This window comes from Anomaloglossus baeobatrachus, chromosome 12, assembly GCF_048569485.1.
Source record: "Anomaloglossus baeobatrachus isolate aAnoBae1 chromosome 12, aAnoBae1.hap1, whole genome shotgun sequence".
NCBI lineage: Eukaryota > Metazoa > Chordata > Amphibia > Anura > Aromobatidae > Anomaloglossus > Anomaloglossus baeobatrachus.
In genome coordinates, this window is record NC_134364.1 from 90,861,372 (window position 1) to 90,963,785 (window position 102,414).

Sequence of the window (102,414 nt, forward strand, 5' to 3'; positions counted from 1 at the left end):
GATATAGTTTTGAGAGATCCATGGGGACTGTTATCCCTAAGTAAGTAATGGCGGAGTCCTGCCACTTGAAGGGGAAATTTTTCTTGATATGATCCACCTCAGCATCAGGGAGAGATATGTTTAATGCCTCGGATTTGGAGTAATTGACCTTAAAGTTGCTGAGGTGACTGAATTTTTCAAACTCTTGAATAAGTGAGGGGAAGGAAAGGCGAGGCTGTGAAATGAACAGAAGTAGATCATCTGCGTAAAGAGCTGCCTTGCATTCCCCACCCCCCACCCCTATCCCGTGGATATTGGAATTGTTTCTGATGGCCACGGCAAGGTGTTCCATAACCAGGACATAAAGTAGGGGGGAAAGGGGGCACCCCTGACGTGTACCATTATGTATAGCAATTGGTGATGAGAGGAACCCATTGACTTTGACCCTGGCAGAGGGATTCCTATAAAGGGAAGAGACCCTTTCAATGAATTTGTCTCCCAGTCCCACCTGCTGCAGAGAGGCCATCACAAACTCCCAGCTGACTCTATCAAAGGCCTTCTCTGCATCAATGGAGAGAAGGCACGTAGGGAGACCTCTGGCCTTAGCCCGCGCTATAAGAATGAGGGTTTTGTTGGTATTGTCCCTGGCCTCACGACCCAATACAAAGCCAACCTGATCAGTGTGAATAATACCGGGAAGAAGTGGAGCCAGTCTATTAGCGAGAGCCTTGGCAAAAATTTTGATGTCAGCATTGATGAGGGAGATGGGTCTGTAGTTAGAGACAGATGAATGATCCTTCCCCGGTTTGGGTAGAACACTAATATGTGCTTCTAGGGACTGGGCGACAAAGGGGGAGTCTCCAGATACAGAGCCAAAAACCCTCGTGAGGAAAGGGACAATTTGGTCACCAAATATCTTATAAAATTTGGAGGTAAATCCGCCCGGACCCGGACTCTTACCATTCGGGGAGGCTTTAATTATGGCGAGGATCTCTTCTGTGGAAAAGTCCTCTTCCAAGGCTACCGCATCCCTTTCAGAGATACGAGGGAGTGCAGTTTGCTGCACATAATCATTAACTTTACGCTGGAAAGATTGTGGCGGCATATCTCTAAACTGCCCCTTCAAATTATAGAGGTCATCATAGAACGAACGGAACAGGTTTGCAATTTGGATGGGATCTTGGGTCGGGGCCCCCCCCTGGTCTGGATTTTTGGAACATGGCCAATAGCATTTCTGGGGTGCAGAAAACGAGCCAAGGCTCTCCCACACTTGTCTGAATGCTCATATAAATATTGACTTAACTTGGCCCTTTGTCTCCTGTACCTTTGATCGAGAAGGTCCCTCAGCCCCTCCCTAGCCTTTGTGAGGTCCGCATAAACCGTGGCGGAAAGGGATTGCTTGTGTGCGGCTTCCAAAGAGGCAATCTGCTGTAGGAGCTCTGTGAAAAGGGAAGACCTCTCCTTCTTCAATCTAGAGACATGTTTAATTAATAAACCTCAAACTACACACTTTAGCGCCTCCCATTGGAGTCGGGTCGCTGGCATGATTTTCCAAGAATTCAGATATGTGGCTCCGTATTTCACTACAGCACAATTGATCATTAAGCAAATTTTCATTGAGGCGCCAAGTCCATGGGTGCTGTGAGTTATTTGGAGGAGTGAAGTGAGCAAAGACCGGGGCGTGATCGGATAGAGAAAGGTTCCCAATAGACGCTCCAACCTGCCACGTCAGGACATGTTGGCTCAAGAGGATCATGTCGAGGCGGCTATATGATGAATGGGCTGGGGAGTAGTAGGAGTAATCTTTTGTGAAGGGGTATAGGGGAATGCCATACATCCACTAACTGCATATTTTGAATGTCACGTTTAAGGGCCTTAAGTTTTCTGCGTGGTATAAAATGACGCCCTGACGAGGTGTCTATGTCTGGGTCCAGTGTGAGGTTAAAGTCTCCACCAGCTACTAACACGCCCTCAAAAAATTCAGCCAGACAGGACAGAATAGAGGCGCAGGCCCGAGAGGGATCCCTGTTGGGGAGATACCAATTGGCAATTGTATATACGGTGGAGCCAATGCATAATTTCAGAAAAAGAAACCTACCTCCGGGGTCGGCCAAGGAATCCACAATCGTGTGGGTCAAAGACCTGTGAAGGGTAATAGAGAACCCCCAGACCTGGAAGCCGGGTTGGGGCTGTGGAACCAGGAGGTGTAGTTCCTGTCCTTCAGTGCAGGGAGATGGCCTTCCTTGAAGTGAGTCTCCTGCAACATAAGTATGTGGATCCGTTTTTTGTGCATTTTAAATAAAATTTGCGATCTCTTCCGAGGCGAGTTGAGACCCCTGGTGTTGTAAGAGGCAACATTAATCTGCGCCATTGCTCCACGATATGAGGTATTTAGTCTAGGGACGGGGGAGGCAAGGAGGGTGGGAGAGAGAAAAGAGGGATGAGAGAGGAAGGGGAGGGAGCTAGGATTGAAAGGAGGAAGAGAGGGTAGGAAACAAACAAAGGGAAAGAAGGAAGGATTAGAGGTTAAATGAGAGGAGGATCGAGGAGGTAGAGATAGAGTAGAACACTAAAAAGATGTGGACTAATGGGCTCAGTCCACTAGCTGGGATAAAGAAGTTAAACGTGCTAAAGACGTTGGACCCCTGTGGGGGGCTAGGCTTTCTACCAAGGGGAGAGGGGCCCCCCTTGCTGCCCCGGATTAAGGTGTTTAATACAGAAGTGAAAGCCTACTAGCCATGGCCCAGAAGCAGAATTGAGAGAGAAAGCATAGAGAAAGGGAGAATCAGGAGAAAGACATCTTGTCAAGCTTTGAATCTGGGTCCCCAAGTCTATGGGCCAGGGGGACCTCAAGGTGGACTCCCCGGGCTCATACTGCATAAGAGTCTCCACACACCAGCAGAGCATACAGACCAAAAGAAAAAGTTAATCGACATCAGTGAAAATCAGGCAAATGTAGAACGCCACAACCTCAATTGGCAAAACTGTAAAATGAAAAGTCCCTGAGATAGAACCCCCCCCCCCATAACTCAGGAAAACAACCAGATTTAGACGGAACCGAGAAGCAGGGATTCTTTTGACGAAAGTTCATCAATCTCATTGACGGCGGTCTCTGGAATGATGTCGCGGCGGGCCTCCCTCGGGCTCCAGAGGGATGCCCGGCCAGTCCATGATCTCAATCCGCGGGATGCGGAGGGCCGCTGTGAAGGAATCAATGGCCCACGGGGAACGAAGAATATGCATTTGGCCGTCATGTCGTACCTGCAGGCGGAACGGGAATCCCCAGCCGTAAGTGAGGTTGTGTGCCCTAAGCAGATTCAGAAGTGGTCTTAGGGCTCGTCTCCTCTGAAGGGCGAGGCGGGATAGGTCCAGCAGGATCTGGAGCTTGACCTTTTGGAAGAGAGCTGAGGCGCCGTCTCTGAGCTTTTGCTGGATGGCCTCTTTTTGCACGTAGTGATGGATCCTGCAAATGACGTCCCGGGGGATGGTTAGGGTCAGACGATCTGGGCCCCAAAGCTCTGTGAGCCCTATCCAGCTCTATCTCATTAGCAGGGGGAGCATCCAGAATTTTGTTAAACACCCGTTGTAGAACCCGTGGGAGATCTCTGGAGTCTACCTCCTCAGGAAGGCCTCGCATTCTGAGGTTATTGCGGCGGCCCCGATTCTCGGCATCATCTAATGCTTCTGTGAGATAATGTATTTGCTGAGCGTGCGCATCTAGACTTTGCTGGTGAGAGAAAACGTCGCTCAGGATAGATTGTATTTTATTGGCTTGAGACTGGACCTGGCTATCAATTTTCAGCACATTGGCGCGTAAAGTAGAGAGTTCTGCGCGGTACGCTTTTTCAAGCCTTGCTACAATCATGTCCATGTCTTCCCTTGAGGGGATGGTATTGATGCGGGCTCGGAGGTCTTTTAATTCGGACAGGACTTCCATCCCCTGGGAAGTCAAGACAGGTGAGTCACATGAATTATCAGCATCAGTACAGCTTGCTGTGGTTGCTAGGGCTGTAGGCCTGGTGTAAGTGGTTGCCCCCTGCTGCTGATTCCCGAGACTCTGCACTGGAGGAGGAGGGGGCACAGCAGGGCTATTTATCAGGATCATTTCCCCAAGACTCTCACCCTCCCATCCCCCACTGGTACCTTGTGCTTCTGAGTCCAGGATAAGTGGGGTAGACGCTGCTAAACTGCTTTGAGCCTGGATAGCAGTACACAGTAAAGGGCCAGGAGAGAGGTGGAGGAGGGGAACAGTAGCAGGAGCTGGTGTTTGCTGTTTGTGTCGCGGGCGGAGGAGGGGGCGCTGCGCTCTCCCACTGCTCGGGTCCGGCTGCCGCTGTGGCCTGCTGCTGCTCGGTGGCTCAAGCGATGGGCCGGATCCCGGGGACTCGAGCGGCGCTCCTCGCCCGTGAGTGAAAAGGGGATTGGTTTTGGGGACTTATTGTCCGTGACGCCACCCACGGTTGTGGTGATTGTATGGACACCACCGCTGCTCTGTATGGGGATCCCGGGAGCGGTGACAGGGAGCAGCAAAGTTGTTAGTTCTCCCCTCCGTGGGTAGGGGGTGGTTGTCCCGGGGCCCAGTGATGAGGTGGGGGATGCTGGATGGCAAGGCCGGTGCAGGGCTTGGTGGGGTGCAGGGACGCGGGGGCAGCGCTGTGCCTCACGGCACTGTGGTACTCACTCAGCCTGAGACGGTGACACAGTTCTCGGTAAAACACACGGCTGGAAAGACGGTTCCCACGGACGGCTGCTGTTGCTTTTCCCCGGTAGTTGACGGTGACGGTCCCTTTTCCTGCACCTAAGTCTATGTTGGTAGCGATGGGTTCCCACCGGTAACCCGCTCCCCGGCTTGGATATGTGCCGGAGGAGCCCCTCTTTGCCCGCAGGCGCTGGCCCTGAGAAACTGGTGCCTTGGTGGTGGCGGTGTCTCTCTCTAACGGTTGGACTGTTGCCTTCAATCGGGACTTGGTTGTTGGGAGACCCAGAGGTCCCCTTCACTGACGGATTTGGCAAATTCACGGCGACTCCTAGCCTTGCCGGGATCCGAAAGGCCCCTGCCAATGGTGCTGGCTTCTCTTCGTATACCGCTCCGGTACCGCCGGGCCACCACCCGTCCACGGTCCTTTCGGCAACCTCCGATCAGCCTCTCCTGCAGACAGTCACCGCCGTCTGCTAACCTTACTGTTCTCAGTCCCGGGCACACACCCGGACCAACTTCAGGCTTTCTCAACTGTCACTTTCTCTTCCACTTTTACTCCTCTCTCTTGCTCCTCTACCACTTCCTTTCACTTCCCTAGCTTTACTCTATCTCCTGGTTTTCCCGCCTCCAGGGCTGTGAACTCCTCGGTGGGCGGAGCCAACCGCCTGGTCCACCCCCTGGTGTGAACATCAGCCCCTGGAGGAAGGCAACAAGGATTTTTTTGTAGCTTTGGTGTACCTATCCGGGGTGTAGGGTGTGGTGGTGTCATGACCTGTGACCCCTGGCTTGCCCAGGGCGTCACATTTGTCCCGAGGCTGTGCAGTGTCCGGTCCATTATCAAGGCTCCCCAGGGAGCTGTTACATGTCTGCTGGGGCTGTGGATCTCTGAGGCCCCCTCCTGGAGTACTGATCTCATCCTCGCTGCAAGGGGGAGGAGGGGGAAGGAGGATCACTGGAGCTGACAGGTTTATACCTTCTCCAAGGGCTGCATTCCCGTGCTGGGTGTCCAAGGAGGGCAGAGACTGGGGTATAACTGAACCTCCTACTGTGTCTCCCGACCGAGCAAATCCCCTGGTGGAAATTCCCTCGCCGCGGGACCGCAGTTGGCAATCAGTGGACCTGCTGCGGGTCTGTGGAGCCTCACCCAGGCTGTATGCTGCCTCGTGGCTGTGAAGGCTGGCAGCCATATTTGGTGGAGCTTGTCTGGAGGAAGCTTCTGAGGCCCTGGGGAAAAAACGTTGTATGCCACTGCTAGCTGTCTGAGCCTCAGAGGACCTATGCCTGACCAATCTCCCTCTCTTTCTGTGGCTCATATTCCAGGGCCAGGGACTTGGGGTGCTGTATAGTAGGCTGTTATCCAGGGCAGGTTAGGGAGCCGAGATGAAGTGTGTCCTCACTCCTCCATAGCCAGGCCACGCCCCCCATTGGGATCATTTTAACACCTTAACCACCTTGCTATGAACAAGCACAGCAAAGTTGTTAAGGAAAATATTTGTCTGGGATGTGTGGCTGTAGTCTCGGGGACTTTCCTAGCTCTGCGTATCTGTGCTGAGTGCAGGGACTCCTCAGCTGAGTGGACTCTTAACACAACTGAGGTCCTAAATACAAGGGGCCAAGACGGAGGTGGTTGGACATCTCGGGGCCACTTGCTCTTATCCCCTGCAGTACTCTTGATCAGCAGCCGGCACTGGGTTTCGGCTCAGAGATGAAAAGACATATGCATGTGAGGTATTACTGTACTAATTAATGAACTTATACACTATTAAATATAATAAGAGTGGTCAAATAGATCATTGTATAAATGTATAAGTATATATTGCATGATGTTTGAATGTATATGTGAAACCATACATAGAGATGATCATATATAAAAATTAATTATGTAAAAAATGAAAAAAAAAAAAAAAAAAAATAAAAAAAAAATATATATATATATATATATATATAATTGCCTTATTCTGTCTGTCTGTCTGTCTGTCTATCTGTCTGTCTGTCTGTCATGCTCCGAAATTGTGTCCTTACGGTGACACAAAGCTGATTGGCCGCTGGGCTCGCCATGGCCCCGCCCCCCCACACGGATTGGCCTCTCGCCCCGGCTCTCTGCAGGCCCCGCCCCCCTCACGCAATGCACGCTCGCTGTGGCCCAACTGACACGGGGCTCCGATTCCCAGGTGAGTACACACACACACACACACATCAGATCACACTCACTCTCACACACACCTCACACATCACATCCACACATCACATCCACACATCACATCCACACATCACATCCACACATCACATCCACACATCACATCCACACATCACATCCACACATCACATCCACACATCACATCCACACATCACAACATGCTGGGATATCGCTTGCTTCTACACCGGCTCCGTCAGGATCCCGGCAGCGCCAGACATAACCTTCGATGCTGGGATCTTAACGGAGGCCGTGAAAGCTGGTAACCATTATACACATCGGGTAACTAAGGTCCCTTAGTTACCCGATGTGTATCATAGTTACCAGTGTACACCGGCTCACACTCACTCTCACACTCACTCTCATACACACATCACATCGCATCCACACATCAAGGTCCTGCAGCTGCGGAACATACATAACATAACAGCACACACATAACAGCACACACACACACAAATCAGATCACACTCACTCACACACACACATCACATCGCATCCAAATACTCACAACATCCTGGGATATCGCTTGCTTCTCGGCGGCGATATTGTGCTGTGAGCTTCCAGGACCTGACGGAGGATCACATGGCCAGAAGCATGTGATATCCCCGGATGTTGTGAGTATCAGCGCGTATGTGCAATATCGTCAGTGTCTGTGTGTGTGAGTGTATGCGATCGGGTGTGTGTGAGTGGATGCGATCGGTTGTGTGGGTGAGTGGATGCGATCGGTTGTGTGGGTGAGTGGATGCGATCGGGTGTGGGTGAGTGTCGGCAGAGGAGCACGGCGTGCTGGAGGAGGCTGGGAGCAGAGAGGCTGATCTTGGGGAAGGCTGGGAGGGGGAGGCTGATGCTGAGGGAGGCTGGAAGGAGAGAGGCTGGAAGGAGAGAGGCTGAGCAAACGTGCGCCATCCGCCATACTGCGCACTCCCCATCGTGCTGCATCCCCCATGCTGCGCACTCCCAAACGTGGTCCATCCGCCATGCTGCGCACTCCCAAACGTGGTCCATCCGCCATGCTGCGCACTCCCAAACGTGGTCCATCCGCCATGCTGCGCACTCCCAAACGTGCTCCATCCGCCATACTGCGCACTCCCAAACGTGCTCCATCCGCCATACTGCGCACTCCCCATCGTGCACCATCCGGCATGCTGCGCACTCCCAAGCGGATGGAGCATGATGGGGGGTGCGCAGCATGGCGGATGGAGCACGTTTGGGAGTGCGCAGCATGGCGGATGGAGCACGTTTGGGAGTGCGCAGCATGACGGATGGAGCACGTTTGGGAGTGCGCAGCATGACGGATGGAGCACGTTTGGGAGTGCGCAGCATGCCGGATGGTGCACGATGGGGAGTGCGCAGTATGGCGGATGGAGCACGTTTGGGAGTGCGCAGTATGGCGGATGGAGCACGTTTGGGAGTGCGCAGCATGGCGGATGGAGCACGTTTGGGAGTGCGCAGCATGGCGGATGGACCACGTTTGGGAGTGCGCAGCATGGCGGATGGAGCACGTTTGGGAGTGCGAAGCATGGCGGATGGAGCACATTTGGGAGTGCGCAGCATGGCGGATGGAGCACGTTTGGGAGTGCGCAGCATGGCGGATGGAGCACGTTTGGGAGTGCGCAGCATGCCGGATGGTGCACGATGGGGAGTGCGCAGTATGGCGGATGGAGCACGTTTGGGAGTGCGCAGCATGGCGGATGGAGCACGTTTGGGAGTGCGCAGCATGGCGGATGGACCACGTTTGGGAGTGCGCAGCATGGCGGATGGAGCATGTTTGGGAGTGCGCAGCATGGCGGATGGAGCACGTTTGGGAGTGCGCAGCATGGCGGGTGGAGCACGTTTGGGAGTGCGCAGCATGGCGGATGGAGCATGATAGGGGGTGCGCAGCATGGCGGATGGAGCACGTTTGGGAGTGCGCAGCATGGCGGATGGAGCACGTTTGGGAGTGTGCAGCATGGCGGATAGAGCACGATGGGGAGTGCGCAGCATGGCGGATGGAGCACGTTTGGGAGTGCGCAGCATGGGGGATGCAGCACGATGGGGAGTGCGCAGTATGGCGGATGGAGCACGTTTGGGAGTGCGCAGCATGGCGGATGGACCACGTTTGGGAGTGCGCAGCATGGCGGATGGAGCACGATGGGGGGTGCGCAGCATGGGGGATGGAGCATGATGGGAGGTGCACACCTCCCCCCAACACACACACACACGCGCACTGCACAACACACACACACTAGGAATCACAAACAACGCCCTACACAGACACCCACACACACAGACAACGCTGCACACACAAATATACGCACATACTGCACAACACACACATTGCTCAAAACATACCTCCCCCCAAAACACACCACACCCACACAAACCGCACAACACACACACAACGCTACAGACACACAGCGCTCCACAAACAACGCAACACACATACAACACCGCTCTCACCCCCCGCGACACTCAGAACATGTACAGCGCCCTACACAAACACTTGGTAACTACACACAACAACATCTATATATATATATATATATATATATATATATATATATATATATATATATATATATATATATATAACAAAAATCATACATGAACTACACAATACATAAATTCTAGAAACCCGATGCGTAGAATCGGGCCACCTTCTAGTATATATATATATATATAACTATTATTTCAATTTCATGAAAAAAAATCCATAGTTATTCACAGAATCAAGAAAAATAGACTAATATCTATGTACGACTTTACCTTTTTCTGCTCATCTAAATTTATATGTTGTAACTAAAAACTGGTATGCTTCTGTGCACAGAAGTTTTTTTGTCTGTCTCGCCCTCTTTCACATTAGTAGCATCTGTATTTTAATTGTTTCTATGTGTTCAACATATTTAGATTTAATATGTAATCAATAAATCTATATTTTAAGCCCAAATACTTTATTCTCTATTGTGTTATTATGTGATAATCAAGTTATGGCTTAACGTATAATTTACCAGTGGGTAAAGCAAAATAATTATATAGGAGGCTATGTGGGGGCTCATACTATATAAAGGAGGCTGTGTGGGGGCACATGCTGTATATAGGAGGCTATGTGGGGACTCATGCTGTATATATTGTAGAAAGCTATGAAGTGGCTAACACTGTATATAGAAGGCTGTGTAGAGGCTCATACTATATATAAGAAGCTGTGTGGGGGATCATACTGTATGTAGGGGGCTGTGTAGGGGCTAATACTGTATATAGGGGGCTGTATGGGGTTCATACGATATTTAGGAGGCTATGTGGGGGCTCATATTGTATGTAGGGGCTGTGTGGAGTCTCATACTGTATACAGGGGCTATGTGGGGGCCCATACTGTATGTAGGGGGCTGTGTGGAGGCTTATATGATATATTGGGGGATGTCAGCATACATTAATTCTGCTCAATATAAAGTTATACAATTAATACAAAATAAGAATTATAATTAATATGTGAATATTAATATTGAGCAGAATTAATTTCAGACTATTGGTTCGACTCTCAACCACAGTCAGTCTCTCATGTGGCCCCCCTGAAAAACTAATTGGCCACCCCTGCTATAAGGAATACTAGATCTTATGAAACATTTGTAAATATCCTTAGGGACTGGTGTAGCAAATCAAAAGAGCTTCAGGAAATATATCTGCTGTGTATTAACCTTGGAGAAGAGGATATGTTGGGTATAGTTATAAATGAGCAGAGCTAGGACACATTAAATGATATTGTAATACTCCTCTAACATGTACCCAGAACCAAATAAAGTTGAGGCTGAGAAGGAAACTACCACCAAAAACACAGACTTCACAGAGACCTGAGAAGAGATAAGTAATATGAAAGCTGACCTGCTACAAACCCCACCAAAGTCACAAACAATGAAGAGCCCAAATATTGACCAAGGTGAGGCAGAAAAACAGCAAGGAACACCATATCATAAGGGCGGACATATCTTTGGGTGCCCAAGAGACTGGGGGGACCCATTTCTACCTCCAAAGTAGGTGGAGTTGTGCACTTTGATGAGCACTTGGGCTGCAAAGGGCCCATATCTTGTTCCTGCACAGGGGCCCCCTTTTCTGTCTGTGTCCGCCAGTTTTGTAAACAACAAAATGAAGCTACTAATATCCCTATGATGGACCCATGGGTAACTCGACCATTCTGGCTATTTTGGAGTTGGTCATAGATCGCCCTACCGCCAGATCAATGCGCCAATGAGTTTGGGGCAAACACTGGGAAATTAGAAATGTAGTATAGTTCTCCTGATTCATCATGTCTCCTACCTCTCCTACCTCATGTATAGGGCATTGCAGCTTAGGTATCCATGGTTACAACCACTAGAAACTAACTGTCAGCATATGATACCTGGTCATAACCATGGATTCCTAAGCCACTGCAATTCCCTGCACATGAGGGAAGGGACATAGCTAATGAGGAAAACTATACTACATTTCTGATTGAAGGTATTTGCTAATATTATTACACCTGCTACATATTGGGATAGGATCTTGTAGATGGGATGTCACAGGGTATGTAATGACAGGACAGGGGACACCAAGGCTGGCCCTCAGACTTGAGACCCTGCGCTATCCCTTATCTCGGAGGTAGGCTTAATGGTAGTGAGGTCCGAGCTCCCAGAGTGACCCTAACTCCTGTCTGAGCCCTGATCTTACTCCCTGTCTCCCACACCCTTGGGGCGGGCTGGAAAACACAAAAACAAAACCTCACAAAATGACTCGGACAAGGAAGAATGGAAACTCGTACACACAGCACTAAAAACACACAGGAGAGACAATATGTGTACTTAAGAACAATGAAAACGGGGAGGAAGTAACGTACAACAGGGGAATGCTCACACCACTCAGAAGCGCAACACGGATCACCATAACAGACAAATCACCAAGACTGGGATCGCAGGAGCTAACGCTGAAGCTATCATCGGCACAAACAGGAAGGAGGTCCTGCTTTAAATAGGGAGGAGACAGCTGTACTAGAAAATCAGCAACCTGAGCACTTAAGTCCTGCTCACCAGTCTGCAGGAATTAACGCCTGCAGAGCTAAAACCAGTTAACCTGAACCAGCCGACGCCTGGCTCTGGCTGAACAAAACAGGAGCCTCAGGCTGCTTGTAAGACTCTGTGGTGTGAACAAAGTCTGACAACGCCTATCTGGAAAGAAAGGTGGTGTGGAAAGAGCAAGGGATACACCTGTATATGTGTACAAAAAGGTCTTTATTATAAAGCAAACAATCATGTGGACACAAACATATTAAAACCACTTAAAAAGGCATACAAAAAAGCCTATATGCACTTTGTTTATCCCCTGTAAGAGATAAAACATCCCGCTGGCAATATGAATGGTCACAAAGGCTATCCACATAGGGCTGCATACAATATGTAAGGGATCCTAGTGGTGAGACATAGTAGTTGGCATAGTTATAAGCATATTAGAATAAACAGCAAAAAACATTTGCACAAAACATAACAGATGCCATATCCACATAAACCACAGCATTAATATAAGATGTCAGTATTAGTAACAGCAAGAGTGATACAAGGATCCCTAAGATAGCAGATTTACCAGCCCAAGCTGGATTTACCAAGAGTCAGAATCCATATAATAGCCAGGGTGGGATAGAGGATTCCACCCCCGCGTATCGCTGTCACCTGGGACAGCTTAGTCAGGGGTAGAGTGTGCTCTCTTAAAGTCTGACAACGCCATGTCAGCAGGTGTGTGCAAAGCCAAAGCGCATGACATGGGAATACCCCCTTTAAATGTTTAAATAATTACAAGCAATTAAAAAATAATCTCATTGCCAGTTTGTTTTGCATCTATATACTTTATCTTGTTTCACATGTAACAATCTTCAATCAAAACCTGAAGTTAGATATATATATATATATATATATATATATATATATATATATATATATCTAACTAGATGTAGTACCTGGCATTTCCCGGGATAGTAATTGTGTCTCTCTCCCAGTCTCTGTCTGTCCGTCTGTCTGTGTTTCTGTGTGTCTGTCTCTCTGTCTGTCTCTGCCTGTGTGTCTGTCTCTATTCATGTGTGTCTCAGTCTCTATCCATGTCTGTCTGTCTGTTTCTATCTCTCTGTCTGTGTCTATCTCTGTCAGTCTCTCTCTGTGTCTGTCTGTCTCTCTCTATCTCGTTCCCCGTCTGTCTCGTTCACCGTCTGTCTCGTTCACCGTCTGTCTCGTTCACCGTCTGTCTCGTTCACCGTCTGTCTCCGTTTCTTTACCTGTCTCTTTCCTTGTCTCTGTCTCTTTCCTTGTCTTTTTCCTTTTCTCTGTCTCTTTTCATGTTTTTGTCTCATTCTCTGTTTTTTTTTCTCTTTCCCTGTCTGTCTCTTTCCCTGCCTATGTCTCTTTCCCTGTCTCTTTGCATGTCTCTTTCCCTGTCTGTCTGTGTCTGTCTACCTCTGTCTCTTTGACTGTCTGACTCTCTGTCTCTTTCCCTGTCTGCCTGTCTCTTTCCCTGTCTGTCTGTCTCTGTCAGTCTTTCTGTCTCTGTCTCTTTCCCTGTCTGCCTCTTACTCTGTCTGTGTCTATGTCTGTCTCTCTTTCTGTCTCTCTCTATCCGTCTCCCCACCAACATCTTATTATGTTTAATCTCTTTTTTATTGAAAAATGAAGGTTGGTTACAATAAGCAGAGCTGGAGACCAAGGCAAACACACAAATAGAGACAAAACAAAAAAACAAACAAAAATGCAATGAAACATGAAAGGCTTTGCATGGTTGTAGCTATATACAGTTTGTTACAATAAAGAACATTTAAGAACATTTATATCATTCTGGCGTGAACCATTATAAAAGTATAAAATCCATAAACTATACCATAAACAGCAAAGATTTACCATTCATACCATAGAGGCACATAATGGTCAGTCGAAGGAAAAGAAATAAAGAGAGAAAGAAAGAGGGAGGTAGACAAAGTGAATGATGACGGCGAAAAGGATCATGGGGAAGGGCAAGGAAGGGCCGGGAATACAGTTAGGTCCAGAAATATTTGGACAGTGACACAAGTTTTGTTATTTTAGCGGTTTACAAAAACATGTTCAGAAATACAATTATATATATAATATGGGCTGAAAGTGCACACTCCCAGCTGCAATATGAGAGTTTTCACATCCAAATCGGAGAAAGGGTTTAGGAATCATAGCTCTGTAATGCATAGCCTCCTCTTTTTCAAGGGACCAAAAGTAATTGGACAAGGGACTCTAAGGGCTGCAATTAACTCTGAAGGCGTCTCCCTCGTTAACCTGTAATCAATGAAGTAGTTAAAAGGTCTGGGGTTGATTACAGGTGTGTGGTTTTGCATTTGGAAGCTGTTGCTGTGACCAGACAACATGCGGTCTAAGGAACTCTCAATTGAGGTGAAGCAGAACATCCTGAGGCTGAAAAAAAAGAAAAAAATCCATCAGAGAGATAGCAGACATGCTTGGAGTAGCAAAATCAACAGTCGGGTACATTCTGAGAAAAAAGGAATTGACTGGTGAGCTTGGGAACTCAAAAAGGCCTGGGCGTGCACGGATGACAACAGTGGTGGATGATCGCCGCATACTTTCTTTGGTGAAGAAGAACCCGTTCACAACATCAACTGAAGTCCAGAACACTCTCAGTGAAGTAGGTGTATCTGTCTCTAAGTCAACAGTAAAGAGAAGACTCCATGAAAGTAAATACAAAGGGTTCACATCTAGATGCAAACCATTCATCAATTCCAAAAATAGACAGGCCAGAGTTAAATTTGCTGAAAAACACCTCATGAAGCCAGCTCAGTTCTGGAAAAGTATTCTATGGACAGGTGAGACAAAGATCAACCTGTACCAGAATGATGGGAAGAAAAAAGTTTGGAGAAGAAAGGGAACGGCACATGATCCAAGGCACACCACATCCTCTGTAAAACATGGTGGAGGCAACGTGATGGCATGGGCATGCATGGCTTTCAATGGCACTGGGGCACTTGTGTTTATTGATGACATAACAGCAGACAAGAGTAGCCGGATGAATTCTGAAGTGTACCGGGATATACTTTCAGCCCAGATTCAGCCAAATGCCGCAAAGTTGATCGGACAGCGCTTCATAGTACAGATGGACAATGACCCCAAGCATACAGCCAAAGCTACCGAGGAGTTCATGAGTGAAAAAAAGTGGAACATTCTGCAATGGCCAAGTCAATCACCAGATCTTAACCCAATTGAGCATGCATTTCACTTGCTCAAATCCAGACTTAAGACGGAAAAACCCACAAACAAGCAAGACCTGAAGTATGCGGCTGTAAAGGCCTGGCAAAGCATTAAGAAGGAGGAAACCCAGCGTTTGGTGATGTCCATGGGTTCCAGACTTAAGGCAGTGATTGCCTCCAAAGGATTCGCAACAAAATATTGAAAATAAAAAAAATTTTTTGGGTTTGGTTTATTTCTCCAATTACTTTTGACCTCCTAAAATGTGGAGTGTTTGTAAAGAAATGTGTACAATTCCTACAATTTCTATCAGATATTTTTGTTCAAACCTTCAAATTAAACGTTACAATCTGCACTTGAATTCTGTTGTAGAGGTTTAATTTCAAATCCAATGTGGTGGCATGCAGAGCCCAACTCGCGAAAATTGTGTCACTGTCCAAATATTTCTGGACCTAACTGTAACTAGCAGGGAAAATCTAGGTAGAGTCTCAACTCGCCCCAAAGAGGGACCTGAAGTCCGGAGAATCCAAAAAATGACCCAGGGACTCCAGATCTTAATACATTTTTCAGTAGCGTCCTGAATTTCAGCAGTGAGACTCTCCATTCTGTAAAGGGAGGCCATCTCCCCAAGCCACTCATCCAAGGCGGGGGCATGGGTGGACCTCCAGTGTCTGGGTATCACGGCTCGGGCAGCCGCTAGGCAAAACCGCAATAGTCCCATTTTCTAAGATTTAACAGACCCCGGTAGGATAGATAAGAGAGCGATTTGTGGAGAACCAGAGAGGGTCTCCCCGCTAATGCTATTGTATGCCGAGAAGACCCCACTCCAAAAAGGCTTAATGAGGCTACAGCTCCACGATATATATCCCCCCTCTCGTCATTACACCGCCAACATCTGTCTGACACTGAAGGGAAGATTGCGTGTAGGGCATGAGGGTAGCGGTACCAGCAGGTGAGAATTTTATAACCCTTTTCCTGGACCGAACAAGCCCTAGAAAATTTGTGGGTGAAGAAAAAAGCGGTCCTCCATTCTTCAACCCGGATAGTCACGCCCAAGTCTCTACTCCATCCCCCCACAAATTTGAGCTCATCCAAATCCCCCTTCTGGATCAAAAGGTTATAGATAAGGGACAGGGTATGTCCCGAAGCCTCTTCCAAAAGAAAGAGCTTTTCGAAGGAGGAGGGGGGGCAGTATAAAGTGCCTCCCGGCCTGATCCTGTAAAGAAAGACCTGATCTGGAAGTATTCAAACCAGGGCATGGCCCCTCCCAAGGCAGAGGCAGAGAGCAAGTCGTATGTGGGCAATGGGGATCCCTGAAATATGTGAAAGAAGCGCACATCCCCGCTCCTCGTCCCACACAGGTAAACATCAGCCCCAACTGCCGGGGCAAAATCTGGGTTTGAAAAGATAGGGGAGAGGGGACCGCGCCCCCTGGACAGACGACCCCTTTTAATTTCTAAATTACACATCCTCAATGTCGCCCTCAAGAGATCAGCCTCAGAGAGAGGCTGGCCCCTGGAGCCCGAGCTAATCCAAGGGGATCTCGTGGTCCATTTCTTCTAGGCTTACCCACTGCTTTGTGGCCCCATGATATTGCCAATCTAGTAATCGCATCAGTAGAGCCGCTTTATGATAGAGTTTAAAGTTGGGCAATCCAGCCCCCACCCCTGGCTTTTAGGTCTGCAAAGTGTAGTGAAGTCTATCCTCGGGCGCTTACCTCCCCACACGAAGCGCGTAATAACTGACTGCAGGCTGGAGAAAAAGGCCGCAGGAGGAACCAAGGGGACCGTCTGGAACAAGTACAAAAAGCGAGGCAAAACGTCAATTTTAATAACATTTATTCGTCCAAACCAGGATAGTCTTTTACTATTGTATGAGGTAAGATCCTTTCTTGTCCTGTTGAGAAGGGGAAGGTACTTAAGCTGATATAGTTTTGAGAGATCCATGGGGACTGTTATCCCTAAGTAAGTAATGGCGGAGTCCTGCCACTAGAAGGAGAAATTTTTCTTGATATGATCCACCTCAGCATCAGGGAGAGATATGTTTAATGCCTCAGATTTGGAGTAATTGACCTTAATGTTGCTGAGGTGGCTGAATTTTTCAAACTCTTGAATAAGTGAGGGGAAGGAAAGGCGAGGCTGCGAGATGAACAGAAGTAGATCATCTGCGTAAAGAGCTGCCTTGCATTCCCCACCCCCCACCCCTATCCCATGGATACTGGAATTGTTTCTGATGGCCACGGCAAGGTGTTCCATAACCAGGACATAAAGTAGGGTGGAAAGGGGGCACCGACATCTTATTATCTCACTTAATATAGACAAAAAGACTGACTGCACTCACCAAACTGAGGTGTGAACAGGTGCATAACTGAACATGGCATAAAATACAAAAAAAGACAGTTTGCACTCTGATAATGCCAAAGTATGGAAACCATGAATGTGTGAACATGGACTTGCATAACTGCTAAGGAAAATCTAAGAAATATGAGATATTTAGCATATATAAATGGCCATTTGTATATCTGCCCAGTTGCCACTTCATGGCATATCTCGTAACTGGGTACCTACACTATGCTGAAGCCTCTCTCTGGGTTAAAAACCTCCTGTGTATGGGCAAGCAGGAACCTGCTATATAGGATAAGATTACCTGTGGCAAGTGGGGGAGGGGTGCATGGTCAGAAGGTATGACCCTCTTAATATAGACAAAAAGACTGACGGCACTCACCAAACTGAGGTGTGAACAGGTGCATAACAGAGGTTTTTAACCCAGAGAGAGGCTTCAGCATAGTGTAGGTACCCAGTTACGAGATATGCCGTGAAGTGGCAAATGGGCAGATATACAAATGGCCATTTATATATGCTAAATATCTCATATTTCTTATTATCTCACACATCGGCTTCTTATACTAACAATTTATTTTGTTCCTATAGCAACTACTCACAGCTGCTATTAATAACCTATAGCTTGCAGCTCTATAGACTTTAACGGAGGCAGGTTTTTTGGAGAGTAACTGTAAAGAGCGGGGTTAAATTTCCCCGTCAAAACATAGTCTATGACATTCCCTGAGTCACATGGGGTGTCTGTGCAAAATTTCGTGATTGTAAATGCGACGGTGCGGATTCCTTTAGCGGACATACACACATACACTCAGCTTTATATGTTAGATGGTGCCATCAAATGCAAACCAGTGTGACCACTCATCATGAGACAGATAAAGTTGAGTCAACCCTAATTTTTCTAATTGTTCTTCATATTAATATTGTTTTTTTATATATATATATATATATATATATATATATATATATATATATATATATATATATATATATATATATATATATATATGCTCATCTGGATTCATTCTTCTCAAAGTATATTTGCTGCCTTGATTTTTGAGTTTGGTGTTGTTACACAGGAGAACAGAGGATAGGCATGTTACAGCAAAGCATAAAGAAATCCCTGGGGTTGGTAACTTAGTGTTATTCACCTTGGTATTTTCAATGGAGCCTCAGTACATGGTGACTGCAATAATCAATGTTGTTGGTCTACTATGAAGACATCTTGAGTCCCCAGGTGTGTCTGTCCTGACAGAGCAAGAGATGGCAACTGTGTGACTAAAGCCGGTATCAGATGACTCATCCGGACCGGCTGGCGTCCTAACCTGAGCCAAGTGCCTGTGAGAGGTTAATTCACGTCAAGATATTTGGTGGGCGATCCTGGTCTTCCGATCTCAGTGTGGTTCATGAAAATGGACCATGTGATACTAGCCTAAAGCGTAGATAAGACAAGTATTTAAAAAATTATCCTGAAAATTGTTTTTCATCCGGATGGTAAGCCGAATATTTGTAGGCTCTTAGTCCGGAACAGTCCATGTGTGTGACGGGCCCCATGTCAACCAAATCTGGTCTATATGCAGGAGCACCTGTGGTCTGTGCAGAAAAAAATGGTAGCATATATTAGTCTGGTCCCTTCTGTTCTGTTGTGCAAATGACATAGTGTATGATTCAATGGCGGACAGCTCCTTGTAGACGAACAAAAGGAGCCTAAAATGTAGCCAATCCTCGATGGGCTATTTACAAATGTGACCGGTCCGATAAATTTAGCACTCTCCCATTTTGAATAGAGTTTCATCCAAAAAAAATGCAAGAGACCAATGCAATTCGCCAATTTTTTTCTTACACAGAAACTCAATCCATGCGGAAACAAAATACTCCTCTAAACCGGTCCATTACATTTTGCACAACGACAGTCCTTAGGATAGGACTGGCGATAACGCTCTTAACGGAACATGTAACTATGAAACTTCTTACGATTCGGGTCCCTATTACTGCACCCAGCACTTTGAGCACCACTCTTAATAGTGAATATCATACAAATATAAAAATAACCTATAGTTTAAATCTGAATACAATGAAAATATAATAATAATAATTAAAACAAAAAAAAAATCATACTGATTTTAATTTTAATACTTGACTTACCTTTCCGTTTCTACAGATGACTTTCTAGTAGTTTCATTGTCATCAAAGAAAAAATTGCAATGACTGAACATTTAGAAAAAATACATTTGACATAAAAACCTGGTAATTTTTTAAATACACATTCCCCTTAAATAAAGTCAATGCCCTGAAAGTGATTTCACTGGGGATTACTATTATGAACATAAATTACTCAAACACACGGGTAAATGAAATGGGAAAGGTGCAGGCGCACCCAAATGGTCCCTGTACAGACTAAAAGACCCTAGTCACACAACAGTACCACCTCAGACCTAGCTCCTTAAAAAGTCTATTGAGAGGTTTCTTGTGCCTCCTGAAGGACTAAAGGGGATGCAGAGAAAAGTGTGAAGGAACAAACAGAAGCTGAACTGGTCGTCCCTGTACAGACTCAAAAATCCTAGTGGCACAACAAACAGCAGCACCTCAGACTTGGCTCCCTAAAAGTCTGTTGATGGGTTTGTCATCCCTACTAAAGACCAGAGGGGAAGCCACCACACTCTGCCTACAAGGGAGAGGAACGTGTACCGGAACAAACAGAAGCTCAACTGGTCGCCCCTGTACAGACTAAAACACCATAGGGGCACAAATAACAGCACCACCTTGGACCTGGCTCCCTAAAAGGCCATCAAGGGGTTTCTCATGTCTCCTGAACAATCAGAGGGGAGGCCACCACAAACTGCCTACAAGGGGAAAGAAACAAACAGAATTCCAGTGTAAGACTTAGGGTACCGTCACACTAAGCGACGCAACCAGCGATCCCACCAGCGATCTGACCTGGCAGGGATCGTTGGTGCGTCGCTACATGGTCGCTGGTGAGCTGTCAATTAGGCAGATCTCCACAGTGATCAGAGATCAGCCACCAGCGACCTGTGTAACGACGCTGTGCTTCGTAACCATGGTACACATCGGGTTACTAAGCAAAGCGCCTTGCTTGGATACCCGATATGTACCTTGGTTACCAGCTTACCGCAGGCTGCCAGAAACCGGCTCCCTGCTCCCTGCACATTCAGATCGTTGGCTCCCGTTGTTAAACACAGCGATGTGTGCTTCACAGCGGGAGAGCAACGAGTAAAAAATGAACCAGCACTGTGTGTAACGATCAACGATTTCACAGCAGGGGCCAGATCGCTGCTTAGTGTCACAAACAGCGACATCGCTGATGCGGTCACTGGTACATCACAAAACCTGTGACTCAGCAGTGATCTCGCTATGTGAGAAGTACCCCTTAAATAAGTTCAAATAAGGAGAAAGGATTAGGGGCTGTGAAGAACAACACAAGACTCACATCAGACACTCAACTGGTGTTTGCTTCAAAAGGTAAACAACTAAACTGAAAGGCTGGAATTCACAGAAACAAGTCTATATAGAGATATAGCCAACAAGGAAGTGCAGTGAGAGTTGAACATTATATATATATATATACATACACCGTGTTTTTCCAAGAATAAGACACTGTCTTATATTTTTTTTGCCCCCCAAAAAAGCACTAGGGCTTATTTTTGGAGGAGGTCTTATTCTTGGAGAAACACGGTTGGGGGTAAGTTTACCGCACCAAAAAAGCAGAGCCCCCCACTTCCCAGGAGACTTATACTCACCAGACCAGGACTTCTGCGTGGCTCCCAGGTCCTCCCTGTGATCTCCGGTGGGTGCTGCACGCCGTCCTACCCTGCTGCTAGCTGACATACTGACACACACAGCAGATCACACACACACACAGCAGATAACACACACACACACAGCAGATCGCAGTCACACACAGCCGATCACACACACACACACACACAGCAGATCGCAGGCACATAAAGCCGATCACAGATACACACATCCGAACGCAGACACACACAGCCGATCGCAGATACACACAGCCGATCGCAGACACACACACAGCCGATCGCAGACACACACACACACACATCACATCACATCACATCCAGCACTTACGGCAGCAGGGAATGAGAGCAAGTCACGTGTCCGGCCGCAGGTCCTGTTCATTGCGCTGCACCGCACTGCCTCTCAGGATTCTCCCGGCAAGAAGAGATCGGTGTCACCGGATGAGGTGTGTATGTGATCCGATGTGTGTTCGATCCGATGTTTGTGTATGTGTGTGTGATTTGATGTTTGCGTGTGATCCGATGTTTGTGTGTGCGATCTGATTATGTGTGCAATCTGACTGTGTGTGCGCGATCTGATGTTTGTTTGTGAGATCTGATTATGTGTGCGATCTGACTGTGTGTGCGCGATCCGATGTTTGTGTGTGAGATCTAGTGTGTGTGTGTGATCTGATTGTGTGTGTGTGTGAGAGCTGATGTGTGCGGGTGTGCGATCACTGCAGGTCCTGCCGCTCAGTGTCGGGTGAGTGTAATTGCCGGGTGCCGCTGTCTATAATGAAGTGTCCTGCAGTATCTGTAACCTTTTTAGCTCCTCGGACACTTCATTATAGATCCGCGACTAGGGCTTATTTTCGGGGGAGGGCTTATATTTAAGCCTTGCTCCGAAAATGCTGAAAATCCCTGCTAGGGCTTATTTTTGGGGGAGGTCTTTTTTTTTGAAAAACACGGTATATATAAATATATATATATATATACAGTGCCTACAAGTAGTATTCAACACCCTGCAGATTTAGCAGGTTTGATAAGATGCAAATAAGTTAGAGCCTGCAAACTTCAAACAAGAGCAGGATTTATTAACAGATGCATAAATCTTATAAACCAACAAGTTATGTTGCTCAGTTAAATTTTAATAAATTTTCAACATAAAAGTGTGGGTCAATTATTATTCAACCCCTAGGTTTAATATTTTGTGGAATAACCCTTGTTTGCAATTACAGCTAATATTCGTCTTTTATAAGACCTGATCAGGCCGGCACAGGTCTCTGGAGTTATCTTGACCCACTCCTCCATGCAGATCTTCTCCAAGTTATCTAGGTTCTTTGGGTGTCTCATATGGACTTTAATCTTGAGCTCCTTCCACAAGTTTTCAATTGGGTTAAGGTCAGGAGACTGACTAGGCCACTGCAACACCTTGATTTTTTCCCTCTTGAACCAGGCCTTGGTTTTCTTGGCTGTGTGCTTTGGGTCGTTGTCTTGTTGGAAGATGAAATGACGACCCATTTTAAGATCCTTGATGGAGGAGCGGAGGTTCTTGGCCAAAATCTCCAGTTAGGCCGTGCTATCCATCTTCCCATGGATGCGGACCAGATGGCCAGGCCCCTTGGCTGAGAAACAGCCCCACAGCATGATGCTGCCACCACCATGCTTGACTGCAGGGATGGTATTCTTGGGGTCGTATGCAGTGCCATCCAGTCTCCAAACGTCACGTGTGTGGTTGGCACCAAAGATCTCGATATTGGTCTCATCAGACCAGAGAACCTTGAACCAGTCTGTCTCAGAGTCCTCCAAGTGATCATGAGCAAACTGCCCATGTGTCCTTCTTCAGGACACATGGGCAGACACTCACTGTTGATTTACTGGTCCTGAAGAAGAGGTCTTAGACCTTGAAACGCGTACACCCATGGAATAAAAGATTGTTTAATTTATCAACATCTCCTTCTGTATTACTGGCGGATTGCGCGGGTTTAACCCCTTCTCCCTCTCCACTTTGATGTGGCAAACAATAACAGGAAAATGAGAAACACCTGAAGAGGAGAAAACCAAGAAAGGAAACAAAGACCATAAGAACCACCAGCATTTGGACAAGGAAGAAAAGGTAAGCCAGGAAACGACCACGAGACCATGGGTCTCCGGATTGAATCCCCAAACAAACCGGGCCACGGCAATTACTCTAAAGTGGTCCTGGCTTAGTGGTGCATCTGTGGCCATCTAGTTAGATGGATAAGAGTGGAAGTGTGCGATTCCAATATAGATGAAATAGCTAAGAAAGGACAGCCCTGAATAGATGTCTGGCATCTCATCGTCTATGCAGCTTATCTGTATACTCTGTGAAGTACAGGTTGTCTAAGGGGTAGTTTCTGGACAGGTTGAACAGATAGTTCATGAAGTGTGCTAATTGTATTTATTTTAATTTTAAGTTTAAACAATAATCATTATTAATTAAATGTAACTGTTTTACAGTAAGGATTCTTTTCACTCACAGCACACTACCTGTTAACACAGCAAACAAAAATAATAGCACCATCAGTACAACGGCCAGAAAGGGCAAAAATGAGAACCTTCAAGTTGAACCAGGGTGGTTCAGTTTTTACTCCAATCTGTGCCTACATAAATCCAAAGAACAACTCCGGCAATACAGGTCGAAGTCACTTTATTTACAGATTTGAATACAATTATTGTACTATTATTCCAGTATGACTCCCGTCCCTTCTGTCTCCACTTTTCCCAAGAGATGTACAGATAGAGTCAGACCACTGGTTGGGGGTAGAGAAGTTTAGATTTCATGTGACGTCACACACACACTCGAGGTGTCATTTTGTGTCCCAAATATACACACATGAAATTGAGGTTGAAACCAATCCCCATTGATGAGGATCTAATGAGGTTTATAAAGCTGACCAGTGACATAAAGGGGTGTACAGGTACCAGGCATACCCCACAGCTGGTAAAAAAAACAGCTGGTGAACTGGACGGTCACACTCAAAAAATGGCTTTTTTCCAATATTTTGGTAAATCATGGGTAAACTTTAAGACAATCAGTGGCAGTGTTACCAAAGAAGAAGGTTGGAGGAGTTATGAGACATAAGCGGAGGAACAAAGGGGATGACAGAAACACATAGAGAAGAGGAAAGGTCCATGGATGAGATGTTCAGAAATAAAGTCCCCAAAGCTGAAGCAAAAATGGGACATGGACACCACCTAGGAGATGAACCAGGTTGGATCAGGTTTTCGGACACACAAAATTATTTATTGGGTGGACTTCTTCTTCTTCCGACCTGTCATGGGGGAAATAGAAAAAGTTGAGGTGAGGTGCATTTAGTAAGGGTAGCCGTTACACTTCCTCCATTTTGAATAGTAATTGATTGGAAGCATGACCACTGGGCACAAGGGGCTGAGGCATGATCACTGGATACAAAAGGTTGAGGCATGACCACTGAGCACGAGGGGCTGAAGCATGACCACCGGGCACTAGGGACTGGGGCATGCCCACTGGGAACTAGTGACTGAGGCATGACTACTGGGCACTAGTGACTAAGACATAAACACTGGGCACTAGGGACTGAGACATGACCACTAGGGACTAAAACATAAACACTGGACATAAGGGATGCAATCATGACCACTGGGCATAAGGGAGTGAGGCATGACCACTGAAAAACTAGGGACTGAGGCATGACCCCTAGGCACAAGAAACTGAAACATATCTACTTGGCACTAGAGAAAACTGTTATAAGTTTTACACCTTTGAAAGTTTTAATTTCATGCAATTTTGCCTGTCCTCTGCTCTGGCCAAGAGATGTGGATTCTCAGCACTTAGCCTTCCAAAAATTTCTAAAAAGCTATTTTTATAATCTCGACCCTAATTTTATGCAATTAAACTTTTCAGAAGAATTAAACTTACGTGTCTCCAAATTTCTAGTGATAGCATTTGAAGCTCGGGCCCTTGGTCCCTGCTGTGTAAAATGGTACCCAAAGCGTACAACAGAAGGACAGTTCTCCAGCATGGAGGCCATCTCCATCTCTACAGTGTCTCCAAGGTTCTGGTGCTGCAGAAAATAGGGGGAAGACATGACCATGATTAGAGCTGAAGGTGGACTTTACTTTTACACATCCAAGACTTTAGTAGTTTATAGTAAGAGGGTTCCTTGAGAAATTAACAGAAACGAGCCAACAATGTTTAATCGGTTGGGTTTGCAGTCTTAAGAATAGCCAATGATCAGTCCATAGAAAGAGCCCCAAAAGTTCAAAACCAACCAATTTACATTGGGGTTCCAGTCTTGAGGACCATCAAGGATTATTTCAGTGAAAAATCCCTGCTAGTCAACAACCCATTCACTCAAACATTTGCAGATTTAGTCTTGATGGAGGCCAATGAATAGTCCAATGAAGAATTTCTGGTGGTCAATCACACACTCAGTCACTGAGGTTCCCCCAACAAACAATAATGGTCTATCATAAGGATAGCTATCAACATAATTTCCTACAGAACCATTGACGGTACCTCAGTTATAGGATCCAGTCCCAACCAGCTGCATAGAGCAAGTAGTTGTTTGGGTCATTCTTCTAGATTCAGGCTTTAAAAACCATTCACAACCAAGTGAGTCAAGTTTTACCTGGTTATCCACCTTAAGTTCGGTTAGAGAAGAATTATTTTTCATAGCTTGAATTACGGCCAACATTCCTGCACTGGAGATAAAGTTGGACTCAATGTTTAAGGTCTCCAGAGTCTTATTTTCTTTGATCATCTCAGCCACAGCCTGTGGAGAACCAGAGCATTGTTATGTCGGAGTAAATGGAAGGCGTAGAAGATCTTCTCACTTTCAGGTGTAACGTAGTAGGTGCAACTCTGCAGTCAGTCCAAAACACGTCCCCATTCAGGGTGAAGAAAATACTCCCTGTCTCATTCTCTAAACAAATGAGAATGACTTGAAGATCATTCTCATCATTTTAATTATTTTTTTCTAACAATTTATTGTCTGCACACACAGATTACACAACATAATGATGGTCATGAAGTGTCGGACCCCCACCGATCTAATATTGATGACCTATCCAATCCATCCTGCTTTTACTTTCAATATCTGAACCCCTTTTTGTATCTCTTCAGATGGACTCTTTTACGCCTTAAACTGGATGGGTCGTTCCCGAAACCTTACATAAAAGTACATAATGATGTCCTTGCAAGCAGAGGCTGCATCTTAAAGACTGTTCCACATGGTGGTGTCACGAACATCATCACCACCACCACCACGTGGTGGTGTAACAACGTCTTTGTATGGGGTCTCCACCGTAGCCCCGTATACCTCTGCTAAGAGCATTGCTTCTTGGGTAATAGCGCTATATATACAGCTCACAGACAGGCCACGTGGCTCTGTACTAAGCAATGATACAACCTTCTTTCTATCATCCGACAGTACATCCTCCCACGTGGTCATTCCACATGATAGAAATCTTTATAAACTTGGTGACCCCCTACGGTATGAATATGTTATTCTATAGATATAACGTCATTTCCAGCATTAATGGATCTTGAAATTACCCCAGCTATTCTTTCACATGCAGTAAGAGACCACACTTAACACATCACCATTACGGGCCGACTAATGGACATAATGGATTTACAAAGTGGCCCATTTTCTGAGCTTGTTCCGTGTCATTTCGAAGGACGCTTTTACTGCTTCCCTTTACACCTTCTTGTATTGCTGCAGTTCTGTGCTGCCATCTGGGGGTGATTGCACAGTATAGCAGGTGAAGTCCGACATTTCATGATACGCATTGAAACCTAACTTAGGCTGCTTTCACACTACGTTTTTTTAGCATGCGTCATGAACGTTTTTTTGCTGCAAAAGTGGATCCTGTTTTTGCAGAGAAAAACGCATGCAAACGCATGTGTTATTTTGCAGGATCCTGTCACTTGACGTTTATGGGCGGGCATTGGAGTCATGTGATCGGGAGTGAGGGGAACTGAACGTGACACTGGGAGCCGGCATTTGACAGCTGCGGAGGCTCGTAACCAAGGTAAACATCGGGTAACTTGCTTGGATACCCGATATTTACCTTGGTTACGAGCGTCTGCAGCTGCTAGGAGCCGGGCTCCATTCACACGTAACCAAGGTAAACATCGGGTAACTTGCTTGGATACCCGATATTTACCTTGGTTACGAGCGTCTGCAGCTGCTAGGAGCCGGGCTCCCTGCACACGTAACCAAGGTAAACATCGGGTAACTTGCTTGGATACCCAATATTTACCTTGGTTCCGAGCATCTGCAGCTGCTAGGAGCCGGGCTCCCGACACACGTAACCAAGGTAAACATCGGGTATCCAAGCAAGTTACCCGATGTTTACCTTGGTTACGAGCCTCCGCAGCTCTCAGGCGGGGGAGAGAGAGAGAGGAGAGGGAAGGGGAGAGAGGGAGGGGGAGAGAGGGACGAGGAGAGAGAGACTGATCACACCAGGCTGGTTTCTGGGCATGCTCAGTAGAGCAAGCAGGATCCTGTCTATCAGCATGCCAGCGTTCACATACGTTTGCATGCAGTATAGTCAGGATCCAGCAATTTGCAGTATTTGGACGCAGCTCAAAAATGCTACAAGTAGCGTTTTTGAAAAAAGTTAAAAAACTGCAAGTCGCTGGTTCCTCACTATAACGCACGCAAACGCAGGTGAACGCATGTTGACGCGAGTCCATTGCACATGCATTGAAATGAAAACGCATTTGCACTGGATCCGTTTTTGCGTTAAAAAAACGTTCAGGACGCATGTTAAAAAAATGTAGTGTGAAAGCAGCCTTAACAAATGCATTGAATTTGAGACACAGACCACCCAATAATAACTGTTAGATTAAACACACAATAAAAATATGGTTCCTAAAAGGGGGTTTTTCATTTTTTAAAACTTTTTGCCAACTATCCTAATTTGGAAATACAAACATTTTTCTAAACAACATTTATTAAAAAAAAAGTACCCTTCCGGAGTTAGCCCATCTGGTCACCTGATGGTTGCGCTTTTAAGATTGCAGCCACTTTCAGCAGCAACATTCCATTCAAATCCCCCATCATGCTTTGCTCGTTCTAATATTCGAACCCTCACATATGATCTGATGATCTTCACTGAATGTCACATGACCCACTTATGCTCTCCCCTCCCTGGCCAATCAAATGAGGAAGGTGAAGCAGTGAATAAGATGACCAGGATACTGGAAGGAGGTGGATTAAGACAGTGTTGCAATGAATTATGGGAATTATTGTAGGAAACGAGTGGCGGAAATTATCTTAATCAAAGTACTTAAGAAAATAACCAAGTGAAAACTTATCAGAAATATTCTGATCCTGAAGCAATGATCTCTAGAGAAGAGTTTGCCTTAAAAAGACAATCCCTTTAAGTAAAGGGTGAAATGGATATCACAAAGACTTACATAAGCCACAGGATCGTTACTACGAGTAGCTACTAAACTCAGTTGCTTTACATGTGTGTTCGCTTTCATGGCTTCACAAATCCCCTTTAACGTCGGTATGGGAATGTCCTGCAAATGAGCAAAAAAACAAAACAGAAAAAAAGATATAAGAGATCCCTTTAGATTTAGGGTCTAAAGCTCCTTATAGTCTGTGCAGGGATAATTACATGGATATTATTTAGATTCACTTCCACCAGGTCTGAGGCGTTGCTCTTGATCTTCTGCAGGGTTTCTTCCACGTTGGTTGGATTTGGGGGCTCGTCCGGGATGGGTTTATATTTGTCAGGTTGTACAACGCCTTGTAAGGAACAGACACAGATGCCACATTGATTAAAAAGGAAACTAATTCCCATTCTATAGCTCCATATTTTTGGACTATATTACATTTCTGAGGTCAACAGGAATGGCCAAAGGCCTCTCATTCCTGGTTCCTCATCTGAAGCCACCAGTGAAGCCTTAAGGGGTCTTTACACGCAACGACATCGCTAACGAGATGTCGTTGGGGTTACAGAATTCATGACGCACATCCGGCCTCGTTAGCGACGTTGTTGCGATCTGAAAAGCATGAACGACCGTTAACGATTAAAAATACTCACCATATCGTTGATCCTTGACACGTCGTTCTAATCTCAAATATCGTTGCTGCTGCAGGTACGATGTTGTTCGTCGCTCCTGCGGCAGCACACATCCCTATGTGTGACACTGCAGGAACGAGGAACATCACCGTACCTGCGGCCGCCGGCAATAAGGAAGGAGGTGGGCGGGATGTTACGGCCGCTCATCTCCACCCCTCCACTTCTATTGGGCGGCCGCTTAGTGACGCCACTGTGACGCCACACAAACCGCCCCTTAGAAAGGAGGCGGTTCGCCGGCCACAGCGATGTAGCTAGGCAGGTAAGTCCATGTGACACGTGTTAGCGATGTTGTGCACCAAGGGCAGCGATTTGCCCGTGACGCACAACCAACGGGGGCGGGTGCTTTCACCAGCGACATCGCTAGCGATGTCGCTGTGTGTAAAGTGCCCTTAAGGCTATGTTCACACTTCCGTTATTTTGTATCAGTCACAATCCGCTGCTCTGAGAAACAACGTACTCTGTTTGGCGGATTCTGTTGTTTCCCATAGACTTGTATGAGTGGCGGATTGTGATTGATGACCTTGCGTTGCACCCGCAGTGCGGCGCATCACTCGTTTCTTTCTTTTTCTCTCTCTCTCGTACCACTGCTTGTTTTTATACTGAAATCATTTCACCGACGGAATCCGCTTTTTCATGACAATTAATTTCATTTCTTGTCACCCGTTGTACAACACATCAACCACAAGCGTCAAGCAACGCAGGTGACTGATGCAAAAAAAACGGAAATGTGAGCATAGCCTTAAGCGGGCTTTACACACTACGATTTTGCTACAGCGATCTCGTTGGGGTCACGAAATTTGTGACGCACATCTGGTCGCTGTAGCGATCTCGTTGTGTGTGACGACTAGGAGCAATTTTGGATCGTTGCAAAAACGTCCAAAATCGCTCCTCGTTGACATGTGGGTCCGCTCCCAAGTATCGATGCTATCGCTTCGCCGAAGTTGTTCCTCGTTCCTGCGGCAGTGCACATCGCTGTGTGTGACTCCCATAGGAACATCTCCTTACCTGCCGCCGGCCACAATGCGGAAGGAAGGAGATGGGCGGGATGTTACGTCCCGCTCATCTCCGCCCCTCCGCTTTCATTGGGCGGACGCTTAGTGACGTCGCTGTGACGCCGAACGGACCACCCCCTTAGCAAGGAGGCGGTACACCGGTCACAGCGATGTCGCTATACAGGTAAGTACTGACATATGAAAAAGTTTGGGCACCCCTATTAATGTTAACCTTTCTTCTTTAGAACAATTTGGGATTTTGCAACAGCTATTTCAGTTTCATGTATCTAATAACTGATGGACTGAGTAATATTTCTGGATTGAAATGAGGTTTATTGTACTAACAGAAAATGTGCAATCCGTATTTAAACAAAATTTGACCGGTGCAAAAGTATGGGCACCTCAACATAAAAGTTACATTAATATTTTGTAGATCCTCCTTTTGCAAAAAGAACAGCCTCTAGTCGCTTCCTTCAGCTTTTAATGAGTTCCTGGATCCTGGATGAAGATATATTTGACCATTCCTGTTTACAAAACAATTCCAGTTCAGTTACGTTTGATGGTTGCCGAGCATGGACAGCACGCTTCAAATCATCCCACAGATTTTCAATGATATTCAGGTCTGGGGACTGGGATGGCCATTCCAGAACATTGTAATTGTTCCTCTGCATGAATGCCTGAGTAGATTTGGAGCGCTGTTTTGGATCATTGTCTTGCTGAAATATCCATCCCCTGCGTAACTTCAACTTCGTCACTGATTCTTGCACATTATTGTCAAGAATCTGCTGATACTGAGTTGAATCCATGCGACCCTCAACTTTAACAAGATTCCCGGTGCCGGCATTGGCCACACAGCCCTAAAGCATGATGGAACCTCCACCAAATTTTACTGTGGGTAGCAAGTGCTTTTCTTGGAATGCCGTGTTTTTTGCCTCCATGCATAATGCCTTTTTGTTTGACCAAACAACTCAATCTTTGTTTCATCAGTCCACAGGATCTTCTTCCAAAATGTAACTGGCTTGTCCAAATGTGCTTTTGCATACCTCAGGCGACTCTGTTTGTGACGTTCTTGCAGAAACGGCTTCTTTCGCATCACTCTCCCATACAGCTTCTCCTTGTGCAACGTGCGCTGTATTGTTGACCGATGCACAGTGACACAATCTGCAGCAAGATGATTCTGCAGGTCTTTGGAGGTGGTCTGTGGATTGTCCTTGACTGTTCTCACCATTCTTCTTCTCTGCCTTTCTAATATTTTTCTTGGCCTGACACTTCTGGGCTTAACAAGAACTGTACTTGTGTTCTTCCATTTCCTTACTATGTTCCTCACAGTGGAAACTGACAGTTTAAATCTCTGAGACAACGTTTTGTATCCTTCCCCTGAACAACTATGTTGAATAATCTTTGTTTTCAGATCATTTGAGAGTTGTTTTGAGGAGCCCATGATGCCACTCTTCATAGGAGATTCAAATAGGAGAACAACTTGCAAGTGGCCACCTTAAATACCTTTTCTCATGATTGGATACACCTGCCTATGAAGTTCAAAGCTCAATGAGGTTACAAAACCAATTTAGTGCTTCAGTAAGTCAGTAAAAAGTAGTTAGGAGTGTTCAAATCAAGAAGTTGATAAGGGTGCCCATACTTTTGCACCGGTCAACTTTTGTTTAAATGCGGATTGCACATTTTCTGTTAGTACAATAAACCTCATTTCAATCCAGAAATATTACTCAGTCCATCAGTTATTAGATATATGAAACTGAAATTGCTGTTGCAAAAACCCAAATTGTTATAAAGAAAAAAGGTTAACAGTAATAGGGGTGCCCAAACTTTTTCATATGACTGTATGTGTGACGGGGGTGCCGGATTTTGTTCGCGACGGGCAGCGATATGCCCGTTTCGCATAAACGATGGGGGTGGGTCGCATGCTAGCAATATCGGTACCTATATCGTAGCATGTAAAGCCACCCTTACTCCTGAGTGCTGCCCATTGCCAAACCTTGCAGAAATTCTCAGACACCCACCCATCCACCAATTTTGCCTAATCCTCCTTTTCTCGAGTGCTTCTTATAGTCCAACAATGATGCTAAATCTCTATCAGTGGCCACAATAATATTAGTAAAAAGCCAATTTTGAAGCGTTCTTCTATACGTTGAAATGGCGAATCCATGGATTTTACTTACTGTTGATGCCCTCTTTATTAATGATGATCCCGGAAGTGATGGCGTCATAATACTGCTTGTTACTCATCAGTGTATACATCCCCAAGATGGCTGCGATAGAAGAATAAATGAAGTCAGTCAGTAATCGGTCCATGTAGCGTTATATCCAACATGTTTAGTAATAACATACAAAAAATTCCGAAATTCAGATTTATATCGATCTTTGTAGCCTGGTCCTAATATGTGGATGGAATTGATATATGGAAGTGACGACGTGTTTGGGAATCCATGTTTTTCTATGGAATATACCGGAGGGTCATATTATCCCTCTTGGTGGCACCAGAGCTCGGTGATAAGAATATTGGTTACTATACCATGTCCTCATCTTGAACACACAGCGTAAGACGATAGCCCCTCGGTCTTTCACTCTCCTATACTAAATATAACACTTGACTCGAGTCCAAATCCTTGGAGTTCTGCTGACTGGAGGGAATGGGCGAGAGCTCAGCTACTGGTGCAGAAGAAACATTACCCTCAAACGACTGAAAACCAGACTCACCCACTGTTCTAACATATCCTGGAGGCTCTAGAAAAAAAGGGGAAACCTATCCAACTTCTGGAAGATTTGGCAATATTTCTTAGAATCCCCATGGTCTTGCGAATCCTCACAGAAAACTTGGAAAGTTGTGGAGACTAGCTCCTAAGAAATCCCCTATACACAGTACACACAGACATGGTGGATTTCTGCTCCCTGTCTCCATGAAGCAGCATCATGGAGGACATTATACAGAAGTACTAAGCAGAGCTGCTGTGAGTACAGTACTGGGAGGAGATAAAAAATTGCTTTAAAGCAAAAGCGTAAAGTATATAGTCCTGCTAACTAGTGAAGATGTGAATCCAGCCCTGGGATGAGATAAAACACTTACTAGAAGCATAAACAGCATGGAGGACATTACACAGTAGCACTGAGTAGTGTAGCTATGAATACAGCACTGGGATGAGATAAAACACTTACTAGAAGCATTAGTAGCATAGAGGATATTATACAGTAGTGCTGAGCAGTGTAATTGTGAATACAGCACTGGGATGAGATAAAAACACTTACTAGAAGCAGTAGTAGCTTAGAGGATATGATACAGTAGTACTGAGCAAGGGAATTGTGAATACAGCACTGGGATGGGATAAAACACTTACTAGAAGCAGTAGTAGCATAGAGGATATTATACAGTAGTACTGAGCAGTGTAGCTGTGAATACAGCACTGGGATGGGATAAAACACTTACTAGAAGCAGTAGTAGCATAGAGGATATTATACAGTAGTACTGAGCAGTGTAGCTGTGAATTCAGTACTGGGATGGGATAAAACACTTACTAGAAGCAGTAGTAGCATAGAGTATATTATACAGTAGTACTGAGCAGTGTAGCTGTGAATTCAGCACTGGGATGGGATAAAACACTTACTAGAAGCAGTAGTAGCATAGAGTATATTATACAGTAGTACTGAGCAGTGTAGCTGTGAATTCAGCACTGGGATGGGATAAAACACTTACTAGAAGCAGTAGTAGCATAGAGTATATTATACAGTAGTACTGAGCAGTGTAGCTGTGAATTCAGCACTGGGATGGGATAAAACACTTACTAGAAGCAGTAGTAGCATAGAGTATATTATACAGTAGTACTGAGCAGTGTAGCTGTGAATACAGCACTGGGATGAGATAAAACACTTACTAGAAGCAGTAGTAGCATAGAGTATATTATACAGTAGTACTGAGCAGTGTAGCTGTGAATACAGCACTGGGATGAGATAAAACACTTACTAGAAGCAGTAGTAGCTTAGAGGATATTATACAGTAGTACTGAGCAAGGGAATTGTGAATACAGCACTGGGATGGGATAAAACACTTACTAGAAGCAGTAGTAGCATAGAGGATATTATACAGTAGTACTGAGCAGTGTAGCTGTGAATACAGCACTGATTTGGGAAATTTGAAAGCAGCAACATTAAGTAAATTACATAGCGAATAGAGCACTGGGATACAATTAAAAAAAAAAAAACAGAATCGAAATCTCCAGCATTGAGGGAATTCTATAGCAGTGCTAACCAGTGTAATAGTGTGAATGCAGCATGATATAACACTGGAGAGATAAAACACTTACTAGAAAGCATGCTGAACAATATACAGGAGTGTTGAACAGGTTAGCTGTAATTCCAGTACTGTCATGAGATTAACACTTACTAGAAGCAGTAGCAATGTAAGACAATTATTTAGCAGTACTGAGCAGTGTAGTTGTGTATCCATCTTTGAATTGAGATGAAAATTTACTAGAAAGTACCAATATTTCTTGTGCCTCTCTGTGCCCTTCTCACTCTGCTACCTCTACCTCCTAGCGTTTAATTAGCAGCTATAATCTGATCTATCAGTGAACTGGAAAATTGAATTTTAGCATTTGTTAAAAGTGAATGAGGAGCTCGGGAGGCAGAAAAGGGAAAAGAAAGCCCGCTACACACGCTTCAATATATCTCACAATCCGTCGTTGGGGTCAAGTTGTAAGTGACGCACATCCGGCATCGTTTGTGAGGTATCTGCGTGTGACATCTACTTGCGATCAGGATTGAACGCAAAACCGTTGATCGCAAACACATCGTATCATTCTCTAGAATTGAGCGTTTTGTTGCACGAACCTAGTCAATTGTAACGTGTGACATCCCTCATACGATTTTGGTGTCTGATGCTGTGTGCGCAGGTGTGCGCTCTGCACCGCAGCTTAAAAAAGGTCCGCTTCAGAGCGCAGCTGAAAAGCTGCGTTCTGAAGCGCCTCACAATGTCTGTCATTCACTAATCTCTGTCAGTCGGTCACTATCTCTGTCCCTCACTCTGTCCATGTCAGTCTATCCCCCTCTCTCATATACTCACCGATCCCCGATCTCCGGCGCTGCACGGCATTCACACTGCTCCGGCGGCTTTTACTGTTTTGAAAAAGCCGGCCGCCCATTAAACAATTTCGTATTCCCTGCTTTCCCCGCCCACCGGCGCCTATGATTGGTTACAGTGAGACACGCCCCCACGCTGAGTGACAGCTGTCACACTGCACCCAATCACAGCAGCCGGTGGGCGTGTCTATACTGTGTATTGAAATAAATAATTAAATAATTAAAAAAAACGGCGTGCGGTCCCCCCCAATTTTAAAACCAGCCAGATAAAGCCATACGGCTGAAGGCTGGTATTCTCAGGATGGGGAGCTCCACGTTATGGGGAGCCCCCCAGCCTAACAATATCAGCCAACAGCCGCCCAGAATTGCCGCATACATTATATGCGACAGTTCTGGGACTGTACCCGGCTCTTCCCGATTTGCCCTGGTGCGTTGGCAAATCGGGGTAATAAGGAGTTATTGGCAGCCCATAGCTGCCAATAAGTCCTAGATTAATCATGTCAGGCGTCTATGAGACACCTTCCATGATTAATCTGTAAGTGACAGTAAAAAAACACACACACATGAAAAAATCCTTTATTAGAAATAAAAAACACAAACACATTCCCTCATTACCAATTTATTAACCCCCGACAAACCCTCCATGTCCGGCGTACTCCACAGTCCTCCAGCGTCGCGTCCAGCTCTGCTGCATGGAGGTGACAGGAGCAGCAGAAGACACCGCCGCTCCGGTCACCTCCACGCAGGTAATGAAGACAGCCGCGCGATCAGCTGATCTGTCACTGAGGTTACCCGCGGCCACCGCTGGATCCAGTGACAGCGGGTAACCTCAGTGACAGATCAGCTGATCGCGCGGCTGTCTTCATTACCTGCGTGGAGGTGACCGGAGCGGCGGTGTCTTCTGCTGCTCCTGTCACCTCCATGCAGCAGAGCTGGACGCGACGCTGGAGGACTGTGGAGTACGCCGGACATGGAGGGTTTGTCGGGGGTTAATAAATTGGTAATGAGGGAATGTGTTTGTGTTTTTTATTTCTAATAAAGGATTTTTTCATGTGTGTGTGTTTTTTTACTGTCACTTACAGATTAATCATGGAAGGTGTCTCATAGACGCCTGACATGATTAATCTAGGACTTATTGGCAGCTATGGGCTGCCAATAACTCCTTATTACCCCGATTTGCCAACGCACCAGGGCAAATCGGGAAGAGCCGGGTACAGTCCCAGAACTGTCGCATATAATGTATGCGGCAATTCTGGGCGGCTGTTGGCTGATATTGTTAGGCTGGGGGGCTCCCCATAACGTGGAGCTCCCCATCCTGAGAATACCAGCCTTCAGCCGTATGGCTTTATCTGGCTGGTTTTAAAATTGGGGGGGACCGCACGCCGTTTTTTTAAATTATTTAATTATTTATTTCAATACACAGTATAGACACGCCCACCGGCTGCTGTGATTGGGTGCAGTGTGACAGCTGTCACTCAGCGTGGGGGCGTGTCTCACTGTAACCAATCATAGGCGCCGGTGGGCGGGGAAAGCAGGGAATACGAAATTGTTTAATGGGCGGCCGGCTTTTTCAAAACAGTAAAAGCCGCCGGAGCAGTGTGAATGCCGTGCAGCGCCGGAGATCGGGGATTGGTGAGTATGAGAGAGGGCTGCTAACTTCAGTAACTTAGGAGATTATCGGTCACCGGTGAGCCCTTCACAGGTGACCGCTAATCAGGGCGCGACACAGACAGAGCCGCAGCATGACCGTGAAGTCGGGTGAAGTTCACCCGAGTTCATTCTGACAGTGCGGCTCTGTCTGTGTCTGCTGTCATCTGCCATTCAGCTCTGCTACATGGCTGTCTGTGTCTGCTGTTAGCGGCCATGTAGCAGAGCTGAATGGCAGATGACATAGTAAAAACGCATCCCTACACATTACACACGCTTGGCAAGTCAATAAAAAAAAAAAAAAAAAAAAGGTGCCCAATGCATACGTCACAGAACACATGATCTAAAGGATCGCACACAAAATTGACCAATTTAACATAGACTACTAACGCACGTGTGACAGCAAATGAACGACCAACGTGAAATCTCATAGATCCCGTATGCAACCTGGGCGTGTCACATCGCAAATGCGATTGTACAACTAATTGCAACGTGTAAAGTGGGCTGAAGGCTGATAAGTTGAGAAAAAAGCTAATTTTCTGTTACTGTTGAGTAAAAGATTTATGTTATCATCTGTGGGGGCGATTGACATGAGGTCTCCATGAGATGGACATAGCTCCTTGGTGAGGTCACATCAGAGCTTCTGACACTTGAGTCTTAAGAGCTGGATCAAAAACTGGATTATGACCTCCTCCATCACCGGAGACATCATCAGCTCAATTAATATCATGTACTCATGCGGCACAGATGTCCATAGGATGCAGCGTAACATGTCCACAGGCTGAAGTGATCACATAAGAGACCAATGTCCAAAATGTTGGGCTCCTCAGTAGCAGAATTCCTGATGGAGACCTTCAAACGTGCATCTGGTGGCAACCAGTCACTTGTTACAGCGTCAAGCCTTGTAATTGGTCGGCAATCTAAGCAGGGGTGGGGCCGTGGTAGATGATTGGCTAAAATTTGGCTCACATTATCTCAGTGTACACACTAATGGGTGAATATACTCATTAACCCACCAAATGGAAGTCAAGAGGATCCGAAAAAAAAGGTACAAAATATCTAAATTTTGATTTACAGAGGAGCCATTGTTGTCCCCACGTCATCTTACCTGCAATGTCGCACATCTCAGCGTCGGTAGCGTTGGCCAAAGCCTCCTCCAGCTCTGGTTCTAGTGTGATCTGCTCCTCTTTAGGGATTTCCCTTTTTGGATTTTTAGGGATGAAAGGTTTTCCTGTTGATAAAATAGATTATGACTTGAAGTTTGGAAATAGTTATTCGAAGCTGTATCCACAATTCTGTTGACTTCCTAAAATCCAACTGTGTTCACTTCAGCTGAAGCCCTAAAATCTTAACCATTATGGGAGATGCTAGGAACACTAATTCATATTTCTGAGTTAACAGAAAACCAGCAGAGTTTTGAATACAGCTCTGGAGGCAATTTGGAGACATTAGGTGGGTATACATTGTAAAAACCTTTGCAATGCTGCAAGAACCGGCAGTGCGGGGAAGGGTCAGTAAATTCAACAGTGCGAATATAGCCTGCAGCTGTCTACGCCTGTCCAGTGCTACGGGGGAAGGGAACTGGAGGAAAGGAGCAGAATCTATGCTCCACATCAGTACAAAAATACTTGGGCAAATTTCTGTATGCCCGATATACTAGAATATTGCGAACTATTACGATAAAGAACTGGACTTTATTTACCCTTCTTCTCCCCAGTGAACGGGACAAGGTCTTCTCTTTCCTTGGCATCCATGGCCTCCTTCTCCAGATGTTGCAGGAGGGCGTCTCTGTCCAGGGGACCAGTTGCGGTCTTTGAGGTTTGGTCTTTTTGGCGCATCCCAGCCGGGAGGAGGATATTCTAGATTATGATCGAGAATCATAAATCTGTATGTGTTACATGTATGACAGACACCGACTAAGGAGATCTTCAAACAATCAGGGGCAGAGTCATCACAATATAACTACTATAATACTGCCCCCTATATACAAGTATATAACTACTATAATACTGCCCCCTATGTACAAGTATATAACCACTATAATAATGCCCCTTTTTACAAGGATATAACTACTATAATACTGCCCCCTATGTACAAGACTATATCTACTATAATACTGCCCCATGTACAAGAATATAACTACTATAATACTGCCCCCTATGTACAAGACTATATCTACTATAATACTGCTCCTATGTACAAGAATATAACTACTATAATACTGCCCCCTATATACAAGTATATAACTACTATAATACTGACCCCTATGTACAAGAATATAACTACTATAATACTGCTCCTATGTTAAAGAATATAATTACTATAATACTGCCCCCTATGTACAAGAATATAACTACTATAATACTGACCCCTATGTACAAGAATATAACTACTATAATACTGCCCCTATGTACAAGAATATAACTACTATAATACTGCCCCCTATGTACAAGAATATAACTACTATAATAATGCCACCTATGTACAAGACTATATCTACTATAATACTGCTCCTATGTACAAGAATATAACTACTATAATACTGCCCCCTATATACAAGTATATAACTACTATAATACTGCTCCTATGTACAAGAATATAACTGCTATAATACTGCCCCTATGTACAAGAATATAACTACTATAATACTGCCCCCTATGTACAAGGATATAACTACTACAATACTACCCCTATGTACAAGGATAAAACTACTACAATACTACCCCTATGTATAAGAATATAACTACTATACTACTGCCCCCTATGTACAAGAATATAACTACTATAATACTGTCCTATGTACAAAAATATAACTACTATAATAGTGCTCCTATGCACAAGAATATAGCTACTTTACTACTGCCCCCTATGTACAAGAATATATCTACTATAATACTGTCCTATGTACAAGAATATAACTACTATAATACTGCCCCTATGTACAAGAATATATCTACTATAATACTGCTCCTATGTACAAGAATATAACTACTATAATACTGCCCCCTATATACAAGTATATAACTACTATAATACTGCTCCTATGTACAAGAATATAACTACTATAATACTGCCCCCTATGTACAAGGATATAACTACTATAATACTGCCCCCTATGTACAAGAATATAACTACTATAATACTGCTCCTATGTCCAAGAATATAACTACTATAATAATGCCCCCTATGTACAAGGATATAACTACTACAATACTGCCCCCTATGTACAAGAATATAACTACTATAATACTGCCCCCTATGTACAAGAATATAACTACTATAATACTGCCCCCTATGTACAAGAATATAACTACTATAACACTGCTCCTATGTCCAAGAATATAACTACTATAATAATGCCCCCTATGTACAAGGATATAACTACTACAATACTACCCCTATGTACAAGGATAAAACTACTACAATACTACCCCTATGTACAAGAATATAACTACTATAATACTGCCCTCTATATACAAGAATATAACTACTATAACACTGCCCCTATGTACAAGAATATATCTACTATAATACTGCCCCCTATGTATAAGAATATAACTACTATAATACTGCCCCCTATGTACAAGAATAAAACTACTATAATACTACCCCTATGTACAAAAATATAACTACTATAATAGTGCTCCTATGTACAAGAATATATACTATAATACTAAGGAGAAGAATATAACTGCAATAATACTGTCTTTTAAGTAAAAGAATTTGAAAAAAGATGAGACAACAATATTTGGCCATGATTGAGGCAGATAGAAGAAATAACATTTTTATGCTGAACAATGCAGTTAGTTGTGAGAGACCTAGAGGACTTTTAAGTGTGTGCACCCCAGAAAGGATTTTTAAATGCTTCTAAGACATCAGTACCTCAGGGTCCATCTCTTGCAGTTCAAAGTCCAGTTGGGCCAGCTCCTCGGCTGACATCCCTCGCATAATCTCATCTTCATCTATGTCCCGATACTTCTCCAACTCCTTCTGGTAAGACATGGTGGTGGAGGTGGTGGTGGCTTTTCAGCCTCTTCTACGAAAGAAGTAAAAAAAAAACCAACAACTCGATCAAGGAGTTTCTTCAATATGACCAACACAGATGGACCATGTATGCAAACAGGTTCTTTGGGTCCTTCATTAACTTTTCAAATCCTGGTCATTATCATGTAGTCTAAACATCAGAAGAAAGGCCTTGTTATGGGGCCTGCATGGGATTTACCCCATCACCATATAACATCAGCTGAGATCATGTTCTACCAAGACTGGTCTTCACAAAGATGGCCACCAAAAAAAGATCAATCACTAGTTAGGAAGACCTTAACCTGAAACTACGTAACATTACCTGAGATCTTGTTCTGCCATGTCTGATCATCTCAGAGATGGTCATCAAAAACTTAGACTCTTGTAAGGAAAACCTTAATGATGGGGGCTAGATGGGATTTACCCCACCACCATATGACATCAGCTGAGATCATGTTCTACCAGGTCTGGTGCTCAAAAAAATAGTCTTCAAAAGCGCCGGCACTTTAAAGAAAGACCTTAATTATGGGGGCTAGATTGCTTTTAGCCCCTGTTACACAACATCAGCTAAGATCATATTCTACCAGGTCTGGTCATCAAAAATGTGTTTTCTTGGAAGGAAGACCCAAATTATGGAGTTGAATGGGATTTAGTCCCCCCCACCACATAACAACAGCTGAGATCTTGATCTACCAGGTCTGGTCCTTGCAAAGATGGTTATAAAAAGTGCAGTCTCTTGTAAAGAAGACTTTAATTATAAATCCTGCATCGGATTCACCTCACCACCATATATCATCAGCTGAGACCATGTTCTACCAGGTCTGGTTCTCCCAAAGATGGTCATAAAAACCTAGACTCTTGTAAACAAGATAAAATTATGGGGGATAGATGAGATATACCCCGCTACCATATAACATCAGACAAGGTCATGTTCTCCTATGTCTGGTCAAAACAAAAATGGCCACCAAAATGGATCAGTTTCTTCTAAGAAAGGTCCTAAATGTTTATAAAATGGTCAACATGTGAATGGGTTGTGTCTAGTAAATCTGACCATAGTGGTTACATTAGAAAACGTACAATATGTCTATGGGGAAGCAAGGCAGACTTTGGCCCCCATAAAGTTGAGATCTGTTAGCAGTCTATACCTCAGACGCAGGGGCGTAATGACCGCGATCGCAGAGGTCGCCACCGGGCCCGGCGCCTGCTCTGTAGAAAAACAGCCGGCTCCTCTCAGTGAGAGAGGAGCTGCGCTGTTCCTTTAGTTTCAATCAGTAGCATAGCTACCGGGGGGGCACATACATGATGCGTCGTCCCCGGGCCCCATGCTCAGAGGGGGACCACCCGGAGCTGCGCTACTGTTAACTATATCGGCTATCGGCGTGTGCAGCACGCCGATATAGTTAACCTCTGTGGTAGTGCTGGGAGACAAGATCTCCCTGCACTGCTGCTGATGACACTGCACACGCAGGACATCAGAGTACCAGCGTGGTAACGTCATCGTAAAGTGCCGGGACTCTGATGACTTGTGTGCGCAATGACAGCGCTGTGATGTGCCCGCGCTGGAGTCATCAGGACCCTGGAGCAGGTGAGTATGATGTTTTCTTTCTCTCTTTTTCTTTAATGTAGTATGGGGGGACACACAATATATATATACACACACATACAACCAGGATAGGGTCCAGGGTAGGGGACATATATATACCAGCATGGGAGCCAGGCTGGGGAACATTATATATACCACTATGAGAGCCAGGCTGGGAGACTATATCTATATATATATATATATATATATATATATATATTATATATATATATATACACACACACACACACACACACACACCTGCATGGGAGCCAGGCTGGGAGACAATATACGGTATATATACCAGCATGGGAGCCAGGCTGGGAGACAATATATATATATATATATATATATACACCAGCATGAGAGCCAGGCTGGGGGACAATATACGGTATATATACCAGCATGGGAGCCAGGCTGGGGGACAATATACAGGGTGACCCAAAAGTAGGTGGACAGAAAATAATAACATTTATTTTGATTTATATATAAAAGTAGCTGTAGTACCCGGGCGTTGCCCGGGATAGTAACTGTCTCTCTGTCTCTCTCTGATCTCTCCCAGTCTCTGTCTGTCTGTGTGTGTCTGTATCAGTCTCTCTGTCTCTCTCTATTTCTGTGTCTGTCTCTCTGTATCTGAGTATCTGTCTACCTCTCTCTATCTCTGTGTCTCTCTCTGTCTGTCAGTCTCTTTCCCCGTCTGTCTCGTTCCAGGTCTGTTTCATTGCAGGTCCGTCTTTTTCCCCCGTCCGTCTTTTTCCCCCGTCCGTCTTTTTCCCCCGTCCGTCTTTTTCCCCCGTCCGTCTTTTTCCCCCGTCCGTCTTTTTCCCCGTCCGTCTTTTTCCCCCGTCCGTCTCGTTCCCCGTCTGTCTCGTTCCCCGTCTGTCTCGTTCCCCGTCTGTCTCGTTCCCCGTCTGTCTCTTTCCAGGTCTGATGCTTTCCCCGTCTGTCTCTTTCCCTGTCTCTTTACTTGTCTCTGTCTCTTTACTTGTCTCTGTTTCTTTCCCTCTCTATACTTGTCCCTGTCTCTTTCCTTGTCTCTTTCCCAGTCTGTCTCTCTCTTTCCGTCTCTTTACTGGTCTCTCTTTCCCTGTCTCTTTTTGTCTCTGTCTCTTTCCCTACCTGTCTTTCTGTCTCTTTCCCTGTCTGTCTTTCTGTCTCTTTCCCTGTCTGTCTTTCTGTCTCTTTCCCTGTCTGTCTTTCTGTCTCTTTCCCTGTCTGTCTTTCTGTCTCTTTCCCTGTCTGTCTTTCTGTCTCTTTCCCTGTCTGTTTCCTAGTCTGCCTGACTCTTCCCTGTCTGTCTGTGTCTGTCTCTCTCTGTCTCTTTCTCTCTACCCGTCTCACCACCGACATCTTATTACCTCACATATAAGCTTCTTATACTAACAATTTATTTTGTTCCTATAGCAACTAATTACAGTTCCTATTAATAACCTAATAGCTTGAAGCTCCATTGACTTTAATGGAGGCAGGCTTTTTGGAGAGTAACTGTAAAGCGTGGGCATAAATTTTCCCATCCAAACATAGTTTATAAACGTTCCATGAGTAACATGCAAAATTTCGTGATTGTAAATGCGACGGTGCGGATTTCTTTAGCGGACACACACACACACACACACACACACACATACATACATACATACACTCATCTTTATATATTAGATTATATTTACTAACACAAGCATAACATTGACAATTAAATTGTATTCTGAACAATAATACAAAAGCCCTTAAATTTTATCAATGTAGGTGCTCAAACTGTTTTCCATGACAATTTGCACAGCTTTGAAGCCTCTTTCGCTTCAACAAACATTTTTGCACAAGTCTCTTCGGGTATTAATTTCTTGAAATGCATCTCTTATGTAATTTTTCAAATCACTGACACTTTTTGGTTTTTGACTATAAATTTTGTCCTTGAGTACTCCCCAAATAAAAAATCTATTGGGTCAAGTCTGGTGAACGTGCCAGCCAATCCATTTGTTAGGAAATGTTTCATCAAGATGCTCGCGGACCACTCTTGATTAATGTGGAGGGGCCCCATCTTGTTGGAAATAAAGGTCATTTGAATTAGGCTGTTGCTGTAACTGTGGAACAACTTGATTCATTAGAATTTCGAGACACTTATCTCCTGTGACTGTTCCATCAAAAAATATTAGTCCTAAAACACCAAAACTTGAAATACCACCCCAAACATTGACACCCGGCTCATTCAGTTGTTGCTCTAATGTTAAATGCATGTTCTCATTATACCGGTATATACAATTCTGTCTGTTAATATGGCCGGATAATTTGAAAGAAGTTTCATCACTTCCCATAATGTTATCTAAAATTACTAGAGTTTTTTCAGTTTCCTTAAGCATAATCTCACTAAATTGCAGCCGCCTGTCTGGATCATCCTCCAATAAACCATGAATTAGACGTTGACGATAAGCTTTCCACCCAATAGATTTCAGGATTCGCATGATAGAAGCTCGTGAAATTCCCAATTCTAAAGAGACTCTTCTGAGGACTTTTTTGGACTCTGAACAAAGGTTTCGGCAACAAGTTGTTTATTATTTTCTGTACAGGCTGTTTTGGGTCGACCAGTTTTTGGAGCATTAAGGATTGAGCCAGTGGCATCGAATTTGTCATGAATGCGGTAAATGGTTGCTCTCTTGGGGGCTTGAGTACCAAATGTTTCAACCCAATTTGCTGTAACGGTTTTAGCATTTTGAGATTTCCAATACTCTTTTAAAATCCATTTTCTTTGATCTGCATTTAAATTATTTGCCATTATGGGTTATCTGAATTATCTGAAAAGAAAACAGATTTGGGGTAGATTTATCTGTGAAAACTAGATCTGTGAAACGGACTCAGTTTCCCTTAGCAACCAATCAGATTTCACCTTTCATTTTCCAAAGTCTGTGAAGAATGAAAAGTGGAATCTGATTGGTTGCTAAGGGCAACTGAGTCAGTTTCACTTAACACCATGTTTGATAAATCAACCCCTTCATAACCTTATTACACATACTGTCTACCTACTTTTGGACCACCCTGTATATACCAACATGGGAGCCAGGCTGGGGGACAATATATATACCAGCATGACATTATATATTTATATATACCTGACTCCCATGCTGATATATATAATGTTCCCCAGCCTGGGCCCTATCCTGGTATATATAATGTTCCCCAGCCTGGCTCCTCTGCTGGTATATACAGTGCCTTGTGAAAGTATTCGGCTCCCTTGAATTTTTCAACCTTTTCCCACATTTCAGGCTTCAAACATAAAGATAAAAATGTTAATGTTATGATGAAGAATCAACAACAAGTGGGGCACAATTGTGAAGTTGAACGATATTTATTGCTCATTTTAAACTTTTTAAAAAAATAAATAACCGAAAATTGGGTCGTGCAATATTATTCATCCCCTTTACTTTCAGTGCAGCAAACTCACTCCAGAAGTTCATTGAGGATCTCTGAATGATCCAATGTTGTCCTAAATGACTGATGATGATAAATATAAGCCACCTGTGTGTAATCAAGTCTCCGTATAAATGCACCTGCTCTGTGATAGTCTCAGTGTTCTGTTTAAAGCGCAGATAGTATCATGAATACCAAGCAACACAATGGGCAGGTCTGTGATACTGTTGTGGAGAAGTTTAAAGCTGGATTTGGTTACAAAAAGATTTCCAAAACTTTAAACATCCCAAGGAGCACTGTGCAAGCGATCATATTGAAATGGAAGGAGTATCATACCACTGCAAATCTACCAAGACCCGGCCGTCCATCCAAACTTTCATCTCAAACAAGAAGACTGATCAGAGATGCAGCCAAGAGGCCCATGATCACTCTGGATGAACTGCAGATATCTACAGCTGAGGTGGGAGAGTCTGTCCATAGGACGACAATCAGTCGTACACTACACAAATCTGGCCTTTATGGAAGAGTGGCAAGAAGAAAGCCATTTCTCAAAGGTATCCATAAAAAATGTTGTTTAAAGTTTGCCACAAGCCACCTGGAGACACCAAACATGTGGAAGAAGGTGCTCTGGTCAGCTGAAACCAAAATCAAACTATTTGGGCACAATGCCAAACGATATGTTTGGCGTGAAAGCAACACAGCTCATCACCCTGAACACACCATCCCCACTGTCAAACATGGTGGTGGCAGCATCATGGTTTGGGCCTGCTTTTCTTCAGTAGGGACAGGGAATATGGTTCAAATTGATGGGAAGATGGATGGAGCCAAATACAGGACCATTCTTGAAGAAAACCTGTTGGAGCCTGCAAAAGACCTGAGACTGGGATGGAGATTTGTCTTTCAACAAGACAATGATCCCAAACATAAAGCAAAATCTACAATGGAATGATTCACAAATAAACGTATCGAGGTGTTAGAATGGCCAAGTCACAGTCCAGACCTGAATCCAATCGAGAATCTGTGGAAAAAGCTGAAAACTGCTGTTCACAAACGCTCTCCATCCAACCTCACTCAGCTCCAGCTGTTTGCAAAGGAAGAATGGGCAAGAATTGCAGTCTCTCGATGTGCAAAACTGATAGACACATACCCCAAGAGACTTGCAGCTGTAATCGCAGCAAAAGGTGGCGCTACAAAGTATTAACTTAAAGGGGACGAATAATATTTCACGCCACAATTTTCAGTTATTTTTTTAAAAAGTTTAAATTAAGCAATAAATTTCATTCAACTTTACAATTGTGTCCCACTTGTGGTTGATTCTTCACCAGAACATTTACATTTTTATCTTTATGTTTGAAGCCTGAAATGTGGGAAAAGGTTGAAAAATTCAAGGGAGCCGAATACTTTCGCAAGGCACTGTATAATATCCCCCATGCTGGTATATACAGTTAGGTCCAGAAATATTTGGACAGTGACACAATTTTCGCGAATTGGGCTCTGCATGCCACCACATTGGATTTGAAATGAAACCTCTACAACAGAATTCAAGTGCAGATTGTAACGTTTAATTTGAAGGTTTGAACAAAAATATCTGATAGAAATTGTAGGAATTGTACACATTTCTTTACAAACACTCCACATTTTAGGAGGTCAAAAGTAATTGGACAAATAAACCAAACCCAAAAAAAATTTTTTTATTTTCAATATTTTGTTGCGAATCCTTTGGAGGCAATCACTGCCTTAAGTCTGGAACCCATGGACATCACCAAACGCTGGGTTTCCTACTTCTTGATGCTTTGCCAGGCCTTTACAGCCGCAGCCTTCGGGTCTTGCTTGTTTGTGGGTCTTTCCGTCTTAAGTCTGGATTTGAGCAAGTGAAATGCATGCTCAATTGGGTTAAGATCTGGTGATTGACTTGGCCATTGCAGAATGTTCCACTTTTTTGCACTCATGAACTCCTGGGTAGCTTTGGCTGTATGCTTGGGGTCATTGTCCATCTGTACTATGAAGCGCCGTCCGATCAACTTTGCGGCATTTGGCTGAATCTGGGCTGAAAGTATATCCCGGTACACTTCAGAATTCATCCGGCTACTCTTGTCTGCTGTTATGTCATCAATAAACACAAGTGACCCAGTGCCATTGAAAGCCATGCATGCCCATGCCATCACGTTGCCTCCACCATGTTTTACAGAGGATGTGGTGTGCCTTGGATCATGTGCCGTTCCCTTTCTTCTCCAAACTTTTTTCTTCCCATCATTCTGGTACAGGTTGATCTTTGTCTCATCTGTCCATAGAATACTTTTCCAGAACTGAGCTGGCTTCATGAGGTGTTTTTCAGCAAATTTAACTCTGGCCTGTCTATTTTTGGAATTGATGAATGGTTTGCATCTAGATGTGAACCCTTTGTATTTACTTTTATGGAGTCTTCTCTTTACTGTTGACTTAGAGACAGATACACCTACTTCACTGAGAGTGTTCTGGACTTCAGTTGATGTTGTGAACGGGTTCTTCTTCACCAAAGAAAGTATGCGGCGATCATCCACCACTGTTGTCATCCGTGGACGCCCAGGCCTTTTTGAGTTCCCAAGCTCACCAGTCAATTCCTTTTTTCTCAGAATGTACCCGACTGTTGATTTTGCTACTCCAAGCATGTCTGCTATCTCTCTGATGGATTTTTTATTTTTTTTCAGCCTCAGGATGTTCTGCTTCACCTCAATTGAGAGTTCCTTAGACCGCATGTTGTCTGGTCACAGCAACAGCTTCCAAATGCAAAACCACACACCTGTAATCAACCCCAGACCTTTTAACTACTTCATTGATTACAGGTTAACGAGGGAGATGCCTTCAGAGTTAATTGCAGCCCTTAGAGTCCCTTGTCCAATTACTTTTGGTCCCTTGAAAAAGAGGAGGCTATGCATTACAGAGCTATGATTCCTAAACCCTTTCTCCGATTTGGATGTGAAAACTCTCATATTGCAGCTGGGAGTGTGCACTTTCAGCCCATATTATATATATAATTGTATTTCTGAACATGTTTTTGTAAACAGCTAAAATAACAAAACTTGTGTCACTGTCCAAATATTTCTGGACCTAACTGTATAATGTACCAGATGTAATAGGATTTACAGGATTATGGAGTGTGCATTATACTATATTGAGGATTATGGGATGTGAATTGTCTTAAATGGAGGACTGTGGAATGTGTATTATATTATATGGAGGACTATGAGATGTGTATTATATTTTATGGAGGACTATGGGATGTGCATTATATTATATGGAGGACTATGCTCTACACCAGGGGTGGGGAACCTCCGGCCCGCGGGCCGTAAGCGGCCCGCGACGACTTTTTCTACGGCCCCCGGGCTGATTCCCGGGGACTGCAGTGCTGGGGCGGCAGCTGCATCTTACTGGCTGCTGGACCTTTAAAACCCCACACAGCGCGTTCAATGCTGAACGCTGCATTTCCTATACCTGAAAGACTACGTCCCCACGCTGGCACTGCCTACGTGAGGACGTACTTTGTAGGTGGGGTCGGCGTGAGGAGCGCTAAAATCAAAAGGAGAAGATTGACAGCCAATCATCCCCCAGGTCTTACTGTGCCAGGCAGCGCTCTGTGCCCAGCGGCGGCGGCTTCCTGTGCCCGGCGGTTTGCGGCGGCGGCTCCCCGTGCCCGGCGGTTTGCGGCGGCTCCCTGTGCCCGGCGGTTTGCGGCGGCTCCGTGCCCGGCGGCTACCTGTGCCCGGCGGCTACCTGTGCCCGGCGGTGGCTGCTCCGCTCTGTGCCCGGCGGCTCCCTTTGCCCAGCGGCGAAGGCGGCTGCTCCTCTCTGTGCCCGGCGGCGGCTGCTGGTCTCTGTGCCCGGCGGCAGAGCTCTCCGTGCCTGCAGCCACCTCCAGCGCTCAATGATCCCAGCCTCCCCCAGTTCTCTAACTACCTCCTAGCTCATCCGGGTCTGCCTGTGCCCCCAGCGCTATGTACCTCCAGTACTCTGTGCCCCTCTTTCTCCCCAGTGATCTGTGCCCCCCCAATGTTCTGTGCCTCCCTCCCAGTCTCCCCAGTGATCTGTGCCCCCCCCAGTCTCCCCAGTGATCTGTGCCCCCCCAGTGTTCTGTGCCCCCCCCAGTCTCCCCAGTGATCTATGCCCCCCTAGTGATCTGTGCACCCCCGTCTCCCCAGTGATCTGTGCACCCCTAGTCTCCCCAGTGATCTGTGCCCCCCCCAGTCTTCCCAGTGATCTGTGCCCCCCCAGTCTCCCCAGTGATCTGTGCCCCCCCCAGTCTCCCCAGTGACCTGTGCCCCCCCCAGTCTCCCCAGTGATCTGTGCCCCCCCAGTCTCCCCAGTGATCTGTGCCCCCCCAGTCTCCCCAGTGATCTATGCCCCCCTAGTGATCTGTGCCCCCCCGTCTCCCCAGTGATCTGTGCACCCCTAGTCTCCCCAGTGATCTGTGCCCCCCCCAGTCTTCCCAGTGATCTGTGCCCCCCCAGTCTCCCCAGTGATCTGTGCCCCCCCCAGTCTCCCCAGTGACCTGTGCCCCCCCCCCAGTCTCCCCAGTGATCTGTGCCCCCCCAGTCTCCCCAGTGATCTGTGCCCCCCCAGTCTCCCCAGTGATCTATGCCCCCCCGTCTCCAAAGTGATCTGTGCCCCCCCAGTCTCCCCAGTGATCTGTGCCCCCCCCAGTCTCCCCAGTGATCTGTGCCCCCCCCCAGTCTCCAAAGTAATCTGTGCCCCCCCCGTCTCCCCAGTGATCTGTCCCCCCCCCCAGTCTCCCCAGTGATCTGTGCCCCCCCCAGTCTCCCCAGTGATCTGTGCCCCCCCCCCCCCAGTCTCCCCAGTGATCTGTGCCCCCCCCAGTCTCCCCAGTGATCTGTGCCCCCCCAGTCTCCCCAGTGATCTGTGCCCCCCCAGTCTCCCCAGTGATCTGTGCCCCCCCAGTCTTCCCAGTGATCTGTGCCCCTCCCTAGTGATCTGTGCCCCCCCCAGTCTCCCCAGTGATCTCTGTGCCCCGAGCCTCTCCCAGTTCTGTCTGTGCCTTCAGCCTCTCCCATCCTTCTCTGTGCCATCTGTGCCCCCAGCGTCCTCCAGGTTTGTCTGTGCATCCAGCCTCTCCCATCATTCTCTGTGCCCCCAGGGCTGTCTGTGTCCCTCCGGCATCCCCCAGGGCTGTTTGCCCCCGGCTATTTATATAACGCCAGCAATGTTTGTGCCCCCCAGCTATGTCTGTGTAACCCAGTGATGTGTATATACCCCCAGTGAAGTCTGTGCTGCCCAGTGATGTATGTATCCCCAGTGACGTCTATGCCCTGCTGCTTCCCTAGTGATGTATATTCCTCCCAGCCCTCCCCAGCAATGTTTATGCCCCCCCAGCTATGTTTGTGCTCCCCATCAATGATGTATGTATCCCCCAGTGATGTATGTACCCCCCAGTGATGTCTATGCCCCCAGCCTCCCCAGTGATCTGTATTCCTCCCAACCCTCCTCTGTGATGTATATACAGCAGTCCCAGCCAACGCAAACCTGGAAAAGCAGTTGTGAAAAGCAAAAAGATCAATATCACCTAATATTACAGCTGAACCAAAGAGTACAAGCTCCAGCCGCCACAGTTAATTGTTTGACCAAATATATGAGGGTAATTTTCAAGTTGATCATTTTGTGCGGCCCCCGAAGGTTGGTAGAAATTTCTAAATGGCCCCTGGCAGAAAAAAGGTTCCCCACCCCTGCTCTACACTATACTACCGTATATGGAAGACTATGTGAAGTGTATTTATATATAATACATGGAGGACTATGGGAGGTGCATTCTAATATATGAAGGTTTATTTGGGACCCATTATACTATATGGAAGGCTATGTGGGGGCCATTATTGTATTTGGAGAGCTATATATGAGGGAGGACAAAGATAAAGCATGGGATGGGAAAGTTTTGTGCTGAGGGAAAGAGGCTCTTTCTCTCAGCACCCAGCTTTCCCATGCTCCACTATACAGCTTTCCCTCAGCACCCAGCTTTCCCATGCTCTGATACCATGGGAAAGTTGAGTGCAGAGGGAAAGATGTATATCAGAGCATGGGAAAGCTGCGGGAATGTGTGTGCTGATGACAAGATGGATTTCAGAAAATAGGAAAGCTGGGTTGCTGATAGAAGGATTTCAGATCATGGGAAACCTAGGTGCTGAGGGAAAGAGCCAAGTGTCAGCGTCACTATCCCGTACCCTGAGTGTCGGCGTCATTATCCTGTACTCCCAGTGTCGGTGTACGGTTGGGGGGGGGTCTCCAGGTCCAAACTGTACACCGGGGCCCCTCAAACTCTAGTTACGCCACTGCTCAGATGCCTCTATTTCTACTCCAATTCTTTACGATCCTTCCACTAAAGGATAAATCCTGGAGCCGACCGGTTAATGATTTTTACGTTGTACACAGAGTTATGGCTGCTACGTGAACCTACGCCCCATCTTATCAAGTTGCCCCATGTTATTATGCCAGAGTCACTACACCCGGCGGAGGCACGGTGTCAGTTATCTACTGTCCAAAATGCTCTTCATTTTAGTTTCGCTGCCATTAAATTTCTATAATCCAGGGAGGAAGCAGCCGACGTCCGGCAATGCCATAATAATGAAGAGGAATCTATTCAAGAGGGCACCCACAGCATACAGAGAATACAGCCATTCAGTGCATAAATCATATCAACGTACAGTCATAACCCAATACACAGAATAACAGTTCATAACACTAAAGAGAGAATATCGCCATACCGGAATACAGTGTATAACACCATAGAGTACTGCCACACAGTACATTAATAAAAGCAGCATGTAGTGTATAATATTAGAAAGTATCCAAAAAGAGTTAAAAATCCAGCACTCCTGAGGGCATATGGTTCACGATCCAAATTGAAATGGAAGAAAGAACAACCTTGAATGGCCACCAGTCTGCTAAAACCTAGACTAGAATACATACCGCCTCGTATACACACCAGGGGGCACACATGCAGAGTTCTCAGAGGAAGATCTTATTAATCCCAAAAATCTGCAAAGTTCCAAGGAGAGACATCTCTGTCACTGAACTGCGTCCGCCTGCAGCCGACAAAGAGTTAATCTGCTCTAGGCAGGACACTGACTCAGCTGGGGCCACCAAAAGCATGGGAGATAGTCATCTAAACTGCCAGAGGCCGAGACTGATACACACAACATACACTACACCCAGAATATAGGAGAAGTGGTACTGTGCAGTGTATATATAAAGAATAATACAGGTACTGAGAATTACACCCAGTATACAGGACAGGAGAAGTGGTACTGTGCAGTGTATATATACAGAATAATACAGATACTGAGAATTACACCCTGTATACAGGACAGGAGAAGTGGTACTGTGCAGTGTATATATACAGAATAATACAGATACTGATAATTACACCCAGTATACAGGACAGGAGAAGTGGTACTGTGCAGTGTATATATACAGAATAATACAGATACTGATAATTACACCCTGTATACAGGACAAGAGAAGTGGTACTGTGCAGTGTATATATACAGAATAATACAGATACTGAGGATTACACCCAGTATACAGGACAGGAGAAGTGGTACTGTGCAGTGTATATATACAGAATAATACAGATACTGAGAATTACACCCTGTATACAGGACAAGAGAAGTGGTACTGTGCAGTGTATACAGTGCTGGCCAAAAGTATTGGCACCCCTGCAATTCTGTCAGATAATACTCAGTTTCTTCTTGAAAATGATTGCAATCACAAATTCTTTGGTATTATCTTCATTTATTTTGCTTGCAATGAAAAAACACAAAAGAGAATGAAAAAAAAAATCAAATCATTGATCATTTCACACAAAACTCCAAAAATGGGCCAGACAAAAGTATTGGCACCCTAAGATTTGGTTGCACAACCTTTAGACAAAATAACTGCGAACAACCGCTTCTGGTAACCATCAATGAGTTTCTTACAATGCTCTGCTGGAATTTTAGACCATTCTTCTTTGGCAAACTGCTCCAGGTCCCTGAGATTTGAAGGGTGCCTTCTCCAAACTGCCATTTTGAGATCTCTCCACAGGTGTTCTATGGGATTCAGGTCTGGACTCATTGCTGGCCACTTTAGTAGTCTCCAGTGCTTTCTATCAAACTATTTTCTAGTGCTTTTTGAAGTGTGTTTTGGGTCATTGTCCTGCTGGAAGACCCATGACCTCTGAGGGAGACCCAGCTTTCTCACACTGGGCCCTACATTATGCTGCAAACTTTGTTGGTAGTCTTCAGACTTCATAATGCCATGCACACGGTCAAGTAGTCCAGTGCCAGAGGCAGCAAAGCAACCCCAAAACATCAGGGAACCTCCGCCATGTTTGACTGTAGGGACCGTGTTCTTTTCTTTGAATGCCTCTTTTTTTTCCTGTAAACTATGTTGATGGCTTTTCCCAAAAAGCTCTACTTTTGTCTCATCTGACCAGAGAACATTCTTCCAAAACGTTTTAGGCTTTCTCAGGTAAGTTTTGGCAAACTCCAGCCTGGCTTTTTTATATCTCGGGGTAAGAAGTGGGGTCTTCCTGGGTATCCTACTATACAGTCCCTTTTCATTCAGACGCCGACTGATAGTACGGGCGACACTGTTGTATCCTCGGACTGCAGGGCAGCTTGAACTTGTTTGGATGTTAGTCGAGGTTCTTTATCCACCATCCGCACAATCTTGCGTTGAAATCTCTCGTCAATTTTTCTTTTCCTTCCACATCTAGGGAGGTTAGCCACAGTGCCATGGGCTTTAAACTTTATGATGACACTGCGCACTGTAGACACAGGAACCTGTCAGGTCTTTAGAGATGGACTTGTAGCCTTGAGATTGCTCATGCTTCCCCACAATTTGCATTCTCAAGTCCTCAGACAGTTCTTTGGTCTTCTTTCTTTTCTCCATGCTCAATGTGGTACACACAAGGACACAGGACAGAGGTTGAGTCAACTTTAATCCATGTCACCTGGCTGCAAGTGTGATTTAGTTATTGCCAACACCTGTTAGGTGCCACAGGTAAGTTACAGGTGCTGTTAATTACACAAATTAGAGAAGCATCACATGATTTTTAAAACAGTGCCAATACTTTTGTCCACCCCTTTTTTATATTTGGTGTGGAATTATATCCAATTTAGCTTTATGACAATTTTTTTATTTTTTTTCATTGAAGACAAATTAAATGAAGATAATAATAGCACAGAATTTGTGATTGCAATCATTTTCAAGAAGAAACTGAGTATTATCTGACAGAATTGCAGGGGTGCCAATACTTTTGGCCAGTACTGTATATACAGAATAATACATGTACTGAGAATTATACCCAGTATACAGGACAGGAGAAGTGGTACTGTGCAGTGTATATACACAGAATAATACAGATACTGAGAATTACACACAGTATACAGGACAGGAGAAGTGGTACTGTGCAGTGTATATATACAGAATAATACAGATACTGAGAATTACACACAGTATACAAGACAGGAGAATGGTACTGTGCAGTGTATATATACACAGAATAATACAGATACTGAGAATTACACACAGTATACAGGACAGGAGAAGTGGTACTGTGCAGTGTATATACACAGAATAATACAGATACTGAGAATTACACACAGTATACAGGACAGGAGAAGTGGTACTGTGCAGTATATATATACAGAATAATACAGATACTGAGAATTACACCCAGTATACAGGACAGGAGAAGTGGTACTGTGCAGTGTATATATACAGCATAATACAGGTGCTGAGGATTACACCCAGTATACAGGACAGGAGAAGTGGTGCTGTATAGTCTATATACGGTACACAGAATAAGACACTGAGAATTACACCCAATATATAGAAGTGGTACTGTGCAGTAGTACCTCAGTTCTTGAAGTAGGTGTGTGGGAAGCAGGAAAAATAGGCAAGTGTAAAGGATCCCAAACACATAAATTAGTTGCTGGCTGAACAAACGAGACTCATCTGACAGCAGCTTATCTTCCTATAAAATAGGAGGCTTGACATGTCAGTAAATACTGCCCTATCCTTCTGCTCTCCATACCGTCAGGGTTGGCACCAGGTTGCCCTATGAGAAGACTAGCTGGCAGGGGCAGCGTGATGGGACAATGCTGTGCTGGGAATCTTTGGGTCTTGGAATGATATAGCTGTGACACGTACCCCTTTACATGGCAGTGGGACTCCCTAACAGCAGGAGCAGGATTGTAATAAGCCGTACCACCATCTACTATATCCTCTCCACTAAGCTGTGGAAATCCCAGGGCCTGCGCTTTGTGGCCCCTAAGGGAGGCATCAGTTATTACTGTCCCTGATCAGTGGGGAGTGGGATATTTTAGGGATTGCCCCCAGCTTGACCTTGTGGGTGGTGGCCGGTTTGTGAATTTACAACACACAAGGTGCAAGATGGAGAAAGAATGAACAGAGAAAAGGATCGACAGCCATAGCAGCACCTGTCACTCATATTACCCCCAACCCCTATAGCGAGAGGACGGCCGAAATCCGGCAAGTGCCCCCGACCCGGCGTATTCATAGATACCTGGCTGTGGGGCAACTAATGTACTCACTGCAATCATGTTATATACCAGGTACCTAATGCTATCCTGTGTGATACTATCTGCTGAGCTGTGTATCTAATCCTATCCTGTGTGATACTGTCTACTAAGCTGTGTATCTAATCCTATCCTGTGTGATACTGTCTGCTGAGCCGTGTATCTAATCCTATCCTGTGTGATACTGTCTGCTGAGCTGTGTATCTAATCCTATCCTGTGTGATACAGTCTGCTGAGCTGTGTATCTAATCCTATCCTGTGTGATACTGTCTGCTGAGCTGTGTATCTAATCCTATCCTGTGTGATACTGTCTGCTGAGCTGTGTAACTAATACCATTCTGTGTGATACTGTCTGCTGAGCTGTGTATCTAATCCTCTCCTGTGTGATACTGTCTGCTGAGCCGTGTATCTAATCCTATCCTGTGTGATACTGTCTGCTGAGCTGTGTAACTAATACCATTCTATGTGATACTGTCTGCTGAGCTGTGTATCTAATCCTATCCTGTGTGATACTGTCTGCTGAGCCGTGTATCTAATCCTCTCCTGTGTGATACTGTCTGCTGAGCCGTGTATCTAATCCTATCCTGTGTGATACTGTCTGCTGAGCTGTGTATCTAATCCTATCCTGTGTGATACTGTCTGCTTAGCCGTGTATCTAATCCTATCCTGTGTGATACTGTCTGCTGAGCTGTGTATCTAATCCTATCCTGTGTGATACTGTCTGCTGAGCTGTGTATCTAATCCTCTCGTGTGATACTGTCTGCTGAGCCGTGTATCTAATCCTATCCTGTGTGATACTGTCTGCTGAGCTGTGTATCTAATCCTATCCTGTGTGATACTGTCTGCTGAGCCGTGTATCTAATCCTATCCTGTGTGATACTGTTTGCTGAGCTGTGTATCTAATCCTCTCCTGTGTGATACTGTCTGCTGAGCCGTGTATCTAATCCTATCCTGTGTGATACTGTCTGCTGAGCTGTGTATCTAATCCCATTTTGTGTGATACTGTCTGCTGAGCTGTGTATCTAATCCCATTTTGTGTGATACTGTCGGCTGAAGCACTGAGGATGCCGCCATTTATCAGTCCGGTCTGGAGGACAGACACGGGGATGAATTACCCGGGACGTGCTGTCCGGAGCAGGAGATTATCCATTTCCATTTGCACCGCTGCGTCCATAGATGTCACCCTGAAATATTAACCCTTTGAACGTCTTGGTCAACAGGGCACAAGGAGGCATAAAGTGGCAGAAACCCCCCCAGCCTCAAATCTGCCTGTCTTGGTTTGTCACAATGTGTTGGTGCAGATAAAACATGGCAGTCTGGACAACACTGTGACAAAGCCTCAGTTTTTATTAACTTCTTTCATTCACTGAAAGCAAGCACTGGTATTGCCATGGCCCCATTTAAGTAACAGGCCTGGGCAAGATTCCTTAGCAACAGCCCAAATTCTGAAAAAATACACCTGATATACCGTATATAGGAACAGATAAGCTAACCCATCACACCACAGCTTTCACTTTACCAAGGCAGTTGAAATAATGAAAGCGGAGATCTGATTGGTTGCTACGGGTAAAGACAGGTTTTTACTGTCTAAAAGAAAAACAGTGTCCGTAGCAACCAATCACAGAACAGCTTTCATTTTACCAGGGCCTTTTTAAGAATAAAAGCACAGCTCTCATTGGTTGCTACAGGGAACAAAACACAGTAGTGATAAATGGAGGGGATCTGCCCCACATTACTAACATATATAACCACCTGTCTGCGTCCTACACCCGAGGGGGGGCTCTTGTTAAAAATATTCCTCCCGAGCAAGGCCCTTAAATCTGTAAGACAACACAGCAGCTGCATTGGGAGCCAAGTGCCTGCACCATAGGGATTTGTACTGTAAAGATGGCGCCGCACACTGGGATTTACACCATATAATACAGGGAGCATTTATAGAACTACAAGTCCCTATGCGTGTGTATGTGTGTATAATATATACACAAACGTATATGTGTGTATGTATGTATGTATATGTATTGGGACTTGTTGTTATTCAAATGCTCCCTGTATGGTGTAAATCCCAGTGTGCGATGCCTTCTTTACAGTACAAATATATATATATATATATATATATATATATATATATACACACACACACACACACACACACACATCAGTATATATTTGTACTGTAAAGATGGCATCGCACACTGGGATTTACACCAGCATATATACACACAGTACATATTCACGCAGACACACACACACATACATACACTGTACACACACAGATACATATATATACTACATACACGCCACACACAGACATATATATACTACATACACGCCACACACATACTGTACACACCTCACACATATGTACACTATATACACCCCCCATATAAATATGTACACACTACACAAACACACTGCACATATACATATATATACACACACATATAATAGATATATGGATTTTAAGATTAAAAAAAGTAGGAAGGAATATAAACATAAAGAAAAATATTTTAATAAAATAAAAATGGAAAATATAGCTAACGTATGAGGAAGGTGAAATGTGGGCTCTTTGGTCCGGTAATATCAGTCCCAGCTGTGGTTTTGTCAAATATGGTGCGGAGCTGTTACAGGCCCCTAAAAATGCAGGGTTTTTATGGCACCAAACTCCCCCTACATAGCATTACCATTAGCCGACCAATACTTTCTCATTTAATGTCACCATACGCGCAAATTCCAAAATAAAAATGACACAAACACTTTTACCAAATTACACAACTTAAAAAGATTACAAAACAATAAAAGTTTTTAACAACATGGAACTAAAGGGCGTTATTTACTCTCAAATATAAAAAAAAAAGAAAGAAAAAAAAAAACACTACAAAAATTTGGGATCCTAGACTCTGAGCACGCTTACCTTGTGACTATCCTGCCTGCTGTGTCAGGGGGTCTAATGAAGCCTCAAAAGGGGATAGTTTGGGAAGGGGTGTGACCCTGCTGTCATTAGGCTGCAGCTGGCATCCAAATTTTCATGGGCCCCTGTAGACACCTAGTGGGGGATTACTGGTATCTGCACCCAACATACCCTATTAATAAAAAATAAAAAAAATAAATAAAAAGCTTTATCATGGTGCATTGTTTAAAAAATAAAGTTTAAGAATTTTGCATTAAATAACAAAACTTTACATACATTTTGCTAAAAAAGTTATTTTCTTATATCAATTTAGGGAAAATTAAGTGATTAATAATAGAATAATTAAAATGAGAATAAATAGTAAAATACAAAAAGAAAATCTAATATGGCTTTTTTTTTTTTTTTTTTTTTTTTTTTTGCTCAAAACGATATTAATAATATTAAATTATACTATTTAAAATAAAAATAAATTACAAAAGAAAAATGATTAAATTGATTTAAAAAATGAAAACCTTGAATTTTATTTTTGAAAAAAACAAACAAAGAGGCGTGGCCTGCTTGCTAATGGCACCGGTCACCTAGCTGCTGAGCTCCAGCCACCTCGACTCCTAACCGGCTCACTGCGGCTCACCAGTGGCACCAATCTCTCTGCACACGGGGGGAAAGTGCTGCGGAGGTACCCAGGAACGTGGCATGCCAAGGGGAAAGTCCCAGAAGAAGCCGTCCCCGGCGAAAGTTACAGACTTCTTCTCCAGCACGGGACGAGGGAAAATGGCAGCAGCATCCTCCTCCACAGCTTCCTCACGCTCATCCAGGAGGGGATCCACAGCAGGCCCAGACTTGGACACAGACGCTGCAGATATACCGCTTACCAAAGGTACCATGCAGAAACTGCTCAGTGCCCTCCGCTCATCACTGCAGCAGGATTGGAAAGATATGGTGGCTGAGCTGAGGGGAGATATCACTGCCATAGGCAGTCGCACAGCACACATTGAAACTAAAATGCAGGAGCTGACAAAGTCACACAATAGCCTCATTGATGCTAATGCAGCACTGGAGGAACAAGTGCAAAAGCTCCATACCAAGGTCTTGGATTTAGAGGACAGGTCCCGCAGAAACAACATAAGAATCAGAGGAATTCCAGAGGCCATACCAGACAAGGGGCTGCAGAGCTTTCTAGGCTCCTTGCTGCAGGAGCTGCTCCCAGACCTGTCTGCAACTGATTTCCTGGTGGACAGAATACACAGAGTCCCTAAGCCTAAATCCCTCAGTGCTGATGCCCCCCGGGACACTTTGGCTCGCCTGCACTTTTACAAGACCAAAGAAGCCCTGCTGCAAGCCCTGAGAAGGAGGCCGCCTCTGTCTGAGCAATTCCGGCACCTGTCCATTTTTCCGGATCTGTCTGCAGGAACCCTGGCAAAAAGGAGGGAATTTGCCCCTTATACCAAAATTCTCAGGGATGAAGCTATATCCTATAGATGGGGTTTCCCTGTAAAGATCCTGCTTTTCCGTGCAGGAAACACCCACGTCTGCCATTCCCCACAACAGTTGGCAAAGCTCCTATCCTCATGGAACATGGCAAATCTCCCGGCCAGATCTCCAAGAGCCACAGGATCATCCCAAAGGGATAAAGTGAATGAAGATTGGTCCGTCGCGTGAGTTATGTGATATGTCTGAGTCGCGGCTGAGACTTAGTTGCTACTTTTAAGGTCCGCTGGTTCTGTTCAACCAGGACCCTGAGCCCCCATGGCGGTACATTTCCACCATACCGCAGGCCCCCTTTTTGGGCTTTTTTCTATGTGGACTGATGCTCCCTACATCAGTAATGTTAGTGATGTTAATGTTGTCAGTGTTACCTCTTTCCTGCCTAACCTTCCTTTCTCCCCCATCAGCTCTAGGCAAGAGACTTTTTTTCATGTACAATGGTACTGAACTGTATGTCTATAAATGTTAGGGGCCTGAACTCGCCGGCCAAGAGATCCATGTTTTGGCGGGAAGTGGTTAAATCCAAATGTGACGTGATTTGTGGTCAAGAGTCTCATCTCCTCCAGGGGGACTCGCACAGGTTAAATAATGCTAAATTTCCTTTCATACTGCTGGCTTGTGGGAAAAAAAAAAAGGCTGGAGTATTCATTTGTGTAAAAAATACTGTTGCGTTCACACTACATTCCCAACATTTAGACCCTGAAGGTAGATACGCCATTATTAATTGCTCCATAAATGGATCGAAGTATACTATTGCAACCCTTTACGCCCCCAACTCTGGTCAGATCAGCTTTCTGCGGAGGTTTCTTTCCAAGCTTTCATCCGTTACAGAGGGTAAGCAAATAATCTGCGGGGATTTTAACATGTTAATGTCCAGCACTCTGGATTGCTCCAATACTGCTGTAAAGAGGAAGGAAATGAGCACAATAATTTCAGAAAGGCATCTCCATGATATATGGAGATACCAACATGCAAATGAGAGGGACTACACATTCTTCTCACCTCGGTTCACCTCATACAGCAGATTGGACTACTTTCTGGTTGAAAGCTCACTTATTTTGGATTGCTCAGATTCAAAAATTGGACTTATAGCTTGGTCGGACCATGCCCCCATATACCTGACAGTCCAGGAGCAAAGCCGCATGCCCGTTTTTACCCGGTGGCGCATGAATGACTCCCTCCTGGCCTGTAGACAAATCTCTGAGGAGTTGCAGGCCGACCTTGCAGAGTTTTTTAAATTTAATGACAACAAGGAGGTGACAGAGGAAACGCTATGGTCTGCACACAAGGCCTTTATTAGGGGGACATTTATCAAAATTGCCACTAGGGAGAAAAGGAGGCGTCAGGCAACTTCCAAAGCTCTACTGTCCCACATAGCGCTTTTAGAAGCCCACAATAAATCTGCCCCAAACATGTCAACATCTGACGAACTCAGGAAACTAAGAACACAGCTCCGCCAATTGCTGATGGTAGACTATGAGAAAAATTTAAGATCCCTCAAACAGCGGTACTATATGATGGGTGACAGGGCGGGTGCCTTACTAGCCAGGAGGGTTAAAAAACGAGAAATGCAAAACAAAATTGAATACCTCGTGACGGGTTCTAATGCCACAATACGCAACCCAACGGAAATAGCCAATGCATTCGCTGATTTTTATCAGTCTCTCTACAACCTTAAAAATGACCCCACTGCCCCAAAGCCTACCCAATCGGCAATTAATTCCTTCTTAAACAATATTAATCTTCCTCGGTTATCTACAGTACATCTAGAGCAACTAAATTCCCCTTTCTCCCTGGAAGAGGTTCGCCAGGCGGTGATCACAGCCAAAAGAAATTCAGCTCCAGGCCCAGACGGCCTCACTAACTCCTATTATAGGCAATTCACTGAAACCCTGTCTCCTTTCCTCCTGAGACTTTTCTCCTCTTGGCGAGCCACAGCAGATATTTCACCAAATAATCTAGAGGCCATTATAACTACCCTGCCAAAGCCAGGAAAACCCCCTACATCACCAGGAAACTTCAGGCCAATATCCCTCCTAAACTGCGACTTAAAATTGTACGCCAAAATAATCTCAGCTAGAATACATAAAGTCCTTCCATCACTGATTTCCCCGGATCAAGTGGGGTTTGTGGCGGGGAGGCAGGCGAAAGATGGGACGAGACGTATGCTGGACCTGATTGCGGTGGCTGAGGGGAGGAAAATCCCCAGTGTATTCCTGTCCTTGGACGCAGAGAAGGCGTTTGACAGGGTGCACTGGGGATATCTGAAATCTGTACTGGCCAAGTTTGGATTTGAAGGCCCCATACTTACCGCCATAATGGCACTATACTCTAACCCTAACGCCAAAGTTCTGGCATCCGGATTTATATCTCGGAGTTTTGAATTATCCAATGGGACACGCCAGGGGTGTCCGCTCTCCCCTATCATCTATGCCCTTGCTATAGAGCCTCTGGCGCAGACTATCCGTGAATGCCCTCGGATCTCGGGGATTCGAGTGGGGAGTACAAACCATGTGATCAGTCTATATGCGGATGATGTGATTTTATCCTGCACTAATGTAGAGGTGTCCCTAAAACACGTAATGGAGATCCTGTCCTCCTTCGCTCAAGTCTCGTATTACAAGCTTAATATTACCAAGTCCTTAATTTTTCCGCTCTTCCTGCCCGCCTCAACTAGAGCCACTCTTTCTCATCTTTACCCTTTCAAATGGGAAGACGAGGGTATCCCCTACCTGGGTATTATACTGGCCCCGCTACACTCCGTGATCCGGAAAAATCTGCTGACCCTGCACACCTCACTGGATAGAGAACTTACTCGCCTTTCTCTTCTCCCGCTCTCTTGGGTGGCGAGAATGCAGACCTTTAAAATGATCTGCCTCCCAAAAATTATCTACTTACTTCGGTGCCTGCCCCTAACAATTCCGCAACGGTATCTCACCAAAATTCATTCGCTAATGAGTAAATTTATATGGGCTGGGAAAAAACCTAGAATAGCCCTGAGATGCATGCATGCCCCGTTAAGTGGTGGAGGAATGGGTATTCCTAATATTCTAACATACCACAGAGCCGCTATCCTGGAACCGGCTCGAGATTGGTGGAGGAATGATTCAGACTTAAGATGGTTACAGATTGAGTACACCTGGGCACAGGTCCACTCCCCTAAACAATTCATAGACTCCCTGCTCCTAACCCCTTCGTCCCCCGGCGATCTTCTACCCACCACAGCAGCTCTAAAGAAAGCTTGGTCCTTGTGGAGCAAGCCAGTGTCACATGCTTTAGGTCCCAGCATTCCCCTTAGATCGCTAGAAGCCTTCATTCCAAACTTGAATCTTGCCGCCTGGACACGTGGAGGTCCAATCACCCTAGCAGATCTCTATAGAGAAGGCGTCCTACTCCCGTACTCAGAAATGTGTGATAAATTTAACCTTCCCCGACACAGTCTATTCCAGTTTTTTCAAATACGTCACTTTCTTCAGTCCGCTCCTCATCTCCCGGCTCCCACGACAGCTGACCACGCCTCAATTAAAAAATTCTTTCAAAATAGCAAAATCAAAGGCCTTTCATATATCCATAATATGCTAAACTCCCCACAACCGGACAAACAATTGCCGTATATGCTCAAATGGGAAAAAGATCTAGCTTCTCCGCTTCCGCCGCAAGAATGGTTCGCGGCCTCAAAATGGATCCACAAGTTCTCTTCTTGTCTCAATCATATAGAGCAATTAAAAAAGGTTCATCTGAGGTGGTACAACTCCCCTACTAAACTGGCTTCTTTTTCCCCACATGTGTCACCACTGTGCTGGAGGGGCTGCAACCACAGGGGCACCTTATGTCATATGTGGTGGTTTTGCCCTAAGTTATCTAACTTCTGGCAGGAGGTGTTCAATCTAATCCATGAGGTTACTAGTCTCCGCCTTTCTCCAAACCCAACCTTAGCGGTGCTACACATTGGCTTAGATGGGATCCCGGATCTTTTAAAAAACATCATTTCTCACATTCTCATAGCTGGCAGGTACTGTGTGGCATACAAGTGGAGGTCGGTGAGCCCCCCTACAAAAAGAGATCTAATTGAGAGGATCAACCTACACTGGCTATACGAAACCAACTTGGCCCCCAACCTAGAGAAGAGAACGGTGAGACTTAAACAATGGCACCCGTGGGCCACTTCCCTTTATGCAACGGCCCTCCCCCAGATACCGACACCTACACCATAAATAAATTGATTATGCCTAAGAATGTCTTGTAGAGCTGCTTCCCCCACCCCCTCTCTTTCCCCCCTCCCTCCCTGCTCCTATGTTCAGGTTGTTGTTGTAAGGGGTATTTAATGTCCCAGATTGATATTCTGATAATGGCTCGAGGCTATTCCACCTCTTGCTACTCAATGCTCCTGTTCTTGATGTTGTTGTATGAGAAGTTGTATTTTTCTGAAAACTCAATAAAAACCTTTATGATAAAAAAAAAAAAAAAACAAACAAAAACTAAGTAATAAAATAAAAAATAAACTCAAGTGTTTTTACCTCAGTGTTAAGCCTCGAAATCTTTTTCTCTAGAAACTTGAAATTGCATTAAGAAAATAGATTAAAATAAAGCTGTTTGTTATACATAAAATCGTATTAAATTGTAATAATTAAAAATAAAATAAAATGTCCTCTTTTTTTGTGTAATTGTAAATTTGTGCAAAACGTTTTCTAAATTTAATTTCAAATATATACAGTACAGTACTAAAAGTTTGGACACACCTTCTCATTCAAAGAGTTTTCTTTATTTTCATGACTCTAAAAATTGTAGATTCACATTGAAGGCATCAAACCTATGAATTAAAATATGCGGAATGAAATACTTAAAGTGTGAAACAACTGAAAGTATGTCTTATATTCTAGGTTCTTCAAAGTAGCCACCTTTTGCTTTGATTACTGCTTTGTACACTCTTGGCATTCTCTTGATGAGCTTCAAGAGGTAGTCACCGGAAATGGTCTTCCAACAGTCTTGAAGGAGTTCCCAGAGATGCTTAGCACTTGTTGGCCCTTTTGACTTAACTCTGCGGTCCAGCTCACATCAAACCATCTCGATTGGGTTCAGGTCTGGTGACTGTGGAGGCCAGGTCATCTGGCGTAGCACCCCATTACTCTCCTTCTTAGTCAAATAGCCCTTACACAGCCTGGAGGTGTGTTTGGGGTCATTGTCCTGTTGAAAAATAAATGATGGTCCAACTAAATGCAAACTGGATGGAATAGCATGCCACTGCAACATGCTATTGTAGCCATGCTGGTTTAGTATGCCTTCAATTTTGAATAAATCCCCAACAGTGTCACCAGCAAAGCACCCCCACACCATCACACCTCCTCCTCCATGCTTCACGGTGGGAATCAGCCATGTAGAGTCCATCCGCTCTCCTTTTCTACAAAGACACAGTGGTTGGATCCAAAGATCTCAAATTTGGACTCATCAGACCAAAGCACAGATTTCCACTGGTCTAATGTCCATTCCTTGTATTCATTAGCCCAAACAAGTCTCTTCTGCTTGTTGTCTGTCCTTAGCAGTGGTTTCCTAGCAGCTATTTTACCATGAAGGCCTGCTGCACAAAGTCCCCTCTTGAACTAATAATGGGGAGACAAAAGGGCGCAATAGGGTCTTACCCGATATAACATATGATGTTAGAGAAGGTACAGTAACACTCACCTGGTGGGGTTGTGCCAGTCACAACTCCTTCAAAGGCATGTGAGTGTCCGCGTGGTTCAAGCAGCGGCCCCGTAGGCACGATATAAAGATATTGGTGGACAAAAGAAAAACGGGTATATGCCGCGCTTAAAAACCACTGAGTTGGAAGTGATATAATATTTCTTTTTTATTTACAGCATTCCTACGCGTTTCAGAGACAACAGACCGTCTCCTTCTTCAGGGAAAAAAGAAATCAACCGTTGATTTCTTTTTTCCCTGAAGAAGGAGACGGTCTGTTGTCTCTGAAACGCGTAGGAATGCTGTAAATAAAAAAGAAATATTATATCACTTCCAACTCAGTGGTTTTTAAGCGCGGCATATACCCGTTTTTCTTTTGTCCACCAATATCTTTATAAAGTCCCCTCTTAACAGTTGTTCTAGTGTTCTAGAGATGAGGTGTGTCCAAACTTTTGTTGGTCTGTACTGTATAGATATATATATATATATTATATATATGTATATATATATATATATATAGCCACATACACACACACACACACACAGTGGGTACGGAACGTGTTGAGACCCCTTCAAATTTTTCACTCTGTTTCATTGCAGCCATTTGGTAAATTTAAAAAAGTTCATTTTTTCCTCATTAATGTACACTCTGCACTCTATCTTGACATAAAAAAACCCCTGAAGTGTAGAAATGTTTGCAAATTTATTAAACAAGATTAACTGAAATATCACATAGTCATCAGTATTCATACCCTTTGCTCAGTATTGAGTAGAAGCTCCCTCCTTTTGAGCTAATGCAGCCATGAGTTTTCTTAGGAATGATGCAACAAGGTTTTCACCCCTGGATTTGGGGATCCTCTGACACTCTTCCTTGCAAATCCTCGGTGAATGTTGGTGGACAGCCATTTTCAGGTCTATCCAGAGATGCTTAATTGGGTTTAGGTCAGAGGTCTGGCTGGGCCAGTCAAGAATAGTCACAGAGTTGTTCTGAAGCCACTCCTTTGTTATTTTAGCTGTGTGCTTAGTGTCATTGTCTTGTTGGAAGGCGAACCTTTGGCCAAGTCTGAGGTCCAGAGCACTCTGGAAGAGGTTTTCTTCCAGGATATCTCTGTACTTGGACGTATTCATCGTTCCTTCAATTGCAACCAGTTGTCCTGTCCCTGCAGCTGAAAAACACCCCCATAGTATGATGCTGCCACCACGTTTCACTGTTGGGATTGTATTGGGCAGGTGACGAGCAGTGCCTGGTTTTCTCCACACATACCGCTTAGAATTATCACCAAAACGTTCTTTGTCTCACCAGACCAGAGAATCTTATTTCTCATAGTCTGGGAGTCCTTTTTGTGTTTTTTTTTTTGCAAACTCTGCGGGCTTTAATATGTCTTGCACCAAGGAGAGTCTTCCATTGGGCCACTCTGCCACAAAGGTCCGACTGAGGGAAGGTTCCAGTGATAGTTGACTTTGTGGAACTTTCTCCCATCTCCCTACTGCATCTATGGAGCTCAACCACAGTGATCTTGGGGTTCTTCTTTAACTCTCTCACCAAGGCTCTTCTCCCACGATTGCTCAGTTTGGCTGGACAGCCAGGTCTAGGAAGAGTTCTGGTGGTCCCAAACTTCTTCCATTTAAGAATTATGGAGGCCACTGTGCTCTTAGGAACCTTGAGTACTGCAGAAATTCTTTTGTATCCTTGGCCAGCCCTGTGACTTGCCACAATTCTATCTCTGAGCTGCTTGGGCAGTTTCTTTGACCTCATGATTCTCATTTGGTCTGACATGCACTGTGAGCTGTGAGGTCTTAGGCTATGTGCACACATTGCTTTTTTTAGACGCTGCGTTTTTTGCCACTAAAAACACACAAAACTGCACCCGCGGGAAAAACGCAGAGGGAAAAACGCACTTTGGCTGCGTATTGCTGCATTTTTCAAATGCATTTGAAGGGTGGAAAAATGCAGGAAAACGCAGAAAAGAATTGACATGCTCTTTTTCTTTCTGCACAAAAACGCGGTCAAACAAAACTGCGCTGTGCGGACAACAAAAATGTAATGTCATAGGCTTTGCTGGGGAAGAAAAGTCATGCAGTTTTGAGCCCAAAGCCGCATAAAAACGCACCGCAAAAACGCAGTAAAGAATGCAGCGTGCGCACATAGCCTTATATAGACAGGTGTGCGCCTCTCCAAATCAAGACCTATCAGTTTACTTAAACACAGCTGGACTCCAATGAAGGAGTAGAACCATCTCAAGGAGGATCACAAGGAAATGGACAATGTGACTTAGGGGTGCTTCACACACGGCGAGATCGCTGCTGAGATCGCTGCTGAGTCACGTTTTTTGTGACGCAACAGTGACCTCATTAGCGATCTCGCTGTGTGTGACACTGAGCAGCGATCTGGCCCCTGCTGCGAGATCGCTGCTCGTTACACACAGCCCTGGTTCGTTTTTTTATTGTTGCTCTCCCGCTGTGACGCACAGATCGCTGTGGGTGACAGCGAGAGAGCGACGAAATGAAGCGAGCAGGGAGCAGGAGCCGGCATCTGGCAGCTGCGGTAAGCTGTAACCAGGGTAAACATCGGGTAACCAAGGTGGTTACCCGATATTTACCTTCGTTACCAGCCTCCGCCGCTCTCACGCTGCCAGTGCCGGCTCCCTGCTCTCTGCACATGTAGCTGCAGTACACATTGGGTAATTAACCCGATGTGTACTGTAGCTAGGAGAGCAGGGAGCCAGCGCTAAGCAGTGTGCGCGGCTCCCTGCTCTCTGCACATGTAGCGACGTTATGATCGCTGCTGCGTCGCTGTGTTTGACAGCTAAGCAGCGATCATAACAGCGACTTACAAGGTCGCTGTTACGTCACAGAAAATCGTGACGTAACAGCGACGTCGTTGTCGCTATGTGTAAACCCAGCCTTACATAGGAGTGTCTGAGCAAAGGGTCTGAATACTTATGACCATGTGACATTTCGGTTTTCTTGTTTAATAAATTTGCAAAAATTTTTACGTTTTATTTTTTTCTGTCCAGATTGGGTGCAGAGTGTACATTAATGAGAAAAAAAACTTTACTTTTTTGAATTTACCAAATGGCTGCAATGAAACAAAGAGTGAAAAATTTGAAGGGGTCTGATTACTTTCCGTACCCACTGTATATATACACATACACATATATAGTCAGATCGGTTCCTTAAATCATTTATAAAGTAGGGCAGGAATGATAGAGGAATACATTAATTTATTAGATTTATTATATTCCGGTTGTTATTTTTCATTATCTTGTTCTGGAAGATGATAGTAATATTTCATGCAGATAAAAAAACAGTCTCTATTTGGCCTTTCTTTTATTGAGAAATACACTGTTGTGAACGAGGTCTAGGTGGCGCCATTTTGTTTTGTGCTTTCAATGCCCTCTTGCCCATAGCAACCAGAGGTCAGGTCTTGGAAAATGAAAGTAGCACTGTGATTGGTTGCTACAAAACTACAGAGATGTTAAAAGATAGAAGCTGAACTCTGGTTACTGTGTAAAACAAGACCGACTTTGCCGTCAGGACAGTTCTTGTCAAAGAGGCGAATTGGGGGAGGGGGGGGGGGTGTCACATTTATGGAATAGGAAATATAGTGTTATTCTGAAAGGAAGCCCATAGCAACCAATCACAGCGCAGCTTTCATTTTTTTCAGAGCATTTTCTAGCATAAAAGCTGAGCTCTGTTTGGTTGCTATGGGCAATTTCGTTTCTATGGATGCCTACTAGGCCCTGCCTGATATAACATACTCCACTACACAATACTCATAAGTAGGGTAGTGTATTATTTATGTGCTAAAGGGACGGTATGTTTAAAATCAATAAAAAAGTTGTTTGTTTTTTAAATGCCCCAAAAATAAAACTATTTTTAAAAATATTTTGTATTGCCACCTCCGGAAGGAGAGATACGGTAAAATTAAACTAGTATTTACCCCCAAAATGCTGCCACTAACAAGTACGACTCAAAGATTACGCCACACAGGAGGGTCCGGGAGCAGAAAATAATTTATTATATAGAAAAACATAAAAAAAACCCAACAAATAAAACAGAAGGGATGAGGAGTTGTGCGCCCGTGTTGGTGCCTCCCCGCACAGCTCGGGGATCAGGAGGTTGGTACGCTCTGCTTGATGACGATTTTCTGCCGCACGTTGCGCTGACTGGTGTCCTGCGTGGTTGTGGCAGCAGCCATGGCGGCATTGGGTAGGCCGTGAGCAGTGATGTATTTCTTATAAGCCTCACGGATGATCTTGAAGGAGCGGGCGTTGTAATAGGGGATGTCAGTGATGGGGTCCCTGTACTGGGCGGGTTTGTGGGTGACGGGGCACAGCTCGCGGACAGGGAGCCGGGCTTTGTTCTTGGGGAAAATACGTTCAAATGTCTCATCTTCTGAGAAGGTGATGAAGGTGCGGGAACACTTGCCGACGGGAGGCGCAACGGAGTCACCGGACTGCTCTTGCTCCAACCTGGAAAAGAAGAGTGGGTCTCGGTATCCTCCGAAAACTAATATGGTGGCCAATCCGACCAACCAGTACAAATAGGTCTATGTGCGACTGACAGCCATATTGACTACACTCACCCTTCCACGTCTACGTTTTCCTCCTTCACGCTGACGTCTGTGATAAGAGGCATGACCACGGAGTGGTAGCGGATGGTTGGCCCCATGTATCGCTGCTTCTTCTGCACCTGCTTCTTCTTGTCTGCCTCCAGGCGCTCGTAATTTTCTGCCAGGAAGAAAAATAAAAAGTATATGGGGGGTGAATAGCAAAATTATTAACTCCTTCCTGACCGGTGGCTTTCTATTTTATTCTTCCCCCTCTTACGTTCACACGCCACCTCAATAAATCCTTAATGTGGGTGGTTGGGGGGGAGGGGGGGGTGTCACCTGACCTCGTGAGATTGCTTTTTTCACCCCTATGCCCTATGTGTCTGCCTCTTCCATACCCAGCGATCGGATGTTGATCTCCTCTGTAATCTTGGCCTCCTCCAGCAGCTCCTCCTGGGTCAGGGGTCTGTCGGGGTGGGGTCCTTTCTTTTTTCGGGACTGCACCTGCCTCTCTTGCACCCGCAGGAAAGTCTGGCGTGTGTGCTCCGTGGTAGATTGGCGCATCTGCTTACGACCTGGAGATAAAAGTCAAGTTCAAACTTCAGGATCCAGAAAGGGCTGATAACAGGGAGCAATAGCTTGAAGTGTTCACACACTCACTGTCTGCACTATCTTCTGTGACCTCCTGCGGGGGCGGCCTTTCCGGTCGGCTTTTGGGCGGAGCATCAGGTTTGGGCTTCGGTTTGGGTTTCAGAAGCTGAATTGGCTCCTGTGGAGAAGAAAAAAAGGTGATAGGAGTGACCGAGGCCCACACAGAGGTCTTTCACCATGCTTTACACACCCACCACATTCACTTATAACTGTGCAAATTCAAACTAACCAAAAGGCCGGCGATCAGTGACAGCAGGTCTCCAGAGTCACTCAGCAAGGCAACTAGGAATTGCTGACTGTTTCCACACTAGAAGATTACTGCTTGTGTCCTCACCTTATATGCCTTGGTCACGACCCTGCGCTTCCGCTTGGGTTCGTCCTCCTCGTGATCGCTGGTGGGCTCATCACCTTCATCAATGTCGAAGTCAGAGTCCACCTCATCTTCGCTCTCCGATCGGACCTGATGGAACTCCTCATCGCCAGATTCCTAAAGATGGCAAAAAAAAAGAGGGGGTCAGAGACAGTAATGATTACAGGGGATGTTGTACCATCAGTGACTGGGTAAATGCACCATCCCACGCCAAAAACAAGCATGGTTTTTTTTCGTATTTTTTAGCGTTTTCATCCCTTAACAACTGGGTGGTGCCGCTGTGAAATATAGCCGTGCATCAAGTTTCAGATCAGTTTTTAATGTCCAGACACAGTTTGGGCTGGGCTGAATGCAGCCTTAAGAGGCGGCTTCACCTTTGCGCAGAGTGTACATTATAGGGTATATATGAAATTATGGTTGCATTTTATCGCATTTTTTAAAGGAGGGGATCAGTGATCCAAAAAAATTGTATTTTAAAGTCCCCCACAAACAGTATTATGTCCCCACTGCACAATCTCCCACACACACAGTATAATGTCCCCACAGTACATTCCCCCACAAACAGTATGATGTCCCCACAGCACAATCTCCCCCACACACAGTATAATGTTCCCACAGCACAATCTCCCCCACACACAGTATAATGTTCCCACAGCACAATCTCCCCTACACACAGTATAATGTCCCCACAGTACATTCACCCACAAACAGTATAATGTTCCCACAGCACAATCTCCCCCACATACAGTATAATGTCCCCACAGCACATCCCCCCCACACACAGTAAAATGTCCCCACAGTACATTCTATCCCACACACAGTATAATGTCCCCACAGTACATTCCCCCACAAACAGTATACGGTAATGTTCCCACAGCACAATCTCCCCCTCACACAGTATAATGTCCCCACAGTACATTCTATCCCACACTGTATGATGTCCCCACACACAGTATAATGTCCCACAGTACAATCCCCCAAACACAGTATTATTATTATTTATTATTATAGCGCCATCCATTCCATGGCGCTTTACATGTGAAAGAGGTATAGTAGGGACAAGTACAATAATCATAAACAATACAAGACACAGACAGGTACAGGAGGATAGAGGTCCCTGCCCGCGAGGGCTCACAGTCTACAAGGGATAGGTGAGGATACAGTAGGTTAGGGTAGAGCTGATTGTGCGGCGCTGTATCAGACTGAGGGTTACGGCAGGTTGTAGGCTTGTCGGAAGAGGTGGGTCTTCAGGTTCCTTTTGAAGCTTGTCAAGGTAGGCAACAGTCTGATATGTTGTGGCAGAGCATTCCAGAGCATGGGGGAGGCACAGGAGAAATCTTGGATGCGATTGTGGGAAGAGGAGATGAGAGGGGAGTAGAGAAGGAGATCTTGTGAGGATCGAAGGATATGTGCAGGTAAGTACCGGGAGACTAGGTCAGAGATGTAGGGAGGAGACAGATTGTGGATAGCTTTGTAGGTCATGGTTAGGGTTTTGAACTGGAGTCTTTGGGCAATGGAAACCTAGTGAAGGGATTGGCAGAGAGGAGAGGTCGGGGAGTAGCGGGGGACAGGTGGATTAGCCACGGATCACATCATAGTTTGGTCTGTGGGACATCAGTGATTCTAGAAAAAAACGGACATGTCTCCGTGTGGCAATCACGGACACGCGTGTACGCTGCACGGAGACACAGTCAGTGAAATATCACTGATGTGAGCAGACTCATTGATTATAATGGGTATGCGTATGTTAGTGATTCTGGTACGTATAAAAAAAAAAGCACAAACGTACCAGAATCACTGACGTCTGAAACAGGCCTAATAAAGAGTTATAATAAAGAGTTAGGGTATGTGCGCACGTTGCTTTTTACCTGCTTTTTACCTGCTTTTTTGCTGCTTTTTCTTCTGCGCTGTTTAATGCCAAAATGGATGTGTTCTTCTATTCAAGCAAAGTCTATGGGAATTTGGGTTTCTTGTTCACACTATGTTGTTCAAAATGCTGCCTTTTTGAGGCAGAACTTTGGTCAAAAACTCAGCTTTTCAAAGAAGCAACATGTCAATTGTTTTTGCCATTTGGGTTTTGCACTGCAAAGCTGAGTTTTTGACCAAAGTTCTGCCACAAAAAGGCAGCATTTTGAACAACATAATGTGAACAAGAAACCCAAATTCCCATAGACTTTGCTTGAATAGAAGAACACATCCATTTTGGCATTAAACAGCGCAGAAGAAAAAGCAGCAAAAAAGCAGGTAAAAAGCAGGTAAAAAGCAACGTGCGCACATACCCTTAATGGCAGCCCATAGCTGCCACTTAAGGCCGCTTTACACGCTTCGATCTCGCTAGCGAGATCGCTAGCGTGCATACCCGCCCCCATCGTTTGTGCGTCACGGACCGTCACACGTACTTACCTGCCTAGCGACGTCGCTGTGTCCTTAGAAAGGAGGCGGTTCGTTCGGCATCACAGCGACGTCACTAAGCGGCCGCCCATTAGAAGCGGAGGGGCAGAGATGAGCGGGACGTAACATCCCGTCCACCTCCTTCCTTCCTCATTGCTGGCGGCCGCAGGTAAGGTGAGGTTCCTCGTTTCTGCGGTGTCACTGCTGGATTCTTGGTACAAACTGCTACAACGGATCATTTTTTTTATCGGCTCTGTCGCATCAGTTTTACCACAATCTGAGACGGATCCGTTGCAGCAGGCACAAACCGGATTGGGCCTGACGGCAAAAATTGGATGTGCGAAAGTAGCCTAATTGAATTCAATTTACATAGTCTCTCCACAACTTCTCACAACATAACTCAAACTCTACCGCACCCAAAAGCATCTCAAAGATTGGCTGACTGGTTCAGGCAGCCTTTATCTATCCCCCATTTCTTTGAGATGGCTGTATTGTCATTGTAAATAAGCACTTGTACCTTGTCCCCCCACCACACCTCTTTGTAAGCTCTCACAAGCAGGGTTGGCTTTTTGCTCTAATTATTGCATTTTCTATAACTGTTACTTGCTTGTATATGAACTTCTGAATTGTAAAGCGCTGCGGAATATGCCGGCACTATAGAAATTAAGATTGTTATTATTCTGGGGGGGGGGGGGATGTACTGTGGGGACAGTATGCTGTGTGGGGGAATGAACTGTGGGGACATTATATTGTGTGTGGAGGAATGAACTGTGGGGACATTATACTGTGTGTGGAGGAATGAACTGTGGGGACATTATACTGTGTGTGGAGGAATGAACTGTGGGGACATTATACTGCGTGTGGAGGAATGAACTGTGGGGACATTATACTGCGTGTGGAGGAATGAACTGTGGGGACATTATATTGTGTGTGGAGGAATGAACTGTGGGGACATTATACTGTGTGTGGAGGAATGAACTGTGGGGACATTGTACTGTGTGTGGAGGAATGAACTGTGGGGACATTATATTGTGTGTGGAGGAATGAACTGTGGGGACATTATACTGTGTGGGGGGGGAATGTACTGTGGGGACATTATACTGTGTGGGGGGGGAATGTACTGTGGGGACATCATACTTTGTGGAGGGCGGCAAATGTACTGTGGGGAGATACTGTGTGGGGGGAAATTGTACTGTGAGAACATTATAGTGTGTGTGTGTGTGTGTAATGTACTGTGGGGATATAATACTATGTGGGGAGACTGTACTGTATGGACATTATACAATACTGTGTGGGGTGAATGTACTGTGGGACATTATACTGTGAGGAGGGAATATACTGTACGAACATCATACTGTGTGGGGGGGAATGTACTGTGGGGACATTATTTACAATGACAATACAGCCATCTCAAAAGAAATGGGGGATAGATAAAGGCTGCCTGAACCAGTCAGCCAATCTTTGAGATGCTTTTGGGTGCGGTAGAGTTTGAGTTATGTTGTGAGAAGTTGTGGAGAGACTATGTAAATTGAATTCAATTAGGCTACTTTCGCACATCCGATTTTTGCCGTCAGGCCCAATCCGGTTTGTGCCTGCTGCAACTAATCCGTCTCAGATTGTGGTAAAACTGATGCGACGGAGCTGGTAAAATAACGGATCCGTTGTAGCAGTTTGTACCGAGAATCCAGCAGTGGCCGCGGGTAACCTGATGAAGCAGAGCTGAAAACTTCGTAGGACCTCGTGTGGATTACGTCAGACCTATCTATTTGGGGATTTTAATAAAGTGGTGACAGAGGGTGTTTTTTGTCTTTTATTTCAAATAAAGGATTTTTCAGTGTTTGTTTACTTTCACTACAGATTAATCATGGGGGATGTTTCATAGACAAATGTCATGATTAACCTAGGACTTAGTGGCATCTATGGGCTGTCATTAACTCTTTATTATAACTCTTTATTAGGCTTGTTTCAGACGTCAGTGATTCTGGTATGTTTGTGCTTTTTTTATACATACCAGAATCACTCACATACACAGACCCATTATAATCAATGAGTCTGCTCACATCAGTGATTTTTGACTGACCGTGTCTCCGTGCAGCGTACCCGCGTGTGCGTGATTGCCGCACGGAGACATGTCCGTTTTTTTCTGGAATCACTGATGTCCCACGGACCACACTATGGTGTGATCCGTGAGTCACCCGTGACGCACGTGTCAAAAAACACGGACATTTAAAATAAAAATACTTTTTACTCACTCGGCTCCAGCAACGCTCTGTGCAGCCTGCTGCTTCTGAGACGGCTCATTACTGTCGTGCATATTCATGAATGCACGACACAGCCGACCCAGAAGCAGCTGCTGCGGAGGTCAGCGCCGGCCGGATGCTGCACCGTGGGAGTGTTCAGCACCAAGGAGAGCGGAAGTGGGCACAGGTGAGTTGATCTCTATGTGCAATCACGGACCACAGAGAACGGAGCCCGGATTGCACATAGACAACCCACGTGTGCCATGAATAATTGCAAGTTTTACACGTCAGTGAAGAACGTCTGTGTTTTTCACTAACGTGTGAAACGGGCCTTACCCCGATAGCCACAGTACCAGGGCAATTCGGGATGAGCCGGGTAGAGTCCCGGAACTGTCGCATCTAATGGATGTGGCAATTCCAGGCGGCGGCTGGCTGATATTTTTAGGCTGGGGGGCTCCCCATTCTGAGAATACCGGCCTTCAGCCGTGTGGCTTTATCTTGGCTGGTATCAAAATTGGGGGGGGACCGCACGCCGTTATTTTTTAATTATTTATTTATTTATTTTACTGCAAGATTTAGACCCGCCCACTGGCAGCTGTGATTGGTTGCAGTGAGACAGCTGTCACTCAGCGTGGGGGCTCGTCTAACAGGAACCAATCACAGGCGCCGGTGGGCAGGGGCAGCATTGAATACGAGATGGCATAATGAGTGGCGGTGAAAGCGCGAGATTATGGGCAGGTACTTGCTGATGAAAATCACAGCACCGCCCATAATCTCGCGCATGCGCCGTGCCACTCTCGCGTGACTGTGCAATGTGCGAGCACGCATAATCTCGTGCTCACACTTTCACCGCCGCATCCACCGTTCTGCGCAAGCGCTGGCCAGCTTACCTCATGTCACCTCTTTGAAACTGCGTGATGGGGGACGGCCTAAAGCGACAGGAGGCAGACTAACGGACACCAGAGAGCCCGCCGCCGTGTACCATTATCAAGATTTGAATACAAAAAGGTACCACTTTATAAAGTCTTTATTTTGGTCAGAAAGGGGGCACAAGAACAGCAGGAACCTTGCTAGAATGCAGCCCAGGAGCTGCAGAGGGGGAGTCTTTTAGGTTTAGTGCAAGATTTCTGATGACAGGTTCCCTTTAACTTGGAGATCGCTGGTAGCGCAACAAATGAGTATTGGCCAGTAAAATCATGCTACATGCGTTGTGTTTGGTATCTATGTAAATGTAAAATCGAGAGATAAAATAGGACGCTAATATCTTTCACCTGTGTGGCCCAGGGGAAAAGATATGTGAAAAGCTAGAATTAAAGAACTTTGTGACAATCTTGGCACAGCCCACAAGAGACCTTAAAATGAGGTCACAGAGAGGGGGGGTTACCTGAGGGCATAAGAGTGATTAGCTCCTTTCTGGGGGGAGTCAGTATTGGAAGGCATCAGTAAGTGGTGATGCTGGCCGTCTTTCTACCATCTTCTTCTCTTGGGAGTCCCTCCCTCCCTAAATTCAGACGTTACATCTATGGCACGAGTTTAGTAAGTTTCACGGTTATAGCTTTTATTTTTATGTAACTGTCTATACAGTATTTGTATTTTTCCCTTTTGTAAATTCTTGTATATTTTTTAAACACTGCCTATTCTCAGATTAAATATAAAATTTAATAGTTTGTTTCCTTCTGTTCTATATACGAAACCAAACCCGTCCGAAAAGCCTTCTGCTATCTGAAATGGGTCCCCAGCTACCTGTAGAAAGTTGGGTGGTGGCAGCATAATTATTATTGCATAGAATTATTGGGGTGCTATCATTAAGGGTACCGAGGTATATATATATTCCATTAGCGGGAATCGGTGATATATACATTTACCCTTGCTGTGAGACCTCCAATATTTGGCATTATTAGCTCAGCAGCCTCATTCTGTTCATTGTCCTGCAGTACCAAAAGTGGACTGCCGGCAAGAGGGGCGCTAGAGAACGGTCGTGATTGTGACAAATCAGCAAACAGCTGCAGGATATCTGAGTGACTACCCCGGCTGTTCATGACACAATTCAATGAGGATAAAAACGCATCCAGTGCTGGAACCGTTTTATCTGGTATTCGCCAGATTGTGCCTGACGGCAAAAACTGCGTGTGTGAAAGCAGCCTTAGGGAGTGTGATAGGCCACCCTAAAAAGATGTATTTTAGGGAGCGTATGAAGCTGAGTAAGTTGTGGTTCGTCCTAGTTTCTTGGGGTAGAGCATTCCAGAGGATTGGTGCAGCTCAGGAAAAGTCTTGGATGCAGGAGTGGGAGGTTTGGATTAGTGTGGATGTTAGTCGAAAGTCGTTTGCAGAGTGTAGAGAATGGGTGGGGTGATAGACAGAGAGGAGGGTGGAGATGTAGGGGGTGCTGCACTGTGGAGAGCTTTGTGGGTGAGAACAAACAATTTGAATTGGATCCTATGATATATGGGCAGCCAGTGCAATGACTGGACTATAGAAAAGTCTAGTTAGGGGGGAGACCAATTAGTAGAAAAGTCAAGGCAGGAGTGGATCAGGGCCACGGTGAGGGTTTTTGTAGTTTCCAAGGGGCAGATTCTAGAGATGTTCATCGGAGCAGGCGACAAGAGAGGGTGAGAAATTGTATATAGGAGAAGGAAAGATCTGTCTCAAACAAAACACCCAGACAGCGAGCCAGCTGCTTAAGCGTTATCGTGGTGCCACACACAGAGAGGGGGATGTCAGTTTTAGGGAGGTTAGAAGATGGAGGGAATAGAAGAAGTTCAATTTTGGAAAGGTTAAGTTTCAGATAGAGAGCAGACATGACATTGCAAACTGCAGTCAGGCAGTGACTTGTGTTATGTAGTACAGCGGGGGTGAGCTCAGGGGATGAGGTCTATAGTTGTGTCATCAGCATAAAGATGGTACTGGAAGCCAAATCTACTGATGGTCTGTCCAATTGGGGCAGTGTAGAGGGAGAAAAGAAGAGGGCCAAGGACTGAACCTTGAGGGACCTCAACAGTGAGAGGGAGAGGAGAAGATGTGGAGCCAGCAAATGATACACTGATCGAGCGGCCAGAAAGATAGGAAGAGAACCAGGAGAGCACAGTGTCCTTTAGGCCGATAGAATGGAGCATAGAGAGAAGGAGATGGTGGTCAACAGTGTCGAAGGCGGCAGAAAGGTCAAGAAGAATAAGCAGAGAGCGGTCACCATTACGTTTTGCTGTCAGTAGGTCATTGGTCATTTTGATGAGGGCAGTTTCTCTCGAGTGTTAGGCGTGAAAGCCAGACTGTAAAGGATCTAAAAGAGAGTGAGTGGAAAGGTAGCGGGTGAGGCGAGAGTAGACCAGGCGCTCCAAGAGTTTGGCGATGAAGGGGAGATTGGAGACTGGTCTGTAGTTGTTCGTGCTGGATGGGTCAAGGGAAGGTTTTTATAATAATGGAGTAATGATAGAGTGTTTGAGTGAAAAGGGGAAGATACCAGAAGAGAGAGTGAAGATTTTAGTTAGGTGAGTGGTGACAATCGGAGAGAGGGACTGGAGTAGGTGTGACGGAAAGGGATCAGTAGGGCAAGTGGTAGGGCGAGAAGAGGACAGCAGCCTGGAGACTTCCTCCTCTGTGACTGGGTCAAATGTGGAAAATGAGCTGGATGGGATATGGGGATGGATGGGATTCACAAAGCTTGGTGGCTGGGAGCTGATCTCTCTGCGGATGTTTTCTATTTTCTCTGTAAAATACCAGGCCAGATCATCAGCATGAAGGGCTGTGATGGGGGTCTGTACTTTGGGACTGAAGTGGGACTAATGTCCCCCCACACATTGTATGATATCCCCACACACACATTATGATGTCCCTACAGTTCTCCCTCCCCTTATGATCCTTAGTCAACTGTCCCACTTGTCTCCATCCCTTCTCCTCAGTGACGGAGTTGCTTTCTGTTGTGAAGTCATTAGGTCTTCTCAATTTCGTTATTCTCCACCCCACCATAGGCTGCTTTCACACCTCCGGTTTTAGCAGAGCCGGCCAATGCGGCTCTAAAACCTATGCAACGGATGCGGCGACAATACTGCATCCTTTGCATAAGTTTTTGACATGCGGCCCGTCCGGTTTTTGCCGCTTGCGGCAGGCTACTGAGCATGCGCAGTGTAAAAAAACGCATGCGGCGGCCATAGGCATGCATTGCAACTCGCGCCGCATCGGCCGGATGCGGCGCGATGCGTTTTTTTTTGCCGGACAAAAAAACAAACATGCCAACGTGCCAGGCAACGTTCCATCCGGCCGCCGCATCGGCTAAATCTGCCGCATGCGGCAAAAACCAGACCGACCGCAAGCCCATGCGGCACAATCCAACACTAATGAAAGTCTATGCAAAAAAAACGCAACCGGCGGCAAACAAAAAACGGTTGCGGTTTTTCTGCAAAGCACCAGATTGTGCCGCACAGGAAAAACCGGAGGTGTGAAAGCAGCCGGCTCGCTTCACATCACCGGTATTTTGCCACAAAACCGGATCCATCACAAATGCGTTTCAGTTCCATTATTTTCCAATGGAATTGCAGCTAGATGCGGTCACATGAGGTTGTGTATGACGCACGCAATCGCACGTGACAGCATCTTGACACGATTCCATTGGAAAAGAATGGAACTGAAACGCATTTGTGACGGATCCGGTTTTGTGGCAAAATACCGCTGATGTGAAGCGAGCCTGATGGAGCAAGGATATACTGTGGACTCCGCCATCATGTCCTGACAACGTCCGACCAGTCTTCCCCGGGACCCTCAGGGTTATACGTCAGCTGATCGTAGGCTATGACGCCATGTAAGTGCCGCAGTCAGAGACGTCTCATAATAAGTGCCAGGCACTGTCCCTGATACCACCCATGGCTGCCCCTTCTCAGCACTCATCTATGTGGTCACAACCTGGACTCCTACTCATCCTGAGCCTCCTGGTGCATGATGAAAGCTTTGGAGGTATAGGGTGTAGAGCACAGTGGAACATAAAGCAGGACTACAAGTTCCAGCATGCCTCACTGACAGCCTGCAGGTCGCTACAGACCTACGAGGGCATGCTGGGAGAGGTAGTTCGGCTTCAAACACCCACCTCGTTGAACCCTCCATACGTCGTCTTGTAGAAGTCATCCTCCTCCTCCCGGGTCAGCAGACCGGACATGCGGTTTCCCGCCGTCTTACGGGGCGCTCTGCTCTCCGCCAAACTCATCTTGCGATTCTGGAAATCGGTCATCGGCAGGACGGGTCTACAGAACAAGGCGAAATAACCGAGCGCCAAGCGGAGAGCGACGCAGCCAATCAGAATGCAGCACAGAAGCGGCTTAGCCAATTGCAGAGATTGATATAATCCGGCAGTTGGTGGAACGCAAATACGTTATCAGTTCCGCGACAATGTGCAGCTACTGCCAACCAAAAGCCAACCACAACATGGCTGCCCACAGTGATTTCTGCTTTATTGAAAATATAGAAGTGAATAGAATGAAGTTGATTATTTATATTTGTCTCCATCTTTATTCTGGTTCTCCCTGTGAGCAATAATGAGATTACAAAGTGACGCTACATCAAACTGCTCCATGCGATTCCCTAAAGGCCGTACTTTCTTGTCATTATAGTCCCCACCATTTTCAGGACCCGTGCTTGTTGTCAGTGAGTGGAAACAATACATACATGTCAAGGTGTTTACATTCGCCGACAACAACGTAATGGATACAGAAAATGAACCCTGAGTGCTCGCCCCCTAGTGGTAGCCTCGGCACACGGCTCCTCCCGGTCACCTTCTGTTGTCATTTAAAAATGGCGTCCGCCTGTGCGGCCTCACTGCCCTTACTTATACGTAGAGTCCTATTGGGTGCGCGGTGGTGACGTATTTGGACGCTCCCTCCTTCTGTAGCAAGCAGGAAAAATGGCCGGAGCCGGTGGAGAAGAAGACAAGGAGCTGGACGAGCTGCTGGACAGTGAGTGGGGGCGGGGGCACTGCGACTGCTCTCTGGTGTCAGCCAGCAGATGACACTTTATGGGGATCTAGGATGATTGACATTCTGTGTGCGCAGGATCTGCAACTGCTCTCTGGTATCAGGTGCAATTTACCTCTGCTCCTGCAGATCTTGCAGTCTGAACACGCTGGGAGTTGTAGTCTGTGACTGATTTACATATGAATGAGGTGCTATTGCTCTCTGGTGTCAGGTGTTTTGTGTGTAATTCCTCTCTGGTGTCAGTCAGTGTGATTATCTTCATTTTTTGTCTACGACAGGTGCATTGGACGATTTCGAAAAGACGAGTTGTCCCCCTCCTCCTCCCCCTCCATCCGTAGCTTCTGACAGATCCGCAGAGAGGCCGCCAGCCGATGCCGCTAAGGTGAGTGCTGCCACCCCGTACGTCAGCCGACCTGTCGTCCCCTGACCCCGGGGGGGGTGGCTGCCCTGTCGTCGTCTGACCCCGGGGGGGTGGTTGCCCTGTCGTCCCCTGACCCCGGGGGGGTGGTTGCCCTGTCGTCCCCTGACCCCGGGGGGGTGGCTGCCCTCTTTTAGTCCCCTGACCCCGGGGGGCGCTGCCCTGTGCTTCCTTGACCCCGGGGGGGGGCTCCGCTGTCCTTCCCTGATTCTGGGGGGACTACTCCCTTTTAGTCTCCTGACTCCAGGGGACGCTGCCCCGTGCTCTCTTCCGGCAGGACGCCCTCTTCACGTCTCAGGAGAAGTTCTTCCAGGAGCTGTTCAGCAGCGAGCTCGCCGCACAGGCCACAGAGGAGTTCGAGAAGGCCATGAAGGAGTTGGCGGAGGAAGAGCCGCACCTGGTGGAGCAGTTCCAGAGGTTGTCAGAGGCGGCCGGGAAAGTGGGTAAGAGGCAAAGGTCACATAGTGCTGAGCCAGAGGGCAAAGGGCAGAGTGCCCAAGACTGCGCTTTCAAGGTCACTTTGCTCTTCCGGACAGGAAGCGATGAGACGTCGCAGCAGGAATTCACGTCGTGCCTGAAGGAAACGCTGACAGGACTGGCCAAGAATGCTGATGACCTGCAGGTGAGGTGGGCAGCGTTGGGGGTCTCAGGCACATGTTCCCCGCTGATGCCGTTTGTGCTTCGCAGAATTCCAGCCTGTCGGAGGAGGAGCTGTCCCGCGCCATGGAGGGTCTGGGCATGGACGAAGGGGAGAGTGAGGGCAACATCCTGCCGTTCATGCAGAACATCATGCAGAACCTGCTGTCCAAGGAGGTCCTGTACCCGTCCCTGAAGGAGATCACAGACAAGGTGAGAGGCGCCCCTATGGTGGAGGCCATATCTGGTGTACCAAGCTCTCCCGGGAGCTGAGGCATTTAATTTTCCTTCTTTCTCCTCTTCCCATCAATCAGTTCCCAGAATGGCTTCAGACGCATCAGGACACGCTGCCTGCCGAGGAGTACCGCAAGTACCAGGAGCAGCACAGCCTGATGGCCAGGATCTGCCGGCACTTCGAGACCGAGCAGTCAGGGGATGAGGCCGCTAGGTTTGAGGCCATCATGGATTTGATGCAGCAGGTGAGTGGTGCGGTGCTATACACCTGTGTGCCATAGGGTCAGGAGGGCAGCACTTCTCTCTGTGGGACGAGAGAGCTGGAAGCAGCAGGGGGCGCTGCCCTTGTCGGGGCCAGCGCAGGGGTTGCTGCTTTTCTCTGGGACTGGTACTGACAACCTTCTTTGCTTTTTCAGCTGCAAGAGCTCGGACATCCGCCTAAGGAACTGGCCGGTGACTCGGTGAGTAAGCGCATCCTCCTGAAGCCATTTGCTAATAGCTGTATAAAGCATCACACCCCATGTGCAGTGCATTCTTAGATGCAGTTGTGCTGGCCGCAGTTATCCCCCTTCCCTGTCCCCCATTGCTCAGTTTTTATGACAGTTTTGGGGCGATCCTTCCTTTTCTGGCTGCTGCCTGTATAGAGGAGTATAAATAGCTGCTGGGCATGGGTTCACTTTAATCCCCGCCCCCTGGCACCCTGTGACGGAGTCATCTGCTCTGCTGTGACCGGTTTTGGCTTCTTGGCTCGGCTGTGCAGCTTGCTTACTAACTCTGCTTACACTCCTAGCCCCCGGACACGGGCGCCCATCACCCACTATTGCCCAGTGGTAACCCTCCTCCCTGGTGGCAGGGGGGCTGCGTACGATTACTGGCTGATATTACACAGCTTCTGATTTCTTGCAGCCGCCCGGTTTGAACTTTGATCTGGACCCCACGAACCTGAATCCCGGCAGTGGCAGCGGCGATCAGTGCGGGATCATGTGATGGCAGTGGACGGTGCAGCGGGACGCCGGCTGTCAGGCCTCAGGACAATCTGACGTTGCCTTACTGTAATCACTAATGATCCCCGGAGCTGAGAATGAGCGCGGCCCCCCCTACAGGGACTGAGCTGTATGTAGAAAAGAGGGTGCTGCCACTTTAACTCCTGTAACTACTCTGGAGACTAACATCAGGCACCGCCTCCATCCGTCCATGGTGCCACACGGGACCCCGTCACCCGCACTAAGAAGCACGTGGTAATGCCACTCATCAGGACCCCTCGCACCTCACTGAGAACAAGAGGGGCATCAGGACACACCCTGACGGGCTTCAATTTTGTGTGCGCTGCCTTTTTAGAGGAAGGTCCATGACCTGAACTGTAAAATAAAATGTAAAATTAATGTGGCTCTGCCTCCTTCAAGAGACCCCGCCCCCTCTACCGAAGTCACAGGATCTGTGGTGTGCTGCCCCCTAGTGCTGGTCTGATGTATATACTGCTTACTATGTAAGGCCCCCTTCACACGTTCGTGAAACACGTGTGTGTTTGGCCTGTTTCCGTATGTACCGGAGACACGGCCAAACATGCACCAATGTTAATCTATGTTTGAGGTCACACGTGCGTTATTTCATAATGTCCGTGATCCGTATGTGTTTCCGTTTTGCACGGAAGCATTTCCGTTTTCTGCACGGAACACGCACACGCAGACACCATGAAAGTCAATGGTTATGTGCGCACAATACGTGACACGGATGCATCTCTGTATGCTCCGTGTACGTTTTGTGCTTTTTTTTTCTAGCGCTGTCAGTCATTCTTTGTTTTCCTGTCTATGTCATGTCGTTCAATCTCCCTCAGTTCGTCGGTCGGTCTCTCTCTGTCTTGTCTGTCCCTCTAGCTGTCTGTCGGTCAGTCTCCCCCATCTCTCATACTTACCGATTCCCGATCACTGGCGCGGCGCTGCACGGCTGTTCACTAAACTCCGGCGGCTTTTCCTCTTTTGAAAATGCCAGCCGCTCATTAAACAATCTCGTATTCCCTGCTTTCCCCGCCCACCGGCGCCTATGATTGGTTGCCGTTAGCTGTCAATCAGCGTGGGGGCGTGTAACTGCAACCAATCATACGCGCCGGTGGACGGGGAAAGCAGGGAATACGAGATTGTTTAATGAGCGGCCAGCTTTTTCAAAAGAGGAAAAGCCGCCGGAGTTTAGAGAACAGCTGTGTAGCGCCGCGCCGGTGATTGGGGAAAGGTGAGTATGAGAGAGGGGTACTCCATTCAGTCACTCTGGGGATTAGCGGTCACCGGTGAGTCCTTCACGGGTGACTGCTAATCAGGACGCCACACAGACAGAGCCGCGGTATGACAATGAAGTCGGGTGAAGTTCATTCTCTATGCGCCACTCTGTCTGCTGTCAGCGGGTATGTATCTACGACATTGTGCATCACAAACACGCATAAATTCACACGGACAACACATACACATGTCAGTTATTTCTCTCACGCCTAAACGGACAACCAACACGCACACACGGCTAGCATATGGCATTCAAACAGATGGCACACAGACACAAAAAAAGGACACAAAAACGGAAAACGGACCCGAAAAACGGACGTAACACACGTGCGTTTTTTTTCACGGACGTGGGAAGGGGGCCTAAGGGATATAGCTGTAAATACAGAGGAGCCCCAGCCCGGTGAGGTGTAGAGCGAGGGGGCCCCAGCCCGGTGAGGTGTACAGTGGTGTACACAGAGTCGCTCCTGCCCGGTGAGGTGTACAGCGAGGGGGCCCCATCCCGGTGAGGTGTACAGCGAGGGGGCCCCAGCCCGGTGAGGTGTACAGCGAGGGGGCCCCAGCCCGGTGAGGTGTACAGCGAGGGGGTTCCAGCCCGGTGAGGTGTACAGCGAGGGGGCTCCAGCCCGGTGAGGTGTAAAGCGAGGGGGCTCCAGCCCGGTGAGGTGTACAGCGAGGGGGCCCCAGCCCGGTGAGGTGTACAGCGAGGGGGCCCCAGCCCGGTGAGGTGTATAGCGGTGTACACAGAGTCGCTTCTGCCAGGTGAGGTACAGTGGGTACAGAAAGTATTCAGACCCCTTTAAATTTCTTCGGCGCTCCATTGGGAGACCCAGACGATCGGGTGTATAGCACTGCCTCCGGAGGCCACACAAAGCAATTACACTAAAAAGTGTAAGGCCCCTCCCCTTCTGGCTATACACCCCCAGTGGGATCACTGGCTCACCAGTTTTCTGCTTTGTGCGAAGGAGGTCAGACATCCACGCATAGCTCCACTGTTTAGTCAGCAGTAGCTGCTGACTATGTTGGATGGAAGAAAAGAGGGCCCATATGGGGCCCCCAGCATGCTCCCTTCTTACCCCACTTGTGGTTTGTAAGGTTGAGGTACCCATTGCGGGTACAGAGGCTGGAGCCCACATGCTGTTTTCCTTCCCCATCCCCCTGAGGGGCTCTGAGGAAGTGGGATCTTACCGGCCCCCAAGCCCTGAGGCCGGGCTCCATCCACAGACCCAGTGAACCTGCTGGATACGGAGCTGGGTACCGTTCAGGGACAAGGCCCTGCAACTTTCAGGTACTCTGTGTCCCCGTACAGACAGGCACGCACACGCCAGACTTGCTGGGTGTGTTAGTGCGCCGGGGACAGTAGCGCTGCACGCTGGGGTTTGAGTCACAGCAGCTTAGCTGTGTGACTTCATGTGCTGGGAACTACCGCGCCGGCCACTCTCGGAGCGGCGGCGCGGCTGGGACTTGTAGTGCGTCGGGGACTTAGCGCCGACCGCGCTTTTACGGCGGCGGCGCTTATAAATTTAGTCCCCGGCTTTTGCGGCCTAGCTCCGCTTCGTTCCCGCCCCCTCCCTGTCACTCAGGGAATGGGACAGACGCTGTGCAATCGTCGGCGCCGAGGGCTGGAGCCTTATTTACATGCTCCAGCCCTCTCACTAGGCACAGTGGGACGCAGGTTTCCCGCTTTTGGTCTGAGCACGCCCAGGGCCCGCCCCCCCCTCCACAGGACGCCGGCAGCCATTCCTGCATGCAGTCTGGCTGGAGGACGGACACAGGCTCTGGGAGACCCAGACTAGGGATTTCTGGCGACCACACACCCGCGTTTAGCGGGCGGTAAGCAGCACATTAGTGCTGGCCCCACTAGTGCCACAGTGTGTATTGGTGTACTTTTTCCTGTACCAGATATATATATATATATACTGCACTGTACGGTCGCTTCTTGGCTGTATACCCCTATATTGCTCTGAGGAGACAGCAACATGTCATCCACAAAACGCAAGGGTGCCAAGGCACGGGCTGTATACACTGCTTGTACAGCATGTGGGGCTAATCTACCAGCAGGCTCCAACGACTCTCATTGTGTGCAATGTTCAGTCCCAGTGGCACTTCGGCAGCCAGAGTCTATGGTGGTGGTAGCCCAGGCAGAGACGCCTGTGAACCCTGCCCCGGTGACGGGGACAGAATTTGCAGTCTTTGCTGACAAAATGTCTGTGACCATGACACACGCGGGTCAGGGTCTCAGCGAGAAGGGTCTCTATATGATGAGACAGAGGTGGGTGATCAGGAGTCTGGTCCTGACACCGCACTCAATTTGGATACGCCAGATGGTGACGCCATGGTAAATGACCTTATAGCGGCCATCAATAGGCTGTTGGATATTTCTCCCCCAGCCCCTTCAGCAGAGGAGGCAGCTGCCCAGCAGGAGAAATTCCATTTTCTGTATCCCAAGCGTAAATTGAGTACTTTTCTGGACCACTCTGACTTCAGAGAATCAATCCAGAAACACCATGCTTATCCGGACAAGCGTTTTTCCAAACGTCTGAAGGATACACGTTATCCCTTTCCCCCTGACGTGGTCAAGCGCTGGACCCAGTGTCCGAAAGTGGACCCTCCAATATCCAGGCTTGCAGCTAGATCCATAGTTGCAGTGGAGGATGGGGCTTCACTTAAAGATGCCAATGACAGACAGATGGACCTTTGGTTGAAATCTGTCTATGAAGCTATTGGCGCGTCGTTTGCTCCAGCATTCGCAGCCGTGTGGGCGCTCCAAGCTATTTCAGCTGGTCTGGCACAGGTGGACTCTTTCTTAAGTCCAGCAGTGCCGCAAGTGGCGTCCTTAACTACGCAAATGACTGCGTTTGCGACCTACGCTATCAATGCGGTACTAGACTCTACGAGCCGTACCTCAATGGCATCCGCCAACTCTGTAGTTTTGCGCAGAGCCTTGTGGTTAAAAGAATGGAAAGCAGATTCTGCTTCTAAAAAATGTTTAACCAGCTTGCCATTATCTGGAGACAGACTGTTTGGTGAGCAATTGGCGGAAATCATTAAACAGTCCAAAGGTAAGGACTCTTCCTTACCCCAGCCCAGATCAAACAAACCTCAACAGAGGAAGTGGCAGTCAAAGTTTCGGTCCTTTCGAGGCTCGGGCAAGCCCCAATTCTCCTCGTCCAAAGGGACTCAGAAAGAGCAAAGGAGCTCTGATTCCTGGCGGACTCACTCACGCCCCAAGAAAGCAACCGGAGGTACCGCTTCCAAGGCGGCTACCTCATGACTTTCTGCCGCCTCCCTCCGCATCCTCGGTCGGTGGCAGGCTCTCCCGCTTTTGCGACATTTGGCTGCCACAGGTCAAAGACCGGTGGGTAACAGACATTTTGTCTCACGGGTACAGGATAGAGTTCAGTTCTCGGCCTCCGCCTCGGTTCTTCAGAACTTCCCCACACCCCGACCGAGCAGATGCCCTTCTGCAGGCGGTGCATTCTCTAAGAGCAGAAGGAGTGGTGGTCCCTGTTCCTCTTCGGGAACGAGGACAAGGTTTTTACTCCAATCTCTTTGTGGTGCCAAAAAAGGACGGCTCATTCCGTCCTGTTCTGGACCTAAAACTGCTCAACAAGCATGTGAACGCCAGGCGGTTCCGGATGGAATCCCTCCGCTCAGTCATTGCCTCAATGTCTCAAGGAGATTTCCTAGCATCAATAGACATCAAAGATGCTTATCTCCACGTGCCGATTGCTACAGAGCACCAACGCTTTCTACGCTTCGTGATAGGAGACGACCATCTTCAGTTCGTAGCTCTACCATTTGGTCTGGCGACAGCCCCACAGGTGTTCACCAAGGTCATGGCGGCAGTGGTAGCAGTCTTGCACTCTCAGGGACACTCTGTGATCCCTTACTTGGACGATCTACTTGTCAAGGCACCCTCTCAGGAGGCATGCCACCTCAGCCTGGATGTTGCACTGGAGACTCTCCAGACGTTCGGGTGGATCATCAACTTCTCAAAGTCAACTCTGTTACCGACCCAATCACTGACGTATCTTGGCATGGAGTTTCATACTCTCTCAGCGATAGTGAAGCTTCCGCTGGACAAGCAGCGGTCACTACAGACTGGGGTGCAGGCTCTCCTTCAAAGTCAGTCGCACTCCTTAAGACGCCTCATGCACTTCCTCGGGAAGATGGTGGCGGCAATGGAGGCGGTTCCGTTTGCGCAGTTTCATCTGCGCCCACTTCAATGGGACATTCTCCGCCAATGGGACGGGAAGTCAACATCCCTGGACAGGAAAGTCTCCCTTTCCCAGACGGCCAAGGACTCTCTGCAGTGGTGGCTTCTTCCCACCTCATTATCACAGGGAAGATCCTTCCTACCACCGTCCTGGGCGGTGGTCACGACAGACGCGAGTCTGTCAGGGTGGGGAGCAGTTTTTCTCCACCACAGGGCTCAGGGTACGTGGACCCAGCAGGAGTCCACCCTTCAGATCAATGTTCTGGAAATCAGAGCAGTGTATCTTGCCCTACTAGCCTTCCAGCAGTGGCTGGAAGGAAGGCAGATCCGAATTCAGTCGGACAACTCCACAGCGGTGGCATACATCAACCACCAAGGGGGGACACGCAGTCGGCAAGCCTTCCAGGAAGTCCGGCGGATTCTGATGTGGGTGGAAGCCACGGCCTCCACCATATCCGCAGTTCACATCCCCGGCGTAGAAAACTGGGAAGCAGACTTCCTCAGTCGCCAGGGCATGGACGCAGGGGAATGGTCCCTTCACCCGGACGTGTTTCAGGAAATCTGTCGCCGCTGGGGAAGGCCGGACGTCGACCTAATGGCGTCCCGGCACAACAACAAGGTCCCAACCTTCATGGCACGGTCTCGCGATCACAGAGCTCTGGCGGCAGACGCCTTAGTGCAAGATTGGTCGCAGTTCCGGCTCCCTTATGTGTTTCCACCTCTGGCACTCTTGCCCAGAGTGCTACGCAAGATCAGATCCGACTGCAGCCGCGTCATACTCGTCGCCCCAGACTGGCCAAGGAGGGCGTGGTATCCGGATCTGTGGCATCTCACGGTCGGCCAACCGTGGGCACTACCAGACCGACCAGACTTGCTGTCCCAAGGGCCGTTTTTCCATCGGAATTCTGCGGCCCTGAACCTGACTGTGTGGCCATTGAGTCCTGGATCCTAGCGTCTTCAGGATTATCCCAAGGGGTCGTTGCCACCATGAGACAGGCTAGGAAGCCCACGTCCGCTAAGATCTACCACAGAACGTGGAGGATATTCTTATCCTGGTGCTCTGCTCAGGGAGTGTCTCCCTGGCCATTTGCATTGCCTACATTTCTTTCTTTCCTGCAATCTGGGTTAGAAAAAGGTTTGTCGCTCGGCTCCCTTAAAGGGCAAGTCTCGGCGCTATCCGTCTTTTTTCAGAAGCGTCTAGCACGACTTCCTAAGGTACGCACGTTCCTGCAGGGGGTTTGTCATATCGTACCCCCGTACAAGCGGCCGTTAGATCCATGGGATCTGAACAGGGTACTAGTTGCCCTCCAGAAGCCGCCCTTCGAGCCTCTGAGGGAGGTTTCACTTTCTAGACTATCACAGAAAGTGGCTTTTCTGGTAGCGATCACATCTCTTCGGAGAGTGTCTGAGCTAGCAGCGCTGTCATCCAAGGCTCCCTTCTTGGTCTTCCACCAGGACAAGGTAGTGCTGCGACCCATTCAGGAGTTTCTCCCGAAGGTGGTATCCTCTTTTCATCTTAATCAGGATATCTCTTTGCCTTCTTTTTGTCCTCATGCAGTTCATCGGTATGAGAAGGATTTACATTTGTTAGATCTGGTGAGAGCACTCAGAATCTACATTTCCCGCACGGCGCCCCTGCGCCGTTCGGATGCACTCTTTGTCCTTGTCGCTGGTAAGCGCAAAGGGTCGCAGGCTTCTAAGGCCACCCTGGCTCGATGGATCAAAGAACCAATTCTTGAAGCCTACCGTTCTGCTGGGCTTCCGTTTCCATCAGGGCTGAAGGCCCATTCTACCAGAGCCGTGGGTGCGTCCTGGGCATTACGACACCAGGCTACGGCTCAACAGGTGTGCCAGGCAGCTACCTGGTCGAGTCTGCACACTTTCACCAAACATTATCAGGTGCATACCTATGCTTCGGCGGACGCCAGCCTAGGTAGAAGAGTCCTGCAGGCGGCAGTTGCCTCCCCGTAGGGGAGGGCTGTCTTCGCAGCTCTAACATGAGGTATTCTGTACCCACCCAGGGACAGCTTTTGGACGTCCCAATCGTCTGGGTCTCCCAATGGAGCGCCGAAGAAGAAGGGAATTTTGTTACTTACCGTAAATTCCTTTTCTTCTAGCTCCTATTGGGAGACCCAGCACCCGCCCTGTGGTCCTTCGGGATTTTTGGTTGTTTTTCGGGTACACATGTTGTTCATGTTGAATGGTTTTCAGTTCTCCGACGTTACTTCGGAGTGAATTTGTTTAAACCAGTTATTGGCTTTCCTCCTTCTTGCTTTTGCACTAAAACTGGTGAGCCAGTGATCCCACTGGGGGTGTATAGCCAGAAGGGGAGGGGCCTTACACTTTTTAGTGTAATTGCTTTGTGTGGCCTCCGGAGGCAGTGCTATACACCCAATCGTCTGGGTCTCCCAATAGGAGCTAGAAGAAAAGGAATTTACGGTAAGTAACAAAATTCCCTTCTTTTCACTCTTTGTTTCATTGCAGGCATTTGGTAAATTCAAATAAAATTCTTTTTTTTTCTCGGTAATGTACACTCTGCTCCCCATCCCCCATCTTGACATGAAAAAAACAGAAATGAAGAATTTTTTTCAAATTTATTAAACAAGAAAACTGAAATATCACATGGTCATAAGTATTCAGACCTTTTGCTCAAACATTCATATTTAAGTCACATGCTGTCCATTTCCTTGTGATCCTCCTTGAGGCCTCCGACACACATCTGTGAAAAACACACACGTGTGTTACGTTACGTTTTTCTGGTCCGGTTTCTTTTTTAAGTCCGTTTTTTTGGTACGTGTGGCATCCGTGTGAATTGCGTATGCTAGCCGTGTGTACGTGTTGAATCTCCGTGTGTGTGTGAGATACGTAAGTGACATGTCCGTGTGTGATGCACAATGTCATTGATACATACTCGGTGACAGCAGACAGTCGCGCGCTGAGAATGAACTCAGGTGAACTTCACCCGACTTCATTGTCATACCGCGGCTCTGTCTGGGTGTCGCGTACTGATTAGCGGTCACCCGTGAAGGACTCACCGGTGACCGCTAATCCCCTGAGTGACTGAAGTGAGCAGCGCGATTAGCGCTGCCGTCACTCAGGTTATCCGCGGCTAGCTGGATCCTCCACCCGTGACCGCAACTTGCCTGTGACTTCATCGCTGTCACTCGGGCGACTTGCTGTCACAGTTGGAGGATCCAGCGGTGGCCGCGAGTCAGCTAAGTGACAGCACAGCTGATCGCGTGGCTCACTTCAGTTACTGTGTGGATCTGGCAGGAGCGGCGGGGTTCTTCTGCTGCTCCTGTCACCTTCATGTAGCAGAGCTGAGAGCGTCGCGGGACCTCCGTGGATTACGCCAGACATGGATGGGTTTTTCGGGCTTAATAAAGTGGTGAACGAGGATATTTGTTAATGTTTATTATTCCAAATAAAGGATTTCTTTGGGTGTATGTGTTTATTTACTGTAACTTACAGATTAATCATGGAAGGTATCTCAGGGAGACTCCTGACATGATTAATCTTGGACTTAGTGGCAGCTATGGGCTGCCATTAACTCCTTATTACCCCGAGTGCCAACGCACCAGGGCAAATCGGGAAGAGCCGGGTAGAGTCCCAGAACTGTCGCATCTAATGGATGCGGCTATTCTGGGCGGCTGCTGGCTGATATTGTTAGGCTGGGGGGCTCCACATATCGTGGGGCTTCCCATCCTGACAATACCAGCCTTCAGCCGTGTGGCTTTACCCTGGCTGGTATCAAAATGAGGGGGACCGCATGTGTTTTTTTTTTTTAAATTAATTATTTATTTTACTGCTCGATATTGACACGCCCAATGGCAGCTGTGATTGGTTGCAGTGACACAGCTGTCACTCAGCGTGGGGGCATGTCTCAGTGCAACCAATCATAGGCGCCGGTGGGCGAGGAAAGCAGGGAATACGAGATTGATTAATAAGCGGCCGTTTTTTTCAAAATAGTAAAAGCCGCCGGAGTTTTTTCAACAGCTGTGCAGCGCCGGTGATCGGGGAACGGTGAGTATGAGAGAGGGGGGAGACTGACCGACAGAGAGAGGGACAGACAAGAGAGAGACCGACCGACTGACTGAGGGAGCTTGACCGACATACACAGAAAAAGAAAGAATGACCGACATCGCTAGAAAAAAGCACAAAGCACACACGGAGCATACAGAGATGCATCCGTGTCACGCACGTGTGCTCACGGACCCATAGACTTCCATTGGGTCCATGTGTGCGTGTTCCGTGCAGAAAACGGACATGCTTCCATGCAAAACGGATACACATACGGATCACGGACACAGACACACGGACATTATGGAATAACGCACGTGTGACCTCAAACATAGCATAACATTGGTGCACGTTTGTCCGTGTCTCCGGTATATACGGAAACGGACCAAACACGCACGTGTTTCACGGATGTGTGTCGGAGAAACGAGATGGTTCTACTCCTGCATTGGAATCCAGTTGTGTTTAATTAAACTGATAAGGCTTGATTTGGAGAGGCGCACACCAGTCTATGGCTAGTTTCACACATCTGTCTTTTCGCCGGTTTGTCAGATTCGGCGCACGCCAGTGTTCCGGTCAAGTGCCGCCCCAGCAGCGGTCGAACCGCTCGCATCCGGGTTTGCTACTCATGGCTCGAGGGTCTCCGGACCCGGGGGCTCGAGGTCACTCCGAAACGTGATGGGGGGTTATTTACAGGGGAGTTAGATAGTTTGTGACGCCACCCATGGTGTGTGGTAATAGGGAGTACCGCCGCTGCCGTAGGGAGTACCCGGCGTGATGGAGTGGGGCAGCCAGATGATGTTACCCTCCACGGGTAGGGAAAGGCCCCGGGACTCTGTATGGTGGGATAGATTGCAGGGGGAGCGCAGGCTCGCTGGTAGCAGGGGCTAATCGGGTATCACTGAGAAGGAAAGCAGATGCTGACAACGTAGTAAACCAAGTCTCTGGGTGCCGCTGCCCTCTTGGGGGAGCTCGTCCGGGTTCCGTCTCCTGCAGCACTGCCTGATGGTCTGTAACCTGCCTCCGTGCACAGAATTTGAAAGTGTTCAGGTGGCCCGTAAGCTTTGGAGCTGTCTGGGCCCCGCTCCCTACCATGGGTAGCAGAGGAGCTTGCTCTCAGGAGCTCACGCTTGGGATTTCAGTGAGCTGCTTTGCTTGGGAAGCCCTATCCCCTTGTTGCGCTAGCGCCCCCAATCTCTGAGCTTCGTGGGAACCATCCATAAAGGCCCTGTCCTCCGCAGGTTAATTGCCGGGTTTGTTGAAGCTTCTGCCCGACTTAGGGTCCAGTACCCCGACGTGCTTTTGGCCCCAGAACAGCTATTGGACTGCAGCTGCCAACTGTCCTCCTTGACTAAAGGCCGCTTTACACGCAGCGACATCGCTAAAGCGATGTCGTTGGGGTCACGGAATTCGTGACGCGCTTCCGGACGCTTTAGCGATGTCATTGCGTGTGACACTTGCGTGCGATCGTAAAAGGTCGCAAAATCATTCAAAATCGTTAATCGTTCACATGCTCCCCTCTTCCCAATTATCGTTGCTGCTGCAGGTACGATGTTGTTCGTCGTTCCTGCGGCAGCACACATCGCTATGTGTGACACCGCAGGAGCGAGGAACATCTCCTTACCTCTGTCCACCGGCAATGAGGAAGGAAGGAGGTGGGCGGGAGTTATGTCCCGCTCATCTCCTCCCCTCCGCTTCTATTGGGCGGCCGCTTAGTGACGTCGCTATGACGCCGAACGAACCGCCCCCTTAGAAAGGAAGCGGTTCACCAGTCACAGCGACGTCGCTAGGAAGGTAAGTAGTGTGACGGGTCTGAGCGATTTTGTGCGCCACGGGCAGCGATTTGCCCGTGACGCACAAACGATGGGGGCGGGTACGCACGCTAGGGATCTCGCTAGCGAGATCGCAGCGTGTAATGCGGCCTTAAGGCTGCTTTCACACTTGCGTTCAGCGCAATCCGCCGCTATGGAGAATAGCGCAGTCCGTTAACGCATTACGCTATTCTCCATAGACTTGTATTGACGACACACTGTAATGCAAGTGTCTGAGTCGTTGTTTTGACGCAGCATAGGGCGGAGAGAATGCTGCATGTAGCGTTTTTTGGGTCGTTAAAATAACGCACCTTGACGGATTCCGTTAGAATCCGCCAAGGTGTCTAATGATTGTCTATGGTGGCGGATTCCGCCGCAACGCGCTAAGCAGCGGAATCCACTGACGGATTCCGTCACGTTCTACTGAGCATGCTCAGCATGTCCAGCAGAACGATCTAAATCGTTTAAAATCACTCCTGGTCTCTCTCTCTGTCGGTCAGTCACTCCCTCTCACGGCCTCTCTCATACTCACGATCACTGGCGCGGCGCTCCACGGCTGTCACACTGCTCTGGCGGTCGCTCATTACTCCATCTCGTATTCCCTGCTTCCCCCGTCCACTGGCGCCTATGATTGGTTGCAGTCAGACCCGCCCTCATGCTGAGTGACAGCTGTCTCACTGCAACCAATCACAGCCGCCGTTGGGCGGGTCTATGTAGTGCAGTACAATAAATAATTTAAAAAAAAACGGCGTGCGGTCCCCTCCAATTTTGATACCAGCCAAGGTAAAGCCACACGTCTGAAGGCTGGTATTCTTAGGATGGGAAGCCCCCCAGCCTAAAAATATCAGCCAGCAGCCGCCTGGAATTGCCGCATCCATTAGATGCGATACTCCCGGGACTCTACCCGGCTCATCCCGAATTGCCCTGGTGCGATGGCAATCGGGGTAATAAGGAGTTAATGGCAGCAGCCCATAGCTGCCACTAAGTCCTAGATTGATCATGACAGGCGTCTATGAGACAACCCCCCACGATTAACTTGTAAGCGAAAGTAAATAAACAAACACCCGAAAAAATCCTTTAATTGGAATAAAAGACAAAAAAAAACACCCTCTTTCACCATTTTATTAATCCCCAATTACCCCTCCAGGTCCGTCGTAAACCACACGATATCACACGACACATCCAGCTCTGCTACATGAAGCTGGCAGGAGCGACCGTTGAACATGACTGCTCTCTATCAGCTCCACACAGCAACTGAAGTGAGCCGCGCAATCAGCTGTGCCCTCATTCAGGTTATCCGCGGCCACCGCTCTCAGGTGTAGGACTTCAGCTGTGGCCGCGGGTCACCTGAGTGACGGCACCGCTGATCACGCGGGTCACTCAGAGGATTTGCGGTCACCCCTCTCTCTCCTCCCAACCGCAAATCTCCTTTCCCAGCGAAACATTAAAAAAAAAAAAAAAAACGCAAAACGTTCATTCACAGGAATCCGTTACCTTTATTAGCTCACTATTTGCAACGTATCCGTCACATGCATCACACAACACACTGTGACGGATGCCTCACAACGCAAGTGTGAAAGCAGCCTAAGCCAGCACCCAGTCCCAATCTCCCGCGACCGGGTCTCCGACTACTCCGGGTCCAGACCACCGTCTGCAACACAATCTACGTTTTCCTCTGGGAGCTCCAACTCCCAGCTTCCTCGAGCTCCTCACTGCTCGAGGGCTACCACTGAACTGACTTGTAACCTCCCTGCCTGACCCCTAGGTGGGCGGCCCTATTCCAGCTTTGCAGCCCACTGGTGTGCCTGACAGGGTGTGGTGCGAGGTGTGATTGGGATTTTTAGATGCTGGTGGAGGCAGTACTGCAAGTTGGGAACACAGAACCATGGGGGTTTGAGTCCTGCACTGGGAGATAAAGAGCGTGCAGTACCCTGTGACGATCTGACTAGTCCAGGGGTGTCACACCAGTACAGTGTATACAGTAGAGTGGCAGCGTTGTAACCTCCGGGTCATATGCTCCGGTCACATGACAGCATGTGATTGGAGCTTGTCGCGCTGCTACTGTACTGTATACACTGTACCGGCGTACGCCGAATCCAGCATACCGGCGAAAAGGCGGATGTGTGACACTAGCCTACATAAGACCTCACAGTGCATGTCAGACCAAATTAGAATCATGAGATCAAAGGAACTGCCCAAGGAGCTCAGAGACAGAATTGCGGCAAGGCACAGTTTTGCCTCAAGGCCAAGGTTACAAAAGAATTTCTGCAGTACTCAAGGTTCCTGAGAGCACAGTGGCCTCCATAATCCTTAAAAGGAAGACGTTTGGGATCACCAGAACTCTCCCTAGACTTGGCCATCCAGCCAAACTGAGCAAGCGTTAGAAGAGCCTTGGTGAGAGAGGTAAAGAAGAACCACAAGATCACTGTGGCTGAGCTCCAGAGATGCAGTAGGGAGATGGGAGAAAGTTTCACAAAGTCATCTATCACTGCAACCCTCCACCAGTCGGGTCTTTATGGCAGAGTGACCAGACGGAAGCCTCTCCTCAGTGCAAGACATGAAATCCCGCATAGAGTTTGTAAAAAGAAACACATGAGGGACTCCCAGACTATGAGAAATAAGATTTTCTGGTCTGATGTGTGGAGAAAACCAGGCACTGCTCATCACCTGCCCAATACAATCCCAACAGTGAAACATGGTGGTGGCAGCATCATGCTGTGGGGGTGTTTTTCAGCTGCAGGGACAGGACTTCTGGTTGCAATTAAAGGAAAGATGAATGGGGCCAAGTACAGAGATATCCTGGAACAAAACCTCTTCCAGAGTGCTCTGGACCTCAGACTTGGCTGAAGGTTCACCTTCCAACAAGACAATGACCCTAATCACACCACTAAAATAACAAAGGAGTGGCTTCAGAACAACTCTGTGACCATTCTTGACTGATCCAGCCAGAGCCCTGACCTAAAACCAATAGAGCATCTCTGGAGAGACCTGAAAATGGCGTCCACCAACGTTCACCATCCAACTTGACAGAAGTGGAGAGGATCTGCAAGGAAGAATGGCAGAGGATCCCAAGAAGATTCATGGCTGCACTAGCTCAAAAGGTGCTTCTACTCAATACTGAGCAAAGGGGCCGAATACTTATGACCATGTGATATTTCAGTTTTTGTTGTTTAATAAATTTGCAAAAATGTCTACATTTCTATTTTTTTTCTGATAAGATGGGGGATGGGGGCAGAGTGCACATTAATGAGAAAAAAATGAGCTTTTTTGAATTTACCAAATGGCTGCAATGAAACAAAGAGTGAAAAATTTAAAGGGGTCTGAAAACGTTCAGTAACCACTGTATATAGTGGTGTAATCAGAGGAACCCTAGCCAGGTGAGGTATATAGCTGTATATACAGAGAAGCCTCCACCAGGTGAGGTATATAGCTGTATATACAGAGGACCCTCCGCCAGGTGAGGTATATAGCTGTATATACAGAGAAGCCTCCACCAGGTGAGGTATATAGCTGTATATACAGAGAAGCCTCCACCAGGTGAGGTATATAGCTGTATATACAGAGGACCCTCCGCCAGGTGAGGTATATAGCTGTATATACAGAGAAGCCTCCACCAGGTGAGGTATATAGCTGTATATACAGAGGACCCTCCGCCAGGTGAGGTATATAGCTGTATATACAGAGAAGCCTCCACCAGGTGAGGTATATAGCTGTATATACAGAGGACCCTCCGCCAGGTGAGGTATATAGCTGTATATACAGAGAAGCCTCCACCAGGTGAGGTATATAGCTGTATATACAGAGAAGCCTCCACCAGGTGAGGTATATAGCTGTATATACAGAGGACCCTCCGCCAGGTGAGGTATATAGCTGTATATACAGAGAAGCCTCCACCAGGTGAGGTATATAGCTGTATATACAGAGAAGCCTCCACCAGGTGAGGTATATAGCTGTATATACAGAGGACCCTCCGCCAGGTGAGGTATATAGCTGTATATACAGAGAAGCCTCCACCAGGTGAGGTATATAGCTGTATATACAGAGGACCCTCCGCCAGGTGAGGTATATAGCTGTATATACAGAGAAGCCTCCACCAGGTGAGGTATATAGCTGTATATACAGAGGACCCTCCGCCAGGTGAGGTATATAGCTGTATATACAGAGAAGCCTCCACCAGGTGAGGTATATAGCTGTATATACAGAGGACCCTCCGCCAGGTGAGATATATAGTTGTATGTACAGAGAAGCCTCCACCAGGTGAGGTATATAGCTGTATATACAGAGGACCCTCCGCCAGGTGAGATATATAGCTGTATGTACAGAGAAGCCTCCGCCAGGTGAGGTATATAGCTGTATATACAGAGGAGCCTCCGCCAGGTGAGGTATATAGCTGTATATACAGAGAAGCCTCCACCAGGTGAGGTATATAGCTGTATATACAGAGGACCCTCCGCCAGGTGAGGTATATAGCTGTATATACAGAGAAGCCTCCACCAGGTGAGGTATATTGTGGTGTATACAGAGGACCCTCCGCCAGGTGAGGTATATAGCTGTATATACAGAGGACCCTCCGCCAGGTGAGGTATATAGCTGTATATACAGAGAAGCCTCCACCAGGTGAGGTATATAGCTGTATATACAGAGGAGCCTCCACCAGGTGAGGTATATAGCTGTATATACAGAGGAGCCTCCGCCAGGTGAGGTATATAGCTGTATATACAGAGAAGCCTCCACCAGGTGAGGTACATAGCGGTGTATACAGAGGAGCCTCCACCAGGTGAGGTATATAGCTGTATATACAGAGGAGCCTCCACCAGGTGAAGTATATAGCTGTATATACAGAGGACCCTCCGCCAGGTGAGGTATATAGCTGTATATACAGAGAAGCCTCCACCAGGTGAGGTGTATAGCTGTATATACAGAGGACCCTCCGCCAGGTGAGGTATATAGCTGTATATACAGAGAAGCCTCCACCAGGTGAGGTATATAGCTGTATATACAGAGGAGCCTCCGCCAGGTGAGGTATATTGCGGTGTATACAGAGGAGCCTCCACCAGGTGAGGTACATAGCTGTGCATACAGAGGAGCCTCCACCAGGTGAGGTATATAGCTGTATATACAGAGGAGCCTCCGCCAGGTGAGGTACATAGCTGTGCATACAGAGGAGCCTCCACCAGGTGAGGTATATAGCTGTATATACAGAGGACCCTCCGCCAGGTGAGGTATATAACAGTATATACAGAGGACCCTCCGCCAGGTGAGGTACATAGCTGTGCATACAGAGGAGCCTCCACCAGGTGAGGTATATAGCTGTATATACAGAGGAGCCTCCACCAGGTGAGGTATATAGCGGTATATACAGAGGAGCCCCTGCCAGGTGAGGTATATAGCGGTATATACAGAGGTGCCCCCGCCAGGTGAGGTATATAGCTGTATATACAGAGAAGCCTCCACCAGGTGAGGTATATAGCGGTATATACAGAGGAGCCTCCACCAGGTGAGGTATATAGCTGTATATACAGAGGAGCCTCCGCCAGGTGAGGTATATTGCGGTGTATACAGAGGAGCCTCCACAAGGTGAGGTACATAGCTGTGCATACAGAGGAGCCTCCACCAGGTGAGGTATATAGCTGTATATACAGAGGAGCCTCCACCAGGTGAGGTATATAGCGGTATATACAGAGGAGCCCCCGCCAGGTGAGGTATATAGCGGTATATACAGAGGTGCCCCCGCCAGGTGAGGTATATAGCTGTATATACAGAGAAGCCTCCACCAGGTGAGGTATATAGCCGTATATACAGAGGAGCCTCCACCAGGTGAGGTATATAGCTGTGCATACAGAGGAGCCTCCACCAGGTGAGGTGTATAGCCGTATATACAGAGGAGCCTCCACCAGGTGAGGTATATAGCTGTATATACAGAGAAGCCTCCACCAGGTGAGGTACATAGCTGTGCATACAAAGGAGCCTCCACCAGGTGAGGTATATAGCTGTATATACAGAG

At 46.8% G+C, this 102,414-nt stretch overlaps 3 protein-coding genes across 4 annotated transcripts; 1 reads left to right on the forward strand and 2 right to left on the reverse strand.

Annotated features, from left to right (window-relative positions):
- Window positions 1–23,824: 23,824 nt before the first annotated feature.
- Window positions 23,825–59,566, reverse strand: TMOD4 (tropomodulin 4). Of its 2 annotated transcripts, none has more exons than XM_075329686.1 (10): window positions 59,490–59,566; window positions 40,886–41,039; window positions 38,706–38,862; window positions 38,112–38,234; window positions 32,446–32,535; window positions 28,809–28,939; window positions 28,603–28,710; window positions 25,805–25,948; window positions 25,093–25,237; window positions 23,825–24,466 (listed from the first exon to the last, which is right to left on the reverse strand). In XM_075329686.1, exons 2-10 carry the CDS (start codon window positions 41,003–41,005, stop codon window positions 24,438–24,440), a joined length of 1,047 nt encoding a protein of 348 aa, XP_075185801.1. In that variant the 5' UTR covers window positions 41,006–41,039; window positions 59,490–59,566; the 3' UTR covers window positions 23,825–24,437. The 2 variants fall into 2 exon arrangements, with proteins under 2 accessions (XP_075185801.1, XP_075185802.1); XM_075329687.1 differs by lacking the exon at window positions 59,490–59,566 and adding an exon at window positions 52,962–53,059.
- An 11,079-nt stretch (window positions 59,567–70,645) lies between these two features.
- On the reverse strand, window positions 70,646–82,099 carry VPS72 (vacuolar protein sorting 72 homolog). The gene is made up of 6 exons (XM_075331243.1): window positions 81,929–82,099; window positions 72,188–72,340; window positions 71,863–71,971; window positions 71,601–71,777; window positions 71,236–71,380; window positions 70,646–71,122 (listed from the first exon to the last, which is right to left on the reverse strand). Exons 1-6 carry the CDS (start codon window positions 82,067–82,069, stop codon window positions 70,762–70,764), a joined length of 1,086 nt encoding a protein of 361 aa, XP_075187358.1. The 5' UTR covers window positions 82,070–82,099; the 3' UTR covers window positions 70,646–70,761.
- Window positions 82,100–82,688: 589 nt separating this feature from the next.
- Window positions 82,689–85,478, forward strand: PEX19 (peroxisomal biogenesis factor 19). Its single transcript, XM_075330902.1, has 8 exons — window positions 82,689–82,790; window positions 83,087–83,190; window positions 83,504–83,669; window positions 83,763–83,848; window positions 83,914–84,075; window positions 84,177–84,341; window positions 84,513–84,557; window positions 85,003–85,478. The coding sequence occupies exons 1-8, from the start codon at window positions 82,739–82,741 to the stop codon at window positions 85,081–85,083; spliced, it is 861 nt and encodes a 286-aa protein (XP_075187017.1). The 5' UTR covers window positions 82,689–82,738; the 3' UTR covers window positions 85,084–85,478.
- Window positions 85,479–102,414: the final 16,936 nt, after the last annotated feature.

Bases quoted from the DNA above. Each gene is read 5' to 3' on its own strand.
- VPS72 (XM_075331243.1), bottom strand. From the start codon at position 82,069: ATGACCGATTTCCAGAATCGCAAGATGAGTTTGGCGGAGAGCAGAGCG. The intron at 71,778-71,862 runs GTGAGTGTGTGA...TTTTATCTCCAG, and splicing joins CACAGAAGATAGTGCAGACA to GTCGTAAGCAGATGCGCCAA. The intron at 71,123-71,235 runs GTGAGTGTAGTC...CTTCTTTTCCAG, and splicing joins GAAAACGTAGACGTGGAAGG to GTTGGAGCAAGAGCAGTCCG.
- TMOD4 (XM_075329686.1), bottom strand. From the start codon at position 41,005: ATGTCTTACCAGAAGGAGTTGGAGAAGTATCGGGACATAGATGAAGAT. The intron at 38,863-40,885 runs GTACTGATGTCT...ATCATAATCTAG, and splicing joins TGCAAGAGATGGACCCTGAG to AATATCCTCCTCCCGGCTGG. The intron at 25,949-28,602 runs GTAAGTCTTTGT...GGTTCTCCACAG, and splicing joins GTAACGATCCTGTGGCTTAT to GCTGTGGCTGAGATGATCAA.
- PEX19 (XM_075330902.1), top strand. From the start codon at position 82,739: ATGGCCGGAGCCGGTGGAGAAGAAGACAAGGAGCTGGACGAGCTGCTG. The intron at 82,791-83,086 runs GTGAGTGGGGGC...TGTCTACGACAG, and splicing joins GCTGGACGAGCTGCTGGACA to GTGCATTGGACGATTTCGAA. The intron at 83,849-83,913 runs GTGAGGTGGGCA...TGTGCTTCGCAG, and splicing joins AGAATGCTGATGACCTGCAG to AATTCCAGCCTGTCGGAGGA.